At 40.8% G+C, this 144,179-nt stretch overlaps 1 protein-coding gene across 1 annotated transcript; it reads left to right on the forward strand.

Moving 5' to 3' along the window:
- The first annotated feature begins 9,520 nt into the window (after positions 1 to 9,520).
- Positions 9,521 to 114,581, forward strand: LOC125905325 (POU domain, class 2, transcription factor 1). The gene is made up of 18 exons (XM_049603254.1): positions 9,521 to 9,755; positions 11,254 to 11,498; positions 14,437 to 14,542; positions 95,513 to 95,578; positions 95,807 to 95,835; positions 96,827 to 96,883; positions 98,872 to 99,051; positions 100,506 to 100,781; positions 100,972 to 101,086; positions 102,527 to 102,618; positions 104,619 to 104,885; positions 104,978 to 105,119; positions 105,535 to 105,683; positions 106,950 to 107,147; positions 107,271 to 107,319; positions 107,961 to 108,102; positions 110,056 to 110,129; positions 112,282 to 114,581. Exons 2-18 carry the CDS (start codon positions 11,412 to 11,414, stop codon positions 112,659 to 112,661), a joined length of 2,409 nt encoding a protein of 802 aa, XP_049459211.1. The 5' UTR covers positions 9,521 to 9,755; positions 11,254 to 11,411; the 3' UTR covers positions 112,662 to 114,581.
- Positions 114,582 to 144,179: the final 29,598 nt, after the last annotated feature.

The following is a 144,179-nucleotide window of genomic DNA, read 5'->3' on the forward strand; positions in this document are numbered from 1 at the left end:
GCATTGTTCAGAGTCTCAAAATGTAGCACAATTTTCGTACAGTTAAATTCTCTTTGGTAGAACTGAGTACTTCTGTTTTTCTTCAAGTCATATCATATCTTGTCAGCAAACATAGAAAAAAAAACAGTAACACTGGAGGAGAGGGTTGTATAGAAAATTCAATTTATTGGTTGAATTAAGAAGCCACAAAAAATGCTTTAGTGTCTGTCACAGACATGAATCATTATCATATACACATTTTTTTAGTAAGATTGGGACAGACATGTAAATATAAAATTATCATGTGTACAAACATCACATCAAGTGCAAATTCCACATATCAAAACACATTTTGAACTCCGTCACACAGTAGAAAAGCAACACATATAAAGCATAAAAATCCTCTTGTGTTTACAGTTAAATTGGTTTTAATTGCTGGACGAGAGCTGAGATTGTCTGCAATTGGTCTTTCCTCTGCACGGCTAAATCGGCACTCTTCTTCATCCTCCTCATGCGTACAGTGACCACAACAAAAGCAGCTACAAGACAAATGAAAAAGAAAAGGGTCTGGGTGGGTTCTGTGCAGAGTTTGTTTAGACGCTGTTAGATGAGGTATTATTTTAAACAATCGAGGGTTTAGATTTTTGGCAGGACACAGGGGACACTCGCCCTCATTTTCATGTGACTCTGTCCACACACTGCATTTATGTTCCAGTGTGACACAAAAACTCTTTATAATATAATAAAAAGCTGAATTAAACCTCTTCCATTTTAACAATAACTTCTAATGTTTAAAAAAAACAAGTCAAATTTGCAGAACTGTTGTATTTGACTGGATTAGACCGTACAGGTGTTTATGATATTGTGTCCACCCTCATGTATTTGCCACTTTTCAACATGAGCTCAGTCCTGTTAAATGTAACAGAGGAAGTTTCAGTGTTTAGAGAAGTGAAAAATGTCGCCAGACTGTGGTTCAGAATACAAATTCACATTCAGCTTGACTTATCTGGTCAAAAGCACCTTAGTCCCAAGATTTCCTTTTTTTAGATTTTAAGCCAGTGGACCAAATAGGATCTTAAAGTCACAAGGCGTCCGTGCAAAGCCAATCTCTCGCCGCCGCAGACCCCCAGCCCCTGCCCCTCCAATATCCTGCATTACCACTGCAGGGTTATCAAACAGTCCCTGTGCAGCTTGGACGACTACATCTGTGTGACTGATTTCAGACACATCTCAGCGCTGCAGTTACTGTTTGCTCTGCACGGGTTTAAGGAAACTTTGTGGCAGGACATAAATACAAATCCATGTTTAAACGGCATGAAACAAAACCTCACCAAATATGGCAAGTAGTGCGACTCCCTGCACGACCTGAAAAAGCCCAAGCGGCACTGTATGAAGATCTGCAGGATGACAAGGAGACAGGCCATTTATTTATTTATTTTTACATAAACAATATAACAGCTGAATTATAGTAAGAGCAAACAGATATTTCAAATGATATCCATCCCACAATAAATACTCACTGTATTGGAGCGAGTATGTTAAATGTTTTGACAAGAAAATACTGCCAAGAAGGGAAGAAGACACAGATTAGATGCATTAATTCACTCACATAATTAGGGATAAAACACAGGGTACATCCACTTTAACTCACTTTATTATATAATGTGGAATAATTGATAATGGATCATTGATAAATGATGTCATTTTCAAGCACAAATCAGAAACAATATCTGGTTCCAGGTATTTAGACGTGGAGATTTGCTTTGTTTTCTGCAATATAATCTGAATATCTTTTTTTTACTCTAGGCTGGACAAAAAGCAATTTAAGTACTTCAGTGCAGGCATTTTCACTGTTATATGACATTATTTTAAACAAATAATTGCATGAATCGACAAAATGAATGTCATAGTAACTGATAGTGAAACCATTTCTTTGTTGCCAGTGGTGATGAAATGTTTGAGGAAGTGGTTCTTCTGAAATTAAATAACTTAATCAGCCTATTGCAGGACAGAAATTAAAATATTTTCTTTTCTGTTCATGAGGAATGACTGCACATTAACTGAATGTGTTTACTTGATTACAGCCAGAGCGAGGATGGCGATGAAGAGCAGCTTGAGGCCACGGTTGAACGTGTCCTCCTCGGCGTGTTTGGAGAAGTAGCTGCAGTTCAGCCATTTGGCCACACACGGGCGCTCGAAGCCCTCCGGCCGCTGCTGCCTAAACAGCAACCTTCGTGGAGAGAAGAATAAAGCAGCTCTGATTACAGCAAAGCTTTAAGTGAGAGTTTTAAATGCAGTATAACACATTTGGGCTTGTCAAGATGGTTTTAACAATCTTGGCTTTTTTTTGTTTCATCGCCAGGAAGAAATAAAATATCCATTATGAGTGTCAGGCGGATGTGAGAAGTTGCAATGGGCCATATTCTGTTTGAGCGATAAACACACTTTATAAGGAGCCTTAAACACATCATAAGACCCCAAAGAAATGTCACAGGAATATTATAGACTGTCGTGTTTACGTACCGTATGTAATCATGCTGGATATGTGGAGCTCCTTCCGCATTTAAAACGATTTCCTTCAGATCTTCTTCTTCTTCTTTTACATAGATCTCATGTACCTCTTTCTCATTTACAGAGACTGTCTTCTCCATGTGCTCCCCCATATTAAAATCTGGTGTTATTCTGTCGTCTTGTACTTCGATTTGGAAGAACCTGCACCCTGCCTGCTGCTGTCGCTTTCATTTCCGTGTGGGCAATTGACGGGAAGTTTCAGGCCACGTGCAACAATGGTAGGAGGGAATATTTCCCGCATAATACCTTTTAGTGGAGGCACAGTCATGCTGTGGTATCAGATGTGTGATAACACCTGTCTGAGCAGGATCAATTACCTGTTTACCTGGCCTGGCAGCAAGACTGACCCTGTTTGGCCTAGTTCCATTTAGTTAATCATGACACTGATTTAACTTTTGGTTTCTTAAATGAAGCTCATGTGTGGTCAGCCCTCATTTGCTGTGACAAACTAAGTCTTGGGAAGGCTACTTCTGATAAGTAATAGGTTACCCTGTTTAAAACATAACAAATAATGTAACAATTTTAATTAAGTCATCTAAGTAATCTAACTCATGTAATCACATTTGATTCATTTTAAAACACATGTCTTAGACTCTAAAAGATCCAAAGCAACTGAATGACTCTACATGTGAACCTTCTACTGAGCAGAATCTATGTGGATTTAGCCACACTCACAAACTTTTATTTAACACATTGTCCCTCAGTAACTGTAACTGGTTACATTTCTTTTGTCATTTAATTACATGTGAGTAGTTACTCCTCAACAGGGACGTAAATATAGACAGTGCAGGCAGTGTGGTTGTACGGGGGAGAGAACAGGCTCTTGTAACTCATCATAAATATCCGCATGTTCGAAGAAAAAAGGGGCCAACTGCTATATACGCTGTTATAGAGGCAAATCATCAGTAGCAATCTATTCTAAAATAAGATTACGTGTTTATATAAACTATAAAACCACAAGTGTACTGTTAATTGATTGAATCGGTTCTTATTTTATTTGGTATTTTGTGTCATATACAGATTTGCTCTAATGTTTGCTGGGTAATATGTATGTTGATGTTTTCCAGTGTCAAGTCGTAGCTAGTTTAGATGCAAAATCTTGCACTAGGGCCATCATTACAGCGTGTACTGGGGCCGATTCTAAGCCTTTTAATGCACTCATCTACCCGTATAGTACATTTGATACCACTTTCAGATGCACACTGAATTTGCTTCGATGAACTGCTCAGTGCCCTGCTGGATTTTCGAGATGCTGTAAATGCACCCCCACCCATTACACAACAGTCTGTAAAATGTTGCGTAATTATGTACTGTTCACATTTCCTCCATGGAGTTCTGATGAATTAAGATTTAGTTTCAAATTTTAAGGAGGAAGTGAATCTTTTTTTTTTATTTTTTTTTAAATATATATGGTTTCAAGGAAATGTATGATCATATTGAATTTTTGCTTTGGTTAATGGTGTTGTGGTAAGGGAGGTTCAAATGATCACTAATGGGTGTTCAAACTGCAGGTGAACAGCACCAATACAAATATATAAATCAGCATATAATGATATCGCCCCTTTAGGAAAACACTGTTTCATGTCACTCAGTCCTTGAGTTGTATCACTAAATGTGCTAAATATGTGTCAGAAATATGACATTCATTGTTCACTGTTTTGATGAACTCTGTTTATTCACAAAGCATCTTGTCTAAATCGACATATTGTGCCTTCAAACCTTAGACAAGCGTAGACCAATTGTCAAGAAGCTTATGTTAACTATGAGCCTGTGTTACAGCAGACATTTTGACACGTCACAGCAGGGAAAGCATGTGTAAGAACAAAGTGTTTCAGTTGTTTGCATGCTGGCTCATTGTCATAACTTACAGGGACACTTCCCTCGCATTTTCTCTTCTGCTACAAGTCAGACTGTGAGCCGTGACGAAGGCCTGTTCAGTGTCGGGTGCCGTGGTGGGGTTGAAGCTCTGACCTTGAGAGCTGCAGCATCCCAGGTTTGGTCACAACCACAGGGATGTTTGTTGCATGTCGTTGTCATTTTTCCACTGCTGGCCGTCGACTGAAGCCATGAAATGCTCCCACTAAATCCTAAATGGTTTGAATCATGTTTAATTTGTTTAACATTGTTGCATATGAAGAAAACTCTGAAAACTGTCCTGCACTTTGTGATTCAGGTATTTTGAGAATTCAGCAGGACGACTCCAGATGTGTTCTGCTGATATGAAAAGTACCCTTACGTCACTTTTGCTTACTATACTCCTTAAACATGCCCAGTTGGTTTTTTTTTGTTTGTTTTTTTCTCGCCAAGGTCTGTTTTCTCTTTTAATGATGGTTACAATGTCTGTTTTTCTTCTTCCTCTTCCTCTTCCTCTTCCTCTATGACCTTAATATAACTTTTATTAGATGGGAAAGAAATCACTTTCCCAGATGCTGAAGCACTGTCTGCCATGAGCTGAGCCTCATCACCTGCTGCTGCTGCTGCTGCTGCTGCTGTACACACACACACACACACACACGCCCTTTTTCTGGTTGCAGTCTCAACTCCGTCGCCATGGAAACAGCTAAGATGCCGAGTGCAGGAGAGGTAAGGTGTGTGTGAGAGAGAAAGGGAGACTGTGAAGGTATAGAAAAATTTTCTGAAGGACACATATGGATTAAAGGTGAATGTGTTTTGTTGACCCACCCTCACACACACACACACACACACACACACATTCACAGGCCACAATTGATTTGACACTATATAGTTAATTAAACTGACTTCCTTTTTTCACACACAAACAAAAACAAAAATCTCTCACTTTTCTTCTTCATTTTCTCCAAATCATTTTGTCCTCCTCTTCTTCTCCTTCCTCTCCTTCCTCTCCTTCCTCTCCTTCCTGTCTCTCGCCTGCTCACCCTGCCTCTCACCCTCCACCCTTCCAGAGCACATGTTCCCTCAGAACCACCTTACATTACAATGAGAGCCGATAGTTTTTCCTATCGCTGACCCCCAGAGGGAATCAAGCGCCCTAAACGCCTGGCTGTGTTAATGCCACGCTCTCTCCGTTGAGCAGCACAGGACCCCTTCTCTTCCTCACCCTCTGTCTCCCTCACCTGCTTTCTCTCTATATATATCTCCCGGCCTCTCTCTCTTTCCCTTTCCCCCTTTTCTTCCTGCCTCTAAAAAGCCAGATGGGCCGGGGCTCCTTTTATTCTTGAGGCCCCGGTGCACGTGCCGAGGACACAGGGCCTCACAGCGTTTAATTCACAAGCTTTAAACGCCTCCTTCTTTTAACCCCCCGTGACCAACACCATCGCCCACCTCCCTCCCTCCTTTCCTTCCTCCCTCCTCACTCACTCTCTTTTCTGCTTTCTGTCCTTGCTGGCCCCCTCTATTCTACTCTACTCTATTATCTCTTCTTCAGTTACACTCTTCCCTGCTCTGCTTTGTTCTGTTTGTGTCAAGTTTCGTGTGTTCTTGCCTTCTCTTCGTCTGCTCATTTCTCTATTCTACCCTGTTCTCTCTGTCTTATATTCTCTGCTAAAGTCTATTGCTGTCTGTACTTTTTAAAATACATATAAAACTGTTTTGTTCTCTTTTGTTATACACAGAAATTACAGTACAGTACATGCAGCGCATATTCTTTCTGTCTGACTCCAGCTTTTATTCCAGAAAATGAATTTTTATTTTCAAAATAAGTGAGTTTTTGCTCATTAAACTGACTTCATCTCCTGAGGAAAATTTGTTGTATGATCAAAAGCTCCACAGCAGCTACTAATGGACCTTTTATTTTTGTCAGATGTTTTCAAGGTCAAGAATTTAATTTGTTAATATATTTATCAGGGACAACCCAAATTAACGGTAATATAATGTCAATGTGTCAGCTCATTTTCAATCTCAAATTTTAGCGTAGAAATCTATTATACACTTGAGAAATGTAGAATTTTGGTTGTTGGAGGTGACGTAAAGTGACGTAAGGGTACTTTGGTTGTTCTTAGGGGCCTTGTTTCTGCAAGTAGAGACAATCATGTTCAACCACTGTCCTTTTACATTCAATCCACATGTCTAAAAACATTACAAGATGATGGTGCTCTGTTCAAAAATAGTTCCTGCATTTGTGTTTTTCAGGAGGAGAAGATGAAGGTGGAGGGAGGCAGAAGTCGGAGCTGAGTGCCGGTTGATCTGCAGCCTGCAGGCTTGTTTGACCTCCTCCTCTTCCTCTCTTACAAAGCCACTGAACCTGACAGAGAGATGCTACAGCTCCACGTCTCACACACACTGACCAGAGTCAAAGTGACTGATGTGCACAGCGGGCCTTTTAATTGGCTGAGCTGGTGTGTAATAGGATTTCATTAGGTTAATTGGTCAGATGGTGGAGGAGGGAACAGCAGTACAGTAGCCTTTAGCTTCTGGAGGTGCAGGTTGATTTTCTAAGTTTATTTGCATGCAGTGGCTCTGTCGTGCATTTTGCAAAGAGCACAATAAAGAAGCTGCAAGATTATTTTTATTCTTTTAAAATCAGCTTCACAGCCAAAATAGTTTTGTCCTCTTATTCCAGTGCAGCTGGTCCCGAGGCCAGGTCATCCAAAGGAAACAGGGTTATTTAGTGCTGCCTGAGTCTAACTGTTATTGAATGTGCTCAGTATTTATTCGGGATTATTCGGGTTAACGTGGAAATAATGAGGTTGCCGATCTCGAGGCGGTGTTGGGGGGTCGCGGTGAAATCGATGAACACACTGAGTTAATTATGAGAAATCAATTAAAAGGAGGGAGGGGGTGCTTTGAGAGGAGCACCCTGCCGGCCACAGAGCAGAGGAAGGTGATGTCCTCTCTCTTTCTCTTTGCTCTCTCTTTCTAAAATAAGAGAAAACGATTTATGCTGCTTTCGTTTTTTTTTCTTTACAAGTTCTCGTATCACTTTTATTTTATGGTCCATATTTTTCTTTATCTCTTTAAAACACACACACATATGCGCTCACACTTTACAACAATTTACACCAAACAAAAGCTCATCCTGCAGACAGAGATCCAGCCGTGACATATGTTTGGTTTTCCTCACAAAACTCCGAGGCTGCAGGTAAATTAATGGAAATCCTATCGGTCAGGGATGTGAACACACACACACACACACACACACACACACACACACACACACACACACACACACTCTCCCTTCCAACGCACACAGGTCAATAGGATTTTCACCCTGATCTTGAGTCGGAAGGTAAACTCACTCCGACCAAAATCTGCTGTCCATCTGAACCCTGCACGGAGACAGACACGTGCGCTATGTGAGCCATCGATCCCTCTGATACACCTGATTCCCGATCAGTCAATCAGCTGCCAGGCATATATGCATTTCTGCACACACACTTCTGTAGCCAGGTTGTTTCAAACTACAATTTCTCTTCACAATCAGCTTCAAAATTAAATGCAACCTAAATAAAATGTCAGAATATTTAAATGATTGCGAAAATGTTCTTTATGTTTTTTAATGATTGAATTTACTTCAGGTCTTTTGCTGTTCTACTGCGACAAAACCTTTCACCCACTCCAGCTATTAATGGATGAAAGTGAAAATAAAAACCTACCTAAATTATTCTAATAGACTTAAATTCAATAATAGCAGTCATGCCACCACATGCTTGCGTTTTTATTGTCATTTTGTTGATGTGGAATCAGCTAAATGAAGAAAATCAGCATCAAGTGCTCTTTACTGTCTCATATTTGACTAATTAATGGATCACTGGAAATCAGAAACTGCACATTTAGTGCACATTTATCTGCTCTCTGACGTATTTTTAAAAGATTAAAAAAAAGTAACGTTGAGCTTTTTTAAATCTCTAAAATAGTTTTTCCTTTTGTTTTAAATTCTTGATAATTTGCTGAAGCTTATTTGAAATAAGTTATTATTTTTCGTTTTGGATATAGAAATGTCATCTATTTTTGTCAGAATTAAACAAAATACACAAGCTGCATGTTTATGCCATGGATTTAAATATTTTGCTTATATGCAAATAAGTCACAATCAGCGACATAGTGTAATTTCTGGTATCGTTTATAATAATAAATGACCAATATCAATACTACGTACTGTAATCAATCATTATGCACGTACGTACACGTGTTTATTTCAGTGAAGTTTTGATTTATGCATCGGATGTAAATGGCCTGTCGCCGATGCGCCAGAAAACGGAAAAACATTTGATGATTTGTCACTGAAAAATATTTAAAATCAGAGGGGAAAATGTTTCATAAAAAGCACCAAAGTGAACGTAAACGAAATTAAATGCATGAATAAATTATATGACAGAAACTTGCAAAACATCACCGCATGAAAGACAATGAAGAAAGTTGTGTATTCTGTATTCTGTTGTTTGTTTGCATAAATCAAAATATATTTACGAAACATTCATTAGGCTTCACAGTGTGGATTTTAATATATTTTTTTAATAAAGTTGAAAACTAAAGACTGAGCTCTGGAGAAGACAAGTGTCCTCATTGTGCCTGAATATTGCCAAGGCTTTCAAATGTCCGTTTGTCACCGATCGATTTTCCATCCAAACACAAACAATTTGACCTCCATTTGAATTGATGAATAATAACCACAATTTCATATCTGCAGGGCCACGTGTCCCCTGATGCTTATAACCGTTTTCATAGCTTCCCGGCCAAAATTATAAACGTTTTACCGACCTTTTATGAAACTTATTATCGAAGTTAATATTTAAACTTGACCTTTAGGTTGATTCATAAAATTATGAATCTCAAGATAGCCACTTAAGGCCCCATAAAATCATCTTTGGGGAAAAACAAAAGGACCAGAACAAGCAAAGGTGAATTATTTATTAGCTTTTATAGAAACACAATGAAACACAAGCACTACACCTGAAACAGAAACACAGCCTCATTAAACATCTGCAGGGATAATTGGAAATATAGGCCCATATTCTGCAGTAAACAAGGTAAACATGACCTGTGTAACAAAACATCATGATTATCTCTGAGGCCATTCTGTGATTATTTGCTGATGGCGGCTGCTTGGTTTTATTGCAGACTCTATTGCCTTTTTCATCAATTTGCAGGGAGCGTCTGTCACCGCGGCCCCGCGAGCCAGACCCCGCCGCCGTGACCCACGGGTCAAAGGTCAGCCGGCCACTCCGCCATTACCGCAACTCATCAGCTGCAGACACCAGGCGGACCCGGCGCATTTTTAATTATGGGTAAGTCGCCTGTAGGCCCAACAACAACTCCTGTTTTCCTCTAAACCTTCTTTAAACAGGTTTAAGGTGTGTTGCCGTAAACAAACAACACATTGTAGTCCAACAGTACACACAATGGAGTTAGTTTGTGTTAATGATATGTTCTAAAACACTGTCAACGTCGTTGCTAAGCGACACACACGAAGGAGACTGAGTAATTGGTCACCATCTTCATATTTAAATTAGCCTTGTTAGCTAACTGGCTGCGCGCTAGCTACAACCGAAACAAGCTATCGATGCTAGGCTAGCGGTAGGCCCCAATTAGCCACATAGCCTAAGGTTACCCTTGTAAATGATAAATTCATTCAACAGTTGACGCGGTATTTATCAACTAAATCCTACCCAGTATGGTTAGGCTAGAGTAAGTCAGTTTTAACGGGCTATTAAAACTTGTTTCAGGTAGAGACTACTGTACAGTTGTTAGCTTTACTGCTAAGCTAATTGAATAGCTAATTCCTGTAATTCGCTATGCAGTTAGCAAGGATATCCGGGTCAACTAAGCCTGTACCTGAATGTGAACATTCTGTCCACAGATCAGTCTGGTTATTATGAATAAATTCTAAAGATTTAACTTAAGCTCTAATGCACTGAAGCTTAACAATGGAGGGGAATATTATTTAGCAACTTAAAATTTGAGCTTGGCTTCAGAATTAACAATTTTTTTGCAGTATTCTCATGATTTTACTTTTCCCCCCCTCACAATTATAAATCTGATAAGCTAACATTAATACATTTTTAGATACGGTAGGTTAAGATACATGCCATCTTATGTTCCTCACCTAAAGTATATAAATGCATTCAGTTGGTAAAGCAGAGCATTATCAACCAACGAAAGAATTGTGTAATCATCAAAATACAGTGACAGTAAAGTTGTGTAGCTCAGCTCAAACTGTAGGCTGTTAAATAATATTTCCTCCATTGCTCCGTGGAGAATAAGGATCAGGACTGTCCAGTGACTGATAAGAAAGAAAAGCCCCTCCATATAGACCTTCTCCTACCCCCCGCGGTTCACTGTCATCCCTGTGTAACTCAGTAGTCTGAAATGAATTAATTCCAAATTAACTGATAACATCAATGAGTTTATTTTTTAATTTCTACTTGGTATTTTACTGTGTCGAAAATGGTGCAATCCGCAAAAAAAGAAACAATAACCCCGGCTGACAAATAATAAATCTTAAATCTTTTCAATCCGTGTAACAAACCCATTTTTTTCTGACATCAAATGGCTTCCAGCTAACGTCTGATTTATGGACCTCAAAATGATTAACCACAGTCGTGATACTCATTGCATATTGACTTTGTCGTTGCGTGTATTGACATCTGTGTAAACCTCACAATAGTCGACATTTGACCAGCGTTCCTCAATAAATAGTGGAAATGAAGCTTGGGAGGTCAGGGAAACAGTAACTCCCCTTGGATTGATTTCCAATAATCTGGTCATTGCCTGTCTGATCCGCAGGATGCAGGCTACAGGGAATTGTCATCTCTTGTCCCGTTGGCTGTTGCCGTGGTGACCGGTGTGGAGATAATAGCAGTTAATGAGATATTAACCCCGAATAAGGAAGAAGACAGGAAGTGATGAGCGTTTGTGGGAAAGACTAAAGACAGGATTCGTCAATGGATGACCCCGGCCTGATCAATATTGTTCTGTTATTCAGCGTCGGTAACAAGCAGCCTCGACCTCGGCCCTCTGAGACTGAGGAGGTAAATCCAATTTCTCAGTCCAGACACACACTCACACACACAGTCCACCACATACATTACAGCATGTATTTACAGATGTTAAAGCTCACACACATCACTGATACACACACAGAAATATAGATACACACGTGTAGAAATGGAAACATACACTACTCACAAACACACACATAAAAAGACACAGCCATGCTTAGAAGGCTGGCTCATTGTCCAGCTGGTTAGGATGCAAGCGGGTGATCATGCCCTCAAGGTCAAAGGTCAACTTCATCCCAGACACCTGACCTCATCCACCAAAGATTGACCTCTCTGGGCCAGGAGTGTGTGTGCTTGTGGTTTTGTGTGAGAGGGTAGAGAGAGGGGGAGAAATTTGATGAAATATAGTGTCAGTTGTTAAATAGTGTGTGTGTGTGTGTGTGTGTGTGTGTGTGTGTGTGTGTGTGTGTGTGTGTGAGAATAACAATCAGATGATTTTAGGATGTTGATGATTTTAAGGCAGGAAATCTGTTATTTTAGTGTGTTTTGTTCTACATTTGTATACCAAATGTGGACTATGAGAGATGGGAAACAGAGACAAAAAGTGGATGAAATGGGAAAAAAAGTTAAGACAAAATTAAAGATAAGCTGAAAGAAACTGGCGGAAAGAGAACAATGACAGATTGGTGGATAGTTTCAGTTGCACCTTTTCTTCTTCCTCAATGATTGGCCTCCTCTCCCTTCTGAGAATCACTTTGCCACGAGTTCGCTCTCTTTTACCTCTTCTTCTCACTCTGTCTGCTCCACTGTCCCTCCATCCCTTCATCTCTCCCCGGCTTTTCTGGCAAATTATCACCTGACCTTGACTCATGACCTCCTGTAACACCCAAAACACACACGTGCACACACGCAGAAATACTGAGCAGGCATACAACACACACACAAGCATTAGCTCACACACTCAGGCTTGTAGACTCCCGTGTGTACAGCAGCCATCAACACACACACACACACACACACACACACACACACACACACACACACACAAGTTCCATGACATGCATCAGATATTTGAGTTATGTTCGTGGTCATGCTGCTAAAGGAGAGTTTTAAATTCCATATTTTGGAGGCATTCCCTAAAGTTATTTTCAAATTTATTTTGGCTATTGAAAACACATGTTTCTCCAAATACTGCTACAGTCAAATATGGTTCAGTACAGTTTAAATTCACGCCATCATTTAAACACTGTGAATAAAGCATGAAAATTGTTTGCTTGAAGTACCACTAAATAAATAAATAGATTTGTGTGATTTCTTTGATATTTGCACTTGAGTCAAGACTTGTTGTAGCCCACAGCAAGTTACCAAAAAATTAAGGAAAAAGGACTTTGTTTTTTAATGCAAGTAATTGGAGTGTGATAGACTTTGTTTTAACCAAATGGAATTGCTTTGCTGTATGGGCAGATGGTCACAACATACGCAGAGTAAATTCATGGTGAGAATCCAGAAAATACAGTTGAAAGTAATTTTTTAAGTTTAGTATTCAGGAGTAAACCAGCCCTGTAAATTCAGTTCAGAGCTGCAACGATAGATTGTATAATTATCAACTGTGAAATTAACAGGCAACTAATTTGATAATAGTGTTGCACGGTATACCGGTACTAAAATAGTACCGTGGTACTAGAGTATTCCAAACGGTACTATACTGCATTTAGAAAATACCGGTACTTTGAAATTGATTCAATTCATCAATTTAGTTAATTTATTTTACTCATTTATGCACACAAACGCCTTTCTTTTTCCTATTGGAGCACAGATTGCACAAGTGGTGTGTATGACAACACCTGTATCAACATTTGCAGCTGGCGCACGTGAAAAAAGACAAGAGAAAGTCTGCCTCGCAAAGGGAGACAACACGAGACAACACCAACTTGGTGAAACATTTGAGCAACCAAACCGTGACGTCCGTACCGAGGTACTTACAGATCCATGATTTTTTGGTACCGTTACACCCCTACTATTTATTGTTCTAAAGGTTTGTATCCAAAAGGACTTTTCCTTAGGAAAATTACAGAAGAGTATCGAAAAGTATCGAAATTCATATTGGTATTGGTACTGAAACAAAGATTTTGGTATCGTGACAACACTATTTGATAATGATTAATGGGTTTGAGTAATTTGAGAGACAAAAGTACAAAATTCGCTGATCCCAGCTTCTAAAAAGTGAATATATTTTCTGGTTTATTTATTCCTCTATGGCAGTAAACTGAATATCTTTGGGACCAAATATCTTTGGCTTGTGGTTAAAACAAGACATTTGAGGATGTCATCTGATTGACATCCTCAATTTTCTGACATTTTGTTGACAAAACTAATAAATTGAGAAAATAATTAAAGGATTAACTGACCTTGAAAGCAATCGTTAGATGCTGTCCTAATTGAGTTATGCTGACACATCTTTTAAACTTGTGTTTGGACAGATAACTTGTTGTGTTGTCGTCAGGACAGTTGCAGTAACAAGAAAACTGCTGTACTTTGAAGAGAGTTAAATTTTTAGAGTACATGTAAATATACCAGTGGGTATATTGACACCAAATTTACATCAACGATTTAATGATTAGTGCTGTTAAGCCTACATATTAAGCATATACTCTGCACTAGTCTGAAATGTATGTGTGGAAGTGATTTGGTCACAGCTAGAGAGGCAATCAAAATTCATAAAGATTTGTCCCAATTATAACAATGTTTTGAGTTGTCACTATCACTTTTGAGCTCACTTGTTTATTTATTCTGTCTCTTCAATCATAACCTGACAAAATCAAAATGCTTTCTGTGTCCTCCCTTAAATGAAAACCCTTAGCACTCAACCCCAAGTCACCAGTCGTGTTGTACAGGAACTAAAAGGAATTAAGTTCAAGGTTGTTACTCATTCAAACAATTTTCCCCGATCTACTCCTTGTGTTCGCAGCAAATAACCACAATCAAAGGATGGCGCCAGCAAGCAGCCCCGCTCCCTTGTCTCCCTCCGAGTCCTTGCACACCAATCTCGTCATCCCAGAGGTTCAAAGATGAAGGTGAGTGGGTGGGAGGAGGAGGAGGAAGGTAGAGGAGGGGATGCAGGATGAAAGCGGGGTGGAAATACGCCTGGCCGAGCACTTGTGTTCCCCTCCCTCCCCTTCACCCCTCCTCTCCTCCCCAAAAAAACATTCTTTTCCTTCTTCCAGCTCTCCTTCACCCCCTAATCCCTCGCTACTCCACTGCATATGTTTCCTAATCCGGAGTGTGTGGGAGGCCCATGAACCCCCTCCTCCTCCTCCTCCTCCTCCTCCTCCTCCTCCTGCTCCTCCTCCTCCTCCTCACCCCCCTCCACCCTTGCCTTTCTCTTGGTGGCTGTAATGCTGTAACCTGGCTCCATTCCTCTTTCTTTTAGCCTTAGACTCCCTCTCTGTCTTTCTTTCCACAGCTCCTATCGTTAGACAGCAGTGTGAGCTAGCCTGCCCCCACCCGACGCCTTCCACTCTTCCCTTCCTCTCATTTCTGGAGCCTTTCTGCCTCTCTTTTCTGTCTTTTTGTTTTGTTTTTGTTCATTTCTCTTTACTTCTCTTATGGTTATGTAATCTGTTTTCTCTTCTCTTCTTTCAGCCAGGTCTCTTGAGAGGTACACTTTGACGTGCCTAAACATGAAAAATGGCAGACCGCACTGATTCAACTGGGCCTGTTTTCTTACATTACACTAAAGCTTAAGCCATTAGATCAAAAATTCATGACTAAAACCCTAATATGATTCATCTAACATGCTTAAATTTGAACCTAAACAGCAGACTCAAAACTTAAGAGTATGAAGATTATGGATACACAAGTCTGTACAAAACCATCCCTTAATGAATGAATTTAATTTTTTAAATTTTTTGTAGGATATCAAACTAGTGAGCCCTTCTTCTCTTCTCTCAACACTTGATTAGTTTCCACTGGTTTCTCTGCTGCTCATTCATCCTCTTTTTCCCTCTCGCTAGCTGTCTTATTTTCTCTCAGGTGATTTCGTTCTCTCTCCTCTCCCTCATTTCAGCTGCTTTCTAACACACACACACACACACACACACACACACACACACGCAGAGGCTTTTTGTCCTGCTTCTTCTCTTGCTTTACCCCATTACTGAATAGTATTCCTGGAGCCTTTTGTGGAGCCTTGTATAGGCACATGCCAAGTCAAGTTATTTCAGAGCGGTTTCAATGGAATTACCCCCCAAAATAATCTCCTTTTGCTCACCCCCCCTCAAAAAAGTAGAAAAGGACAGAAGAATAGAGGGGAATAATGTAAAACGAACCAGCACCCTTGACACAGAATAAGCCTGTAGTTCCACACTAGAAGAACATGAGAATATCAAAAGATCAGAGAGGCTACATATTAAAGAAGCACCGAGGAATCTGGATATGAATTGTGGGTAAAAAGCTGGGATGTAGTGCAGAGTAAAGCCACCTAAACTCAGCTTACCCCGCTTACAATGTGGAGATAAATCACCTTTTCAGCTGACAGAAATTTTCAGGACTTAGATGTAATGTGCATAAAACTGTTAGATAGAAAAAGTCTTTAAAGGAACAACACAAGGTAACATTTTATGAGCTTTTGTTCATATTCGTATTTGTTCACTTAAAAGCTTAAACAAATATATTGTAGTATTGATTAATAACTTAGTATGCAGGAAACAAGTCATTGTCAACACACTCAGCATAATAGAGTTACTGAGACACACAATGCCTGTAACAGTATATTTTAATTTCTGGTTCACCAACATTCGAAGGCGTAAGTGCTCTGGAGGTCAAGGGTCAACACAGCTGCGTCTACACAATACATGTAATAAATGTGAATGACGGCTGTTCATTTCAAATGATCTTTGAATGAACTGACTACTGAATAGGGATCAATGCATATTCTGTGCATTCCTAATGAAGCTCCTGTACTCAGATACATTTGAAGTGCGTCTTTATTCCAGGATAACAACTGTGTTTTTCTCCAGGATTACAAAAACTGACAGTTATACAATTATTTGTTGTACTTGTTTATCTCGGGATGTTAATAATTAAACATATAATACGATAGGTTGAAATTATATTATATATATATTGATATAGTAAATATAATTTACTAGTGCTACAGGGTGAGATGATGTGACAGCAAAGTCTGCTGCTGCCCAGACTGGAGTCGAACACTGTTGCCAGGGCAATGCCGTGATGTTTCTCGTGGGAGATGACTACAGCACCCTTCAACAGATGAATGACCCAGAGGCAGAAGCGAACACAGCAGCAGTGGCTAACATCGAAACCGAGCTGTTAAACGGTCCCAATAAACTCACACCCACACCGAAATGGCCCGACTGTGTCATTAAACCTTTTAGGTAGCATTAGCTGTATCATGCTAACAGTTAGCCCTGTCAAAATTTTTATGTGTGGGGCAGGTAATGTAGGACAGCAGTCTTCAACGTTTTCCAGACAAAGGAACCCTTAGCTGAAAGAGAGACGGAGCAGACACCCCCTACACATATTGTATAAAAATGAGTTGCACTTGAGGTAATTCTCAGAATAGTTTTTGGTCTTCTCTCGTTTGCGCATTGCGGTGGTTTCTGAGGTGGACAGTGTGTCAGAGTCTCTTGCTCAGAAAGTTATAAACAGGGTTCCCGCGGGTCTTAAAAAGTCTTAAAAGCATTGAATTTATGAATTTGGAAATAATACCTTAAAAAGACTTGAAAAAGTCTTGAATTTTGATATCTGGGTCTTAAAAATTGTGCTGTATGTAACTTATCTGTATCGCATTTCTCGTCAAAAGTTTCATTTGTCAACCACAATTATTTTGATCAAATAACATAAATAAAGAGCCAATAATTGAGAACGCAACGCAGCCCCGGGGAAAATGCTCCAAACACTATGACTGATTCACACTCCAGAACAGAAGGTGGTGGTAATGCACCAATAAGCTGGATGCCAACCCCCGTTAAAAATAAAGAAGAAGAAAACCTTGCGCTAACATAGGCTGACCAAACGTCCTCTTTTGCCCGGACGTGTCCACTTTTCATGTCCCGTCCGGGGCCTCCCGGGGGTTATTATAAACTGATGATAATGTCCAGTTTTCCGTGTGTTTGTGTGTGTGTGATAGAGTGCGGCACGGGCCGCATATTTCTGTCCGAACCCGAACCGAGCCCGACATTATTTAATGACCAAGCACTGAGTTTGTGCCACACAGTTGTTACGGTTACAGGGTATTTAACAGGACGGGCGTGCGCCATGGGTGCTCAGCCCGTGTTTGAGACGGGAGTGGGAGGCAGGAGGCCCGATGCTTCTAGCGAGAGGAGAGGGAGACATAAAACAAAATAAGATAAAATAGGAAAAACCTGTCTCCCTCTTGGAGGTCTGAGACTTCCAGAAGTAGAAACAAACAGCCAATGTGTGTCTGTGTGTGTTATGTTCAGGTGTTGTCACGTAAATAACAGTGCCCAAGCAATAAACAGGACAGACAATAGGATTTCATTTATTTTTACACTACATTTTCACTGAAAGCTGACCGAATCCGACCCGAGCCCGAATACAATTTATAGTTACATTTTTGACCAAACCCGGCCCGACCTGTCGGGTACCGTCGGGCTCAGATCGCCACACTCTTGTGTGTATGTGTCCCCTATTGGGGCCTATCTGAATTTCTGTCTTTGAGAGATATTATTTTGTAATATAACTGAATTTTCTATCCATACATTTAAATTTTAAATATTTTAAAATGATAAGGCATCTTTGAGTAAACTGCGAGTATCATTTAAATAGGCTATGTCGTGGCTGGGCCGAGTGTCCTCTTTTTTGGAAATCAAAATATGGTCACCCTATGCTAACAGCACCACACACAAACACAGACACAGACCACAAACAACAACAAGGCAAGCAGTTTTTTTTTTAACGTTAGCTAGCTACTTAATTCATGCTGGGAATATGGGGAAATGTAAATTTAATGAAGCGTGGATGGATAAAATTTCTTTCCGTCATTGGTTAAAACCTGTGGTAGACAACGTTTTTGAGGCTTACTGCACCGTGTGCAAGAAGAGGATTCAACTCGGAACGATGGGAGTGAAGGCGTTAGACTCTCATGCCAAATCGACCAAGCACATGAAGTATGTCCGAGGAAAGGAACAAACTCCTTCCATCACCGCCGGGTTCCCACCAGCTAGCCAGCTAGCTGCTAGTGCTCCTGCAGCCCCTCCTGCTACGACCACAGCTAGCGTTAACGTTAGAGTCGATCTACGCACGTCTTTCGGGTCCACGCCAACGCTGAAAGCAGAGGTGTTGTGGACTCTTCACACCATCGCCAAACGCCAGTCCTACAATGGAAACGAGGGTATTTCAGAGCTTTTCAAGTGCATGTTCCCCGACTCCAGCACCTTTACTTGTGGTGCCGACAAAATGGCTTACATAGCCAAGTTTGGGTTAGCCATTCACATCAAAGATGAATTGGTGTCCAAAGTCAACAAATCACCGTTTGTTCTGATGTTTGTTTTATGTTTACACAACCATAGATTTTTTAATTTATTTTTTATTTTTATTTAACCTGTATAGGCGTACTGTGGACTGCTATTTTGTTGAATAAACAAATACTCTGAAATTCAGGGATTTCATTTTTCTTTGCCGGTAGGGCTGTGAAATAGGCAGAGAAATAGGTATTAATTTTTGATATAAATGGTCTTAAAAAGGTCTTAAAAAAGAATTTGAATTTGAATTTGACTTGAAGAAACCTGTAGGAACCCTGTATAAAACAATTCATTGTGGCTCATAAAAATGTCCATACACTCGATTTGAAGTGCAGTACAACGATTTTAGTGTTGATTACAGAAGAATTTATGGGTAACAGTTTAACCATTATTACTGTGAATTAAATGGGTTTGTTTTTGTACATAGGCTGATTTATTTTTGCAAAAAATTTATTTGTGACATGAAATCATAAAATATGATTTCAGTAAAATGTAGCTGTCAGTGGTATTGACAGGTAATAAATACCTTTCAATGTTTAGGATAAGTCAGGGTCATCATTCAGTGTCTTTGTGGCTTGAGGGAATAAGCTTTATGTTGGATTCTTGTGTATGTGTATTTTCAGACATATTTTAATATTTTTCAAAAAATAAAAACTTATATAAAAGCTTAATCGTAAACAATAATTTGGTGGCCCTCTGCAGTAACTCTGAAGACCTTGCGGACCCTCTGTTGAAGACCCAGGATGTAAGATATAGTCGAGTAATGGCATCCTGAGCAGAGAATGAAGTCACACTTCTCTGTGTGTGTTGTAATCTGAGTTTATCTGTTATTTTTGTGGTAGATGGTTCGGCCAGGTGCACTTGTTATTGCATGTGAGTGAGCGTGAGTGTGTCCCACTGGTTAGCTCATTGCTGCTGCTCTGCTCTGTGCTGGTTTGGCAGTTACCACTCGTAACATTGTCGACATCTTAGCCAGAGCGTGACGCCCACTCTCCAATCTCACCTTGATAGCACAGTTGCCATTGTTAGCACTATTCATGATGTTAGCTCTGATAGCTGCAGACCTCCATGCTGAGACTTGTGAGCAGACAATCCTGGTTAAGACTCTGAATCATAGATTAGCTCTGGATGTCATATAGAGCTCTTTAATCACTGTATTTCCCACACCGTCTTCTCTAAAATAGTGTTTATTTATTATTTAACCACTCACTAACATGTAAAGGCCTTTTTCATTTTCATTTAAACATCACAGTGTGTAATGAAGTACTATTAATCTGTGAGAACATTTACAGTGTATGCTTACAACTGCATACTGTGTGGGTCTCCATATAAGTGTAGATATATATCTTATCGCCACCATAAACGTATGCTTGCATGTGTGTATCAACAGCCACCTTCAGCCATTTACATACATGTTTCTTTGTGTGTGTGTGTGTGTTCATCAATTCATATATATATATATATATATATATATATATATACATACACATATATACATATATATCCATGTGTGTGAGTGTGTGTCAGTGCCAAGTGTCACATCGATAGGTTAATAGCTGCAGTGTCAGATTCAGTAACTCTCTGATTAGTTGACAGTTCACTAATCCACACACCATCCTGAGTTATTGGCCCAGCCCATTGATTTCCAGCCTGACAGCCAAGCCAGGAGGAACTCAGGGGTCGTAAGAGAGCCTGCCACTATTGATTGGCCCCAGATCAACCCCACCACCACCTCCCCATAACACACACACACTCTCACACACACACACACACACACACACACACACACACACACACACACACACACACACACACATTAAACCCAACTGCAGTCCTACGGCATGTGGCCTTGCCATACCTTCAGATAGTTTCTCTCTATATTTCTATGGCTCTTTTCTTGCTGCCTATCCACCTTCTGCCTCTCTCCTAGTGTGCCAGTGGGTATATTTGTGTCATGCAGCGGTGTCATCTCTATCAGTCAATTCTTTTTTAGAGTGAAATATTTTTGACAGATTTTATGAGTTGTAGGAGGCATCTAACAAAACTGCCTCTCTCTCCCTCTCTACCTGCTCTGCCCCACTGCCAATACTTTCATATCCTTTCATCTCTATCAGTACATTAAAGTGATACTCCTCCCAAAAACCTTCAAAAATCTTCAATATCAAAAAACTTCAGCTGGTGTTCACTTGAAAGGTGGCTGTAAAACATTTGTAGTTTTCATTTTTCACAGACAAAGCAGCTGTGGTCAGTTTAAATTGTCGGGTTCAGAGGATTTAGATGGTGTCATGTTTTTACAGAGGAAACAATCAAATCTTGTCATCATTGCAATTTAATGTAAGTAAGTGAAAACAATTTACAGCAACCTCTCAAGCCTACAGTACAGACTTTATTTTGTAATTCTCAAAAGATTTTGGGTGTGCTGAATCATAGAGAAACACTTAGAGGGACACTGTTCTGTTAGAGCAAAATCTGACAAACAGTTTGGTGGTGCAAGAACGTCTGGTAAGACAAATTTGTCTCAGGTGCATTGCGTTCAAATATAATGATGAAGATGGTTTGGCATCTCCAGAGGCACATCATACAGATCAGCAAACCCAGAGCGACTCTAGAATATAGCCTTGCAAGAGTGTTCGCAGGCAAGTGCCTGATGGGTTGTACCAAAAGGGCCTGGTCAGGCTCAGTATGGGGCTGCCAACAAATGGACCCACCTTGCAAAAAGTTAGGTTTAAAAGTCTTGTGTGTAACCAGTCAGGTGAAGGAGAAGTTTAGGACCTTGACGAATTGACCTCTGGTGATAAAATCTGGCTTCTGGCATACAACAGTGACCCCATTTACGTGCAGACAATACTGCGTCTTTTGCCCTTATTCTGAAAACGACAGCATTTCTACTGAGCTGTTTACATGGCTTCTGACCTTGCAAACTGTAGGCTAGTTGGTTTGTGTACAACACACAGAGCTGATTTTAAACAGGCAAGAAGCTGTGTGTGGCAGACTGCAGTAAAACCCCAGCTGAGATGCTTATACATGTCTAAAGAATGCTCTGAAAACCTGAATAATACCAGCATTTTCAGCGGGAAAATGTTTCATTCGAAATTTCAAATATTCAGATGGAATATGCTGTTTACATGATCTGTATCAAACGTGCATGTAAACATAGTCAGTGAAGGAGTCGGGGCTAATGCATATGCTTGTCTCTGTGCACAAACTCTGTATAGGAACTGATTTTTTAGAATTGCCCAGTGAGGTACCAAGTTAGTGGTGGAATATGTAATGAAACTCTGGATGTCTGCTTGGAGTTGCAGCCATAAGATCTTCAGTGACTATTGTTTTGGTTATCCCAGGGAACGTGTGAATCAGCAGTAGAGTCACAGGACTGAGCAGCACTGCAGCCAAAGTGTGGTGTTGGGTAATGTAGTTCTGTTGGTTTCATTAGAGAACACCCACTGTCACAAAAGAGTGGATGCCCCCTTCTTGTTGAAGTGAAAACCTGGGGTCTGAGATTTGCACTCCCATCTGGTGTAGAGATGCCTCAGGATCCCTCAGAAAGAACTGGACATGGTTAGGGAGAGGAACACCTTGTGGATTTATCTTAGCCTGCTACCACCTCGGATTAGCAGCATAATAAGGATGGATGATTGACAAAGTGACACTCATTCTGATTGCAAAGCTGCAAGATGTATGTTTTTTTTAACTTATCAACCTGCATGATCCAGATTGAAATTTACACACTGCAGCTTATCATTGTTGACTGGTTAAGTCCTCTGATAAACTTGTTTTGACTTGGCACTTTGTCAACACAAATCACTTACTCTCTAATCTGCAAGGCCCATACTGTTGAAGTAATTTGTTAGCAGTTTAATATTTGGAACATATCTGTACATTTGTCTGTCTGTAGTTTTCTTTGTCAGGATTTTATTATATTGTGTTCCTTCTCCATCTTTTGTACAGTTTATTGTGAGTGACCTGGTCTTGAATGAGCTACCCTACAGGCAGTTTAAATGTATTTAATTCTGTTGATCCATAAGCATATCAAAACGCCGTTGTTATCTTCCTCTCGGCATCCTCAACAACCCCTGTGTAACTTCAGCGCCGTCTTTTTCTTTCCTCTCTCCACTCCCTCCGTTTCTCCTCGGCCTCTGTGTAAGCATTGGGGTGGGGTGGCGGCGGCAGTGGTGGTGGGGGGTTGTTAAACATTTTTCTTCCTTCTTAATTGTTTTGACTTGTGCCATTGGCATCCCGATTAGGCCCCATTGATTTCCCACTGCTAAGTGCATTGATTTCTACATTTCTCATTGATCCCCGCTTCTAAATCTACCCACACACACACTGTGTGTCTGTCTCTTGCTTTCTCTCCATGAAAACCACGCAGGCCGAGCATGAACACGTGTGTGTGTCTGTGTGTGTGTGTGTGTTTGTGTGTGTGTGTGTATTTGAGCAAGTGAGTCGGTGAAAGACAGAGAGAGAGGGAAGCAGATAGCAAACATGGAGAAAAAGACACAGAGAAAAGAGATTTGAGACTTTAGTTGACGGTGTTTATGTACTACAAGAAAAGGGATTATAAGGTCTGTGAATAAAATTCTCATCCCACAGAAGAGATGTAGTGTGTGTGTGTGTGTGTGTGTGTGTGTGTGTGTGTGTGTAGGAGACAGAAAAAGTCTTAACAAGTCTTTGGTTATTTAAGTGAGCTTGTCAAATGGAAACGTCTCTCCTTACATACAACACACACAATAGCAATAACATTTTATTATGAATAGTAATACATCTAAGGGTCAGGCAACTACTTCCACCTCATTTTTAAACGATTGTGGGGCTGGCCCCAGAAAGTCAGAGATCTGAATCATTTGTCAGAGACCCCTTGGTCTACTGAGATTGCTTCAAGTCGAGCATTAGTTTTTTTGTTTGTTTGTTTGTGTTTCTTTTTCAGTCAGTGTGCAGTATACTTCTGGGACATTTTGGTCCCCAGATTTTGCTGCAGAGTTAGTGGCGTTTACTTTCACATCATTCTTTGGTGCCTTGTAAGGCCCCCGATATGACGTTATCTTCTGCCTTCTGCTAGGAGGGGGTGAATTTATAGCTCACAGCAACTTAAAATGGTAAGGTTTTTTTTTTTTTTTACTTTTGTTTGATATTTAGTGTTGGCAAAAAATGTTGTTGCGCATTTCCAATCTGTCATTAGCGCAGTTAGCTTGTTCACTATATTATGTGAATGTCCAACACATTCTCACTCCGACCTCCTTACATATTGACGTTTTGGTCATGGACTTTCCACGTCCACATATGACATGCAAGGTAGCCTGGGTGCGTTGGTTGCTGACGTTCTGGGACACTGTGTCAAGTTCTCTTCTTTCAAGATACACGTGAAATTTTCACAGGAAATTTAATATTTACATACAGTCTCTTTCAAAATAAATGCACTACATCAGTACAACACTGGGAATTGACATTTTTATTCCTTCAACAACAAGCGCACATAGTTGGGTTTAGGCGACAAAAACACATGGTTAGGTTTAGGAAAATAAGAACAGGATTTGGTTTTGGAATGGGGTTAGGATTTGGAATCTAACGGGACATGAACACCGCTCTCTCCGGTGCAAGTCAGTGTTTGTTGGACATTCTGCTCACCCCGCTTGGACTTTCGCCGCCTTAACTTTCGTCCTGTCCTGCCGTGTTTCCCCCTGACACCGTCGGGCACCATCAAACTATAATGGCAACCAGCTGCATATCATGCCGATGTTAAAGGACGCCCTTTTTCATTGATTTCTGAAGCCCCAAGTCACTGCCCAATCGTCAGATTTCGATGACTTCAGACTGAGACCAGGCGCAAATATCACTGTCACCGTGAGGGTCCCGCCGAACCCCGCCGATCCCCGTTCAAACTCTAAATGGATAAAAAGGAACAAAAAGTAGAATATTTGTAAGGAACAGCCAAATCCGAATTGACTGACAAAATTCTGAGTTGGGTACAGCCCTAAAGAAAGTATGAAGTTTTGATTTTTTATTTATTTATTTTTTTAAAGATTTTTTTTGGGGCCATTTTGCCTTTAATGGACAGGTAAACATGAAGGGGGGGGGGGGGATGACATGCAGCAACAGTCTTGTACATGGGGCGCCTGTTCCATCCACTAAGCCACCGACACCCCATTTTGATTTTTAAAATTTGTAAAGTCTGAATAAAATCTAATGGTGTGTGACATGCTGTTCCACGCCAGAATATTTGTTTTAGACGACATTCTAAACACCTTTCACTTCTTACATTTGTAGTGTTTTTTGCAGTTATGTCTTGCCATCAAACACACACACACACTCTTTCCTCTTGATCGTATTCCATGGTGTCCAGGAGAGCCGGGTCTGATCCTCTCAGTGTTTAAGGCTCTCATCTCCCCCCACAACTGCAACGGACACACATATGAACACACGCACACAGACAGACACATGCACACACACACACACACACACACACACACACACTCACACACACACACACACTCTCCAGGCTGCATGGGCTGGAAAGCTCCATCCATGTCATTGGCATTACCTCGAGCCTTGATGCTGCATTTGTGCTAAGCTAAGCTGTTTGGGCCTCTCTGAGCACGAGAACCAGAGGCTGAGTGTGTGTGTGTGTGTGTGTGTTTGTCTACTTTTCGTGCATCCATGCATGTTACGGTGTGTTTGCATGTACGTGAATATCTTGCATGAGTGTCACTCTGGTGTTTCCGTGCTGTCTTGCATGTTACGGTGTGTTTGCATGTGTGTGCTGCTAAGCGTGTACATAAATTTGTGTCTGTGTGTGTACATGAATCATTGTGTGTGTGTGTGTGTGTGTGTGTGTGTGTGTGTGTGTGTAATACAGGATTGTGTGTGGACCTGATAGCAAGAATGACAGCAAGAAGGCAATATTGCATTTGCCCCCCCCTCCCCAACTTCTGTGCTGTCCTGCATTTTACATCTTAAATCCATTACAACCAATCCAGGATGAGACAGGATGCAGAACATGTGTGAAATACGAACACCGGTAAATTCACAGAAGGAAAAAAAAGATATCTTCAAAGTCGAAATAAAATTATGCGTGAAATAAAAGAGAATATACATGAAAAAAATCCCCAGCCTATGAAGATAAGAACACGGGAAGACATCCAGCGAGAGAAAATACGTATTCACAAACCAATTTCCACGCTAACTGTGATTTCCAGCGAGCTGGAGGCGAGCTCATGAGCTGTAAGCAAGAGCATTGATCTGCCTCAATGATCGCATCAAGGTGGCATATCGACAGCATCGTGTTTTACTCTTTTCTGTGTTTGTCCTCCGCGGCCTTAAGAGGAATAATGGATATGTAGGAGAGGTATTGGCAGGGCCCGCACTGGTCTATTGACAATCTGTCAACATTGATTACTTAGTCAGGCTGCGTGAGGAAAGGGAGAGAGACATAGACAGAGAATGAGAGGGACAGAAACAGAGAGAGGGATGCTGAAAATAGATGTCAGATGCTAAAAATAATGTGTGTGTTTATTAGGGTCAGTGTCTCATAAATGATTCCCTCTGTGTGTGCAAAAGTGTGCATTTAAGCGTGTGTGTGTGTGTGTGTGTGTGTGTGTGTGTGTGTGTGTGTGTATTTATAATAATCCATGTAACACCAAAGTAATAACTCTCCTCCTCAGTGTGTGTGTGTGTGAATATTTTTAGTGTTTATTAAGCCCTGTGTTACAGCGAGGTAATGATTCTTCCCTCGCTCGCGCTATCTCTTAGTCCGTGTGTGTGTGTTTGTGTGGTTACAGCGGTAGCGAAGCAGTAGGCGGTGATATAATTGTAAGCTGGTATTGATTGGCCCCCTCTTGTTATTGATGAGGGAGAATTTAATTCAACCAACTCGTTTGTCAACATGACACTGCCATTTAACAATGAACTCTCTCTCTCTCTCTCTCTCTCTCTCTCTCTCTGTCTGTCTGTCTGTCTCTCTCTCTCTCTCTCTCTCTCTCTCACACACACACACACACACACACACACACACACACACACATGCGCGCACACACAGAGCAGACAGATAGAGAGCAATAAGATCTAATTCAGCAATAGACTTCCTGTATTGAAAAGGTTGCATTCACTCAGTCAGATTCTGTTTTTCTCAAGATATATTTGTATTTTTTTTATTTTTTTTTTTAGCAAAATTAATAAAGCCTATGATGCAGAAGACCAATTGGTACTGTAGTACTAATATACTGTAAAAATATTTTACTTTATAAAAAATACATTGCAACAAACTTGAATCTTTTGCCTTCATGCTTTTGAAGGATATAGCCATCTCAGTTGGAGACAGAGTGGTGTGTAAGTGTGTGAATCAGTCACCTCATTATAAATCACAATGAGAGTCATTTTCATCATAACTATCAATTAAATACCAACATTTAACAGTTTTGTTTAAAGGCTGGATACAGAAACAACAGGTTTGGTGTAAAAGATAAGAGTCAGAATCTATTTTTGGCTCCTTTTACACTGCTGTCTGTTCATGTGTGGGTTTTTTTGTGTGTGTCAATGATCAGAAGTCCACTATGGCCTATAAGCCCACAATGTCAGACAAAGCAACGGCAGCAGGTTGCAGAGTAGTTATAAAAGGATAGATATAACAGAAGGGAAAAATAACATATTGCTATTGATGAGGCCTGCCGTGCGCCATATTTTTCACCTCTCCTTCAAATCCACGCACACCTCCCTCCCCTCCCGCGATGGACGCACAAAACACACTATATTCTACAAGAAATAATTGCTTTTGTCTGGAAGGAGTTTGGATCGGGGCTCCTCTGCGCTCGCCCTTATGTGGAAAGGGGGGCTCTTGAGGGACAACCGGTCGCTTCTTTATATGGCTTCTCCCTGCCCTCCTCCTCCTGCTCCTTTTCTTTTTCCTCCCGCTCTCGCTTGTTGGACACACGGATGTCATCTGTCAATGGGGAGTGGGCTTTTTTAATGGGGGAGTTGTCCTTTGTGATGTGACGTGTGTCTATGCATACATGACATCAAAAGCTGCAGCGGGTGATGGAAATACTCTAAATTGTAGGACACAGGCTTAAGAAGAAGGACAAGTGCTGTAGTAGTAGCAGCAGTAGTAGTCACAGTATTACTACTAGTAGAAATACAGAAAATAGCAGCATTAGTAGCACCAGCAGTACTATTATTAATACTAGAAGCAGTAGTTATGGACAAAGAAGTTGTAAAGGTGGTAGTATTACCAAAGTAGAAGTACTAGTTGGCATCAGGGCCAAATCAGCAGTGATAGTCACAGTATTAATAGCAGTAACAGATGATGTAGCAGCAGTTGTGGCACTATTAGTACTATTATTAATACTAGAAGATGTATTTATAGAAATAGAGGTTATGAAAGGTGGTTGTAGTAATACGAAATGGGTAGCACTGTTTGGTGTATAGCTCACATCAGCAGTAGTAGTCGTGGTATTACTAGCAGTAGTAATACATGGTATAGCAGCATTATTAGCACTGACAGGTACTAATAGAGTAGTAATAGTTGTAGTGGAGGCCACATCAGTGGTAGTCACAGTATTAGTACCAGTAAGAATACAGGAAATTACATTGGCAAGGTTAATACCAGATGCAGTAGTAATAGAAATAGAAGTGTTAAAAGTGGTTGTGGTATTACTAAAGGAGAAAGCCATAAGCCAATAAGCCATATATTAAAAAAGTGGTTGTAGTTGTAGTAGAGGCCACAGCAGCAGCAAGAGTCAATGTACCAGTAGTAGTAGTGTAAGTATTAGTTGTACAAACTTATAAAAGTGGTTGTAGTGTCACTAGTAGAGGAGGATTAGTGGTTGTACCAACTGTACAAGCCCCAGTATAGCTGCAGTTTAAATCTCGCAAACTATAATATTTAGTGCAGTATAAGTAGTCCAAATAGCAGTAATAGTAGCAGCATTAGTGATGACACAAGTATTTTATCAGTGGCAGGACTGTAGAGACACCATCAGATGCAGTTGTACAGGCAGTAGTGGAAGTATCACTAGCCACAGTATGAGTACTGCAGCAATGAAGTCAGAGCTCAGGACGCTCCTGATGATGTGTTATCCGGGTAGCAGATAGTTTATATTTGACGTTTCCTTTCTCTCCCTTCATAGACATTAGCATTGGCAAAGAGCCCGAGGCCTTTCCATATATGAGGGCCATAATTGATCGATAACTTATTAACAAGTCAGTCCCACCTCGGAGTGTATACAGAGAGGGAAAGAGAGGGAGAGAGAGACGTGTGCGCGGCTTGGTCGATTTTCTTTTATTGACTGATATTTAGCGTATAGATTTTTCTATTTAAAAAAATCCATGTCGGCGATAATCTTGAGTGTAAATGCACAGCAGCGAGGATTGGGGCGGTGCGTCTGACAGCCGGGTGGAGTATAGACTGTGGAGAGAGGAGAGGAGAGTTGACTGCCGGGAGGCACCTTACCTCGGACACACACACACACACACACACACACACACACACACACACACACACACACACACACACACACACACCACGGCAACTCCAACATTCTCACCGAGCCTTAATAGGAAAAACATTCAATTTAGATTCAGCTCAACTGACATTTTACGCACATTTTACGCACGCACGCACGTAGCCTTCCCGAGCCCGAAATAATTACTAATTTAACAGCCGTGGCTCTGCAGGCTTTGATTATTCACCTCTGTGCAGGAAAAAAAATACATTAGATGAGTGGTGCAGGTGACCTTGCGTCGGCCAGACCCACGTAAATCTATATGAGAGAGGGAGAGAGATCCACCTGCTGAAATATACATCAAAGGTTCCCCCCCTTTTGAATTCATGCCCGCACATTGTGAAGAGGCGATCGATTTTTTAGAGGCCGGCGATGATGTGATTATTGGCTTCATTATAATGAAGTAATCAGAGGATCAATTGGCCGGATCTGTGCTCGTCTTGTACGGGATTGTAGTGATCAGAGAGGGGCGAGAGAGTGATGTGTGTGCTCATTTATAACAAAAAAGTAATTCAACATAAAATAGATCCTTTAATAAAATAAATTCCCCGTGTAGTCTTTTAAATTAGTGTTTATAATGTTAACATCAGTGCCAATGTGTAACTTTAATATAAATAAGAAACGTAAATGTGTCAGTAAATGTTAAAAATCTGCGCAAAACATGAATGGACAGAGAAAGTGGGGTCATGTGTATGTTTGTGTATATGTGCATATGTGTGAGTGTGATGGGGTGGAGGGGTTAGGGGGAGAAAGGGGGGTAGTGGTAGAGAGGGGAGGGAAGGAAAGCGGGGTAAAAAAAAAAAAAAAAAAAAGAAGAAAAAAAAAGAGGGGGCTGGGTATCTCTGTCTGTCTCCCGGACGGAGCGCATCGCCGTGCCAGAGTGCGTTCAGGCTGCGCGGTGAAGGACCGAAACCACCGGGGTTCCCAAAATAAACTGAGGGGACGCAGATACGCGCGCACACACACGTAGGATACACACACGGTGAGAAAGGCTGAGGAGAGAGAGAGAGGACGAGAGATACACACCGGCGGATGGCGGAGCAGAGCCAAAGAAAAGACACTACAGCATAAAATAGAAAAGGGGGGCATCGCTTTCCCCTCCTCTTTTTCTCGCTTCAGTGGAGGAGGAAAGCAGAAGACAGGTGTATTTATTGATATGGATTTATTCATTTATTTATCTATTGATTTTGCTTTAATTAGTGACCCGCGGTAGAGAAAGAGGGAGAAACAGCGAGGGGAGGAGAGGGAGGAGCGAAAGTCAGACAGGAGGTGCCTGCGTAGCCTTACTTTATTATTTGATTATTCCCATCTTTTAACCAAATAATGCTTTTGCGTTTTATTATCGTGTCGCTTTGTGTGCTTGTGTTCTTCAGCAGACCAGCCAGCTACTAACCAAATCTTTACCAGAACCAAAAAAGAAGCAACTCCAGTGATACACGGACAGTTTTATCCAATTTCTCTGTGCCGAGGAGGATCCGCCGCTTGGACAGTGTTTGTTTGAGACTTTTCATGACAGCGCAGAAGGAGACGTCTATCTTTTCACAAACTAAACCAAAGCAAAGCCCGCCGAGGAGGAGAGACCGAGACGGAGAGCCACTGCGATCTTTACGCACAGCTGTCTGGACACAATAAATGGAGTCTAATTGTGTCTGCGTTACATCCAACGGAGAGCAGCTGAGAGGGGAGCACCGGCTGCACTAGATTCACACGGGTGCGATGATCACACATATCCTCTACTGTCCAGTCACCTGCAGCCTGTGTTAGGTAGCCTGTATGGAGAACCGCCGGTAGCTTTACATTTTCTCCCAAAGCTTTCACTGCGCGCCCTGCACATCGCTGCGTGTACGTGTGTGTGCCGGACTACTTGACTCCGAGAAGACACAAGTAACAGGGCTGTAGTATTTATCTGTATCCCACAACCACGCAAATCTATAATAGAGAAATGTGAATCAGCTGAGACGGACTCGATCCACGGAAGAAGAAGAAGCCAAATACTGAGTGTCTTTTTTTCCCTCACGAAGCATCTTTACAACCGGGTGTCCACAAACCTGGAAAGCATACGAAGACAGGCCAAAGAACGACGGAAGCACGACGGATAAGAAAAGAAGAAAAGTGAGACTAAAATAAAAAACAACGACCCCCAGGTCGACAGAGGACCATGTTTGTCCCCCTGCCGGTCCCCTTCGTCTTTCAGAGAACAGCGTCCGACTTCAGCGCCTGGAGACTCAAGTCCTCGCTGGCTCCGCGGTCCAGCCCCGGTAAGACTCTTTTCTGCTGGTCCTTTCATCACCACTGTGCACCTACACAAAGAATAAAACCCAGTTAACAACATTAGCTTCAACTCTTCTCATGTTTTACCCCATAGATTTAGTTTGTTTTCTATACAGACCATTATATTTCTTATCTCAGTTTCATCTCAGATTTAACTAAAGGTGTATGCACAAAGATTAAACTACACATACTCTCTATTTATTGTACTCAACATACAACTCACAACAAATATATCCATGTGTGAAAGTTAATTTGCAGCTGCAAGACTTGCAACCAAATCTTTGTGTCTTATAGAGTGTAATTTCTTTAAGAAAAAAATCTGCCAAGGTGCTCAGATTGTTTCATTTGTCTAAAATTCAAATCAACTTGTCTCCTCAATAATTACTAATTTTCTTGTCACTTATTATGCTTTGCTTGAAATTGTACAAACAAGTGAAACTGCATTCTAAGTTCAATTATCTAAAGAAAAATTAGAAGACTACAGATCTTTATGCGAAGGTGCATATATATTTTACTTCCATTTTCCCCCTGTATCTCTGCTAAAAGAAATAAACAGAGTTTAATTAAAATACTTACTTGCACATAAATCCAAAAAACACACGCAGGATTGGATGCATGAATATCTGGCTCATTAGCATCCATCACAGTCTCACAGAGGCGCCACACTCTCCCCTCATCTTTCCCTCTTTCATTCATGGCACTCCATCCATCTCAACCCTCATCCCATCTGCCTTCTCTCCTCGCTCCTCTCCTCTCCTTCAGTCTCTTCTCGGTCAGGTTAGGATGGAATATTCATGGTCATCTATCGATCAGGAGGTATTGATCTCTGACTGGGGCTCACATTGGGAAAACAGGAGTACAGTCAAGTTGGCTGAGGGAGAAAGTTTGGCTTCACTGGAGGTGACGTGAGCAGAAAAAAGGGACATTTTTAAGATGATTGAACTTCAATTCAAAATTAATTATGTGTTTGTCACCAAAAACAAGCATCCTTTATAGAAGTAATATTCCTATAATTGGCCTCACTAAAGGGACTTGCAGTGAGTTTGTCAATCAATAGTTACTCACTTTAACTGCCTTATCATGCCTTAACGCTGTGCTTTAATGCCCTATGATCTCTCCTATATTGCTTTAGTGACTTGCAGTGTGATCAATAAGGGCAGCGCTCTTTATGGTATTTTTTCATCTCGCTATAATGCTCCTAATATTCCTAATGTGCTGTATCTGTGATATTTGCTCATCATAGTGAACTCATAATCGAGTTTCTGCACTCAAAGCTTTATGAAACATAAAAATGAGTGCAAAACCGAAATGAGTTTAAGAAAAACAGAAGTGTTCTTCTGTCAATATATTATATTTTTTTGTTCAACTCGACAGGTTAGAGGTCACCCAGCTTTAGTTTTTCTTTCCACCTGTGGGACTTTTAAAACTTAGTAGTGTGACTTGTTGGTCGCTGTTTGAACACAAACCATTATGCATGTACTGAAGTGTGTCTACATGTTTAAGTTCTCAGAGGGTGACAGTGGCAGTGGCTCCCTTCTGTCCCCCATCCCCACCGCCTTAATCCACCGAGGCGGAAATTTCAAATGACAGATGAGGGGTAGGTGTGTATGCTGAGCCATGCCGAGCCGTGCAGGGGTAATTCAGGCTATCACCTTAAGTAGGTGTCAGGAGGAGAAAAACGGTTGAGGTTTTAATGAGAGCTGCTCTTGGCGGCTTTGACAGGCGACATATAACCGCTGGCCTCTGTTTTTTTTTTTTTTTTGGGGGGGGGGGTCAATTTCTCTGTTGGTCCTTTAAGAAATTAAAGTGGACGACATGATGAGAGAACAAGAAGAAGAGGTGGAGGCTGGGTCGGAGGGGGTGGATGAATGATTAGATGAATAACAGAATGAGTGAGCGCATAAATGAATAATAGATGAAGGAGAAGGTGAAAGTTGGCGAATTAACAGGTGAAAGAATCAGTGAATTGAACTGATGAAAGCAGCGAAAGAAACAGCGACTGGGTGAGAGGATTCATAAACACAATGAAGAGGTGAAACGCTGAAAGGATCAATCGTGATGCGCAGCGTACAGTCCAAAGAATGAATAATGACTGAATATGTGAAGGAATAAATGAGGGAGTAAATTATTTAAGAAATGTGTAGAAAAGATAACTGTGTGAGTGAGACTGTCTTTTGTCATGTGAGGAAATGAAAGGGTCACAGTGCCTGTACATGCTGCTTTTATATTTAAACATGTTGGTGTGATAAGCAGCCAATACACATGAGAGAAATAAACTTCGTAGGAGAGCAAAGGCCAACACTCATCCCTCATTTCCCCCTCTGTTTTTTCCTTCTCTTTTCTCCCTCTTTCATCCTTAATCTCTGGAGAGAAAGAAACTCAGAATCCCCTGTTTCTCATTCTCTCTCTCATTTCTGTGAAGTATTCACTTGACACGAAAGCCTTTTCAGTAAAATGCAAACTCTCCTCTCTTCCTCTCTCCCTCTCTCGTTCCCTATGGACAGGGAGGTTGTTGAATTGGATTTGCCTGGTGTGGTTTGGCCGGGCCCCATAAGCCACTTTAGCTAAGTCTGTTACCCACAATTCTCTGTCTCTCTCTGATCTGCGCCTTTGACCAAGGTGTGCATGTGTGCATCTGTACGATTGCCTGCACCTGTAGGTGTGTATGTGTGTGTGTGCGCAGATATCTGGGTGTGTTTGCGTTTGTGTGAGCAAAGACGGGGATGTCAAAAGTCTGAGATGAGGTGAGTGAGGTTCAGTGGAGAAGGAGGGAGAGAGAGGTCCTAAACAGCAGACGCTAGCAGACAGTGGTTCTACAGTGGATCTAAAGTGAGGGCTTATGGGTTTTTTGTCAGCTCGACTCTTTAACACTACAATGTTGAGACTGCTGGCCTCAGCTCAGCTGGGCCTAAGACACGTCACCACACTGAAACACTTTAAAACAGTCACTGGATTGAATTTGTTATCGGAGAGTTAAGATGATGTCTTTGCACGCTTTATTTTTCCATTTAATGGCCCAGTGATGTATTGTTGTGAATAAATTGTTCACTTGATGACTGTAAACTGTCTCAGACTGTCACCTGCCATTAAGTCAATGGGTTGGGTCAAAAGAAATCCATTTAGTCTTAGTTGTTGTGTTTTAATGTCCCGCAGAAGTCTAAATGCTGTTTTACAAGCCCCCACTACTAATGGAAATGTTTGACTGTGTATATGTGAAATGGAAAAGTTTAAGGATGATGAATGTTTACAGAAATTTAAGTTAAGTTTTAATATAAAAAAAGAAGTTGACACTTGTTCACTCTGGGCTCGCCAATATATCAGTCTTATATTGATATCGTTACATGAAACCATATATGGTCTTCGATTTTGGATATCATATCTTTTGCTGGTTTCCTGGCTGCATTATATTACAATGTTGTCATTTTCTCACCTTTTCTCAGCTGTTTTAATTGTTCTACGATTTGCCTTTATGCGCTTAGTCACTGTAACCACATCACATCTCATTGTGTAAATATTTTATGTAAGCACCAATAGTCAACCCTACAATATTGTTGCAGTTTCCCCATATTGCCCAGCCCTAGTTCACTCTGAAATTCACTATAATTAAACCACCTGACAGTGCTGTGATGAGACTGCAAACATAATTACAGTCAATGGATCCTTAAGTTAATAAGTACACAGAACAACCATGAGGTTTTTGTGGTTGTGGTTGAGTAAAAACATCACAGGGTTCTGGTAGATCCTTAAAAGGTCTTAAAAGGCATTAAATTCATTAATCTAAAAATAAGATTGGTATTAAAATGTCTTAAAAAGTCTTAAAAATGTTACAGCAATGGGCATAGGATTTAATGAATCATTTGTTTCTAGTGTTGCTTTGTAAAATCTCAAAAAATTGGTTACATCTGTTATTTTTTAAATAAATTGCCAAATGCCACGTGCATGAACATCAAGCAGATCGGGATTGTGGAACAAACAACACTCATATTTTGTCTCTGGCCTAGATGCTCAGAACACAGAACAGAGGATCCACTGTCTGGTAGCTAGCTGTCACTGTAGCCTGGACAGCACGAGGAAGCACAAATTCAACAGAAATGGAGTATTTAATCGAGATTTTGCAGCATGGTTGATACTTCTACAAGGCAATGTGTGTTAGGCTTGGTATACTTCATGCAAAAAGCCTTTCACACTTGGCACAATGGGAATCAAGGCACTGGAATCCCGCATGCAGAGTGACAAACACAAAATTGCCCCAAAATCTTGCCAACACCTGGTATTTTCCAGTTCTGCTCTACCCGCGTCTCCACCACAAGACAAAAATGCCATATCTGACGTGATAAACAATTTATCCAAATCATCCCTAACCTTAAGTAATTGATGTCAGTTCATGTGTTTGTTTTTTTAATAAGTTATTGTAAAATTGATCTTAAAATTCATTCCAACTGGCATTAAAAAGTCTTTAATCTAACATGCTTTTAGCTGTAGGAAACACACCATCATACCTTTTGAATCAAAAGTCATGCATTGCATGCATTGCATTTTTGAGACCAATTGTAACTGGACACATTTTCCAAGTTAGTTTTCAAGCCATGCTGTATATGTGTTGATTCTTGTAACATTTACTTTTAATTCATGTTGAAAATTCAAGCTTTTGAGATTCACTGGTTAATGCAGCGTAACTGTAACAAAGAAGACTTCACTGTGATCAGTTTGGAGGTTTTAATTTCTCACCATGTGTAGAGTTTCTGTACTTAACAAGAGTGAACATAAAGAGCCAACTGGGCAGGGATGAGAATGAACCCTGACATCTCATCCTCTGTTGATGCTTGTCATAGACCAGCAGGAAGAAAAAAGGAAGGAGAGGAGAGACCACATCCTTTGTCCAGAAGCCCCTCGTTGAATTCTTTCTTGTTTGCTGGTCATTAATAGACTTATGCTGTGCAACTACACAGATTAAGTGCTGAAGAGCAGAGACTGATGCTCCTCAGTTTGTACTGAGCATCAGATCTTTGCCACAAAGGCTCAAAAGGCTTCTCTTTTGTGCAGCTCAGAGATCTGACCAGACAGTCTCCTCTGCTGCGTGGTTTTCAGAGGGCAGGCAGGGCGGTGAGGGACCTGTAGCTGCCGCTGCTCTGTCCCTGCTCTGCACCACAACAAAGGAAATCTAAATGCTCTTTTATTTTATGTACACTGCTGTAAAAATCCTCCAGGGCCACTGTGGCCCATATAAAACTGAGAGCTGTCAAATTCTCAGAGAGAAGGCACGTGTCTGGATTGAGAGGGATGGTTTATTTATGTTGGCTACTCTGAGAGGCCTCTCATCCGAGCTGTAGTTATTCAGCACAGTGTTGGTTTTATTCTCTGCCTCAACCTGCAAGTTTACGCCTTTACACTGTAGTAAACCACCTGAGTGCAGTGATGAAAAGTCATGATACACAAACAAAAAGACCTGCGTAAAAATATTTTTGTGCCGGTGGTATTAAAAATACAACAAAGAAAACAAAACAAAAATACGAATTTTAGAATTGTTAAATCCAAATTACCACAGCAACGACGTCTAGGAAGATGCTGAAATAATAAGTGACAATAGTGTGTTTATATACTATTCTATACTATTCTATTGTTTAATAACTGTGCAGAAAAACTTTTATTTCAGAGTTCAAAGCACAGCCCTCCTGCCCACACACACACACACACACACACACACACACATACACACAGACAAAGTGCTCCGTGCTGCTCGATAACTACCTCCTCTCCCACCCTGGTTCTTCACCTCGCGGTGCCCAGGAGGGGGTTGTGTTGTCTGGGCCACACCAAACTGGGCCTGAGCAAAGGCCCCTGTGCCTGGATTAATTGGCTGTGTGTGTTTGTGTATGAGCTTATGTGCAAGAGTGTGTATTTGCAAGTACTTGTGTTTGTGCGAGAAAGGAAAGAGAATTTGTTCAGGTTGGAGCACTATCTTTTTATGCGTCTGTGCATGTGTAGAGATATACGGTGTGTGTCTCTGACTGTGTCATAAAGTATGTGTGACAGGCGTGTATATGAGCAGGAATTTGTACAGTTGTATACACTGTATATCTGCAGCTGTCTGCAAGTGAAAAGAGTGTGGTTCATTAAGATGCATTTGGGCTTAGTTGCTTAAGTGTGTGTATGTATATATGTGTGTGTGTGTGTGTGTGTGTGTGTGTGTGTGTGTATGAAGCTACTGGCTGTGTGTGTGAGCAGACAGACAGGTAGATGATTCAATAATTGCACGTTGAGGTCAGTTATGGATCTGTCCGGCATGTGTGGTTTATCTGGAAACCGCAAGCTCATAGCTGCCCATTGTGTGAGTGGTTTTAACCTTCCACTGCTATTGATTAGCCAGCATTGACTACTCTCCCGCCACCCTGTTTGTGTGTGTATGTGTGTGTGTGCGTATGTGGACTGCTGACATGTGTGCATGTGAATTTGTGGTTCTAACCTGAGTGTATGTGTGTGAGGGTGCACCGTGTGTGTGTGTGGTGACATGAACGATTGCCGTGAATGTGTAGGAATGCAAGAAAGTCTGTGCATGTGAGGACACCTGCTTCTGTGCGTGCGTGTGTATGGATCAGATTTTAAAAGGGGCAGCATCGTTGGTAAGTCCCGGTGCTAACGTGATTGCGAATGACAAAGCGTCCAGGCGGGTTTGTTAGCTCCATAATGGGGAATCAATAGACACAACACAGATGTCAATACAACATGCTTTATTGCGTTAAGCTGTCTCACCCCCACCCAGGGCTCTGCACACACACACACGCACACACACGCACACACACAAACTCTATCTGAGGATGTATCTGCGCTAGAGCTGCTGTCTGAAACACATGCATGCAGATGTTAAAGTATTTACAAGTTCACGTACATATATAAACATGCACACTAACTGGCATCACTGTCAAACCAGTTTGCACACAACTTAATCTTCCCACACACATGTGCATATACTTTTTGGACACCTAAATTATGTATTTATGTACGTCACCTGCACACATTTTCATACAGTTTGTGCTGTAGAGTCACTGAAAAACGTTAGTGTTACTTCATGTGAATTATACTTTGTGCGGTTGCGGCTCAGGAGGTAGAGGTCACAGAAGATCAGCACTTCGATCCCTGGCTCCGCCAGTCTGCGTGTTAAGGTGTCCTTGGGCACGATACTGAACCCCAAATTGCTCCTGATGTCTGTGAGTGCATGTGAGTGTTTAAGCTGATGAGGAGTTGGCATCTTGTATGGTAGCCTTGACAATCATTTGTGAGTGTGGCATGTGGTGTAAAAGCGTTTTGAGCGGTTGGAAGAGTAGAAAGGCGCTATACAAGTACATGTCCATTTACCATTTACTTACACATCAAGTCAGATCAAACAGGTTGTCAGTGAGATTTTTAGGAACATTTTTGTTTATGTCTTGAGTAGACTGTGTAAAATAATATAAGTAGCTACCGTGACGTCACCCATTGGTTTACAGATTCCCGTTTTAAAGCCTTAAGTTGGACAGCCAGAATTAATTAAATTTGGACCAGAGGATGGAGTTGTGGAGGAGTGAGCGGTGGTTCTGACTGACAACCCAAGGTGAGGCTGAGATCGTGAACAACAATCAGTGTCTGGCACGATAATCCATTGTATCATCATGTGTAGTGTGTCATAGTAGACGACAAGCGACGCCACATTTGGGATGCCTCACGACATGCAGGAAGTCTTGCATGTTTGATTTTCTTTTTGGCTTCCACAACTTCTGCCGTCACAGCCGTCACTTTGACCAATAGAAGCACAGAGCGACTGCTAAGCCAGCCTCAAGTGGCCATTCAAAAAACTGCAGTTTTGGCACTTGCGCATTGGCTTCACTTGTCAGTCCTGGGGTTTGCTGCTCGCCGTCTTGACAGTATGTGCTCTGGTGTTCCTTGACTACGTTTCCCAGAGTTCATTTTTGAGAAGCATCATGATTAGTACTGACTACATCTTTTTACATTAGAAGTTTGAGTTTACTCTGTGTTTATTGAAGTCCAAAATAGACAGTAAATTTATCAAGACAATTATGTATTGTTTATTCCAAACAAACTAGCGGCATTAACACAGTAGCAGCAGATATTTCCTTCCAAACGCCTTGTAATTTAAATGCAAGTGTACAGAACTTAATGCACAGTTACTATCAAAACACAGGAGCAAAATAGTCATGTATTATATCCGCCTCCATACGTGTACATGCACTGTACATTACCTTCACACATGCCTGTGAATGCCGCAGGGCACACACACACATGCAGACATTTTGTCTTTGTTACACATAGATGATAAAAGTCATTTCCCACCATGGACACTACCTGCTGTGCGGATATGAAATAAAGATCCCTGCCACAGCCAAATATGGTCACCTGAACTCTGCCTCCCCTCTGCTGCTGTCCGTATGTCGGTCCATCTAACCAGCTCAAACTGTCATTGTTACCGTGGAAACATTCATAGGCCATTAGACACACATATAGAAGGAAAGGAATCTAGGTAAACACTGTCCTCCTCCTCCACACACACACACATGAACACACACATTCACCTTCCATTGGACAGTCATCTTTGTCTTCTGCTCTTGATGGTCACAAAGACCATTAAGGGCTAAATTGGCTGTACTCAGGCTATATTTGACTTCCCTGTGTGTCTCGCTCTCTTTGGGCTTGTAATCGCCAATCATATGTGAGTGTGTGTTGATGTGTGTTTGCAGCCATTTGTGAGCACATTTCCTGTATTTCTGTGCGTGTAAACATGAGCACCAGTATACTTACTGAGTACTTATTTCTGCTGCATGTGTGTGAAAATTGGTGTTTCCCTGATGGCTCATCTTAGTATTTGTGTGTGTGTGTGTGTGTGTGTGTGTGTGTGTGTGTATATATATACAGGCCAGTGTCCATTTTACACCCCTGCTAAATAATGAATCCTGGGCACAGCAGGGGACCTTTTTTGGTTTAACACCAATGCGCACCCCTAATCGAATGCACTCAGTGTGTGCTCCCCCTTTGTCCGACAAGGTGTCTGTCGATAGGCTTTCTCCTCGGTGCACATAAATGCCTTAAAGAAGTCTGTGCCTATTCATTCGTCTTATAGCTCACATTCCTTCTCTTCACGGTCCTCTCCATCCCTCTTTTCACTCCCTCCATCACTATAATTCCCTGCCTTGGCCTGGCGTGCCAACAGGGGTGTTGGGCTGGAAGACGGTAAGGTAGAAAGAAAAGAGAGCATGAGAGCGAGATAGCAAGAGAAAGGCCTGAAGGCTGTTCAACTGATTAGCAGCTGGTCTGAGGTCAGGGCTGCTGGTCACCTTCTAATTAAGCAGAATGATTAGGTTTCACACTGTATATGAGTCAGAGGTGTGTTTGTTTGTGTGTCTGTATAGGTTGGAACATGTAGGTGTTTCTTTTCTTTGCTCGTTTTAGCACCTTATCATCATGTAAACTGTATGTGTTTAGTGACTGTGAAAAGGGTTTCCATTATAGCTAAAACAAGGGATTACCACACCTTTGAATCACTTATGAAATACCTTAAAAGCTTTAACGCCAGATAGAAAATTTTAGAGACCAAAAGCAGTGGAGAGGTCACTGCTCAAACAATTTCCAGGTAAATTGGTTTCTTGACTGCACTCACCCTCAGGATTAAAGGTTTAACTCACTAAGTTTTATCATTATGGCTAAAAAAAATTATAATCATCTTATTCTCTTAATCTCAGATACAGATCAATCCAATATGTGATCTGTATGTCTGGGCCAAAACCTGTGTCCACCAGCTTCCATGAACATCTGTATGGCTTTTAAAACATTCAACTGCTTGGAAGACAAAGCAACTAACTGACTAATGAATAAAACATATCTGTGGGCCAACTACATGCTTGTGTTAAAACAAAATTTCTCCTGTGCTAAATTTGTTAAGATGTAGACAAGCAAGATATCAATATCACAAGATACTCTTGTGAGTCACTTGTCCAATAGTTCAAAATTTCAGAGCACTCAAACATTGCTTTATACTTAACATAATGAACACAAGTCTATATTTCAGATGATGAAGAGATGATGCATGAGATGATATGAAAATTTCATGTCATGGTTATACTGATCAGTTGTCACAATATTATCCCAATAATCATCAAGCTATGCTTTAAACTCATAAAACAGCATTAAAACATATTGGAATTACTTTACCTTACACGAGAAAGAAAGAAACAGATGTTTTTATTGCATCACAGAGAGGACATTTATCCTTTTTAGTAAACATCCTTTTTGTGAGTGTTTTTATCCGATCTGCAAAAAAAATGTATATCGTCCCATCCCTACTTATGAGACATCTTTCCAGTGGTCAAAATTTTCGAAGTGCCTTACTTAAAATCAGAAACCATTGCTCTTTAGGTTAGTCACACTAATTATGCTATCGACTTTTCGTTTTGATCATTTTGTGATTGTAACATGAGATTGTCATTAACATTTTAGCCAACATGATGCCAGAACAAACAGCAGGGTTTACCCTACCAGAGTAAGAATAGTAAGACTAGGGCGCAGTGTTTCTCCCTTTTTTTTTTCTCTTTCCTGCCTACTTGCGCGAGTAAGAAGAAATTTTAAAAACAACACCTCAGAGACCACACAGTGTAGCCTGCAGCTGCACAGTGTAGCCTGCAGCTGCACATTTTGAGTTCAAGTTACAACGTCCTGAAAGGTGTTAGCTTGTCAACCCCTGGCAATGAGCTAAAAAGTCTGTTGTTTGGAGTTTTACCCTTCAACAACTTAATCCTCCACTTTGTAAATACAACAGCAAACTGCCTTGCTCCTAGGCTGTCCATTCCTGTTAGCTGACTTCAGCACATCGGACAGTATTTTAGGCCACTCCCATAAAGGTACTGTGATTTTATATATACTGCTTTGTATATATTAACAGGTGTTACTTACTTTTTAAAAATTTGTTAAATATTTTTTTCATGTTCCAATGTCTAAATGTCTAAATATTAACAATAACAGTTCATTGCTCTTTAAAAGGGTGTACTTGCATTATTACGTTACTAAATTATCATTATATCAGTGGCACAAAATGGTCTCAAAATGACAGTAATATTGTTTGTTGCAGTAATTCATGGGACAATATATTGTCCAACAAAGGCAGTTCTTTTTAAGTAACATAAAAACATATTAATGTGCTGCTCTGTGGGTGTATAGAAGGTTGTATTGTGGTTCTGAGCATGTGTGATCTCCAGCAGGTGTGTGTGCTTACAGTATCTGTTAGCTAATGCCCATTACTGCCTGCTGCTGGTGTGTGTTGTACAGAAGTGCTGGTCCTTTGTGCCAACCTAAGGGCAGTGATCTTATTCCCCTGCTTGCATGAATAGAGAGAATGGGGCTTAGGGAAAGGCTCCTGTCCTCCTTCACAGGTCTCTGACATAATGAAGCCAGTGTGTGATCTCACGCAAAACCTTTCTGTGGAAGTGTGAATAAGCACGTCTTGATGCACACGTCTGCCGTCTCAAAGCTTTTTTATAGAGATTAAAATGACAAGGCCGCGGATAAGCAGAACAGTGTGTGTTTGTGCGGGTGTGTATTCCTGTGTCTGAGTACACTCTCCTTCTCTGAGTGTTTGCATGTTTATGTGCGCCACTGTAATGTAATCTCGCCGTTTGCAGCGCCGCAGGGACGTTTTATGCCCGCCAACATAGTTTGTATCGAATAAACCACACACAGAGAGCGAACGCGTGTCCTTTGTGCGGCCCTTTTGCATGTCTGCAACTGTGTGTGTGTTCCTAAGCAATATGAATCCCTGCAGCCAACAATGTGTTTCTTCCCGCCGCTGATACATTTAGCTAATAAAGTCGGATGACAAAAGTGGGGTTAGGTAGATTGGTTTCCACCTCTTTTGTTTCCTCTCTCCACCCGTCCATCCTCTTGGCTGGTGGTCAGTGCTGTTTTGGGGGGAAGAGAGGAGATTTAGACCCCCCAATTTAATTTAGTGGACAGGAGTTATGGTAATGAACGTGCGGGAGAGAAAGGGGGTGTGTGAGGAGAGGGGAGGATGGATAAGGAGGAGGGGTTGGGTTCCCCATTTACCTCAGGAACACCACGTCCTTCCTCCCCCTGACCCCTCCTTCTCTTCAGCTTGTCTTATTGAGGGGCCAGCGGTGACTGTGAAGGGTTTTTAGTGAAAAACGTAATATCATGCAGGATGGGGGGGGGGGCTGTATGTATGCACAGAGACAGAAGTAAAGTGACAACAATAGAGGATGGAGAGAGAAAGGAGGGGCTGGACAGGCGCTGGGTCCGGCCCTTTTTAATAAATCTGAGTGCTCTGGTTAGTGCTTCAATCTGCTGTACTCAACTAACCCCCTACCCACATTACACACAAACACACACACATACACACACTTACATGCACTTACTCTCTGTGACTCATTTTCACCCACATATGCTGTCGCCAGACTACCAGCTCAAGGGCTTTTAGAAGGTGTTTTTCGGCAGACGGTACAGCTGATGCTGCTCCTAATTGTCCGGTCCACCAGATGTGGGCAGAAAAGTATGAAAAACAATGTTTGGTGTTTTAATAATAATTTGGATTTCTTTTCCCATTTTTTAATCTTTTGAACTTTTGCTTTGTTGACAGTCCTCTTCAACTGCCTCCACTGTCAACACCCAGCAGAACAGTAAAAAGTGGTGCTGTAGTTGTGCAATTTCAACAAGCATAAAAACAGACTAAGAGCAATGCTAGACAGTGAGCTATTCCCCACAAGTACTTGGATGGGCTGTATGTACTGCACCTAATGCACGCAATGAATCCAGTTTGAGTGCCTGGTGAGTTAAAGCAAAAAAAAAAAGTTCCACGCAAACACACTGGGGAAAAAAACAGCTGCCAGCGATGTACCTTGCATTTCTGGGTCCATTTTGTTGTTTGAAGGTGTAATTTTCTTATTCGTCACAGATAACCGGCCAAGTACAGATGGCATGGTGTCACGTTGAGACATCTTCAGCAGCTACAGTGGAGTCTAATAGCAGAAAATCTTTCACCTGTCTCAAACATCAACAGTAAAAACATCAGGTTTTGGTGTCAGACGCTCACATGGAAAGAGCAAGGGCCTCTTTGCGGACCCATCATTTTGTAGCAATGTGTAACAATCAGACAGAGTGAAACCACTGCAGAGTCCTCAGTTAGACATGGTGGGTCTTTCTGCATAAGCCAAGAAACCACTGAGATGCTGAATGACTGTTAGAATGTCCAATCAAGACGTCCTGTTATAGTTCCAAAATAAAAGTTGTGTAGACATCCATTACTTTCTTGTCAGATGGATGTTTTCCCTGAGCATCTTAGGAATGTCGAATTACGTTGTAAACATGACCAAATAATAAACTAATGCCCATAGAGATCCATCTGTCTGTCTATCTACATGGACTTTGTCGCTCTTGACATCACCTGACTTTCTGGCAGACAGCCTTGAAAGGTGCTTCTTTCTTGTTGGATCAAAGACAGCTTAGATAAAGATTATAGATAAATGGCATAAAAGTATGTTTAAATCAATTTTTTTGGATTATTTAAAGGAACAGTGTGTATCAGGGGCATCTTGCAGTGAGGATTGCACTTTCACATGTTTCACGATGCTGTCATCGCAGAGGGACTGCTTGCCACAGGCTAGTTAATGGCCTTATCTAGAGCCAGTGTTTGGTTTGTCCGTTCTGGGCTACTGTAGAAACATGGTGGTGCAACATGGCATTCTCCGTAGACGAGGACCCGCTCCCTGTGTAGGTAACAGCTCATTTAAGGATTATGAAACACAACGATTCTTATTTTCAGGTGATTATATACTATATAAAACACACTTATTAGATTGTATTCTGTTTCGGCCAGTATATCCCCCTAAAGCCTACACACTGGACCTTTTAAACAGCTAAACTGCCTCTGAACTAGAGAACTTAACTTTTAAACTTTAGACATATTTAGAAATGTTGTGAAGAAAGGGAAAAAGCAGGTGAATCAATACAAATTGTCAAAATGGATAGGAATGAAAGATATATCTAAAACAACCCCCGTTAAAAAACACATTTCTGATTAGGTTTTAGGACATATTTGAGGTTTCACACTCAGGTCTATTATCAAATGCTGTTTTTTTTTTTTTTTTTTCAGCCGCTCTACATGATTTAAAGTACTTTAGGTGTGCTGTGAAGTTGCGACGTATCCCTCCTCAGATGCACAGAGGCCAGACGTACTCACGAACAGTTTTGAACACATAATCGTCTTCACACTCCGCAGCTCCAATCTCTCCCACATACAGTACACGCACATTTACTACATCAGATAAAGGAGCGAAAAAACTCTTTTTTTCTTTACCCTTTTTTCTCTCCTCCCAGCTCTCCTGCTTATCACTGCCCCCCTCCTCTCTTTTTATCCTCTTTTATTATCCTCTGCTTTTTTTTCCTTCAGCAGAGGAGTGCTCAGTCCAGAAATGAAATTAATCTGTTGTACTACACCCCTCCCTCCTTCCTCACTCCTCCTCCTCCTCCTCCTCTTCTCCTTCCTCCTCCTTGCTCCCCCTCCTCCTCCCGCATCTCAATCTCATTCTCTCTTTCCTCTGTGGGGAGGATTGGACTCGTCACTTTAACCTCTTCATATTGGATATGAATCTGTTAGCCCGCCTGCCCCTCTCTCTAACACTCCCCACCTCAATCTACATAGTTCACACACACACACACACACACACACACAGTCAATGTACACAAACACACAGAGACACACAAAGGCACTGTCACACTTATTTACGCACATGCACGGACACCAAGCTCACGCACTCTTCATTCCACACAGGTATCTAAACAAATCTTTCGACAAATCCCAATCCTCACACACACACACACACACACACTCACACACACATGTTGACATCTCTGACAAACCGTCCTCCGGCGGGTTTCTCCCGGTGCTTCAATCAAAGCCATTGATATGAATCTGGGCTGTTTTCTCCATGCTGCCAGCAGCAGCAATATACCAGCTGTACTTTTTAGCAGCTACACATCTTTCATCAGGGTCTGTGCCTGGAAAATAGCTGTTTACAGCCGCCCCCACCCCCCTTTTATTCCTGCCACTTCTACATAGAGACGGGCGATATTGCCGGATTTTAGCTTTGGCCTTGGCTGAACCACCCTGCCTTATTAGTGGGGATATCGAATGAATGAGAGAGGCTTCATACTTCATATGAAAAAGGGAGGCAGGGAGATGCGGGGAGGGGAGGGAGGCAGAAATGGGGGATGAGGGAGAGAAATGTGGGGAGTGAGCGAGGTTCTCCTTAATGGTTTCCCCTAGGGGTTTTAGCGGCCGTGCGAGCTGGTGCAGCCACATACAGTCATAGCAGCAAAATGGGACAGGTGAAGATCCTCTCCCTCCTCCTCCTCCTCTCTAAAGAGTGGTATGAATATGGTAAATCCGCTGTCCGCTTGGCGGCATGATTCTCTCCCAGAAAATGGCCCAGTGTCTGCGTCCCTCGGGGGTATAAGCTAAGGAGATTCTGCATTTAGGCCCAGCACTCACTCCCTTTCTGCTCTCTGGGGGTTTGAAAGGGCCCCGGCCTGCCCCAATCCTCCTATCTATCTCACCACCGCAGCAGCAGCAGTGATAGCACACAACACAGCAGCTTAGCTTAAACATGGTGGCTGGAGCTACACAGCTATCGCTATCTGGATGCATGGCTTTTACACCCTCACACACACACACATGCAGAGCCTCCATCCATGTCAGTGTCTCGCTGACTGAGTGAGGTACATTTAGCTAGTGTTCGCCTGAGGCAGTGAGGGATCACCGATGACCATCGTCATGTTCTGTTACACACTCACACATACGCGCACACACACAGGGTTGTTTTCTGCTACCAGCTCTGCAGCTCCAGTCTTGTAGGGTTCAGAGAACATGGTTGGATGGCAGCTCACTCAGACAGTCTGTCAGTCATCCATTACAGGAGAAGACAAAGCATTCAGTTTATTTGCACCTAGCTGGCCTCCATAGCAGAGCTGGGAAATACTGACACAATCAGACAGCAAATATTTCTGACTCAGTACTTCAGTGACTCTATTATTATTTGTTTATTGGCTTGTTAACACAGTATTTAAAGATATACTTTACAGGATTTTCCTTAAACATACAATGGAAAGACTCATACAGAAGTAATCCCTCTGAATCATCACTTATGTCCCACTAGAAGTGTGTTGCAGTGTAATTTTCTGCAGAGATCTTCTGCCTGTATTTTCAAAATTTTTTCGCATTCTCTCTGGATGTTTGTGGGCGTGTACCCCCACAGCGCTCAGGTGAGGTCAGGGCTTTATGAAAAGGTAGCGACCAGCTGCCAGACTGTAGACAGCAGGCGTCGAAGAGACACAGCACCAAAAAAACACAAATACAGTGAGGTGAAACGCCAAATGAGAGTGAATCTGGGGTTAGTTTTTACTTTGACTTCTGCTGGTGAGCGCGTTTACAAACATAAACCATCAAATCCTGCAGAGTAGACCTTTAATATAGAGTAGATGGTGCAATATGATCTCTGGGGGAGAAGAAAGGAAGGTAACATTTGAGCTGGTAATGATCACAATAACTACGGCTCCAGAAGACATAAAGTCATTACATCAAGCTATCGCCATTAAATTGATATATCTCCTCATTCTACTCAGTGGGTGATTAAGTTTTTCACGCTATATACAGCCTGTGTGTAAATTGTAATCACCTAGGCTTGTAAAATCAAACATTTATTAGGGTCAGGCTGCGGTGTGATAGAAATTTGGTATCTTGCCCAAGGACACATGACCCGAAGAGGGAATCAATCTTATGACCTCTCAGATGAGGGACAGTTTGTCTAATCAGCTGACAAATTCTGGTAGGGGAACATAATATGAAGTGAAACCTACAGGTAAAGATGAGTATGATTTTTATTTTTATTTTTTCAAACACCGGATTTGGAAAGTTGAAATAGATCATCATTATGATGGTTTATCTACCCACCTCCACAAAAACTAAATTATTGAATTTGATATTGAGCTTTAAACACTGTAAGTAGCCTGTTAATGTTTTTGTTCATTTGAATTTAATCAATGATCACAGAGTGAAGTGCTCCCCGCGCTCATCACAGCAGTGTGCACAAATGTTAGCATTTCAATTTAGATGCGATAAAATATTGATGCAAATGTCCTCAGCATGCTCATTCATGTGAGCTGAGGCTTAAGTGTGTATTTGTGCGTGTTTTCAGATGAAATGGACATAAGTGTGTGTGTCCGAATGTTTTTGGCCCTCAGCTGTGGCACATGTGAGCCTAAGTGTGTTTGCATAACGCATCTGCCTGTGTGTGTGTGTGTATGTGTGTGTGTTAGTGTGTGTCCATGTGTGTTCATTTCCCAGCCCCCTACTCTACCCTCCTTCCTCCTGGCGGTGAGGGGGCTGGGGGGGGGCAGCGGCAGGGGTCCGAGCGCTCAGCGCCCCGTGTCATCCTGAACCCCCTCCTCACCTCCTTTGTCTGCTCGTCAGTTAGGGAGCGGTCTGTGCGGGACCATGGGATGCGGGGGGTTGACCTTTACCCTTAACCCCCTAACCCCACCCCTCCCCTCTCTGTTACCCCAGCGATTCATATGCAAGCGACCCGTCACCCGCCTATTCTTTTCTTTCATCTGTCCACGCCTGGCCAGGCTGTTGTGTCACGTCTCAAGTTCAAGTCCCGGGACAGGACAGGCCATCCAGGGCCAGGCCAGGCCACAACAGACCAGACCTGGCAGGCAGCGGGGATCGGGGGGAGGGTGATGAACCAGTGTTTGGCTGCTCATTTTTTATCAGGGGTCAGGGAGAGATGGTGGGCTGGTGTTTCGGGGATGGGCTGAGGTCACACACTGAGGTCAGCTTCACTCTGACAAACACGTCTGTTTTTACTGGTGATTTAATCTGCTTTGAAGCCAGGAAATCTTAGTGTTTAGAAAACACATGAAACTCACTCAGCTATTAGATTTAGGTACTTTTGACTTTGAGATGACATACACTTAATTGACAGTTTATAGTGGTGCCACAATACTTTGTAACTTGGATACAATACCTTGAAAAACATTGATAATACTATTTTTTATTCCACAGGGAAAAAATGACAAAATAACTTTTTTATGAAAAGATAAAAAAACATGACAACGACAACTTTTCTTGTCTTGGTTAGTGACAAACAACAGCAGAATGACCGTAGTAAACATTAACAATAAAAGAGAGCGTTAAGGCACAGCTGGTACTGATGTATCGACACTGCAGAAAATATGTATTAAAACTATTTTAAATATTCAGTATCAATATTTTTGTAGGTCTTGTCAACACTACCTGTTTGTTAGGTACACATAGCTTAAACCAATGCAGCCTCAGGTTAGGGCTGGGCAATACAGTTAAAAAAAAAAATCATGATAAAATATATCAGAAATTGTCACCCCAAAAAAATCCTGAGTGAAACTGAAGAACACATTATTGTGGTTTAAACTATTATTTATTATCAGAACATGACAAACAGAAGAACATTTCACAAATATGAGACAGATTCAAAACATTTATAATCAAAATAATGTCAATTAAGAATATATGGACAAAAAAACAGTAAATTGTGTTCAGCAGTATCCAAACCCCTTGTGCAGACAGTTTAAAACATGTTGTAGCCTGTGTTTTAGTGATTTAGCTGACAATGTAAACTAAAGAAAGAAGACAGAAGAAAAATCTTAAGTGCGGTCAGTATTTTTTAACAAGTTTTACACCCGTATGTAACATCTGCAATTTCTCAGTCTAAACAAAAACAGAGGACAGACTTTGATGACATTGTGACGTAACGTGGGATCATTCATTGTGGGTGAAAGTCAGACAGAAACCATGTTCAAATTAAGTTCAAGTTAACGTATTGAAGTTAAGTCACATTCAGTCAAGTTATGTCAAATGATTGTAACTAAATACCCAAATTATGATAGGCGTTAAAGTGCATCACAACCCCCCCTCTATGGGTGTAAGGATGGTTTCATTATATTGAAGATTTATCAAACATTTGTTGTGTCTCTATCCCAGAAAATGTTGTTGAAATAATTATTGTTTTTGCTTTATTGCACAGCCCTAGCTTTTGTTGAACGGTGGGTGAAGGAGGATGAAGCTTGTGCTGCTGTTTTGTCCACCCCCATTATATCAGTGAGAATAGGCTAAATAACAATCACCTCTCAGTATAACGTGTACAAATATATTTGTACATATGTATTTATTTATCAGGATGTTGGGCAGCGACTCTCATTAAAACCGGTACACTTCTCCTTTACAATCTTAAGTCATTCAGTTTTTGTCAAGAGGCTCCATTGTGGCCTTCACCGAGGGGCCTGCTTTGGGGGTTGGTGCTGCGGTCTCGGGGTCAGGGTCAAGGTGGGTGGGGCCCGGGTCAGCTAGCCAGACGGACGCGCAGACGGTGGACTTGACATTGAGTGGATGAGTGGATTAACAGGATTGGGAGCCTCCTTGTGTTTAAGTGTATTGTCAGAGAGAAAGGCTTGAATGTGTTGGTTTTTGGCGGGTAAAGGTTGTATTAGTTTGTGTTGCGCAGGAAATGTAAGTGTGTGTGGTTGAGGAATTTTTATTTGTGTTACAAGGGTTCTAGAAATGAATTATGGCTCTTATCCATTTTTCATTTGTGGTGCAGGAGGTGATGTTTTCGAGTTTGAATAGCAGAGTTAATGCTCTCCTGACTCTTTTTCATGAGCAAAGTCATTTATTGTTTTAATAAGAAAGCAGACACATCTTATAATACATCCACAAACAAATGAAGTGTATATGAGAGCGCACAAACCTCTACACACACACACACACACACACACACACACACACACACACACACACACACCAGCGTCCTTCAACTTGTGTGTGTGGCACTGAATGAATGCAATGAATGAACCATCTACTAACAATAAATAAGCTTTCATTAAACTGAAAAACATCTCCATTGTCCCAGCGTGGCACTGTTAGTGTGCAGAAGACACCCACTCAGTGCGAAATAATAAAAAAAAATCTTACCATTGTACACTGCGCATTCCACACATATTACCCTAGAAAACATACAAATATGTCTATTTTTCGTGTTGTTTGTTTCTTTTTTCGTGGAAAAGCTAAGTAACATTCCTAGAGGAGATGCAGAGCCTTACAAAGTCCAAGGATATGTTAAATGTGAAACCAATTTGTTTAGGCATCTGACACTTAACCCACTGCTTGTGTTTGGAGCATTCTTACCAATAATGGGCTGGAGTTTGTTTTGAAAGCATACCAGTTGACAGCTGATTGAGCTGGCCTGAAGGTTATCCAGCAAATGGAGGATGACTTTTGCCATCTGAGAGCCAAAGCTAGGCAGCTGGTAATGGCTGTGCTGAGATGTACACACTTTTCCAGATGAGCCTATATTGTATGCTGAGGCTACAAAATAACCGTGGCTAACTTAACACACACAAAGAATTGTGTTTAGTTAATAATACAGCATTTATATTTTAAGGGTAACCTGTGCCTGCCTTCAGTGTATTCTTTTTGTGTGTGTGTCTGTTTGTCTCGCTTATTTCACACTGCCTGTTCAAGTAGGGAATGTTGCGCTGTTATTCAGCCTTGCATTTGTCTGTAAGAGGTACAGTTGTGCAATGGAGTGGAGGAGTTGTGTCACCTTTAAGCCAGCAGCAGAGGTAGTAACAGTACCAAACTGACGTCTATGTAAAACACGCAGGAAGGGATGGATGTGGCAGCTGGAGAAAAGTAGCTGGTAGCTGGTAGCAGCTACCAGCTACTACGGGAGCTCCTTACCTTCCGAATAGAGGATGAGATCAGCCTCCACATAACAGGAACAGTAAATAATTGTTAGTGTTTGTAAAGCCCTGCATGACACCTATGACATATGTCACACTAGACGGCAACACTGTGGTGTTACACGTCATGCCCTTCATGCCTCTTTTGCTTTCAGAATGCTGGTGTGCTGTCTCACATCACACACTGTGGCGACATGATTCTGGCGTTGTTCAGTTCTGTGTAGAAGAGCAAAGGTGGCCTAATGAACGGTCTTTGTTGAGGCCCTATCATGGGATCTCTGTATAAAGATGGCTTATCTCTACATTTAACAGTTGCAGAACCTGTAAAAATTGTTGCTTTTAATAGAAAAGTGTGACTTAAACCAGTTTAAGGGCTTACACATTTTAGAAATTAGAGAAACCACAAACTTAAACATGAAACTACAACTAATGTACATTTGCTGGAGAAGTATACCCCTGCAAAACCCACAAAAACAGCATTCAGACTGTCATAACACAAACTGAGACTAATCAGAGGCAGGATGGAGCTGTGAGCAAAATATCAGTGAGTTGAAACACTGTCTCTGTCAGAATTTACCTGAATTAGTTTGATTAGTTTGGACACTGTGTGTGTGTGTGTGTGTGTGTGTGTGTGTGTGTGTGCGTGTGTGTGTGTGCGTGTGTGTAAATGTATATGTGTCAGTATTTCTGTCAGTGATCCACATATCAGTGTGCTTTAAAGAACAATCTTCATGAGACAGGGGAGGCTGACATAAAAGACACGCTGACATAAAAGAGACTCTAAGATGCAAAAAAACCTTGTTAAACTTAGCAACACGCACCTGACATTACCATCTCACGTGCCATAAAAAATCACAGTAAGTTGATCATGGTGAATTTTCACGATCAGGATAATTGTGGTCATTGTATCATCATCGTTGACAGCCCTGGCTTTTAAATATTGTTTGTTTTTTTACATGATTTAGTGTCAGTTTAAGCATATTTTGACAATTAAAGGAAAAATATTGGGAATTGCAGTTATTTTGGTCAGGATCATCTTGACATGAGATTTTCATGTGGTGCCATTCCTTGTCCAAAGTAAATAGTATGAATTTATAAAATAAGACAGTGTCTGCAGTTTTGATTTTGATTTAACTCAATGCATCTTTTTTTCAAAATTGGATGAAGCTCTATAGTATGTAGGGATTATCCTTATCGTTTTATGTCCTCAGTCCTACACTGCATAGGAGTAAATGTATCTGATCGCTGGTGTGATTACTGGTTACAATCATTCTTGAAACTCCTGTGTCATATATGCAGTTAGCTGGTGGTTTAAACTGATTTAAAGCTGTTTGGCACAGAGGATTTAGTTTCTTTATTTGGAACAAAATTGGCCCACTGTGTAAAGGAAATGCATGTAACTGAAAGCCTTTTATTTATGTAATAAGTTAAATGAACCATGAAAGGTAACACAGAAGAAGAAAATCAAAGAAAATCCTTTCCATGGTTCTTGAAAATTGCACTTTTTGCAAAAACAGAGATTTTACCTGACAACGATGATATGCAGTCTGTGCTGACAGAAGCATGCAACCTGTCATTGATGGCAATTGCCACTTTCTTCTTCTGTTCCTGAGTGGTGAAATCACTATGTTCCAACTTGTCAGTTTTCTCCCTTCAGTACTGTGGTTTTACCTTCATATTGATGAAACTACACAGTGTGTGCCATCATCTTCTTGAATATGTGTAAAATGGGAAAAATACCTCTCTGTTGAAAAATGAATCTATGATTCCCGTAGATGAGGCAAACAGTAGGGTGTGTTTTTCTTTATATAGTATCTTCCTCACTTCACTCAGCATTAGCCAGCGTCAAATGTAGTGGTCACCAGTGGCTACTCTCGGGCTTAATAACCATCTGAAAAACAGGAAAAATCCAATAGAGCTCTGCTGCAGCCGTAGTCGAAGGTAAGACAGCGTGAAACAGCTCACTGGTGTTACAGCCGGAATTTGTCAATTTGGGAAAAGACTTTTCTCAGATAGTTCAACAAAAATAATGATCAAATACCATCTCTTAGGGTTTTTAATGAGCTAATGTTTAAATAAGGCATAAGAAAGATTTTTTTTTTCATTCTCAAATATTGGTAGTCTCTCCAAATCCCACCACACTCTTAGACACTCTTCCTCCCTCCCACACACACACACACACACACACACACACACACACACACACACACACACACAGATTAGTTAACAAGCTTGGTACTGTATAAGCTTGGAAATGGCAGATGACCCACACACACACATCTCACTGCATCCTCCACACCTGCCTCCCCACTTTTTCCTCTCCCCTATCCTTCCCTCAGGACAAAACTGAGAGAAACAGAGAGGGAGAGAATGATGGTGGGTGGGTTTGGTGAAAGGACAGAGCAATAGAGAGAGCACTGGTCAGAGAAGAAAGAAAGTGAGAGAGAGAGAGGGAAAGGGATGGACAGACGGAGAGGTACATCAGAGAAAGGGAGGGAGGGAGAGGTGGCTGTAAGAATAAAAGGAGAGGAGGTGAGGATGAGTACTAAGAGAATGGGAGAGGGAGAGAAAAAGGGGAGAGAGAGGGCGGGCGACAGACAGACAGACAGTGAGGCATTAAAATTCATGGCCTTTTTTATTTTCCGTGCTGAAAATCAATACTGTCTACTATGGATGAGGTGAGATGTGGACAACAGCGGTTGCCGGCCAAAGCAGGGGGGAGGGAGGGAGGGAGGAGAGAGAGAGAGAGAGGGTGGTGTCGTCAATATTAGCAGTGACACAGCCACTGCAGGCCAAGGTAGAGTTGGTGAGGAGAGAGAGCCACGGGGGGGATGGGCGGTGTGTTTATATATATATATATATGTGTGTGTGTGTGTGTGTGTGTGTGTGTGATGGAGCGGGGGGTAGGGTAAGGTTCATTAAGTCTGACCAGCAGAGCTTTTGGCCAACGTAGCAGCAGCAGGCCTTTTGTCCGAGGGTCCGGACACACACACACACACACAGATGGATGGACTGATGGATATTACCCCTCTTTTCCATTATAATTTACAACCCCCTCAGAAGCCTCATCATTCAGCCAATGGTGTGTTTGACTAATGTCTGGCAGATGTTCTAACGCTACACGCCAACTATTGTCGCAGGGCTGGGGTCAGTTCGCTTCTAATTCAGGAAATGGAGATTCTTCTGCGCTCAAAAACTATAAATCTTCCTCCATGAAAAGCCTCATCCCTTCTAGGCTCCGTGGTTATTACATTAGTTTCATTTTACACTTTAACTGCATGCAGAGGCCACCAAGCCTGCACTGCACGTGTCAACCTTCGGAACAATGTGGAGGACATGCATGCTGTCTTTTAGTCAAATTATAGAAATGCATGCACTATAGCTGGATTTAACTTGAGGAAAAATAATTTAAAGCCCTGAAGTAATTTTTTTGTTTTTTCTTTGATGATGTTTGTGGAGCAGCTGAGGACCAAAGAGGCCATAAACTCAGTAAAGACGATCCTCAAGGGTGTTTTTATACAATGCTTACTAAAGTGTGCATACTGTTATCAGGTCAGTATTCAAGGGAGAAACACTAAGATCCTCCGCTGTCTTTTATATTATATGGGAATTATTAGAATTGGCGTAATGCCCTCATGGTGTGAACCCTGTGCTACTGGCAAAGGATTTGAGTATTTAAAGGAAAATTACAGCATCTTTCAACTTGTGTCTCATTTTTATAATTGTGGCCATTCTGTTAATGGGTCATAATAACTTTGCACTTGCCACCTCCATTGTATTGATTCAGGAGAAACAGCAAGCTGGTCTAGAATAAGATCCCTATACAGTTAAGTGCAATCAATTCAGAGAACTACTTTTTTGTTTTCTTTCAGCTGGACTCAGAGAGAGTCATTTGGAATTATTTATGTGAAATTGAAAGTTATTTAGAAAGCTTTAGGAGGCTTATGCTGCTTGCCCTGAAATACGTTGTTTTGCCAGAGTCACTTGAGTCAGTGTTGACTGGAGCAGGCTGTTCTCATTTATCTGTTTGTCCTTAGGTTCATTTATTCTCTTTACATATGAAAAAACATGTTCAATTCAAAAGTTGTGAATCACTGCGCGCATACTTGCATGCATCATTTATGTTGGCATTGGTATATCTAATAGATGGCACTAGAAGGCATCGTCAGACGTTTCTGACCACAACAAACATGGCAACAGTGGATGAGGTTGTAATAATCTACTTTTAAATGAAGTGTTGGTCTGTGAGTCCATTAAATACATTGTGACATCTGGGCGGACTATTCTTGTCACTACATGACAGACGTGTTTTGTTCCACCATTTTAAAAATGTCTACGTCATATCCTATGGTCATATCATGGTTGAACTGTGCAACACTGCCTCTGCATTTTCTTGCGGTACTTGTCCATTTTGTCCATAACCTTTCAGAAAATGTGTACAAATATGGACAAAATGAACGCAGAGTACAGACAGGAGGTTCCATCTGTGTTCGTATACATGTCTAACGTCAAACATAAATGAGCCATATTATCTGCAAAAAGCAATGCACTACGATTCGTATGTTATTGTGAGCCAGGAGCCTGTGATCACGTGACCTATGCACTGCAGGCTGTCCTTCCTCATTTAACGCAAGCAAAGGAAGAAGTCACCTGACTGAGTGTAAAAAGAGTGAGAAGGTGGATGCAGAGAGGAGGAAGGGTCAAACAAACACAGGCCTTTCACCCAAGAGGAGACAATTGTTTGTGTCCCACGTGAAACCGAAAGTCAAATCTTGTTGTTTTAAGTTTTGAAAAGGAAAGGATCACTGAAAAGGATCAATGGGTAGGGGTGCTAATTTGTAAGATATCAAATGAACCATTGTATAAGGATACGTTTGTTGGAGCTTAAGACAAAGTCTGAAAATAAAGAGTTAGAAAGAAGTGAGCTTACCAGAACTCTGTAGCCTTCTCCTTATCCCTGTGTGATTCTAGCATTACTAGCATAACACACCCAAATATCAGACCATAATTCTCATAAATAAGGGCGTTTTCATATTTAGTATGATCTATTCATACTGTACCCAAGTATGATGGCTTCTGTCATCATGTACGTGCCATTTGTTTATGTTGTTGCTACAGTATAGAAGAAAGCGCCAATCACACAATCCCAAGTCCATAAAATAGAGTCGACCTTTTCGTTATTCCTACGATTTATATTTTGGAGACAATGTCAAGAACAACCTCTCTCCTGTCTTCCTACTTTATCACTAATAGTCGTGCAGTTCAGACTGTGACATCGCCACGTGCTGCACACTTACACATGTTTCTTGAGAGATTGGTGGCGTTGAGAAATGCCTTTGCAACTCTACTTGCCGACTGCTCTTCAACCTCGTGTTGTAAGTAGTACACCACCTTGTAATACTTGGTTTTCACACCTGATGCAAACTGTACCCGAGCTCCCATGAACTGTACTCGAGACCACCTTTTCAAGTCGACCTAGGCATGGTACGGTACACAATGTTCACACTAATCAAAAGGACTGGACTCTGGGGTCAAGTATACACAGATCCGAAGCCCGGTTCCCTGATGTGAGAGCCGTCTAAGTCTCCTGATTTTTCTTCTTTTTTTTTTTTTAAGAATCCATCATCTGAAAAGATATCAAATCAATGCCGGGAGTGAAGTGCCGCTTTCAGCTGAAGTGATTTTTCCGGCTCAGAAGGTTGTGTCCCATAGTTTATTGTCAGAGTGGATATATTCATGTATATAGCTTTCTCCTTCTGTCATGAAAATATTCCTTTTGAACATGACCAGTTGTTGTTATGTTGAGACCCATGACAAAATACTACAGGCAGATATACTGTAAGGACTGCTTGTATCATTTGAATTAATGTCAGAATGATTACATTTCCTAGCTGGTGTAATACATCCTTTGTTTGATGGCCTTGGTAGTGTTACTGCTGGAGTTTCTCAAAATTAACAGATTTGCATTAAACCTTGTTACATCTTGATGCAAAGGGGATGTTGCCATTTGCAAATAGGATGAAACAGTGCAGATGTGGTTGTAAATATCTGATAGTGGCATTAATTTGTGCATGTTGCATTAAAATCTGCGTGTAGCACATTTAACGTGTCAGAGTCTACATGTCTGAGCAGAACTTTGTTTTTTGCTCAGTGTGGATGTGCAGTTTTTTGGCAGCGTAGCAGCTCACATGTCAAGATAAAAACTGTCTCCTTTCAGGCAGAAGGAGCGACAGGAAGACAGAAAGAGTGAACGTTTTGACGTTGGATATGACAGCTGGCACTATCACTGAACAAACTTGTAGATATAACCCCAAAATGAAAGTTGAGAAGACATCTGTAATCATCTGTAGCTGTTGTCTGCAACAGTAAAATCTTCCTCCTATCAGTCCCCAAAGATGTGTATATATGAGGTTTAATATCGTGAGACAATTCAGGCATCATGGAAGTTGGTTTTGAACTTTCTGCTTGTTGTCACCTATCAAATGCCTACTGGTACTGACCCATCCCACAGGCCGCTGTGTCTTTCCCTCTGTACACACAAACAGTGTTTCTGGAGACCCAGTGCTGGTGGTTACTATGGGGATAAGGGGTGAGCGGGAGAGGGAGTCGGAGTGAGTGAGGTAGAGAGAGGCAGGCCGTGGTTTTGAGGTGTAAAGCGTCATAAATAATGGAGGCTGCACCTCACATTGAAATGCAAAGGCTGGAGCTCGGGCCTGAGCAGAGGTAATGCTGGCTTTTTGAAATTTATTTTTCATAAGCGTGATCCCCCCCTCAGCCCCCCAATCACACACACATACATACACACCCACTGCTCCTCATAACCAAGGCAACTCTGCAACCCCCCCCCCCCATCCCGTACAGAAAACATACTTTAACATACGTTTGAATTCCAAATTTCATCAAGTCTGCCAGAGTAGATTGTGTTTTATTGAATTCAGTCATTCATCAATCGCACGTCAGAGGCAATATCAAAGCGGGGCTAGTTACTGAGGCATCCTCACAGATATATATCAAAATATTTCATCTTTCTCCTCAGTGGAATGAAAATTTATTGTGGTAATAATATATCTGCATATCGTTTATATGGGACAGGTATTAAAAAGCTGCACTGCTTATTTCACTGCTTATTTAAAGTCAAAGTTGTTGATAAACTGAAGTTAATTTATTTTATTTTTTTTTAAGACGAGGATAAAATTTCTGCACACCTCAACTCTGTTTGTGTGGGAGTGGGAGAATGGCAAAAGGAGAGAGCCCAGACATTGTGTATGTACATTTATGTATATGTTTGTGTGTGTGAGTGTGAGTGTGTGTGAGAGAGAGAGAGAGAGAGAGAGAGAGAGCATACACACACACACCTTTGTGTTGCATTGTGTCCACAGTAACATGCCAGCATCAGCTGAAGAAAAAGAAGCCAGACATTCAGCCAGAATGTGGATGAGACTCCTAACTACATATGACTGACTGAGGCCACTCATATGTAGCCTTTATGTGTGTGTGTGTGTGTGTGTGTGTGTGTGTGTGTGTGTGTGTGTGTACGTGTACACGTGTGATGAAAGAGAGATATGGCCACCACTGTGGTTTTTCTCCAGATTTTTTTTTCTTTTTTTCCAGTTTTTTTGCATGCAGTTATCAGCTCAAGTCATGTCCTTAAAGGATTTCCACCATTGAATGTTCACGTGAATGCATCATCCCTGATTAGACATTACTGATGATGCATCATTTGAACGTCTATACCATTTTAATCAGTGTGATTTGAGCATAACAACTACTGGATTTTACATGAAGTGTGCATGTTCTCCCTGTGTCAGCATGGGTTTTCTCAGGGTTCTCCAGTTCCCTTCCACCATCCAAAGACACACAGGTTAATCGGTGACACTAAATTGCCTGTAGGTGTGAATATGAGCATGAATGGTTGTCTGTCTCTGTGTTAGCCCTGTGATAGTCTGATGTCTGTCCAGGGTGTACCCCCCTCCAAATGTTGTCGAAATCAGTCTAGTAATATCCAGATACATTATAACTGAGGTATCTGGACGTGTGGTTCCTTTATTTCATGTCATCCCATCAATACTCTCTTTTTCTACCTTTTCAATTCTCTACTGTGCACTACTTAGTAAAGGCAAAAAAGAATTAGATAGTATGTTTTAACTCACAAGCTCACAAACAGCAATATCTGAGATCTCAGATTAGATATCACATCGATTAATGGGTACGCTGTCCTCAATATATATTTTAAGAGGTAGAACTTAAACTTTTAACCAATTTCTTCAAAAATTCCCCTCTAAGAAAAAACAGCAAGACTTGAGTGGGACATTAGAGGCTTATAAATGTCCCAGATCATTTAATTTTCCCTTAAACCCTTAATGAATTTATGTGGTTGCCCGTTTTGTGCCATAGTCAGTGTATTACATAGAGCAACAAAATGTATTTTAGATACCCAGAAAAATCAGTATCAGTTTAAATGTACGCTATGTTCAGAATACTTCACCGCTTCACCTTGAAGGAGTCGGCGATTTCTAACATGGAACTGAAACTGTTTCATCACTCGGAGACTACACTTAGAAAAGCAGTTATTTAACATTGCTGAACACAGGAGCTGCTGGTCTACTACTGCCTAGTTTAGTTTAGTTTGTTTGTGCTGTTGAGTGACTTAAGTGTTAAAAGGTTTAATTTAGATTTACTGAAGTTGCAAAATACAAACTAACTAAATAATCAAGGCAGCGGTAGACCAGCAGCTCCCATATTCAGCAGCCTAAAATTACTGTTTTTGTCAATGGAATCTGGTGTCGTAAAGGCATAGATGGAGAACAGCTTCACTGTTGTAAAGGGCTGTCTGAAGACAAGGTAAACTGGTGAAAATACTTTAAACATAGTGTACATTGAAACTGATAATGATTTTTCTTGAGGTGGCTTAATCACGTTTTGATGCTGTCCCATCCAAAGCAGCACATTGCTTAGCTTCTGAGTCACTACTCCTACCTACTGATCCAAACTGGGGGTGTGCATCTACTTTCTGAAATACACTGACTATGGATAAGTACCTCATACAATCCCACTTCAAAAGATCCAAACTATCCCTTTAAATCCAAATTGATCATTTTGTCATTTTGGCATTTATTATTTTTTTGTAAGTGAAAGTGAGTGAATTTATCAGTCAGTATTTACTTTACAGATTGTCATTTGACATACACAGTGTATATAAAAATAGCCAGCTCAGTGCTTTAAAACTCTAGCCAGTGTTGCGTTTTCCTTCTCCACCTGTCTCTGTCTTGTCTCTCCACACCATCTGTGTTAAGAAGCTTTCAGAGAGGTGTAGGACTATTCTGTATAATCAACATAGCAATCAGCGGCACTCTCCCCCTGACACACACACACACACACACACACACACACACACACACACACACACAGTCTTAAGGCTAGCTGGCGTCAGGCCAGAGCATCAATAAAGCCAGTGTGAGTTTGAGAGCCATTTAAGGACCATTTCGCCCCAGACCTACAATCCTCCATACTGCTCACTACAGCACCTTGGTGACCATCAGGCTGACCCTGCTGAGGCAGAGATAGAGGGAGTGAGAAGTGAAGAGGGGAGAGAACGGGGATGAATAGGCAGAAGCAGGGCTGAAGAGAGAAACAAATTGAGATGGAGAAATTGTGAATGAAAGTGGGAGAGTGAGAGAAAAGAGATTGTAGAGGACAGAATTAGAAAATAAAGGAGGGAGAGGTAAAGAAAGTGCTGAAGAGGGAGATTGAGAGACAAAGAGAAGGTAGTTGGGTTTCTAACCACCTTTACAGAAAATTTTTACAAACTTTCGAAAGGCTGCAAGGAAGGAAAATGAACTAGGTCTTCCATTTTTTAATTTTATCAGAGGGGCTCAAGTTCAAGTTTGCAACCTGAATATCAAAAATCAAGTTAAACTGAAATGGACTGAATGAGACCTGGACCTTGAGACCAAGGGTTGTTGTCACAAAGACATTTTAGACTGGTCCGTCTCTCTCTGTCAGTCAAACGCAAGCTAAATAGTTTCACAAAAATAACGAGGGACTTATTTTAAATCTTAAAAGGTTAGCCATCCTCATCCCCCAAAGCTAACTTTGAGCCACGTTTCCATGGTAACAATCAGTGACACCAAATGACAAAAGAAAGAGGGAAGCATGGCTCATAATTTGTGGTTTGCTAACAATGTTGTGGAGCGAGTAATGAGAAGGGAAAGAGTTTATAGAAAGCGCAGTAACCTGTTGGAAACATAGAGCAACGAGGACATGGATGGTTGTTTTTATTTGGATATTATCCTGAGCCTGGCTGACAAGTTAGCAGAAATACTGAGCCCCACATTAAGAAGCCACAGCAGCTCAGCTCTGCTACAGGTTTGCACTGGGAAGAGAATTTCATGCTTTTGGAAGTTTGTGTTTTGTTGCTGTCTTGAATACATTTTCCCAGTAAAATGTCCTACAAGAGGGCCTGCTCAGTCTCATTCAGAAAAAAAGTCTTAATCAATAAGTCTCTCTGACTAAAAAACAGCTCTTGGACTCTATAGCTAAATGTAAGTGACCAAAAATTAAGACTAAACTTGAGATTTGAATACAAAAAAATCAAAATCTCTGATAAACGTTAATGTACAATGAAACTACAATAAGACAGCGTCAGACTGGCCTTCCGTAGCCACACAGCTTGACTACGTAATTATTAGGACTGGGCATCTGAAGACTTCTGAACTGACTTTGACTTCCCCCAAAACACTTACAAACAGCAGTGGTTATTTTGTACTGGCTTGTGACCTTACTGTAAAACCACAATGAGTTTCTCTACATAGAAGTGAGACCTCGTACATTTTTGAGATTATGTGTTGGATGGATTCTTACTACCACAGTCGACATGTCTTCTGCTTTTTAAAGCTCTACTTGTCTTGTATGGACACCTTTTTATAGACACAGAATATTAGACAGGTTTTTTTGGTGTGTCTTTGATCCTAATGTGTTTTCTGGTACACAAATGGAACATGAGCACAAAATCACAAACACATGGTGGTTGTTGAAGAGGGGTCCCCTATCAATGGTTTCCAGTCATGAGGGAACGTTCCCAGGAATACACATCCAAATTATTTCTTTTTTCCCAGGAAATATGATAATGGCTAAATGGGAAAAACTAGACATTCTAGGCATAAACCAAATATGCTGATAGGTATTAAACACACGTATTACTTTAGAAATACAGTGGTGGAAAAAAGTTTTCGGACATCCTTAAAATTTTACACAATCTCAAATATTATCATGAAATATTTGTGGAAAAATCTTTTTTGTGAAAAAACTAACAAAAAACTAACAAAAACTAACAAAACTAAATTCTTGACAGTTTCAATATGTCAGTTCTCAACATTGTCGGTATCAAAGTCAACAAATAACAGCGAATGTGTTCAAAACTGAACAAAAAATAAATAAACCATCACATCATCAAATTAATATTTAGTAGTCCTGCCATTGGCACGTAGTAGAGCTCTAATCCTGGCTGGCATGTTCCCCACGAGCCTTTCACACTGTTAAGGGGTAATCTTGTCCCATTCTTCTTGAATTACTGCTTTTAATTCTTCTAAATTCTTTGGTTTATGCTTTGAAACAGACCTTTTGATAATCCACCACAGATTTTCAATGGGGCTCATGTCCGGGGATTGAGCTGGCCACTCTAAGACCTGGATACTGTGCTCCTGCAGCCAAGTTCTACTGGTCTTGGATGTGTGGCAAGGGGCATTATCTTGTTGAAACATCCAGTTTTTACCTCGACGGAACAGTGCACGCGCAGAAGGGAGCATGTGGGTTTCGAGAATGGTACAATACTTGGTAGAGTTCAATGTGCCATCACAGACAGTGAGATGACCAACACCAGCAGCACTCATACATCCCCAAACCATGATACTGCGTCCACCATGCTTGACAGTAGGTACTGTACATGCTGGAGATAATGCTTCGCCTGGCCTTCTGCATACCCTCACATTAGTAGGAGGAAGATAAAGCTGGAAACTGGACTCATCTGACCACGAAATCTTCTTCCAATTCCTGGCTGTCCGGTTCTTGTGTGCCTGGGCCCAACGACGCCGGGCTAACCTCTGTCTCTCATTGATCAGGGGCTTCTTGATAGCCTTGTAGGACCTTAAGCCATGATCTAAAAGTCGGCCACGTACAGTGCGGGTGGAACACTGGACACCAGTTTGGTTTGACCACTGCTGCTGAAGCTCCTGTGATGTCATTCGGCGGTTTTGCCTGCACATGCGGATCAGGATGCGGTCATTTCTTGCTGAAGAAACCCTTGGACACCCAGATCTTAGTTTGTCTTCCAAGCTGTTGGTTCGTCTGTATTTCTGCAGAGTGTATCCAACTGCTGAAGAACTGCATCTGCACTTCCTGGCTATCTGGCGGCAGCTGTACCCTTCCTGGCTGAGAATCTTTATCTTCAGGCGTGTTTCCTGCGTTAGGTTCCTTGTTTTAGCTATTTTTGTGTCTGAAGAACTTTCAAATGTGCTGGCTTTATGTAGACACGAAGCTTGGCAACAAAAATTGTGTCTTTTAATAAAAAGAACAACCTTCATCACTGGTACCAAAATGACCCAATACTCAAAATTTCTTATGTATTTTTATGGAACCAATCAATTTTAAGTTTTTAATGGCTTTTTTAGGATTTATTTAGTATTTTAGCTGTGACTGTACTAAAAGAAATTGCACTTGAAGACCTAAGAATGATTCAATATTTCACAAATGCATGGGGTGTCCGAAAACTTTTTTCCACCACTGTACTAAGTTCTTTAAGTAAGGCCTTCATATCCTTCCTCTGCAATACCCCACCCCGCTACAATTTTCTTAGTTAACAGGGATGCACAACGTTAAGCAAGGCTGCACAATAAATCACATTCAATCTCAATCATGATTTGGGCTTCCCCCAATTAAGTGAATTTGATTGGCTGCGATATTGACGTTTAAAATGTGTGCTCTGCTGATAGAAAACTCTGCTGCACATCAAATCAAGCCCTTCTTAAACAAGAGCCAGCCTACACTTTTAAAGAGCTGTCCAGTACACGTTTACCCTGCTGCAGCAGCAGCCTGTGTAACGCCTTCCTCAATACTGTGACTGCAGACAGGCTAAACAAAAATTGTCTGTTCATTAACCCCTCTCATCCATTGATTTGAAGTTTTTCAGATTTAGGAGAGAACAAATTGTATGCCAAGACTGCATTAGACTTGTGTCTGCATGGCAAAGCACAACAACTAACATGATAAACTTCCTGGAAAATTCTACAATTTGCAGTACAATGAATGCACGAAGGCCAAGAACAATAACAGCACTAACGTCACCTCACTAAATCCCCGTCCTTGTCCAGTGTCAACTCAGACATCCACAGAGCCGCTGTACGACATACCATGACTGCTGTAAAAAATAATACAGCATTGGAGATGTATCTATCTGAGACATACAAAATTCAGATGAAGATGAGCCTTATTTTAAGTTTTATTTTGATGCAAGGGTTTGCTAATTAGCAGGAATTTACCACAAAGTGAAAGTGAGAGCAGTGTTCTGCTGATTTCGTTTGGGTAAAATATTTTTGGCACAATTTTATTTATATTTTGCTTCTAGGAGATGCACTATGAGAACCGAGGACCAGTCTTACTTTGCTGCAAAGATTTGTACATCAGCAGGAATGTAGCACATGAAAGCATTGCTCCATTTATTTAAACATAAAAGTGCAATAAAAATATGACAGATAAGACAATATGACAAATATAACAGATGTGATAAATAATCGAGAACTCAATATCTATCAAAACAATTGCGATTATCATTTTGGCCATAATCATACAGCCCTAATGTTAAGTTCCTTTTAGCCTAGCAAATTTGACACTTTTTGACCCACTCAAACCCCTGATATTTTCTGGTAAGCTTACTCAAACCTGCCCCATCTGGTTCCTGCAGGTTGGTGGTCGAACCTGCGCATCACTACTTGATTAACATAAATGGCGTTCTTTTGCCATGATAATTATTTCTAACAAATAATACACAAAAGTGGTCAGGTTTGGAACCAAAAGGGTCAATGTATATTCAGCGTCCAAAACTAACACTCACCACTCGCCAGTTACGGGTAGATTTTGTCTCTGGCTGGTAAATTTTAAAGACCACTTGCCACTCTGGCGAGTTATTTTTTTACCAGCGAAAAATGCATTTTTTGTTACTGTAGAACGGTGCTGGTATCGGCTGGTTTCCTAGCAGAGTAATGTGTATTTCATTCAGAGACGATCTTTGGTCACGTAACACCAGGGCCACACCGCCCGCAGAAGCGCTGTGAATAGCCTCGAAGCGCAGAGAAGCGAAGCCAGTTTTGTTTCGGCGCCCATGTTAACCGATTGTGTCATCCACACCAGCCGCAGAGCTGCCCTGCAGTGATCATTTCGGCGTCTGGTCTATTTTCTGCGCGAGCTTCGAGGGAATGTATCAAGCCAGGCAGTTACCCATGATGGAAAAACAGCCCCAAATGTGACGGAGAGAACAGCTGGGAGCAGAACCGCTTGTCGACCGGCGTGGAGGAATGCGCGTCTTACGTGAACAGGCTCGCGCGAGAATTTCGGTGAGCTGCGATCGCTGCCCAAACCTATCTGAACAGCCGAGCACACAGGTATGTGTTGTGTCAGAGGAGAAACGAGCCGTTCACATTTCTGTCTTTGTGGCAGGTAACCATCCACAAACCTCACCGCACTTTAGGGACTGTTCTTTACTTACGAAGGGACTGTTCTTTACTTGTATGTTAATCAGTTGGTGCAGTTTCACTTACTGTAAGTAAAAAAAAATGACTGAACAAATTTCACTTGTATTGGAGTAATATTTAAGCAAGAGTATCTTTACTTTCACTCAAGTCATGTCGTTGAATACTTTGTCCACCACTGGTCAGACATTCATGTTTATATAGGGCAGGCCCTGCTGTTGCAGTCTGGTTGAGCTAAAATCTTATGTCTCAACTGTCCAAAGGAGACTGAAGTCAGTGATTCATGTAAAATTCCTTAATGAAAGATTCTTTTTGCACTGTAGTAAGAATACTACAGAATTTATTAACCCAAATAAGTGAAAAAGTTAGTTTTGGACCCTGCCGTATATTGATACATTTATTTAAAGAATGACCAATATTTGATCAGAGTTTTGACTGTAACTTAAGTTATCTTAAAAACAAGTCATTTCCCAGGATATCCAGAATAGTTTTGCTGCCAGGACAGAAAATGGCTTCTTTCTGGGAGAAGTATTTATCGTTACCAACATATCTGTCTGTGTTGCATCTCTTTCTTCCATCCTCAACTCCCGTTTTTGTCTTCTTTTGCCCCTCCTCTTCAGTTTCCCTGTCCAGTCAAATCTGTCCATCTACACATACAGCGGACCTGTCCACTTATTGATCTCCTTACACTCTCTTCCTCATGTACATTACATGCTAAGTCATCAAAAATCCACCAGTCATTTTCATTAACACTTTTACTATCGTCGGTTAAGTCCATCGACCTCATCCTGTGCTGTGAGATTTCTTGCCAGTCATCTCTTCTTCTTCGCCACCTCTCTCACTCCCTCCATCATCTTGCTTTAATTCATTTTCTCTTTTTATTCGCTCGTAATACTCGGCCTCTCCACTCACTTTTTCATCTGTCGAGCCTCAGCCTCGTCTCTCTTCAAGCCCTCGTCGTCTCGTCTGTCTCCAACTATCCCTCTTTCCTCTGCCCTACATCCCTCTCTCCCTCCCTCCCTCTCTATTGATCCAGCCATAGTTTTCTGTCTTCCCTGTGCTGGCTGGCTGGCTTTAATCAATATAGATAATTGTCTGCTTTCTCTTCATGCCAAACACCCTGTGTTTTTTCTCAATGAATCTAGGTCTTTCCCCTACGCAACCCTCCCTCCTTCCCTCCACGCGGGAATCCCTCCGTTAATGACAGGAGATAACCTGCTTTCCTTACCGATTTTTTCCCTCCTCACCCACCCCTCCGATCCCTCTCACCCCCCTCCCTCCCCCCTTGCGTTCTCTTGTTCATCGATTACCGTGAGATATCGCCCCGCGTGCCCCCGTCAACAAATGTAAACACACCGGGCCACGTGGCTCAACTGTGAGTACAAACACACACCGATATACAAATATTCAGATTCAGCTAGACCAACATACGACCAGGCACGGTCAGGTGGGAGCCGCCAGAGAGATCCTGATATGACATTATGATCATACATGGACCTAATATATGTGCATCTGAACCAGTACTACTACTACCATTTTATTCCTTTTGACAACATTGAGAGGCTGAAATAAACCCACTCATTTTAATACAGCACATCACTTCCTGTGTACTACTTTACCTGGAACAGCTTAGTGTTTAGAATAATTTTCATTAAAGATATACTACACAGGACGTTCCTTAAAAACAATGTAGTCTTATACAAAAGTAACTCCTTTCAGTGTGTGGTGGCATATTCATCTGCAGAGTCTCTGCCCTTTGCCTGTATTTTCTTATTTTCTTCTTCTTTTGCTTTGGTTGGTACGTTGGTAGGCACATTGTTCAGGTGAGGTAGGAACTTCATTAAAAGGTGGTGAACAGGTTCCAGAACATAAGAAGCACACATCCAAGAAGAAGCTATAAAAATTGCAGAAAAAATGCATATGTAGTAAGGAGAAAAAAGCCAACAAAGCTGTGATTGGCTTTCACTTTTGCTGCATATTGTTTACAAACAGAAGCCAACAATTTCTGCATAGTATACCTTAAATTAACTAAAACTAACTAAACTATTTTAGGACAAAGGAAAATTTCATAGAAACATTTATTTGTATCAAGTAACTGTGGTGCACAAAGGCACCGAAAAGAGGCAATTAATGAAGTTGTTCTCATGCACAGTTTGTACATATATCTACAAAAATTAATGCACTGCAATTTGTATGTAACCCATGTAAACTTGAGCCAGTAATTCATGTATAATCCATGTTATTGGGAAAGCTGTGATCATAAGTATGGAGGCAGGTTGGGATGGTTGATGGATCAAACAACACAGGACTTTCCCCCAGGACACTGGTGTGAAACCAAGCAAAGTCTGAGTTATTTTAAGGTACATGGTCAGCACGTTTCTTTTCCTAAACCTAACCTATGTAACTTTACCTTAAGTAAGTAAGTGCATCAAGTATGTAACGGGACAATGGCATTCGTGGGGCTGTAATTTGTTATATATCATTTGAACCGTTGAATGAGAATATGTGAAATTAATTTAACTTCATTTAAGTATCTGTTTGAAATATCATTTGTGCTCATTAGCAACCTAGCTTGTTTTTGTTTTTTGTTTTTTCAAAATTCATGTGGTTACATTCAGTAGTGTAGTGGTAGTTGATAAGGTGGTTGTACTACCAGGTAGATAGGTAGTTTACCAAGGAGAAAGTGGGCATACTCTCCTATATATTCCAGTGGCTTTTTGGCTAATAGGTGGGTATACTGTAAATGGCCAGAAAAAGAGGTGGGTATACCCCAAATACCTGCATATACCCTCTACTACACATGGGTACATTGTTGTAATTATGAAGTGAGTTGCTCCCATAGTGTGTTTAAGTGGTGATGTCACCTCTAATAATCTGCAGTTCATATTACAGTAACAGTTTACAGTTACACATTCGTATTCTGCCCAGTAATCACCAGCCTTTCCATCAAAGCATCAATCACTAATACTCAGAGTGATAATTAGCCAGATCATCATCAACAGACATAGCATTGTGTCAGCAAAGGGGCTTCAGATGTACTAAAATAGCACCTAGCACCCACCCATTGTGCACATTCAGTAAAGATGGTACGTGATTGATAACTTTATAAGCTCTGTATTTTTTTCTGTTAGTGTCAGATAGTGTGTGTCATTAGTTGTTATTTGTCAGAAAAGTTAATTTCTTGGCTGCTTTGATTTTCCTGATTTGTTTTGATGTATTGCCTTAAATACTGTATACCCTCAGTTGTCAATTTATTAGGTACACCTGGCTAAAATCACTACATTCTTAACACAGCAGCCCTGCAGTAAATCCTCCCCTTATTAAGGTTATAATCCTCAGTTTTTGTTTAAACTGTTCAAGAGAGGTGTGAATTAACCTTAATAAATATTTTGGAGGATGTTCACTCATATTTTTTTTTTGTCCATCCCATTTATATTTATATGTATGTGTTATATCATTTGTTCTTTCAAAATTTTCTAGCTGAAAAAGAAGGAGAAAAATGAAAAAAAAAAAAGATGCATTTTATCAAAAAATGATACCAACAGTATTAAGGATCACTGACACCACAGACTGGATTTTTAAACTGTAGAATGATAAACTTAGCTTGACGCACAGATAGATATACCGCACAGCATTTAAAGACACAAGTCTGAAAGCAGGCGATACAGCTGAATCTTTTTTTCTTTCCCCTCCCCTGCTCGTATGGACATTATTACACCAGACCTGCACATAAAGGCAAACATCTGAAACGTACACAATGCAGCCGCTCCCTAACAGCATGCGGTCCTGGCATCCACACAATTAGACGCTATAGGGGGGTATGGCAAGGCCACACTGTAATTACATAGCTCTATATGAAGCTGAGTGGGGTGGGGATGGGGGGAAGCAAAGGGTATGTGCGCTATATACTGTGCTGCATTGTGACCCGAGCTGCTGCATTGAAAACCTGGCTTACAATCAATAGTGTTTCATCAGAGTGAATAGAGAGGTGAGGACATTGAGAGCATTGAGTCAAGTCAACTTTATTTATGTAGCCCAGTATCTCAAATTTGCCTCAAGGTGCTGTACAATCTGTGCAGCATACGACACCTTCTGTCCTTAGACCCTTGATTTATATGAGGAAAAACTCTAACAGGGAAAAAAAAATGGAAGAATCTGCGAATCAAACTGGCGTGCAATACAGGGCTCAAAATACTTTTTCTGTTCACATGCATTGGTGCATGTAACTTTTAAAATTACATAAAGCTTTTTTCCCCACACCATTTGGTGTATTTATCCTCCTTTGTCTGCAGTTCTGCCATAGCTGATCCAGTTGAAATTACAGTAATGGACAGTGAAACTACTTTGAATTTTATATGGCCATAGGAAAATTTTAGTAGCTACTCAGCAAACCTGATATGAAAAGTTTTTTTAAATCATATGATGACATCTTTGGTGACGTCTTTTCTTCTATTTTATATATTATTATATATTATATATTTATTCATATTAATTTATGAATAAATATTACAGACTGAATATTGACCTCCACGCACTACTAACTTGTCAGGATTATAACAGCTTTCAATACTGTTTGTAAATATGAGTGAAACCAAATGTGAAGTTGGGAAGTTTTCATTAACAAAAAAAAAAAAAAAAACACCTTCATAAAAAATAAAAAGCACTAAACCCCCATATGAAGTGGTGTGTCCTGTGTGTCCAGTGCAGTGATACATTTTGATATTAAATTTAAGTCCCTGGGTCACATTACAGGGAAGTTATTGGATAAAAAACAACATGAATTTTCCTTAAAAGAAAAAGAAAATAGAAGAAGCACTAAAACCTCTTATGAAGAGATGTTTCGTGTGTGTCCAGTTTAGGGATAGCTTACATTTTGGAATTTGAGTCACTGGGGCGCATTACATGGAAGGTATTGAGGAAACATCATTTTCTAGTAAATAACTGATCTGTACATTAATAATTTAAAAGAGTGTGCTACATGTACAAATTAAGTATATATTTTTAATCATAATCTTCATTAATATTGGCACAGTATGTGTTTTTTTAAGCAGTAGTACATTGATGATCCTGTAGTCAGCCCCCAGCAGTTAAACAGAGGACTGGGAGGTGAGCTCACCGCCCTCCTGCTGCCAATATCAGGTGAAACTGAGTATGAAGAAGCGGCTGGGTCCGGAGTGATCGTCTGTCGAATATCCAACTTCAAGCTAACTTTACCGTGGTGAGGCAGCTGTGCCTGGCTTGACCCCAGTGTTTTATGGTGCTGCTGTTGGCTGTGCTGCTCTGTCTCATCTGTCCGAGTGCTGTCAGTGTCATCTTTTTGCTTCACAACTTTATCTGTTATTAATGTGTTTTTTATACTGCATGAGAAAATGGACATAGGGCGCGCATAGACTGTGACATGAGGGCACGCAAAAAGTGACAACTGCATGAGTCTTATAGTCAGTGTGTAAGTTTCATGTACCGGTGCAATGTATATACACAAGGTATTTCAAGCTTTGCAGTATATATTGTGTGTACTGAATAGACCAATTTTGTGAATTTACAGTATTGACAATCAGGATATGAACTCGCACCATTCACATAGAGGAAGAGTGAAAGAGAGACAAGAGGAGAGGTAGGAGATCTAGATCCAAAACATCTAGAATAAGTCACCAGTCAGGAGAGAGGAAAGTCTCAGGAAGACCAATGATCACAGGGAAGCCTGAGAGAAGCCTGAGTGAAAAGAGAGATCAAGTAGACCCCTTAAACCCTCTTGTTTTGGTAGAGGAGACAAAAAGGAGCTGTGTTTAAGTCACTGGTACAAATTTCAACAGGGCCTGTAGCTGCAGTGAGGAGAGCCAGGACCACCATGGGCAATCACTCATCAAGTGCAGTTACAGTTGACAGACCAATGTGGCAAGTGGTGAATACATCAGCACCAACGTTACAAGGACAGGCTGGTGTCGCTTCAGATTTAATAAGAAAGTGATCTGGATGTGACAGAGTAAGAGCAGAAACCTCGATCCCGCGAGATAGAATCAAGTCAAGGATGTTTCACACTGCAGGAAGTCAGCAAAACCAAAAGTATTAGGAAGCTTTACTTCAATGATCGCAGGGTTTATTCAGGTTTCTTCTAAAAAAGGGAAATAAGGGCCATAGCATCTGTGGAGTACCACAAGGTGGAATGATTGAAGGCTGTCAGTGGAGATGGTTTTAATACAAAACCCTCAAATGAGTTGAGTTAATATCACGTTAGAAGGTTAAATTAGAGTAGACTTACAGTTTAAGGCAACACCATCATCTTGTTGAGGAACCCGTGCAACATGACATAGGCACAGGCATTTCCAGTCAGGCCTCTGGACATGATCCCGAGGCTTTGATATCGAGGTCCTGTACTTTTTACACACGCCATTCTCCCCAATCACCTCCTTGCGATGCCTGTGCGTTACATGAATGTAGTGTTTCATTACCTGAAAGAAACATTGTCTCTCAGCATAATTCAGGATAGGAGGGCTGGTTGAAGGAGCTGATAGAATCACATTTCACTGAGGTTGTACCTTGTATCATTTCACGAGACAAATTAATGATTAATTGATTAAATAAACGACTGATTGATGGGCATTGGTCTACTTTTTAAGATAGGAAAACATTTTAAGTTTCACACAAACCAATCATATCCAGACTATGGAGAAGAATTAAATCATTTATTAGGAAGAATTTGGTAGACAGTGATCAAACCAAATCCATGTGTCTTGTTGGGGCTGCAGCTTTTAGTAACAGGCCATGAGAGAAATTTTTTGTTTACCATTCAGATATTTTAGGACTTTACAAGGTGCTTTGACCACTGGCAGTAGTAGGAATGATAATTAGTAAAAGTAAAGAAATCACAATGTCTGTCGCAAGGAAGCAGCAACATACAGTATATACAATAGAAATTGGGGGTCTTAGTATGTGTATTAAAGGTTTCGCCGTTAATACAGTGAAGATTACACACGCACATAGACGCAGGGGTTTAACAAAGGGGAAAGGTAACAATGGACACAAATGAACAGTTTCGTCACATGGTTAACCTTCGAGAAAACTCAGGACAAGGAACAACATTGTAGCTGAAGGAGAAGAGTGTACAGAACATAATCATACATAACATAATGGCCATGATGTAAGTTCCATAACAACAACAGCAACTAAATGTGTGGTCTCTACTGTACTGTATTTAGAATTTGATGTTTTAGTAGGATAGAAATAGTGATTCTTGTGGGAAGTTTTAACTTTGCTTCTAACCGACCTCCGTTTTGCATCTCTTTTTTTTTTTGGTGCAGTAAAAATCCCGAAACAGAAAACGTACCCAAAATTTGAGCGTTGGATGCAATGTGATCAAAATTTAGCATAAAGCAGAAGAAGACACACACCATCCTTATCTCACCTCTTCTTCTCTCTCGGCTCTATAACTTTACTCACCGCCGAGAGGCCGACTCTTACCGCAGCATTTCGGCCATTTTGAGCTTGTTTTGTAGAGCGTGTTTGTGTGTGTGTGTGTGTGTGTGTGTGTGTGCGCGCGCGTACGTGTACTTGTGCACGTTGTGTCTGTGAGTGAAAGTGTGCTGGTGCAGAGAGAATGGACCCTTATCCAATTTGTACTGGTCAGTGGTGTGAAATGGCGGTAGGTCAGTCAGCCAGGCAGCGTGTGTGTGTGTGTGTGTCCGTTACTGCGTGCGTGCGTGCGTGCGTGTGTGTGTGTGTGTGTGTGTGTGTGTGTTGAGGAGAGTGGTCTTAGTTGCACATCACACTGTGCAGGTCCAGTGTGCTTTCATCTACAGTGAATAAAGACCAACACACACACACACACACACACAGAATAAAGGCATGATTATGGTAAACAATGAATACACATAGTGTCAGGCACGATATTACAGTGAAATGTATAATGGCCTCATGCTGGCATCCCTGTGTGTGTTACAGTCTGAATGCACGCACGCACACACACACACACACACACACTTTCCACCCACAAAAACATAGACTTTTCCATTAAATTGGTCGTTACTGTATAGTCTACCCCCTATGGATCTGATCCATACAATGTCACACACATCTCTTCTCTTTATGGTTGTTACAATTATCTCTGCTCTGGAAGCCTGTAATTGTATATGTGTGTATGTGTAATGGACTTACCTTAACCTGATGTGATTATTTCACCGTATTTTTTTATTTCTGTCTATATCATCAAAGCAGCTGTGTGGAATCTTAAACTGCCTCTGTCACACGCTTTTTAAATTATTCACTTTTTATATAGGTAAAAAAGAAATGTTTTGCTTATGAAATTATGAAAAAGCTCTGATTGAAAAGTCTCACGTAAAAAACATTCCAATGAAGCAGCCTTGAGGCCCCTTGAGCTTCTATCATCGTTTTGTTTTTTCAGAGGAATTCGCTCACGCTCAGGTCAAATTTAAAATCGCCTCACATATAGAATTTCCTTTTGGAATAGATAAAACAAAGTGAAAGCACAACATTTCAGAGAAACACTTCTAAACCAGCCTAATGCAGAGGAAAACCACTCCTGATCAAACCCGTGGTCAAACAGCAGGCGATTTGTCTGTAAAAAGGTTACAAACACATACAAACGCACATAAAGAACACACTCGCTTGAGGACTCACGATGGCTTAGCAGTGCCACGGTCATTGTCTTCATCTGTAATTGTGTATTTTTCTGTGTGTGTCTGTCCATGTGTCATTTGGTGAGTGAACATAAGTGGGTCTGGGGCGGTCTGTTGATGGAAGGAGTGTAAAAATAGAGAGATAACAGCCACTCTGGAGCGAAGGAGTTGAAGGAGGGTGGGGGGGGTGGGGGTCAGAGCAGGGTGGCCTTGAGCACCCATTCTTCCCTCCAGCCGTCGATTCGTCCATCTCTCTCTTCATCTCTATCTATCTCTTTCTCCCTCCATGGCTGGCTCGCCGATTCGTTCAGCCCACCTCAACAAAATGGAGTTTGTTAAGTGGAAGGCAGCGACAGCAGCCAGGAGGTTACAGATTCAGGCCGGAAAGTTTGAAGACTTGAATCTCAGATCATCCGAGGAGAGCCTTAAAGGAAAACATTTGATTTGTTGCTGTTGTTTTTTTTGCTGTGATCTATGTTGGACATGCTGTTTGTACACGAGAATGTCTTGAATCATTCTTCATCAATCAGAGGAGGCCATTTGTTGCCTTTGATTCTTGTCGATGATGAAAACAACTTTTAAGCCCCTTTCCTCGTGGACAAAAGCCCACTACCACCCACCGTTTTCCCTCATGCTTTCCCTTACCGGAGCTAACGGTGCAAGCTATTTTTTTTTCAATTTTTAGTTGTTTATGTTAGTCAATCGATTAGTTAGTTAGTCTGTGTATTTTGTATAGATAACTGTGCCCACGTTTCCGTTATAACGGAAATTTATTCCCTCTAAACACGAATAAATCGCACGTCAATCATAAACTATGAACCAAAAAAGCACAATCTATCCCGAGTGAGACAAACTGCTTGATCTCCGTCTCCAGTGTACCAGCAGAGAACCTGCAGAACCGAATCAGCGAAAAACACACCGGGCTACACAGCCTCTCTACCTAAGCAGCTGAAGCTGCGGCTTGCACCCTTGACACACAGACGGTGCTTCTGCATGCCAGCCAAACGTGTGCGCAACTGTGAGAAATAAATATGTGAGGTGTACGCTGCTTTTCTATCTTTTTTTCCCTTTTCTTTCTTTCTTTCTTTCTTTCTTTCTGTCAGCGACATACACTCCGAACACAGGACCGGTTGTTTTAATTGACTGAGTTGATCATTAAGCCATAGTGATGCGCGGATCGGCTCTGATAGCACCTGAATCAGCATGTACACATCAACCATCCAGCCGTTACAACATGATTGAGCTAGCAAAGCAGTTTTGTGTTGCTATGTGTGGTATTTATTCAGTTTTGGGAAATCATTATGTCTAGAAAGCATCAGTGGCTGCAGCTGACAGGGACAGCTAACGTTAACACTAGCAGCAAAGCTAACATCGGGATCGTCATCCGTTAAAAGCCTCCCGTTGTCGGATACGACATGAAACTACTCCAATTAGCTCAATCATGTTGTAACTAAGACATCCGCTGGAGAAAATATTTTTTTCACAGGCCACTTTGTGAGTTTAGTGAGTTATTACAGACATGGCTAATGGCTAACAGCTAACAGTTAGCCCAGCTAATCTACGATAACCATGTTATTAATTACACACAGAAAATACTAATGTTTGTTCAGTCGTTGTGTTTATAGACTTTACAAACATCAGATTAGTCTAAACGGTGATATAGTGACGTGAAAAATGTGATATATACATATATATAGCTAAACTCAGCAAGGTAAACAACAAGACGATTCCCATTTACACAGTGGTAAGAGTGCTGGACCGGAAGTGTCGCACAAAAAAACGGAAGCTGGCTGCGTTCTGTTTTGCCTCTGTGTTTCCGTGAAAAATAAGGTGGATTAGCTGTGTTCTTTTTTTCTAGCTATTATGGCTAATGTTCAACCGACATGCTAACAAAGTGGCTAATGTAGCATTATTTTAGGTGCATTGACTGATAAGGGATGTCCTCTGGTCTTTGATCCCTCTCCACTCAAAGCTAAAAATATTCCTCAACAAAGCTTCGATGTCCCCAAACTGGTGTTCAAGACAGCTGTGGTTTACGAACGTGTTTTCTGGCACGTACATGACTGCTCTACTGGCAGTGGCAAAGGAGTCTGTCGCCTACTTTTAGTGTGTTTTCCTGTGTTTAAATCACCTGCATACACGCTCTAATTTTGGTGGGAAAAAGGTAATAGCCTATTTAGTAAGATAATTCACCTGCTACACTTCTTTCCTACATCTCTCAATCCTTTTTAATCTCTGTCTCAAAAAAAGTCATGTATAGGGCACGTATGTGTTACTTCATGCACCTGCATCCCTAGTGGCACTTTTGTCAGGTGGTACATGGTCCTTATTTTCAAATGCTTGTCCTTGATCTGCTGTGGTTTGGATTGCACCTCATTTGTGTGTCGCTTTGGACAAAACCATCTGCTAAATCTTTTATATGCTAATTATATAAATTATATATCAGCGTTTCCACCATCATGCCAGTCACATACAGATTGAAATGGAGGTTAGAAAATCATATAGTATCTTTTTAAAAAAAAATCATAGGTTTATGGGGTGAGGATGTTGACTATGAGCTAAACGTTGTCACCTTCATTTCTTATCTTCTGTTTTTTGCTATTGTTATTTAATAAAGCCACAAAAAAGTCCCCCAAAATAGTAATCAGTTAACAGAGCATTGTCACATCGGTGTCGCTGTATTTAAAGCATATTTGTCAACAGGGACAGATTTAATTTTTAAGCCCTGTTTGTTTTTGATTAAATGATGAAAAACAAGTTAGATTTGAAAATGGTACTAAATCATGTCTTTTGCTAAGTATTTGGGGAAATATTAAAAAATGAAAGCATGACATACATGTGTGATTTGTAGCGTCTGTTGTTTGGTTGAATGTTGTTTTGTATTATGTATTTTTGCAAATTTATTTGAAAGTGTTGATAACCTTGGACCCAAGACATGTTGCTTTTTCTGATAAAAGTAAAATCAATTCAAAATGTAGATAGGACTGCAACTGAGGATTACTCTCATTGTCAATTATTTTTTTGATTAATTGTTTAGTTGTTTGGTTGATAAAATATAAGAAAATGGTTACAAATGGTGAAGTGTTTATGAAAGCCCAAGATGATGTCCTGAAATGTCTTGTTTTGTCCACAACCCAGAGATATTCAGCTCAACAGTTAATCAATTATTAATTGATTAGTTGTCAACTTTTAAATAAATCACCATCTAATTCCATAATCAATAAATTAGTTTGAGGGAAAAAAAGTCAATTTCTCTGATTCCAGCTTTTTAAATGTGAATATTTTCTGGTGTCTTAACTCCTCTGTGATAGCAAACTGAATATCTTAAGGTTGTGGACAAAAGAAGACATTTAAGGACGTCATCTTGGGCCTTGAGAAACAGTCAAATTTTTCACCATTTCTTGACAGTTAATAGACCAAACAACTAATAGATTAATTTAAAAAAAAATAGGCACAGAGTAATAAACAGTGAAAGTTATCTCAACCCCTTTCAATGTTTGTTTGTTTTTTTGTTGTTTTTTTTTCCTTACCTCCATTTCTGGATGTGATTGGCATGATTTGTAACATAATGGTGAAAACACTCAACTTGGACACAATACAGTAACTATAAATCAGACAGTTTGAGATTAATAGTTGATGAATAGAAGTAGTGATGAATAATTTATGTTCATTTGGCAGACAGTTTTGTCCAAAGCGACACACAAATGAAATGGAATCCAAACCACAGTACATCAGGAGGAGCCTTTGAGAATAAGGACCTTGCATTATCAAATTAGTTGGCAAATCAATTATAACTTTAATAGTTGACAACTAATTGATTAATCGTTGCAACAGTGTGTATCAGAATAACAGACGGAGTCGTTGGTCCCCATGTCTCTCCACTGGCCTTCTGCCCCTAGGAATGCTGGGAAGTTGGGTGCACAGCGAGGGGGCACAGGGGGTGCAAATCATACCACTCACCCCCCTCCCACTCCCCCACCCCCTCTCATCCCTGGCTCCATCCCATCCCTTCGTCCCTCGGGGTGATTTCAGAACCTGCATCCCCATCCCATCTTATCCTTAAATTCAGAATCTGCCCGAAGCGTCCTGATCCCTGCCTGCTGGAACTGAGGACGGTCACGCTCCCAGATTAGGGATTTCTGATGCAACTGGTCAGGACAGCAGCTCAGCCCCTACAGCCTGGGATTGTGTTTTGGCAATGTGTATGTGAGTTTGTGTACTTCTTCATGTGAGTTGCTGCCACATATGAGCGTATTCATGTGAGTGCTTCACCTCTGCTTGTGTGTGTGTGTGCGTGTGTGTTTGCGTGGAAAGTCTTTTACAGGAGAGATCATGTTTTCATTCACTCTCATTTACACTCCGCTCTTGCCAGTGCCAGGGCTTTCTGTGTTCGGGCGCGTTGATGTTGCACGCAGGTAAATAAAAGCCGCCGCGCTTCGTCTCTTGACCTCTCAAAACAAGGAAAGGAGCCCGCAATTTTAAAAGTGAGAGAAAACGAAAGAGAGGTAGAATGGGAAGAGAGGGAAGGGTGTGTTTGACTGGGTTGGGTGGGGTGAGGCAGGGAGCGGGGGGGCTGTAGGCAGGAGTCAGCGGCCTCTGCGAAAGGGCCTCCAGTGTGTGCGGGTCTGGCTACCCCCTCTGTGGGGCCCCGATCGATACAAACTCAGAGCAATAAAGCTTTCCCCCTGTCATCTCCGCAGAATACAAAGCAGAGCGGGGAAGGGAAGGGGGGAGGGGAGGGTGAGGAGGGATGGGGTGATGGGGGGGGGGCTGTTCCGCTAGCCACACCAATTTCCTTACCCCCCTTTTCTCCTCCCTCTTCTTTTTCTCTCCCCCATTTCCAAACCACCTCACCCTCCACCTTTCCTCTTCCTCCAACCTCTTCTTCTTCTTCTCCCTCCCCGTCCTGTTGACACCGGCCTCAGCCAAAGCGAATAGACTGACAAGCTGCCTGTATTTTATAATTAATGGTGTTTGAATAAATACACTTAATAATTCATCGTTGTTATTTAAGGAGAGATTGATGGGTTGACTTAGAGAAAGTGTAAGAGAGAAACAGAGCAAAGATCAGATCTTGGGCAAGGTGGGAAATGGACGGCGAGCGGAAGCGAATGCAGCGCTGTGTGGTGATGGAGAGAGAGAGGGGTTTAAATAGAAGGGGGTAGGTGCTGGTAACAGAAAATGGGGATGGGGTGACGGCCGTAGATGAAGGGGGGGAAGGGAGTAGAGGTATTACGCTGAGCGAGAGATGGATGTGTCGATGGAGAGGAGCTCGGTGCGAGGGCGGTGGAGGAGATGGAGGTGAGGGGGGTATTTAACAGGACAGGAAAGGAGAGGACAGGAAGGGGTAAAGAGGTCAAATAAGCGCTCTGTTTAATTGGGAGCCAATTTAAGTCGGGTTCAATCGATAAACCTGTAAACCTAACCATCTAACGGCTCGCAGCACGCACCATAGATCACCAGGATCCGTGGCTGGAGGAGAGGATGGCGGGCTGGTTTCAGCACACCTCATTCAGCCATTCATTCGCTCATTTGTTTGCACTTGTAGAGCTATCAAACCTGGAAAAGAACCATGCAGGATCAGATCCTGAATCTGAATCAGAGGTGTCATAAAAAACTAGATTTTCTTTACACACGTTGCTGAGATTTTTCACCCCAAATCCAGACAGTCCAAACATAAATATCCCTGCAGTCACATGACAACCTCATAACTCCAAATTGAAGGATAATGTGATCTCCTATGGGTGGAGAAAATTCTGCCACCCCTGGACTTATGAGCTCCTTTCAGCCCCCGTTGAATAAATGTGGTGGTCAAACTGAAATGGAGGCTGCAGGATTTGGACTCAGAATTAGTGCTGTAGGATCTGAACTAAGTGAGAATGAAAATCAGTATTTCAACCAGCTTTTGTCTCTATTTTTGTTTCTTTGTATTTGCAAATTAATAAGAAAAGTGCATGTTTTGAGATTTTTTTACACACAATAAAACATTTCCATCAGCATCAAAGCTATTGAAGGATTTAAAGAGCATTTTTAAATTTAGTCTCTTTCAGGACAGCATAATACATTTTGTGTTCATTGTATGAGTTAATTTTAGGAGTAAATTAATATATTATGGGCTTTTTTTTATCAGTGATGTATCTACGTTTGTTCAGACACAAAACTGGGATTTCTCAATGCACATTTTGTGTCTCAGAGGCATTAATCTGACCTTTCTTTCCTTCCTCATCTCACTTTGTAAGTTGATTTTAGGAGAAATTACTATTATGGTTTTATCCATAAGTCTTTATTTTTTTTTCCAGTGATGCATCCATGTTAGTGCAGACACGAAAACAGGATTTCGTGATGCACGTTTTGTGTCTCAGAGGCTTTCATCTGACCTTTTTTTTTTCTTTTCTTCATCTCATTTTTTGGTCATCTTCCGTCCACTCTGTCTGTTCGTTTTGTCATTGACTCTGTTGCACACAATCTGCCCCCTCCCTCCTCATCCAATCACTCACACACACCATCAAGGCGAGGCTGTGTGTCTTTGTTAGTCCAATTGTCACCATCTTTTTCCTTCCTGCTATTTCCTGCGAGGACGCTCTGTCACACTGCAGTTCATTCTGTGTCCATTTTATTTCTTTTCTTCCACTTTGCTCTTTTCACTTTGTTTGTCCTCCGGTTTTTATTTTCTTACTGTCATTATCATGTTTTATATTTGTGTTTCTATTGCTCATTTACTTGCTTCGTCCGCTCAGTTCCTCACTGACTGTCCCAGGATCTCTCCACTCATCTGTTTACTCTGTCCTTCTTTTCTTTTTTTTATTTTTGAGGGGGGGGGATTTTTTTCTCTAATTTTCTATTTCGGCACACCTCGTTATTTTTTCCACCTTCAGCCATTATCCCCAGATTCCTACATTTTTTTTGTTGCCTGTTTGTCATTTGCTACTATATCTTTTTTTATCTTCTTTCCTTATTTGTTTTTTCTCCCTCCTCTAGTGTCTTCCTTACTGTCCCATCACTGTCCTCCCTCCATTCTCTCTATCACTCCCCCTGCCATTTTCTGTCTCTTTGCTCCCCTTGTTTTCTCTCTTTGAAACCATCTCTGTCATGTCTCCCAGCTTCCACCATTATCCGCCTAAAATTCCCTAAATTTTCAGCATCTGCTCGTTGTCTTCATCTTTCTCGCTCATTTGTTTCCATATCCCCTCTTCCTCCATCGTCCACTCATTTTTCTTCCCTCTGTCTTTACGCCCTGGCGAGGGGATTCTGGAAAAGGAAGTAACACACAGTGGCCATTTCCTCCTTCTCCTTGTCCTCTCCTCCCTTTCTCGGTTTCCATCCCTCCATCCCTGCGTTGCGCTCCTTGGGGAGGGCAGTAATAATGGTGGAGAGAAGGAGAGAGGGAGGGCGGTGCGATTATTGTCTTGTCGGGAGTCAGAAGAATCGATCGGCACAGAAATATGTGGTGCGAGAAAGAGGTACTGTATCGGATATAATAAACACTCTAGAGACATATTCGGAAAGCGCTCGCCCTCGTGCACATACGCTCGTGAACACACATGCATGCAGCCGCCCGTGCACACACACTCGTGCAATCACTCTCTGTCTCTGACTCACACACACACATACACACAGCATGTGTTAACAAAACACAGTTGTGCATAAACTCATACAAACACTCAGCGTTACTCATTCACTCTGGAGAGGCCGTTACAGTGCAGCCTCCTCAGTAGATGCATGAAACAAGACATTTATGAAACATATAAACTCCTTAACTGTTGTACAGATCAGTGTGTGTGCTTTGAAATTACATATTTGTGTATGTGTTTTCTTATTGACGTGTTTTCTGACATAAAACTGTAACCATGACACACTTTCTTGACAACCAATTGAAACTAAAATATCTCTCTCAAATATTTAATTGAAAGATTTTAGCCTTGTGAGCTGTAAACCTGTAACATATGGCGGGGTTAAATGAATTTTAGATGTGATTTTTTTTTCTGGTTTCACCTTTATTTTTTTATCAGACATCTATGATGTCAGTACCACCTAAAAAAGGCAGAAGAACCCTTTAATACTGGTTGTTAAAGTGTCAGCATGAGTGGAGACATTAGCATGCAGCACTTTGTTTGCCTCACAGCAAAGCCTCAGCTTCAGGCAGGGAAACATGTTTATTCTTAATGATTAACACTCTCACAGGTACACACACAAACATGTGAGGAGCACACACACACACACACACACATACACTTGTGCACACATGTGGGCACATGCACGCACACACAGAGTGATCTTTCATTGCTGTTGCCTGGCAACGAGTCTGTGTGTCCTGTGCTAGCAGAGCGCTGTCCAGTGGTGCCATGACCGCTGCAGCTGACCACTACTGAAGGAGAGGGGGAGGAAGGTGGAGACGGAGGGGGGTGGGGATGAAGGGATAAAGACACAGGGGGAGAGAGGGAGACAAATTAGAGTTTTAGTCAAACAAACATTACTCTGAGACAGAAATCATCTATTTGTGGTGGACGTTGAAGCCTAATGGAACTAATCCTGCAAAGTAGCATCAGACAAGCACCGAAAAAACCTTTTAGGAAGACAGACAGAGACTAATATTAGGAACCAGACTTTCCATTCAAAGTCTTAAAAATAACTCAAAAGCAGACTAAATTCTGACTTACATATACATACAGGCAGAGTACAAACTAAGCACCATCTACCAGCCAAATGCTGGAAAAATATGTAAGTGGCAAGTCAAATTTGAATATTCACTGGCCATTTTGCCGGTGTACAAGTAAGTTAATTTTGCATCCTGCATACAGGATTTGTGAAGATTATTGGTTTGATTTAGTCGGCAGCTTCACAATTGGTTCATTACACTCCGTATATTGTACAAACAATTGCTTATCACAATTAGACGGTGGAGTGATGTTGTTTTATCAGTGCATGTAAACAGTATTAAAGGAACAGTATGTAGGATTTAGTAGCATCTAGCGACGAGGATTTCAGATTGCAACCAGCTGAAACTTCTCTTATGTGCCAAGCGTGACCTGCAGCTTAGATTTCCTTCCGTGTTCATAGTTCAGGAGGTTTTTACTGGGAGCTGAATTATCCGCAGAGGTCTCTTCCTCTTGAAAACAAATGGACCATATGATTAAAACCAGTAAAAACACTGAATAAAGCAGCTTCAGGTTAAAAATCAGTGTTTCTCTGATGTTGTTTGGTTTGTCACAGGTGGGCCGCTAGCTCAGCACCTGCCAGTGCTTGGCTAGCATGTGTCGACCTTCTTTTCTGATAAGATCCAAACATTCAAGAGGTTTCCAGCGGGAGCCAAATTATCTGCAGAGGTCTCTTTCTTTCCAAAAGAAACAGACCAAGTGATATATACTGGTAGAAACACTGAAAAAAGCAGCTTAATGTTAAAAATCTGTGTTTTTCCATTGTTATTTCACTTGTCACAGAGGGGCTTCTAACTACAGTGGCCAACATGAAAAAACTAATTGCCCTGTCCAGAGACAGTGTTAGATTTGTTCATCCTGAGCTATTGTAGAAACATGGAAAACGGAATCATGCGACATGGCGATCTACATGAACAAGAACCCGCTCCCTGTGTAGATATAAACGACTCATTCTAAGGTAACAAAAACAAAACAACACTTACTTTCAGATGATTATACGCTAAAGTTAACATACGTATGACATTATATTTAATTTCTGCCAAGACTAAATCCTGCACACTGGACCTTTAAGCTTGGGAGAAGTTTTGGCTAACACTTTTTTCTCTTTTCTTTTTTTATTATTTGCATTGAGGACTCATTATTTCACACTTTATGAGACCAGGCAGAGGTTTGCTCTCACTGTAGTGGAGCCACAAGTGTCAAGGTGAGCTAGTTACCAGTCTGCTGACCCTTAAGTTTGCCAGAGGCGAACTCGCTCTCTTGCACAAAAACATGGTCCACCTAATGAGAATTATCTCCACCAATGTGCTCATGTGTTTTCCACATCAGCTCAGCAAATTTACAAAATCTATAGTGTATGAAAGAGAATACAAAAAAAAACTACAGAAGGGTATATGAAGGTGAGGATGGGATGTCAGAGATTAAATTCGACAGAGAGAGGGAGGTGGGAATGGAGGAATTAAGGGAGCAAGAACAGTAGGGATGGAAGGGGGGAGGTTAGATAGAAGTTCAAGTGAGATGGTCATATTATAGCTGAGGGAGAAGAGGAAGAGAGGAAATGAGAGAGAGATCAGAATAAATCAAGAATGGACTGAGTGCAGGACAAAGAGGGGTAGGAGGTGAGGGACAAAGTGAAGGAGGAGGGATGCTAATGGGAAGAGTGAAGGTGGAGAACTATAACCAAGTCAACTAGAGCTAACTGGCAGCTTTCTGTACAGGGTGTCTGCACTAATGCTGTCAGTCCTTTTTCACAAGTGTCAAATAGCCAAAAATTCTCACCAATAATCCATAAATACTTGGTTTATATTGGAAAGTGGTCACGAGCACTCCATAGAAGAGACGGCCCCATTAAGCGATATTAAGATATTCTTTTGCAGTATAAAACTTATATTTTTGCTGCTCAAACATCTAAATATCAAACAATCTGTGAGCCCTGATTATAGTAAGTACGGCTGTGTAAACCTATATAATAAAATGCAGAATCTCAGATAAAATATACACAGTAGGGTGGCATAATTTGGAAGTATGATTTCTCTGCTTAAGGATTCAATGTGGATGACTTAATGCTGCTACAGTCCACCTTATGTATGCAGCATCGTCTCTAAAGCTGAATATATTCTCATTAGATGCAGCCAAATGTGTTCAGATACGCAGCTCTGTTCTCTGCTGCTGTGATGGCCATTAAAATGAGATACAACACACGTCGTCCGTTTCTCAGATGTGTTGCTGGGAATCAAATGTTCAATTTGAACCAGCAGAAAAAGAGATGCAACATGAAACTATCAAATATTCATTCACAACTATTCCCCCATTCTTGGGTCAGATAGTTGAAAGTTGTTTTTTTGCAGATCTTTATATTTTATTTAATCTATGACTTTATAACAGTTAAGTTGAGTTGCTTTTTATGGCATTTGGAGGTAATAGCACAAAGTGATATTTCTCAGCTTTCTCAAAAGTCCTGCCATGTTTGTATAATTAAAACTCATGACTGTGCAAAGCTGTGTGGCTGAAGTTTTATGGTAATTAAAATCGTAATCATCAACCCTTTAACCATTGTGGGACTGGGAGGGGTTTTTTGCCTTGTTATGGCTTATAACATTCATTGTCACATATTTTTCAATCTTTTCTGTTCCTCTTTACTATGTAACATTAACATTATTAGAGCTGCAATGATTGTTTCAATCATTTCAGTCATTTTTAAAGCAAATACGCCAAATATTCTCAAACGTGAGGATTTATTGCTTTTCTTTGTTATGTATGACAGGAAATTGAATATTTATAGGGTTTGGACATAACAAACAAATCACAGTGGGCTTGGAGAAATTGTAAATGGCATATTTCCCATATATTTTTAAAGATTTAATAGACTTAACGATAATATCGATATCAATGATAGTAGATGAGGATTAGAATAAGATTAATTATCAAGTAGGTTTTCACTTGCAGGGAATTTGCTTTTGTCTGTGATCCATGAATTAAACATATCAAGAGGAAAGTACTGCAACATTCAAGAACCTAAATATCAAATAAAAACATTGTCATAATAATATTGAAAATATACTCATAAAAAATACTGTAACATAAGAAATGTGTATGATATAGCTGTTTCAGAGTGATAAAGATGTACAGTGTTTTGCAGGTTGTGCAAATATACTCATCAGAGGATTGTGCAAAAGTTCATCCTGCAAATATGTGCAAAATAAGCTGAGAATTTTAACTATAAAAGTATAAAAGAGCAGAGTGTAACTTTGTATTAGACGATAACTAGCTCCTACAGCTTTTTAAGTTTAGTGTCTTGTGTCCATTTCACAACAGATTTTAAATGTCCCCTCATCACAGCGGTAGCAGATTTGCTCGTTGACGTGTGTGTTTGTTTGGTAGTGTGTGTGACAGGGGACAGGTGGGAGAGGCAGGCAGCTTGTGTGTGTATGTGTGTATGTGTGTCTCTGCGAGGCGTGAGGTGACCGAGACCATGTGCCTGACCTCTGACATCCACACGCCAAACAGCGCCAGGCAACACCCCCCACACCCCTACTCAAACATACACACACACAGAAACCCACGCGCCGTCTGTCACCGGCCCCTGACAGGCGTGACCAAGGCGGGGTGGGTGGGCAAAAAGGAGGAGGGACGGGGGGGTGAGCTTAGGACCCCTCCAGCCATCCTATCCCCCTCTCCCCCCTCCTCTCTCTCACTCATTCCCCCTTTTCTAATTCCCTGACAGTGACCCTGCACCCCCCTGTTTTCCCTGTATCACACACACACACACACACTCACACACACACACACACACACACACACATACACACACATACAGGCTGGCCATGTCAACAGCAGAAGACAGATACATCATCTGCCCCACTCTCTCTCTCTCTCTCTCTCTCTCTCTCTCTCTCTCTGTGCTATTAGCACTGATAGGATGAGTAAGAACTGAGGGCGGGGGTCTGAATACAAGAGGCTGCTGTCAAACTGCCCCCGGGGCGGAGGAGTGTGTTGGGATGGTGGTCAACTTGGAGGGAAAATTTTACCCTGAAGTTGTTATAGAAATAAAGATATTGTCAAAAATCAAACAGATGATGCAAACACACACAATTGTAGATGTGTTAGAAAAAATAAGTTCTGTTTCGATTCTGATGAGAGAAAATAAAACTCCTTGTGTACTGGCCATCTGTGACATTTGGGGGTTCGGTGTGTGTTTGATTGTTAGCACATATGAGGTGATTTGGAAGGATGGGGGGTGGGGGTGGAAAGGCCCCATGGCCAGAGGGGTTAGGGGCAGTTATGGGCAGGGAGAGATGGAGGTTGGGGGGGAGTGGGATGATAAAATGATTTTATAGGGTTCCTCCCTTTATATGCTGAGAGGATGAAGGAGCCAGGGATAATAACGTGTGTGTGTGTGTGTGTGTGTGTGTGTGTGTTTGAAGTGTATTACATCGAAGCCTATGTTTGAATGAAATGGATCCAGCATCTTAGCAAATTGTATTTTTAAGTAGTGGAAACGTTTTGTGCAAGAAGTGGTGTTTATACCAACTGCACTTGAATTAGTGATGGTGGCAACGGTACTGACGGGCACAGTGGTCGCATCAGGACTACATCAGTACTGGTAATAGAGGCTGTGATAGTCGTAGAAGTAGAAGCAGCAGTAACAGCGCTCGTTCATTTATTTTTATTTTTGTGTCATGCCTAATCATTTGGCCCATCCCACATGGGATTACGAGACACCATCATTTTTCTAACATCTCCTGGTGTTGCATGTACAAAGCATGTGGAAAAAGAAAGTAAAGAACTAAAAACAAAACAAAAAAAACACTCCAAATAAACAAAAAATAAATGAAAGAAATAAACCATTATTTCCACGATGTTCTTTGATGGAAGCTTGTATCATATAACATCAAACAAATTAATAAATAAAAATATCACAACACACTCAAAAAGAGAGGTGTGTTATAAAGTTTGCATCCTTGTTCAGTGCACAATTATTTACCACTTGCAAAACACTGCAAACGAAAAACGAAACAACATCCCAAATGAACTGAACACATCAGAAACTACTTAATATCTACAGATTATCTTAATAAAGTGCCTTTTTCCTCTTCTTGGAGGGTTTCCCCAGATAACTTATTTATATGTTTCATATGTGAACAGATGTGTCTGTGTGCCTCATCATATTTACAAAATCCATTTTTAATCTTACTAACCAAAGCATCATGCAGCTCACAATAAAAATGACAATTAAAAAATGGATCTCATTTTCTATATTGTATTGTTGAGTAGTAGTAGTGGCATTAGTAGTGATTACAGAAATAATTTAATGTAATGTTGCAAAAGACTGATTTACAAGGTCAGTAAATCATATATATATATATATATATATATATATGTATATTTCATATGTGTAAAATACAGTTTAGTTAATTCAGTGTGGAGGAAAGTTAAATTTTTTTTAAACATCAGTTTGTGTTTTTTGTGTTTTTGTTCTGATTTCAAGATTCAAGAACCTTGTTGTCATTATGCAAGTACTTATACATATAGAATAAGATACAAATGTAAGCAATTATAAATATTCAGTATTTAAATCTAACCACTATAAGTGCAAAATAAAAGTATAAATATTAGTATAAACATATAAGTAAAAGTACAATGAGTGCACAAATATCAGCAGCAGGAAAGACGGAGCAAGAAGTGATCTAATAAAAAAGATTTGTTGCTAAAGGTCACAGAAGTGGATTGAGTTTGTCATTAAGGAGGATCTGATGTGAGCAGAGAAACTTAAAATATGAATTTAAAGTGTTTCTGTGTCTTGGGTTCATCTTTTCTTTACAGCTGACAAATGTACGTAGAGATTTTTATTCCAGTTTGAGCTCAACTTTCAGCCTCATCATGTATTTCTTAGTGTACCTGTGACGGCAGTCTGTTACACCCCCTTTAAAAATTTTTATTCCTTAACATAGATTTTTTTTTAACTTAAAAGATTCAGATGACTTATGAAGTACTTGGTACAGCACACACACAAACACACACGCACATACACACAGTTTTGGCTCAGCATTTCCAGGAGGGTGCTGCCACCATATGGATGTATCATGTAACTGCAATCGTCCACTAACTGAAGGCTCACTCAGTCCTCATAGAATTCGCTCCTTTACAACAATGATGCAGGTTGATTTTGATGAATGCGGTTTTTTAAATCACAGATGTGACAACACAAACCTTTATTTCCACAATGCTCTTAATGGAATATTCTGACAAATGGAACAAAAGTAATTATTGGATTAAAAATATCACAAGATCAGGTACTCCCCCCAAAAAATGTTGACTTCTTTCAACCTAACCTAACTTCGATGAGGAATCACCACGTAGGTTGACATGAATGTTTATTATTATAGAGAAGAGAAAAAGAAAAAGTCAACACACAGAAAAAGGGAGGTGTGTGATAAAGTTTGCATCTCTGTTCAGTGCACAGATATTTTACACCTGCAAAACAATATTTTTGTTGTCCATCTCATCTTTCTTTCTTTCTTCATTTCCACCTTTTTTTTATATAAATGAAATAGTTTGTTATTATTGTGTCATGCAAGGCTTGCAAGACACCATGAAATCCAACAATCCAGGACCAGAGTCCAACGAACATATTTTTAGACATCATTAAGAAAAAAGAAAATGGAGCAAAGCAACAAAAGAAGTCTGTATAATCACATCATCATTGTGTAAGACAGAGTTCATGGATCACTCACAGAGACATTTACAGAATCAAAATAACTATACAGTCTATCTCGCCCTCTTTTCCGGTCTTTTGACACAAACTTAACCACATCAAAATTAAACAACCATTCTGACTTTTGGTCATCTTAACACCAGAGTATGTCAGGGTTTAGCGTTTGGCATCATAGTTTGAACAGTATAGAAGAAAATATTTCGCTTGTTCTTGAAAATGGGAACAAAAACCTTATTTTTTGAGGTTTTGTTTTCTATTTTTCAGTTAAACTGGGAAAATATATTTTAACAGATCAAATTCTTGACTGTTAAACATTGGGCCAACCTCCCAGTGATTATATGTTTTCTTTAACAATGTACCCAATGGGTGTCAGAGGTAAGATCTGACAGAGTTGACGGAATAATGCTAATCAAAATGCTCTTTTTAAAACCATAATTCATGCTAAGTTTTGATTTAGGAGGGCTACAGAGTTGACATGTTAGGGTTAAGACACACCTGATATTAATATTATTTAAGGCATTTATCAAAAAAAACAAAAGCTGACCAGTACTTAAGCAGCATTCCTGCCTTTTTTGGAAATCAGAAAGTGAGACAGGAGTCGAGATGAGAAAAATCAGAGACACATCTTTTAAGGTCCAACATTTTCACAATTACAGCAGTATATTTTCACACTGATGTTATCAGTTCATACTGTTAGTTTTAAAATTTAAAGGCTTTGAGCACATTTATTAATTACTTGAAGTTGAAAATTCTTTTCTAGGACAATAGGGTGTTTTCTGGCACATGGCGAGTTTAGGGGAACAGAAAAAAAAAATCATTTATTTTATACATATAAATCCTGTATAAAATAATGTTTGACCCCAGAAACAGAATTAGTGTGTTAATGAATTTTAAGGGGTTTTTTTGTTTGGTTTTTTTGGGGTAGGACATGATTTGTCCCAGTTTTTTTTCCTCACATTCAAAATGTTCTCACTGCATCCTGACATCACGCTCTCTTTCTCTTTGCGGTTTTGCCGTTTGCCATTTCTCTTTCTCCCCTCTATCCTTTCTTCCCACCTCCTCTCATCACATCTTGAACTTGTCTGTGACCCTGATGATAAGATTACCACGCACACAAACACACACACACACACACACACACACACACACACACTGGGTTTATATATCATTTACAGCAAGCCCTTCTCCTTCGTTTGTTTTCAAGCATTCATTCCTCCCTTGTCCATATTTCCTGTGTCATGCACAAAATGTGGGCCCTCTGTGTGTGTGTGTGTGTGTGTGTGTGTGTGTGTGTGTGTGTGTGTGTGTGTGTGTGTGTATGCTCTGTAGGGTATAAAGGAGGCAGTGAAGCAGCAGGACAGAAGCTGTAGTTGTAATTATATCGAGGAAGACGAGGTGCAGACTAGAGGAGGATGTTAGTTGTGGTTTTATCAGGTGTACTTTGATTATTTTCAGCCTCCTGCCAGACACATGAACCTCACGCAGACAGAACGTGAGCACTAAATCACACAGAGCTTACATTTTGAGCTCTTTCTTACCACGTTTTTATCGAGGTGTCTCTTTTGTTGTTGAGCCGGCGCCGTAGATGGGCAAAAAGTCCCTCAGCTGAAGAGGCGAAATGAGTTATAAAAGCACAAGACAGACAGAAGTTAAAGGCGTAGCACAGGGGGCGAGTGAAGTAGTGTTTTATCCAAGATGGCGGCAGCGGCCATGCTGAGTAATGTCTGGTGCTCAGGTAAGCAGTTCCTCTGGCGTCGCTCTTCCTGGACCAATTACTGCCGCAATCCCAGACGTCGCCACAAACAGGAGGCACAGCGAGGGTAGTTAACACGATATCTGCCACGAAAAGCTGATTCTTAATCCCAGTCCCACATCCTGAGTCAATAAAGTTTACATTTAAAGAGCTCAATTAGAGCATGGTATCATCAGTTTTTTGTTGTTGAGGTACATTTTTGCTTAGCGCGGTCGTTTGCAGGTCGTATTTAATGAAAACAGGATGAAATTATCAGCAGGGGTAAATCTTGGGAGTTTCACGTCATCACTGCAGAGTAAAAACTGCGCCATATCTTCCACACCTGAACTTTCAGGAGCGAAAAAGAACAGGTTTTATCTTGACAGTGATGTATTTCTGATTTTATCCAGCCGAGCTTTCAAAGGGTTTCATCACCAACACAGGAAGTTATCACAGGACAATGGCAGTATCATTTCCACTTCTTGTTGTCAAAGATCATCAATTCAGGACGCTTTCACTAATAGTTACTGCTCGCAATTATTTGTTAACAGTCATATCCACGTGCTCTGTGTTCTTTTGAATCCCCGACAGCAGCGGTTGAACTTTGGCCTGCACAATAGTGAGAATCGCACTGCAAAAAACTGCAGGACTGACCTCTCATTCAGACAGCAGGGATTGTTTGGACCCTTGTTTGTGTATGTGAATGGTGAAAGAGAACACGCAACAGATGATGCAAGGACAGGAGAGAGTGTACCCATAAGTAAACGTATAAAACATGGAGGACTGATTCTACTGAGAAGATTTGTGTGGGTTTCTATAGTGTCATTCAAGAGCTGCCCTGGCTATGTGTGGATGTTATCCCTTCTTTTCAGACAGTTATTATTACAATTGACTAAAATGTTCTCAAAAGCACGTAGATTGTGTTAGAAAAAAATATAGAATATAGTTGTCATTCTGAACTGCACTTTTGTTTTTGTTTTGCTCAAACATGAAATGGAATATGAAATTACTGAATTTATTGCTGTACAACTATACAGGGACGTGGGGAACTGATTACCCAGGACCTCAATGTAAGGTAGCATTTTTTTTCCTTTTAAATTAATGAATGACATATCCAAATTCAAATTGGCTGAATAAATCAGCAGAACTTTGCTTATAAAAAAAAAAATGTGGAAGCCCTCCGCGGCCCCTCTTACCTCTTACAGAAGGCGCAAAATGGTTTAATCCGCCCCTGCAATTGGATTTGTCTGAAGACACAACTAGAGCCAAGTACGGCAGAGATGGTTTATGAATAGGGCCGAGAATTTGATGCTGCACCTCTGCAACTATAGGCTGACCACAGCTGCAGACGATATTCATATACAAGCAAGGGGGAAAATAACATATTTTCATGTGGCAGTTTTGGATTATTTTTGCACTACATTATTACTGTATTTACTTAGGAAGTGACACTGAGACCAAGATCTTACAAGTGAGACCTCAGTGCAGAGTTAAAAAAATGAAATAAAAAATATCATGATAATGGGGATGAGGTAGAATCATAATGTTGAAAGTAGGATAAAATATACATTGTAAAATATCCTTGATGTCGGTCTGAAAAGGACTAAAATACAAGCATATTATACAAAAATATTTGTGCAGGAAAAATTATAAATTAAAGCAAAATATCCTTGGTATGGGTTTAAAATGCAATAAAAATGCAGGTACATCAAAAGTCAAACCTAAAATCAGTAAAACTTTTTTTTTTTTTATTTGACTTGTCAATGTCAGTGTGTCAACTTTAAATTATACTATGGAGTGTACGCTAGTCCTGAGAGCAGGTGTTATAAGTATAATGTCTGAGGCAAGTCGTCTTTACAGCCGAATAGATACAAGTGCTGATCTCCCCCAACGGAGAAGGAGGGCCGGCCCGCCTTCTGATACAAGACACAATGTCATGTCACACATTTAGTTTTGCCCTTCTCCCCCGATGACTTTTGACACTGTATGCAAGTTATGATTCGGAAAATTATTGCAGTTATTGATGCAATAATCAACCCAGTTTAAACAGATAACACAGTTTTTGTATTTTATTCAACATTCATTTTTTTTTAGTCAGTTACACTTTTACATCATTTGTGATGAACTGCTTTTTTTAATTTACAACACAAACAGAGAGAGAAACAGAGTCAGTCTGTTTCACCCACTGATACTGTTGGATTTATAAGCATTAGTGTGTGTGTGTGTGTGTGTGTGTGTGTGTGTGTGTGTGTGTGTGTGTGTATCCAGCGTGTCCAGTCTCCTCTCGTGACATACAGTATAGTGGTCAAATGTTCTAAAGGCGCCTTAATGACAGTCACTGAGAGTGTGTTTTTCACTGTCGGCCAGATATTTGCACCAACAACCTTCTGCTGTTCTAACCATGTAGCATGGCCTTATGTACCTCCATGTATTTTCCGTGACCCTTTCTGGTGTGTGTATGTGAATGTGTGTGTCTCTTGCAGATATCAGGATGTCTAAAGCAGCAGAAGAGGAGAAGCCTGGGGCTGAGTATCCAGGGGACAGTTCAGGTACACAAACACAAATATATTTCATGACATGAATAATAATGATGACATTTTGTTTAAAGAATTCAATCGTCATGTTTTAATTATATGAATTTTCTCTCATTATTTCAAATGATTGTGATGTTGTTAAGTCATTGTGCAATTTCTACAACACAGCGAACACACACGCACACACACGAACACACACACAATCCCTCACACTGTCTAATAAACGGTCTCTTTGTGTTTCAGACTCTGACAGAAACAGCCCCGATGACCAGGTTGGTCTTTTACTTTTATTTTATTATATTATTTTGTGTTATTATCCCAGTGTTGTTATTTTAACACAGAAACTAAAATAATAATAATAATGATAACAATAATTATAGCTACTGTTATTAACAGTAATTTTGAATAAAATAAAAGTTGCACTTGTCTAAACTTTGCTTTTATCTCCAAATCCAATCAAGTCTTATTTTCATGCAGTCATACACAGTACACAACATGGAGTGACTTTGTTAAATGCCTCACTCTGGAATAAATCCAACAAATTGATAAATAGGATAAAAATTAATGTACCAAAAAAATGAATCTGATAAATACATAAAGTTTACTATCTGTAAATTATCATGATACAGTAAATATATATAGATACATAAATTTATAATAACAGCAATATCTGTATCAAGTCTTCAAAATAACATTTAATGTTACTTATCTGTTCATTAGTAGAGTAGAGCTTAATATTTGGTGGAAAATCAATACTTGCTAATACTAATACTAATGCGTTCTCAAATCCTGCCACATGATTGTGAACTTGAGTATTAAGCTACAATACTTGTTGGGTTTTTTGATAGCGTCTTTCTCATACAGTGGGGCTGGAATTAATGATTATTTTCATTATTGATGAATAATTTTGTCATAAAATGAAACATGGCATGTGTGATATCCCAGAGCCAGAGGTGATGTTTTGGAATAGTATGTTTTATCCGACACACAGTCCAAAACTCAAAAGCTATTGAGTTTATTATCATGTACCGCAAAAAACATCAAATTTGAACATTTAAGAAGCATGAAACCAGCAAATGTTTGGCTTTCTTGTTCAAAGAAATCACGAAAATGATCATTAGATTATCAAAACATTGGCAGTGGCAGTTTTTATATCGTTGTTGATGTTTGAGTAACTGATTGCAGTGTCTGAATCTGTCATCGGATGATGTCGACACTGATGTGCGTGATTTTATTTTTTGTTACTTTTATTTGCCACTGCAGGTCCAGCCGATGAAAACAAGCCCCTTCAGCATCTCTCCCACACCGGCTGGTAGCAAGGTGAGCCAGATCTGACACGCGTGCTGTTTTGGTCAATTCCAGCTTATAACCTGTCATAAAAAATTGGCTGTCAACAACGTTAATACTAAAACTCTGTATCAGTCAAACCTCTTTTGGTTATATAGAGGCCATGAAGAGCTGATCAATTATTTTTATATCCATTCACCATTTTCATAAACAGTTTCCAGTACTGACCTCTGATTATAATCAGCTTTATAAGAACCTTCCTAACACAATCAGACATGTTCCAGCAGGAAAATGATCTCAAATTGGAGAAAAAAATGAACAACACTGGCAACTGAGATAACATGCTACCCTGACATTAGCATGTAGCTACATGTAGCAGCGTACTTGCAGCTGGGGAAGGACTGTAACAGAGAATAGCGGCACTTTCTACTGTGAGAAATCACCAAGAAAACTTACTTAATGAAACCAGAAATATTCCAGCATGAATATGATCCAAAATCATTCTGGAATTTTCAGCATCAGCGACCAGGATCACATGTTTCCCTAACATTAGCATGTAGCTATGGGTAGCATTGTGCTTGCAGCTGAGGAATGACTGTATTTTTTGCTCATAGGGATCACAGGACAAGCATGATACTGTAGGTGCAAAGTTATTTGCTTACAGTGCTACTCATTTTAGTACATTTTATGTCACTATTGTTTTTTCTTGTTGTCAGATTTAATCAAAAACCGTTGGTGTGTTTTTGTGTATGCACTGAAAACAACAGTGCAATAAGTAGGTGTGGGTGTGTGTATGAACATGTATGTGTATGTGGGTGTGTGTGTAAGCGTGTGTTTGTGCTGGCATGACTATCTGTGGTGTGTTTGTAGTCATTGCACTTAATATGCAAATCATACAACTTTGTCCACGCCCACCTTCACTGAGGAGAAGAAACAGTCAGCTGTGAGAGAAAAGGCAGAAAGAAGAAAGGGTGTGTGAGAGAGGTGACAGTGAGTGATAGACGTACAGATGCAGCACAGTGCAGCGGTGATGGATGGGTAATGACAGGGCTGTGAGTGGCTAACGACAGCTAGAGGTCAGAGGTCACCAGCTTTGGAGTGTTCCTGACACCATGAAAACGGGGAGGATTGACTCGACCTTCTGGACAGGTGAACGGCAAACACTTCAACTTGTGAATCAGGAGAGGGCAACAATAGACGGAGGCTCACAAAGTCAAACAAGGGAGCGCTAATGAAGTATCTTTGACTTTGACTCTTTTCTTTTCGCCAACAAAATCTGGTTTGTCTCATGATTCTGCATTCTGAGAAACCTGTTCCCTGGCTGCACGAACATTTGTGAGAGGGGGTCCAAAACTGATTTATCACATCAGCTTTGCAGGTCTCATAATTATGCAGCTGCTCAAAGTCTGATCTGTTAAATGTTTGCATTTTAAGACCTGAGAGTGTGTGTGAGAAGCAAAATGCAGAGTTAAAGTAGAAATATAGTAGAAATTATGTCTTAATTGGTATGTTTGCATGTGCAAAATAGCTACAAAAATGATATGTTAAACTGGCTTTGATCACTGAAATGTGTGCACAAGTTGATTGCATTTTGTCAGCCATTTATGTTCACAATAAGTTTTTCCACAAGTATATATGGGATTTGTGCTTCGGGTCTACCTCCTCCCTACATTTATAAGATTAATCATTTTGGGGACAGACTTGCAGGATTCATTTTCTGAAATCAAACAGACATTTTCTTGTAGTGTTGCGTTAAACAGCAGTTTGATTTTGTGTAAGTATAATTTCTCATATATTCTATGTATACCCTGTGCATATTCCATGAGTACTGGATTAAAAAAACTTTTCACTGCGCCAGCAAAACAAGAAAAGTCAGATTGTCAGTAGTAGAGGACAACAGCTGTACCTATCAGTGTATGACTGTGTGTGTGTGTGTGTGTGTGTGTGTGTGTGTTGCTTTAAAAACCGTCTCTGGATCAATGCATTTACTCACAAAAACATTTCTTTGTGATCTGCTTTAGGGAAAGAGTGAGGAGAGCTCTGAGATGGCCCATAGCAACATCCCCCCTTCCTCTCAACAACAACAACAACAACAACAGCAACAGCAGCAGCAGCAGCAGCAGCAGCAACAACAACAACAACAGCAACAACAACAACACCACCACACACAGCTAATGCTGGCTGGCAGTCAGCTAGCAGGGGTGAGACGATGCACACGCTCACACTCATAATAAATTGTGTTAAGACGAGATGTGACCCCCTTCTTGGCTGACATGGCAACTGTCTTCGTCGGAAAGTTCTCCTCAGTCCTTTTTTTCTGTGTATCAATGATGCTTTTTTTAGACTTTAAATAAAAACTGCTTGTAAATGTAACATAGACTGTATATAAAGAAGGACAAGGCAGCTCCATTTTCTCCCACTGTACAAAAATGAAGCCAAAATATCCTGGATACAGCCGTTGCCATCTTGCGCTAGTAACGTTCTGCGCAGTAGCAGTCTCCCTAGTATTGTGTTCCTGCCCATACACCCTTCCAGCCAATACCAAGCAGAGACTTTAATCACAACACACACAGCTGTCAATCATGACATTGAACCCCCTTTTATGTCACCATAACTTATTAAAACCAAACCTATTAGAAAAATGAACAGTTGAACATTAATCACTGTGATTAGAACTTTGTACAATGACAGAAACCATCTTTAGGTAAAATATATTTGCACCATCATCAGCACTGATGATCTTCTGTGCATTTTGGCCCATATTGAATAAGTGAAACTTCCTAGTAGTGCTGGTGTTCTTACTGTTTGCAGATTTTCTACACATTAAGATTTTTGGAGTTGTGCGCCCTGCCGTTTCTATCAGATTTGATGAGTACCAGTCTCTCTTGAAATTTTAGCTAAGCACAGTGGACTCCCCTCTGCACTATACTCCAGAAGAAGAAGGTCATTGAGAGTTAGTCTAGATCTGCTCTTTGATTTCAGTCCGAAGATTTTGATTTCAAATTGCTGGCTACATCGTGTCCACATCTGTGGTTAAAATGTTACATTTGTGCTCTATCAACAATTTAGAATTGCTGTCATCTGGTAAAATGAACCAAAAATGATAGTTAAATGCTGTAAGCAGTCTCAAACATGCTTTCATGTGACTGTGCCTTCATTTAGTTTATAGTGTTAAGTGCCGAATAATGTGACTACTGTCATGCACTTGCACACGAGAAAAATATTCAGTGTAAGTACATAAATGCCCTGAAGGACAAGAAAGCACCTGCACAGCATACAGTGTACAGTATTTGCATTAGGTGAAATACCTAAGCCAAACGTTCTTTAAGTTAAGTGGATGGCTTTTCTTGCTTGTCTTGCTCTGGCATGCTTTTATTGTCCGCTAACAGATTCACCTACACCTCTATTCCTGGAATGCTTAGCTGACTCTGCTCTTTGTTCTCTCCCCTGACTTTCTTTATGTCTCCACTTTTGTCTTCATTTTATTCTTCTTGCACATGATCCTTCTCATTTCCTTTTTTTGTCAAACTACTTTGTCATTCACCTCTCCTTTCAACCTCCTTCCTGCATCTTTACAACTTCATCTCATTTGCCATCGCTGTCCTTATTTCTCTGTCGCCCCTTTCCTCCTCCACCTTCTCCTGCTGTCCCCTAGCTTGCCGCTCTGCTCCCAGCCCAGCAGCAGCTGCTCCTACAACAGGCTCAGGCTCAGCTCCTGGCGGCCGCCGTTCAGCAGTCAAACGCTGCCCATGCCGCTCACGCTGCCCATGCTGCCGCGCAGCAACAAGCCAACCAGCAGCAACAGCAGAGCCAATCACAATCCCAGCAGCAACAGCAGCAGCAACAGCAACAAACCAAACAGGAACAAACTGTCCAAGCCCCGCCTCCACCACAGCTGGCCCTGTCACAGCCGATCCAGCTCACAGCCCAGGTATGAACAGCAAGTGCTCTAATGAACAGTGTGTACCTTTTGAAGTAAGCGAAGTACAGCATGTGATTTCTTAGTTGCACTTTTGACACTTTTTTTAAAAAAATATTTGGCCATCCCTTGACTTGTCTGTCACCTTTAAGCCCAGTTTATTTGTGCAGTATATTGAGGAGTGTTTGTGTTTTCATTGCAGGACATCCAGCAGCTGTTGCAGCTCCAGCAGCTGGTTCTGATGCCGGGTCATCATCTCCAGTCTCCTGCCCAGTTCCTCCTGTCTCAGCCACCACAGGCACAGCAGCCGCAGCAGGGTGAGGTCCACTTAGGAAACTTCTGGTCTCCAGTTCTGATAATTACAATAAAGTACACATTTGAAGAATTAAACCCACCAAGAATTCATGTAATATAGTGAAAGAAATTTTGGTTCCATACCCGATGGCTTTACTGGTGCATTTATCACAGCAGTGTGTGGATTTAGTGGCATCTAGCAGTGAGGATTGCAGACTGGAACCAAGGTGCAATGTACGGGGCTGAAAAATGAAGCCAACTGAAAAGTGTTAAAAGCTGCAGTTCCTTTAATGGCCACTTGAGACTGGCTCCGGAAGCAAGTCAATCCCCACAGCCCCCTGTGTTAAAATGCCCAAATTTACAGCAGTAATACATGTTTACAGCCTGGTACAAAAAACAGTTTCCGTCTCAAAATCTAATTTCAACATTCATGGCAACTGTACAGCGGGCAACTAGGGCCACCCGTTCACATTTTATCAAGGCTTAAAGTTGCACATAATTAAGTGCTGGTTGCTTTGAGTGACAGGCTGTCTGCCGATAGTGTCCTCAGCTTCTCAGTCAGATCCACCCCTCACTCCTCCACAGCTCCAGCCTCTCATCCAACAAAGGTCACTCCTGGCTCCAACAAACAAAATGGCAATGACCAAAATGCCGAGCTTGAGGCTTCAAAATGAAAGTCCATAAACCAATGGGTGACGTCACAGTAGCTACATTCAATATTGCCTATTGTCTATGATTGCAACCAGCTGAAACGTCTCCCATGGGCCAAACTTGAACTCACGGTTAGGATTCTTTCAGTGTTTATTGTTCGGGGAACCAAATTATCCATAGAGATCCAGGTGATTCAAACTAGTAAAATACTTTATAAAGCAGTTTCACGTTACAAATTAATTCTCTCCTACGTGTGTTCTCCTTTTCTTTGTGATGATGTATGATTCAGAGGTTCAGAGGGTTTTTATAAGGAGCCAAATTATCCAAAGAGGTCTCTTCTTCTCAAAAACAAACGGACCTGATGATTTAAAGAGTTAAAAAAAAGGGGGGGAATAAAGTAGTTTCCTGTTTTTTTTCTGATGCTGCTCAGCTTGTACGCTAACTATGGTAGCCAATAAGGACTGCTAACTATGCTGCTAACTGCTAATTATGGTAGCCAATTAGGACTGCTAACTATGCTGCTAACTGCTACCTATGGTAGCCAATAAGGAAATGTGAATGGCCCTATCTAGAGCCGGTGTTTGGTCCTTTTTGGGCTCTGTAGATATGAACAGCTCATTCTAAGGTAACGAAAACACAACGATTCTTATTTTCAGGTGATTATACCAAAAAAAATACTTATTATGTTTTATTTTATTTATGCCAGTATCTCTCCCTAAGTCCTACATACTGGACCCTTTAATAATTTGATTGAGCGGTTGGTTGGTTGGATGATTGTTTGGTTTGTTAATTGGTTACTCTTCCTTTCACAGGTTTGCTCTCGACACCAAATCTGATCCAGCTACCTCAGCAAAGCCCAGGGGGGCTACTGACAACCCCGCCTCGCCTGGGTCTCCAAGCACAGGTAGAAAGTCTTTGTGTGAGTTTGTTCAGACAGAGGGAGAGGGAGAGAAAGACAGCGTAAAAGAGACCTTGAGAAGCATAATGTAAATAAACCACAAGTGGTATTAGTTATCTTCATGCAAAACCAATAGATGTTGAATCTCTGCAGCACAGGTCTTTTGTTAGACTGATATTAACCACCATCAGCTGTCATCTCAGGCAAACCACCTGCAGAATGCAAAACACTCTTGACTATCCTTCAGGTTGTCTTCTGCTTTCAGAGACACTTTAAACAAATAGCTGATCTCTGCTGCAACAATCTGCCAAAGGAAAAAGGTCGAGGTAGCTGCTTATTGAAAAATATATTCCATCGTGGCAGCTTCTTTTCATGAAAGACATAGAATCTTGATGATATATTCACTCAGCTCACCTCGTGTCCTAGGTCTTTATCCTCTGTAACACAATGCATGAATGCATCCCCACGCATCTGAGGGCCGTTATAGATTTTTCAATAAGCTGTGATGAAGTCATGTCAAACACGACAGCGGCCGCTCCCTGCTTGTTCATGTATTTTATTCACAGAGATGATAAATGTAAATGAGGCGTGTAGCGGCAGGTATCGTGCATGATGTCTGGTCAATTAGTTGATACTCCCAAAGCTCGCAGGGTCAAATTCCTGCTCTGACGTACTATGTGTCTCAGACGACCTGATGGCAGGCCGAGGTTAAACTCTGTCTACAGATAATATATTCATAGTATTTTTCTCCTGTTTTGAATAAAAGATGTTTTTTGTGCATGATTGATGTCAAATTTGTTTAATTTGTCAGTGCACACAGGATCAAATTATTGTTTTTATGCATGACTCCCAGATGATTAAATCATATGTATTCACTGACCAGTCTATTTCAGCTCTGTATGATTTAGCAGTCATGACAATAATACATAATGAAAAAAAATATACACTATAGTATATATTTTTATGTATATATTTTTCAGTATATCATTTTAAACAAAATTACAAGGTACTTTACAATCAAAACAAATTATAATAGTAAATAAAATCAAAAACAAAACGAAACTAAATTTTACCACAATACCAATAGACTTTGCAGCAAGACTTGCAGGGTTGTGTAGGAGTTTGTAAATGGATATTTTAATATAGTTTTGCTGTTGTTAAACACGGTCCCCAGTGACTTTAATTCATCAAGTGTTTGCTGTTATTGGATCAATCAGAGGCGTGTAAGAAAAACAGCTCGCCTCACAAATAAAGCGTGACACTAGTTGAGTAATTGATACATAAATGGTCATTTGGTGGGTGAAGTATTTCTTTAGGATTCACTTAATTTCTTTGGCCTCATGCTCAACCTGTACACCAGTGATCGTCAGCTGGCTTTTGAAGGAACCCCCAAAACAATTGCAACTGATCATTTTATCATGAATGATTTACAAACCCCAAATATGTGCGTTCAATCAGCAGGTGCTACAGACATTCATCAGCAAGTAGTAGTGATTTTCGGGTCGACCCACAGCTTGCAGACCCGGTTCTAGTAAGCTTATTAGAAAATATTTTAATATAAACACACATACACTCAGGCCTTTTCTCAGTCCTGACAATTGTGCTGCTATTATGAATAAAGTTGGGGTTGTTTTCGGGTGGTGCATTTACAGATATTTCAGTGCAGATCAGGTGCAATCAGGTGAGGGTGAAACAATTTCCGGTATTTTATTAACAGGATGCGGCTTGTGCCATATCTTCATGCAAGGATGGAGGCAAACTCTCATTTCTAACATTCCATTTTATTTATTTTTTTATTTAAAAGTATTTTCATTATATTATTGAACATTAAATTAATTAACAATGAGATGCTATTAAGGTTTAAATAATTGTTTATTTAGAAAAAGTCCTGCCCCTACAAACTCTTGCCCTTCAACAAAAATAGTTGGTGACTCCTGCTCCACACATACAATATCATGTCAGTCCATTTGAATAAAGTTCTTACTTCTGTCTTCCCGACATTACAGAGGGAGAAGAGCAGCGATGTTGTGGTTGGCGGAAGCAGCAGTGGCGGCAGCGGCTCTATAGTCGCCACCGGCAGCAGCAGCGTTGGTGTTGTGACGTCTGTAGGAGCCACCTCAGCATCTAGCAGCGCCATGGCTTCCTCGTTGACTTCTGGCTTGACTCCTGGAGGTCACGGGAGTCACATGGGGGAAGAACCCAGCGACCTGGAGGAGCTGGAGCAGTTTGCCCGCACCTTCAAACAACGACGCATCAAGCTCGGATTCACCCAGGTAAGAGGGGTAATAAGAAGGTGGACAGGAGTGTGTGTGTGTGTGTGTGTGTGTCTCAGCTTAATTTCTGACACTGTTTATTTGTCTGACAGGGAGACGTTGGTGTTGCGATGGGTAAACTGTATGGTAACGACTTCAGCCAGACCACCATCTCCCGATTTGAAGCTCTCAACCTGAGCTTTAAGAACATGTGCAAGCTGAAACCACTGCTGGAGAAGTGGCTGAGTGATGCAGGTAAACGTCCAGAACTTAACCTGATTGACAGCAGACACAAGTCTGTCATAAAGAAAATCCAGACAGCAGAGTTTGTTCCCAGCAATCATTCATTTTGCATGACTTATAAATGACCTCCAAAACTTGAAAAAGTCCAAAACCAAGCTCTGACGAAATTGCGCGGATAGATGAAGTTATTGTTAATGGAAGTATTACTTAGCAATACTGTATGTCAGTAACAGTTCTAAAAGTCTAAAGTTATCAGTGTGATATTTTTTGGTTGTTACCATGTAAGTGCAAAAAACTGTAGTTCTTTTACTTCAGAAGGCTTTACTGCATGTTTTCTTCCATGCTTTTCTGTCTGTTGGCCCACATGTCTTCATGTCTCTTTATTTATTCTTGCTCTCGTCTCTCTATCTCTCTCTCTCTCTGACAGAAACCATGGCAGTAGACAGCATGCTGCCCAGCCCGTCTTCTCTCTCCTCCCCTATGTTGGGCATCGAGGGTCTATCCGGCCGGCGCAGGAAGAAGCGCACCAGCATCGAGACCAATGTGCGAGTGGCCTTAGAGCGCAACTTCTGCACGGTAGGACATTGACTTATTTACCAAGGATGTAGAACACCGTGTCTGTCAGTCTGGAATCTGTCAGTCTGGAGAGTGAGACTGACACAAAAACAGAAAAATGTCAACAAAAAGATATCATGGCATTCAGAGGAATCATATCTCAGTGGATGTTGAATTTCTTACTGAGATCTGACAAGTGAGGTATTTTTCTAGATCTCAACTGTACAAAATGATGCACGTGGCAGATTTAAGAGCCTCATCTTTTATTTTTCAGGAAGTATTCAGATCTTTTACTCAAAGTAAACGTCTGGCATATAATCATTTGAGAGAAAATGCTAAAAAAAACAAAGCTTTTTAAGACTTTTTAAAACTTTAACATATGAACATTGTCTACATTTGCATGCACACTATGATGTTCCACTATGACTCAGAATATGACACCAGTCATGTAAACAGCATATTGCATTTGGATATTCCAAATTAGGCCTTCTTTTTTTTAAAGAAACATTTTCATTTGGAATATGCCGGTATTATTGTGGTTTTAGGAGCATTCTTTGAGCACCAATACGACACATTCATAACATGCATCTCAACTGGGGTTTTAACGTAGTTTGTAACACACAGCTTCTTACCTATTTGAGTCAGCTCTGTGTGTTGTATACAAACCAACTAGCTTACAGATTGCAAAACTGTGAGGTAGAGATGCATGCCCAAAAGAAAAGCCCGCATCCCTGGTCCAAAGGAGAGACATCATCAAACTTTTAAACATCATGAAAGATCAGGATATGAACGGGTTCTTGGATATGCGCAACGTTGCAACAGTGACCTTTTCAAGAAAGTGGTTGAAGGAATGCAAAAGGGAAACAAACTTTATTTTGATGCAAAGAAGCTAAAGTGGCTCCAGCTGTTCCACTGGTTCATATTTTGGCATGATAATCATGTTATGGCAGGTTAATCTGAGTATGCATGGCTGCATGTTAACAGGAATACTAGTGGAATATTCATTTTCATCAGCCATGTAAACAGCTTATTGTCTTGTTTGGAATAAGAAACACCTGGAACATTTTGTGCATGAAAACATAGTCAGTGTTGAGGAAAAATCATCTAAGGAATACTGTCAAGTTGGGTGCACATTTGAGTGAATTGACTGAATTAGACAGGCTTGCTAAAGAGCTGAAGGTATGCATGTAAGGGTTAGGCAAATATCATCACCTGTTCATTCATCCATTGGTTTCAGTTTCTGCTCGTCTGTCTTTTTACTCATCAGTTTGATGTTTTCCTCCTCAGAACCAGAAGCCTACCTCGGAGGAGATCCTGCTCATGGCGGAGCAGCTCAACATGGAGAAGGAGGTGATTCGTGTTTGGTTCTGCAACCGTAGACAGAAAGAGAAACGCATCAACCCCTCTAGCAGCACCACCCCTCCCTTGCCCAGCCAGACTTCACCTGTTGTGACACACAAAGCCCCCTGCTACAGCCCGCACATGGTACAGTCCACCACACATCCACTGACTCTTCCTTTACTTGTTTTGTGTAATTTCAGAGGTTGGATATTTGTTTCCACAGATGGAAGTATTTCCTGATCTCTCTTTCCCTCTCTCCCTCTCCAGATATCGAGTCAGGGTCTGTCCCAGGTCACCACCTGTCTCAGCACAACAGGTGAGCTGTAATTACTGTTTGTGCCCGTGTAGAGTCTCGTCAATGAATTATTAAAGGTTAGAGCAGTGCTTCCCAATTGTGTTTTTGGAACCCTAAGGTCGGTCACAGGAAGATTAAACTGGTCCTGACGTTATTTGGAAGAAGTTGATACTTCTGTATTGTCGGAGCTTTTTGCTGCTTTGATGAAACACTGAAGAATCATCACTTGAAAAAAAATGATTTCTGTGAGAGGAAGATTGAAATAGAAAACAATGATGTTTTGTTGACAACAACATGGAAGCACTGGTCCCGTCTTGAGTTGTTTACCTCCATGAGTCATGGCTTGTCCTCGTGATTTATGGACCCTGGCTAAGGTGTGAGCTATCCCAGGCTTCACAGATATGACAGATGGCCTGACAGGTAACAAACACAGCTGGAAATTTATCGGTCCGTTGAGCCGAGGCTAATACTTTCCAGTCGCAAACTTCTCTCTCCAGTCTGCAGTTGACTGGAGTTAAAGAAGACACTCAAAAAGCTAAGGATCCTGACTGCTGATTAAGAACTGTGTCACCAAAATGTTTATTTAATGCTGTAACTCATCCGCACGGTGAAAACAAACCTGCTACATGGCACCAACATCCCTCTCCTTCTCTTCCCCTCAGCCGCCAGCTCTTCAGCATCCTGCCCCATGACTCCTGTCAGCTCCGCTGCAGTAGGCTCCGCCTCTTCTTCTGTAACCCCACCCCCACATAGCACAGCTAGCCCTGCCCCTCCCAGCCTTGGGGCCCACGGGCTCAACACTGGGTGAGTGTTTATCTGATGGTAATAATTGAAAAAAAAAAACATGGTGGTTATTTTATCTTTAAAGGGATTTTATGGCAGCAGAGGGCGTTGTTTACTTCCTCTCAACTACTGCATTACAGACATTCCAACAGGAAATACACGTGGACCTATTTAGAATGTTTAAGTCATCAAGTTTGAAATGATCTATAGACGGAATAACGATGACTTCACACTAAAAGTTACTTTCAGGTTCACAACTGGCAGTTGATTTGAACTGCAGAGATATCTGAAATAGGCAAACTTGTTTATTTCTTTCATCATTTTCATTCGTAACTGTAACATTTAAAGATATATAGTTAAACACTACTACTAATCTGATCTATCTGATGTTACTGCTGTGCTTATTTTATGTACCATATTGCTTTGCTAACGCCTTCAATGAACCAAATCTACCATTACCCAACAGCGCCACGTCAGTGCCGGTCAGACTAACTGCTAGTTTTGGGGAAACTCAAGCTGTCATTTCCTTTACTCAGTCATCTAACAGGTAAATTAGATCTTCAACCTGACGTTAAAGTATTGTCATTAATGAGATGGGAAAGCATCAAACACGCCTTTTAGACAACAAGATTTTCTCCCGATACCTCAGCTGTTTTTCACCACCGTTTGCTCAGCACCATTAAATTAAATGTACACGACGCAAGTTTTAAAGAAACATGATTCGGTTTGAGGCTTTGAGCCAGTCATAATCAAAAAGATGATAGGTGGAAGTACAACAGGAAAACAGAAAACAAACTTTGCCCACAACAATTTACGGTTAATCGGTCAATCTTGCAGAAAGCAAGCTATGAAACACTCTCCCATGTCTACGTCTTAAATGTGAAAACCCTCTGCTTTTTTAGATTTGTATTATTGTAAAATGTATATATTTGTTTTTTGACATTTTATAATCCACATTTTGTGAAATAAGGCAATTAATCAAAAATAATAAGCAATACATTTTGCCTGGGTCCAGAGTAGACCTATGAATTCGCCCAGTCCACCGAGTTTGAGTTGACTGACTCTGGTCTGGCATTGTGACGTGAAACAGCAGTTTCTCAACATCCAGTGGGGGGGACTAGATTAGTCAGTCCGTGCCATGGGCGGGACTAATGCTATTGTCATTGTCATTAGTTTTTACTTTGCTCCGCTCCACTTTTAAAACCCAAGCATAAGCAGGTATATTGGTACGGCTGCGCATCAGTGTTGACTTTAAATGACATTAGACTCAGGTGGATATACTGGTCTCAAGTGATTGGTTGGAGAAATTAAAAAAAACCCTCCTCCATGGAAATCAGTTAGAGGGGAGACAATGTTAAACTGAAGATGGAAACGGAGTGTGACCCGCTGACAATTTCATCTGATATCAGGCAAAAACAGACAAATTATTAATAAAAATGATAATTTGTTGCAGGCCTTAATTAAAAGGAGAGAGACCGTGTTTCTTTCAAAATAAAAGACTGACTCTTTGGAAAAATCTTATTTACACCTCTGTGTAAGAATGCAAAAATGACACACTATTTTATACTATCTGTATTTGAAATGGGGTTTTTTCACACATTTTGGAGTGTTTAGGTTGTTCCTGAATCAGTGAAACCATCAGCCCTCCATCAGCTGTAATGAAATGTTAAACTTGACATCATCTGAAACGTATGCAGCTGTATGTTGCAAAGAAAAGCTGTTGAAAGGTGTGTCAGACTGCTGCCACACCAGTTTGACTGCAGTTCTGTTCACACACGGAGATGTATGTACAAGCTAAGGCATGCAGTTTTGACACAGATAGACAGTGTCAGAGAAGCTGCTGGTGCCCCAATTACACCATCAAACACAAGACAAGAGACATAATTACACTGGGTTTACATCACTCTAACCTGCTAACTCTTTCTCTACAAGTGGGAATTGTTTGTGTGAATTTGCGGTCCGTCCACATTTCAGGAACACATTGATGGGAGTAAGCACAGGGATGAACCAGGCCCTCATTGGCAGCAGTCCCCTGGCTACCATGCAAGGTGTGTGTGCATGTGTGTGTGTTTGTGTGTGTGCATGCAGACTGTCCCCTCCAGCCCAGCAAGTCTTCATGAGTCTCCATTTCTTAAGACTACTTCCCATTTCACCCTTCATCCATTCTGTCCAAAATGAATTTCCTTGCAGCTCTCAGACGACAGTAGCCAACAGCGAGCCCGGCTCTCACTCCTCCTCCTCAGCACAAACTTTTTGAATCGCTCAGTATGGTGAAAGATTCAATTTGATTCTCATACAATAGACTGCTATTATCACAGAGTGACAAGAGACCCTTATGGCAAAGCTTAGGAGGCCAAGTCAGCTTACAGTAAACAGTTGAACAGGCACAATCCCCTCCCTCTCTACACCGAGGCCTGTTGGCTAAATAACTAGTTTCCACTCAAAATTCCCCTTTTTAAAAGAGACGATCTGCTGCCAAATCAATTAAGCATCACAAATAAAGTCTGTGAGCTCAGCTTTGAATCCGTCATGTGATCCATCTCCCTATAGCGCCGATTCAGACCTTCCCCTTTTTCTCCCGCTCTGTTCTGGCGTCATTCAGAGCCGGCCTCCTCCGGGCCATGTGTTGATGAGAAGGATACAGCCTGTTATGGAAACTGCAGCTCTGGCACTGCCGGCTCTGATAGAGTTATAGGCTGAAGGAGAGAAGAAAGAGGAGCCTCGGTGAAAAGAGGGTTTTTGAAATGAAGTGTTGACGTGGAAAAGGATTTCTGGTTTGAATCCCTCTGGGGCCACACACAAGCTATGAATGTTTACACTCGTGGCGCTGTAATGGATAAAAGTGTTGACTATTACACTGGAATTCAAAAGTCGGCAGGTGTCACTCTCTGTTACAGTGGAGCTCTGACTGATAGACAGCTTATTCTGCCGTGCTCGCTGCAGTAATTCTGCAGGAAAATACAGGATTATTTTCAGTGTTGGGATCTTATTTCTCATCGCAATACATCATAATGATGCCTTGAAAAACACCTTGTAATATCTAAAGTAAACCTCTTTAGGTCACTCATGGTTTTTTCTGTGAACAGTGTGACACATACTGATGATTTTTTTTTTTGTTTTTCTGTGGTGCTACTTGATGTTGTGTGCAGATAGTCAGCAGAATGAGACAAGTTTATTTTCACACTTTCACAAGCATCCAAATCAGTATTCATCATTCATAGCATCATGTAGCTGGTTGTGTGCATGTGTAGTAAATAACTGTATCTCCATCTTCATCCTTTTGCTGACTGTCATTTGTCTTCTTGCAATTTAGGATTTAGTATTTTTTATATCAAAATGTAAATAGAAGCATATTTATTTCTAAAGGTTCAGTTCACCATATATATATACTGTATGTATGTGTATATACAGATATATATATATATATATATATAGATATATATATATATATATATATATGACCGTCGTTCACGAGCAGTGATTGACATGATTGACAGCTGCTTTAAAGACTCCTCGGCTCTGATTGGTTGTTTTTGGTGTGCTGAGTTAGATTCTAGCAAATGCCATGAGAAGCAATAGACCATTATCCGTCTGTTCTTTAGTGACAGCTTCAGCAAATGTGTCACCAAGTTATTTTCATAAAAGTCTGTCCGAAATTATTCTGATATCTGTTTGAAAATAGTTTTGTTGTGACTTGGGTGACCTGACCCTTAAATCATTTTTGCCTGCTTACTCCCAGAATGATTTATTTCCATTATATAAGTGAATGTATGAAAACTGCCAGTTTAGTCACTCTGCAGTCTTCCCCTATCTGCATCTCTAGTTACTGATGTGTCTCTTTTCTTCCTGTCTTTTTCTATCCTCCAAACCTGTCTTTTTTTATCCACTCTGCCTGCTCTTCTACAAATTTTCTTTCCTTTTTGTCCTCTGCCTATGTTTATCCATCTCTCCATCTTTCTCTTCACCTCTTTTCTCTGCTGTTTGTTTCCTCTTCAACGCCACCACATCTACGTTCGTCCTGCTTTTCCTTTTACTCTTTTCCCTTCCGTCATCTTTTTTCTACCTCGCTTCATCATTTGTCACTTTGTATTTATCACATTTTTTCTTTTTCTTTCCCTCCTCCTTTCATCTCAACCCTTCTCTTATCTCTCACTCCGTCCACACTCCCTCTATCTTCTTCCTCTCGTCCATCCCTACCAGCTCTGGCAGCCAGCAGTGGTCAGCTGCCCATCTCCAGCCTCGAGGGGGGAGCCGCTCACATGCTTCTGGGAGGACCTGGGGGTCCCGCTGTACCTCCTTCCCTCCGCCCCTCACTCTTCCTCAACCGCCCTACCCTCCTCCCCATGGTGACCGGCTCCATGGCAACAACCTCCACACCTGCCATGGGACTGGTCAGCAGCGTTGGTGGAATGTGCGGCCCCCGTCCCTCCTTCTCCCAGTCTCCGCCGCCCGGCGCCAGCGACCTCATGAGCCCGACTTCGTGTCCCGAGGAGTCCGCATCTCCTTGTTCAAGCCCCGCCTCCTTCTGTTCTTTCAGCGAAGCCTCGCCACCTCCTTTGGGAGGGGCCATGGCCGAGTGATCCCTCACTGACAGCCAAAGTTTCTTATCAGAGGAGAACGAGGAGGAGGAAGAGGAAGAGTTAAAGGAGCTTTAAAAATCTAAATTTACAACCTCGCCTTTCAACCAAAGCCATCTCTCTGTCTGATCCATCTCTGATTTCGTCTCTCTCTTTCTCTGTCTCCCCGCTGAAGTCTTCTGAAGCCAAAAATATACACAGATGGATGATGGGAGGAAGCAAAGAGAGAGGGAGAATGGAGAGGATAGAGAGAACTGCAGAACGGAGGGGGGACATTTGAAACCAAATAATGATCTACAGCTGGAGAGGTGGCACTGAGGAGTGTTTTTGCTCAGCATCGGGGAAATGAACAGCATGCTTTTTATCTGCTGGAGAAAAAATAAACTTGCTGAGGGCAGGGATGAGAAGCGAAACTGTGTGTGAGAAATGGGAGGCAAAAAGAAAAGACTTGTTTAACAAGCTCAGAAGGTCATGTGGTTGCAACCAAATTTAAAAAAAAAACAAAACAAAAGAAGAGGGAAAAGATGCTAGAAGAGAAACACACACTTACAAAGATGAAAACCAAAATCTCCAAATACCAAAAACTGAAAACCAAAAAAGACAAAAAAACAACAAAACGGAGAGAAAAGCTTTAGTTCAAAAAGACTTTGCATTCTGATCTGTCCAGGATCAGGTCAGTACTTCATTTCACTTCATGACAAACATTTGCCATTTCACTCAGGATTTCCTTTGTTCTCATTGTCAGTTTTACAAAATATCTATTTTTTTCTATTAATTTACATTAATCGCTCTTTGTGGTATTACAGATATGTAATGTTTTACAGCTGATCCCACATGCAGCATATCTACCTACCTCTCTCTTTACAGTGATGCATACCTTACAGTAGAACAGGCAGTGTTTGTTTTCACCAGTCTGGGGTGGCAGATGGGTGGAGTTTACTACTATAATTACTATAGCATCACTTAAGATGCCGATCCATACTTACTGTAGTATACTTTGCTGTTAATGCCTGAGCTTTCTGGTATTCATTAAATTATACTATGTGGTAAAACCGACCCATCTGGCATATAAATTGGATAAAACCAACCGTACATGTTGGAAAATCTTATTTGATCCAGGTAAAAATAAATATATTGGTCATTTTTTGTTGGTTGTTTAGCTGTTTTATTAACATCCTAATTTTCTGTGCAAAGAGAACATTTTCTATCAGGATTTCATCATCAATATTCTCACTGTTGTCTTTAGTGTTTGCTCAAATCGAAGTAAACACACTCAACAGTCTACAAAGAGGATACCACAGGCAGATGTGGACAGTCTTGGGATTTTATTCAGCATTATTTGGCTTCTTTTATTTTCATCACCCCATACACACCCATACCATCATCATGTCATCTTCCAGACTGCTCATCTACCACCAGACAGTCACTCTTGGATACCAAAGCATCGCCTCTGGCAGCGTTGTCTCTTGATTCGCCCGGGAGACGAGTGTCCAGACAAAACCTCAGCAGTGTCAAAGGGAAAACACACACACACATACACACACACACTACAAGCAAAAGAAAGAGTCCAAACCAAAAAAAAAAAAAAAAGAACAAAAGAAAGAGGTGAAGCACCGGCGTTCCCCTTACTGCCCCCAAACCCCTGCCCTCCATCCCTCCCTCCCATCTGCCCCTCTCCTTTGTCTCCAAAGATCAGATCAAAGGGCCAAAAGAAAAGAGGAGAAGAAGAAGAGGAGGAGAAGCGGTCAGGAGCGGAGGAGCCAAAGGTATGAAAAGCTGCAGGGGGAAAGCAAGAAGATAGAAGGAAGAGGAGCAGGAGGAGGTGCGCTCGAAGCAGCGGACCAAAAAACCAAAAAGTAACCCAAAACCAAAAGCTACTACTACTGCTACTAATTATGTACGAGTGACTGAACCGTAACTAAACCAAATACAAACAAAGAGGGGGAGGACGAGGGGAGAAAAGGGGGGAGTAAGGCCCTGTCTGTCTGTTTGTCTTTAGCTGTGATTGCTGTTCTTGTATCGACAGACAGAAATCGTTCCCTCCCTCCCTCTGCCAGCGACCTCGGCTTTGTTCTCACTTTTTCCTGGATGGATAAAATATGGAATAACCTCAACAAACTGACTTTGAGAATATATATATTTTTGTTTTTGCTTTCCATAGTGTGTCTGTTAATGATGTATGGATTTGTCTCATTGCTTTCTACTTATTATGCGGCGGGAAGGAGGGAGGGAGGGGCAGGGTGGGGAGGTGGTGGGTTTTGGCGACGTGTTGCCTATTTTCATATCTTCTTGTCTCTTCGGTTGTGCTCTGGGTTTTTATTTTTCTTTATGGTTGGAAATAACTGTGAAAATGTAGCTTCCAAGATTACAAAAAAAGTTTTTTTAGTTGATCCAGAATGTTGTGAGAAAGCCAAAACTGAAAACCAAAAGCAAAACTTTTTAGACATACAACCAAATAGAACAACCAAACCAATGCACAAGTTGTACGTGTGGCTCAGCTGTGTGACTGTGGGAACGTGTGTGTATACGTGTGCTTGTGCGAGCATGTGTTGGTATAAAGATAAATACTCTTGCATCCAAACCAAACCGTAAAACACAACGCACTCTTTATGTCTCATAAACATGTTCGACAAACTAATGTCACCCAGATACTTGAAAGCAGAACTCTGGTCACTTTCAACCAGGACCCATTTCACAGAGTTTTCCCATCAAACTTATCGTCTCCAATGTTCTCCCCTGCTGCTTGGATCATTTCTAACACAAACTCCAAAAATCAAAGTGATCCCTCTGTTGCCTTGTGAAACCTAGCACAAGTTTGGTTTATTTATATTCAGATAACTTTCACTATTTATTTTTGCAGAGGGCTTCTGAGGCTTGACTGTACAGTTGCTCTCGTTCATATCTTTTAACATATGTGTCTTTCCAGAGTGAGAAGTTAATAAGTGGTGGAAAATACAGATGTGCTTCTTTTGGCCACACAGCTCATTTTTAATGCAGCATACTTAACAGGCAGCCACTGCTTTCTATTAATTTCAGCAAGAATGAAAATCAATTTACTGATATTTTAAACATAAGCGATATTGCTAATCCTTCACTTGAACTTAACGTCATGTGTTTCTCCCTGATGTTGTATTATTGTAATGCAAGTGAGAGCAGGCTCACATATTCCAACATGTTCTCGCTCTCATCTCGTCAAATACAGCAGCTTGGTCAGTGGCCTTCAGACTGTGATGCTTTAGGTTCCCCACTAGCGTCGTCTTTGACACTCAGGGACGGCAGTTCAGTTCTCAAAATAATCTTCCATGTTCACGGGAAACATTTGCTTGAGTCCAGACCTTTGAACCGGCACCATTACCCCGAGTACAAGTTGACTGATTTGTCTGCCATTGTGACATGAAACAGTAATTTCGCAGGTAAATAACAACAACAAATGAGCAATGCAGGGGTCTTCAATTAGCCAACTGGCACCACCGACAGGACTAACATCATTGTCTTGCTGTTGTCAAGCAGTGTGCCGGAACCAGTGAGGAGTTATAAGAACAATGGTGAGCACTGAGGACCAGATAGAAGCTGCTATCCGGGCTGTTCTTAATTGACATGCTATCCCAATATCACCCGACACTGGCATGGCTACACATCAGTGTGGAGTTAAAATGACGTTAGATTCAGGTGGATATATTGGTCTAATTGGTTAGGGGAAATTGAACCCCCTTCCCTCACAAAAATTGGAGAGAGTGGGCGCAAAATCAGACTAAAGATGGAAACACAGTGTAATGAGTTGATAATTATGTCCAATATCAGGCAAAGGAAACAGCTTTCACCAAAACTGTTTTAGGTTTAGGCAATAAAATTACTTGGTTAGGTAGGAAAAAAACATCATGGTTAGGGTTAAAATAAGTAAGTTTAACCTGTGATTCTCCCAAACACAAACAGCCATCTCCAGGGTGAAAGTCCTGTGCTTGGTTGAGTCATCCACCCCTCCGTCCCCCTCTCCTGCCAAACTTGGACTGTCTCGCTCTTGATACAATGTCATTGCCACGGATGGGTGCATCAGAGTTAAATTAAAGCCTGGTACATTTGTACAGATGCTGTAGGGTGCCTTGTGTATCAGAATCAGACACTGACGGCCACTGACCAAGCTGCAATATTCGATGCCCCGGGAATGAGAACAGGCTGTATATTAACAAGTTATGTGACCTGGAAACCAAACCTTTTAATGTAACTGTGAATAAGATAAACAAGTATGTACAGCACATCTAGATGATCATCAGTCAACTCTAATTTCCATTGAATGTATCACCAAGGTTGAGTTTATAAGGATCAGTGATTTTTTTATATTGTGCTGTTTTTAATAGTGAAGGCATACCAGTTTTCAAGTATCTAAAAACTGTTGATAAATTATCACCAATACAGTATGTTTGATTTTACGTTAATGAGCTGAGACATGTTTCTTTTAAAAAGCTCCCCAGTGAAGCAGTTGGCGATATTTTTGTGAGAAAAGATCACTCTGATGGAATAATAAAAAGAGGTCCAGGTTGAAAACAGAGAAAGCTTTCATCAAACACACACACAGGTACTGAAGGCAACCAATGAAAAAGATGATATGGGGAGGGAAGTGGGGGGGTGCTCACGTCTGAGATGGATTAAAGGCTGTTAACGTCCACTTTTAGAGGGAATGTATCCATTAGTTCTTCTAGGTTTTTGTAGGGGGGAAATAATCTATGTTCAACTGCTCTTACTTGTTGCTGATGTATAAAAAGGCTGGGACTATTACCTTTGATGATGACGACCGAAGACGACGACTTGATTTAAGAACCAAAAGCTTTAAAACTCTTTATCTCTCACGGGCTCTTTGTTGGAAAAAAATATTTGTATTTATTGTATGAGGGAGGTGTGTGCTTTTTTCGGGGATGGGGAAAAATGGTCCGTTTGTATTTTATTAACTTCTTTGTCTCTCACCTTTATTTATTGACTCTTTATTTATGTATTTATTGGATTCTATTTATGTCTTTCTGGATCTTTGTAATAGTTTTTTCAGGGGTTGTTGTGAGGCTTGTATCTGCAGAGAGAGGGGTGTTCTTGAGATCAAGACAAGAAGAGAAAATGCCAAACGAATGTTTCAAAGCAAAACCAAACTTAAAGACTGTTGTAACCTGAGACAGAGAGAGAAAGTAGCAGGGAAACTGTGACGGAGGAAAATACTGTTTTAAAATTAACTTTGTGGGGGCAATTTGTCTCAGCGTTGACTGTCCGATACTTGCAATCTCTCACAGAACCTGGAGTGTGTGTTACAGTTTTTTAATCTCCAGTTGGAAACATTGGGTTTCTCATTTTGGATTAAACTTATATTGTTTTCAGTTGCACCAGCTCTTTGTTAATTCAAAATGTGGTTGATTAGTGTATACTAAATGGAAAGGTACACATTAGGCTACTAAATTAAACTTATCTGCGCCAAACAAATTGGTTCTTAGGTATATGTTAGTTGTTACTAACTATTTACACCCAGTAACTGCCATTATGTAGCCGTTACATAGCTAACGGAACTAACTGAAAAAGCTAACGTTAGCTTGCCAATATACGACCTGTTTAGACGACTAAAAGAGCTAATATGCAGAATGGTTGACATATCGGATTTCACAGTTGATCACTCACGCAAATAACAAAATAAAATCATACCTACATTTACGAAGTATTAGCAGTTAAGTTTAAAAGTTAAAAAAAAAAGCCCCTAAAACTGTAAGTTGTGGCCGTTAGCTTGTGATGCTAAGGGCTCATTTATGCTCAATGTTAGGTACGTATAGAGACACGGACAGAGACTTCTGTCCATCCTCTGTGCTCATTTCGTCCGTATTTGTGAACGTTTTCTGAAAGCTTATGGATATGAACGAAACGGAGCAGTACCACTAGAGATCGTGGGGGCAGTGTAGCCTACTTCAAGTAACATATGACCAAAAGACACAACAAAGACATTTCTAAAAAAGGCAGAACAGGAGGAATTAGTGATATAATGAAAAGAATTCTCCCTTCACATGTCCGGATTCATTTAATGGCCATCTACAACACTACCTCTGTTAAAAGGTAGATTATTACAACCTCGTCCACTGTTGCGTCGTTTGTTGTTGTCTGAATTTTTTTGACTCTGCCCTGTTGTGCCATCAATTGGCTGTATCTATGCCATCATAAAGGATGCTGGGAAGTATAAGGGCAGTGATGTTTACAACATTTGAAACAGACATATCTATTTTCGTATGTAAAGGGAGTATGAATGAGCCTTGACTTCCTGATGAGACGGCGCTAGCCTACAGATGTGTCCTCACAAAGTCCTAATTACTAAAGTCTTCTCTACTAAGACATTACTTTTCGTACTGGTGCAACCTGATCACTTGTCTAAAACTAACTAGTAGTTTCTAAGAACTTCACAAACAAACTTAGCGATAGATTTCACAAATAGCTTGTGCAACTCAGTCCTGCTGCTTCAGGACAATAGAAAGTCTGGTTTGCTCTGTCACTGGAAAGTAAAGTAAACTGACTATGAAATACTAACAGCTCAGTTTCACACACTCCAATCTGGTTAAACTAGTCAGTATTTGACACGTTATAACATTTGTCCTGTTTGGTTTAAAACTCAACATTTCCATCCTTTTGAGTGAATTTCCTCCGTTCACGTCTCCTCCTCTGCTCTCTTAAAAGCTTTCTGATTCCCTCCGTCTCTTCTTCATAGACGAGGGGCTTTTAACTCATACCTCTGATACTCTGATGAAAAAACCAAATAGACACTCAAGCTTTAATGACAAAATAAAATAAAAATAAAAAAGAGATGTGACTTGTCTGAACTCAGGAGTGAGGGATGTGAAACTGGCCCTAGCAAAGTTAGATGATGGAGAAACAAAGATTTTCAGTTGTTCTTATGGCTTTAACCTACAGATTACACCATGTCCTCTGTGCTGAGGATGTGGCTGTTTTGTAGAGAGGAAGGTGTGTGTATATTTGTCACTGCTGTCGGAGGAAAACATTTGAACTTCAGGTTTTACTTAAAATACACGTCATGTTTTAAATGTGATGCTTGACCCTTGGGCTGTTAAATATCCACTGCGGAGCTTAAAAAAACGTGGATGTCAAACTAAAGTTAAGAAAATACAAATTTATATTTTTAAGATTTGAGTTTTTTGTCGTTGTTTTTTTGTTTTGTCTCCGACAGCAGTGCAGCTCTGTCTGTGTGCCTGTGTGGTCCGACTCTGCTGTGGTGGACAGAGAATGATACCAAAGTTAAAACTACCGCAGTGAGACGCTACACTACCGACACAACACACACACTCACAGTCATTCCATGTGTATATAAACATTCAGGATTCTTGTTAGGGACCGTAACTGCTAAAATAAAAGGTATCCAGCGCCTGTTGTTAATATAAAAACACCGTCAGATAATAAGAGCACTTCAGGCCTTGACAGTTTTCTACTGTAGTTCTTCTGTGGCTGTGAATGTTAATTTTACTACTCTGCTCAACTTTCCAAGTCACCGTGACACATAAAAGACTCTTTTTTGGCCTTGAGAACACAAAAAGTAAAACCTGACAACAGAGTGAAAAAAAAGAGAGAATAATTTCAGTCGATATTGTTTGCCCCATGTTATTGTTCCTTTATTTAGGAGAAAGTTAAAGAAACGTTTTCCTTTCTATTTTTTCTACAATGCAGCTTAAATCCAAAGGTTAAGAGGACAGCAAAGATAGATTTTACTGCTAAAGAAAAAAACCTCAATAGTGAAAACCAAAGAGCTCCACTGTATCTTCTCACCTTGATTTACTTTTTTCTCCGCATTGTGTAACTCCCACGTTTTTATGGTGGCTGTAAACTCTAAAAGTATTCTTTAATATAGCCTAATGATGATGGTGGCGGTGATGATGATGGTGGACATAAAAGATGAAACAAACACTGCTCTGTAAGCTTCAGTATCTGTTTTTCGGGTCCTTTTTTCTGTTTTGAAGTATGCTTACAATATGCTGTTTTTTGACCTCGAGGCTCTCTCTGTCTGAGTTGATTCTATAACCTGATTCTGTTGGAAACGTTTGGGTTTGAAACTGTTCTCTACTGTCCCTGAACTCATCGCTATCTGTGTGCCTGTTGTTTTAAGGGGCCAGGGAAACGGGGACAAAACAAACCTGTAAGTGTTAGGAATAAAGTGCGAATTTAGACCAAAGTCATCTCCCGTGTCTTTGTTGTTTGTTTGTTTGTTGTTTTGTTTTTTTGTTTTTTGCTGTATTCAAGGATGTCACTGTCAAAATTGTAAAGGCAAAAATTAGACTCAATCAGAAAACAAAAAGATGATTGATGGGAACTATTTAACTACCAAACTGCACCCGACAGCCGTATCACTGCTCACCAAACACAACTGAGCTAGCTAACATGAAAGTTAAGTGGGATTTATAGTTGTGCGGCAGACCCTATGCCATAGCCTACACACGTGGCCTATGCCATTGTGAGCATTTATACTTGTGCAATGGTGTCTGTGTCACTCCGCAGTTACACCTCCAAAACACGAGTCTGCGGCGGAGGTTTCTGTGAAGTGCTGTAAAGTTTAGATTCAGAACATACCCAAAACACACATTAAACACAAATTAAACATGGCTTAATAGAGACAATTTCAAACACAACTATGCAAATCAGTTTCACTATAACAAAAAGACAAACACTTGTCTTTATCTGGACATATTTTCCCCACAAATACAACATGCTAACGTTATTAGCACAAGCCTAAGGTATTTGACATTGTATAAATTAGCCTAGCAGCTAGCGATCTTTTCTTCCTCTCATATTAAACCAGGGACAATGGCAGACTTTAGCAAAGGTAACGGTACATAATTTGGCTCCATTTCAACTCACAAGGTTCACTCACAAAACAGCTGTCATACTAAATACATTTTCCAAACACATACAACACCCTAACGTTATTAGCACAAGCCTATGGCATTTTACATTGTATAATTTAGCCTAGCGAAAAGCGGAGATTTCCTCTTCTGATATGAAGCCAGGATAAATGCTGAATTAAAAATTCCTGAAGGATAAATTACACACAAGACTTAAAATGCTATTTTAGTGGAGACTTTACTGTCTTCATAATTTAAGTAAATAAAAGCTTTCTTTCCACTGAGGTAAATGGTGTCAGTATACAGAAACAGACATGAGGTCTGCATCACCACGATGTGTAGTTACATTTCTGGGGAGGTGCGCGTCAGGCTACAGCGTAGGTTACAGTGTAGACTTTGCTTTGACATGGAGCCTATGCTGTAGCTACGGCATTGATTCGACGCAGAACCATAAATTCCGCATTAGCCGAGGAGGACACCTCTTGTTGATGAGTAGATGCACAATTCCATCTTTATGGTGATACGGTTCAGTAGAAAGAAAAAAAATCTTACATGAAACTGCTCACAACAAGGTCTGTGGATTATCTCGAGTAACCAGGTCATGATTCCTGTAAAGAGACACTGCTGAGGAGGTTTTCAAATGTTTTTTTAGTACTTTGAGCACCACAAGCTGAGTGCCATCTAGTTCCATCATATTGGAAAGTATGCAGACATCTCTACGATGTCCCCAACCCTCTGCAACTCACACCAAAACAATCTATATTAAGAGCACTACAGGTAAGAGAAGACTTACGTATTTTTGATTTGGAGTTGAATTGTCTCTTTCAGTTTCTCCGGAGAATAACTTTCTTACATGAACTTTGAATTCTTTGGTGAGATTTCAGCATGAAAACAGTTAAATTCAATACAATCTAGGTATAAAATATGGTGTTGTCTGAATATAAAAAGAACTGAGGCCAAGTACTCAGTCAGTCTCATATGCAGTAACTTAGAGGAATGTTCAGGTGCCCTTGAAGATAGAAAAGAAAATCACAGAAAAGAAATATTCTTCAGGCACTCTGAGGCAGAGCAATGATAAAAGGAAAGTAAAAGTCTTTGACCCTCTGACCGTGCTGAAGACACTGTGAGGTGGAAACCGGTCTTTTTAAATAAAGAATAAACCTTTTAATATACTTTCTCTCTGTGAGTGCCTGAGGAATGTTTCTTTTCAATACATCTATCTATTCGCAGGTTAAATCCAAAAATACAGTACTTTTGTATTTCCAAACTGCGGCTGAATTTTAGACTAAACTGTGTTTTATGTGCTTTCCTGTCTCCTAAAGGGAAGGGAAGGGAAGGGTATTTTTGAACCTGGACCTTTCCTGTGGCTTTGTTTTTAAGATTGTTTTCACACTTGGTCCTTTTTAAATGAACCGAACTCAGTCCTCTTGAAGTGGACCAAAAAGTGGACAGACAGAAAGGAGACTCATTTCTTCTTGCATCCACATTGTCAGTTCATTGAAAGAGGACTCAGTTCTCTCTCTGGTCCACTTCAGCTCTGATGGGGCCTCAGTCCTCTTTCTGTTCACACTGTAGTCTATATATAATTTATGCTGATATAGTTTTGTTTTTACTTTGACGTGGCACTGCAGTGAGGTTATGAACTTAAAAGTGGAGGAACACCTCAGCATTTCTGTGCCTTGTGGACAGTTGCTGTTTGATGTTTTCCTCGAGACGTGCAGTTGTTTCATCATCAGACCAAAGTACTCCTCGTCCACTGGTCATGCTGTTGTTACCTGTGGCCATGGTTCCATTGTGTTTATTATGCAGCCCACTGAAATAGTGTATACGGCACACCTGGAGGGCTACAATACAATGGCAAAAGACAAAGCGGACCCATGTTCATAGGGCACAGGTTAAGTGAACCGCACCGCGGACTTGAAGCGAACCAAACTCTGAGTTCGGTTCGCTTCAGAGGGGTCTGAGTTCTCTTGGAGTGTTCACATTTGCGCAAAAAATGCAGAGTCACCGCTCTGAGTCCGATTCGAAGGCTGAAAAGGACCATGTGTGAAAAAACCCTAAGGGACTAATGGAGACAGCAATGTCTTTGTCCAGTATTTAGAGACCACTGCAGCCACACAACAGGTTGCAATTTAATCACCACAGGCAAATGTGAAGGCATCTGTTCCCATGTGACATGGGAACAGATGCAGTGTACCCGCCCCACTAGGCGCTAGGACCCGTCAGGAAGTCGAGCGAGAATGAGATTCAAAACAGAACAAGAAGAAGAAGAGGAAAAACAGAAGCAAGGAAAATGGAAAAAAAGTAAACCAAAAAAGTAAACACTAGAGTGACTATATTTGCCTATAGCGCATCAGTAGGATTGTTATTTTGGTTATGACGGATGTACGATAATTTCCCTCAAAATATGATAATTTTGGGTCTCTGGTATGATAATCCTACATTTCCGACCTCGCAATGCTGACAGACTCTCATGCAGTCATTTTGAGCTTTCCGTTATTTTCAGGCTGGTTTTGTGGATTTCGAGCTATACATGTTAACTGATGAGGTTGCAAGGAAATCTGCGTTTCTCCCCTTTTCCAAAACCAAAACCAAATCCTGAAAATTTGTTGGGTTAGCTAGCTAGCTTAACCTACACTTAGGTCTTCAGTCTTGATCAGTGATGCAGTGGTTCACTTTTACACTGTGATCTAGGTACTTTATGCTTTGGCTTCTACATATCATACCATTCACTGTTGAGGCGTGCAAGAAAAAAGGTTCCCTTGTTGAATTCAACGTAACATACGGTGAGTAACTGATGTACAACTGGTCATTTGGGGGGTGAAGTATTCCTTTAATATGTGCATAATTTTAACATTGCAGCTGGTAATTGTGGGCTTATTTTTTATATGCTGCTGGGTAGCTTGTGAAGAGTTGCTGACATAGCAGGAGGGTTTTTAGCACACGTGTGCACTTTGCTTTACATTCTTTCAGTTACACATGTTCAGCGGTGCTAGAGGGAGACCCCTAAATGATTCAGGGGGCCTGGAGCAGGACAGCAGCCCTGCTACCTGCCAGGGATTATAGATATTTAATGTGTTGTTGAGCTCAGAGGGTCCAAGATTCCTAGCAGTGCCCCTGCACACTTTCACAACTTACTTCTGCCCAGTGGTTCCATCGTCCTCCACACTGTGTTGTTGTTGTTTAGGGAGAGAAGATCGAACTTGTTTTCTTTCCAAAAACTACATCTTCTCAGCCAGTTTCTACATGCTTCCTCCTCCTCCTCCTCCTCCTCCTCCTCCTCCCTGGTCTCCATCTTGCTCTTTTTTTCATGAGAAGGATCCAGAGTGGTTAGCAGCTTTGTAATGTCACACATCTGCCAAGCCAAAATCCCCACAGCTCCTCCCAAATCCAGTAAATCATACCAGCGCATCCAGCTCCACATACAGATAGCTGCAGGGTACAAATTAGTTCTCTCTGTTCCCTGTCCAGCAAATTACTGGGTGCTGAGAGTCAAACCTTTTGGATCAGGGCATGGGCGCCCATTTTCACTAGTAACATAGTAACCTGAAAAACACACTCGCTTACTCAACGCCGTCATTTTGCTTTTAAATATCATTATTTTTTCCCTCAAAGACATTAAACCTCAGATGTTTCATGCTGTATTTAGTTTGACTTTGTCCCAGTCGTATAAAACACTTTCTCCAGCAGCTGCCAGCTGTGGTGAAATAAAAGGCAGATATGAGGCTTCTGTGTGAAACTGATGATGTGCAGTTATGACATTCAGCCACCTCCCTCATGAACTGATCCCATGAAATAATGACGCTTCTATTGGTCTTGGGTGGTTCAGATCTGGGTGGCCCGGTCTGTGTGTGTGTGTGTGTGTGTCTGTGTGTCTGTGTGTGTGTATTTCCAGTCAGTCCCAGTCTCTCTTCTGGGAACTAACATGTTGTAACCCACAGGTCCCTGAGGAGTAACTTCGCCTGCTGCAAGGAAGAAACTAACCCTGTCTCTGTCTCTAGTAGATACTCAGTCCCAACTCCGTCTGTGCTCAGTCACTCTGTAACCGTCAATGAACCTCTGTGTTTGCACCTTCACACACCCTGCGTGCCAGATGTGAATGAGCCAAATGTTTGGCAACCAAAATTAAAATACCAGGTGTGAAACAACCGTGAAATCGGCGGCTTCGGCCCGACCACAGCACACACACTGAAGGGTGTAGCGGTTGCAGAGCAGCAGGAATGACCTGTTAAGGAGGGTTTATAACATCTTTATCTGTTTCCTGATCTTGAGGATTTAGTTTGAAAGTAGTTTTTACACCCCACACACCCCAAAACAATACAAAAAAATCACCTTCACAATAATTGATATTACTTTAACAGATCAGTGCGTAGCACTTAGTGGCATCTTGTGCTAAAGACTGCAGTTTGCAACAAATTGAAACTTCTCCCATGTGCAAAGCCTGAACTCCCAGTTAAAGTTCCTTCAGTGTTCATTGTTCAGGAGGTTTTAACTGGGGGCCAAATTATCCACAGAGATCTTTACCTCCCCAAAATAAACAGACCAGGTGATTCAAACCGGTAAAACACTGATTCACATACAAAAATGAGTGTTTTTCCAATGCTGCTCTTCCTGAACGGACTACTAACTACAACGTGAAGGGTCCTATCCAGAGCCAGTGTTTGGTTTGTCCATCCTGGGCTACTGTAGAAACACGGTGGTGTAACGTGCCAATTTTCAAGGTAACAAAAACACAGTGGTTCCTATTTTTAGATGATTGTACACTAAAGAAAACATGCTTATTATACCATATTCCGTATCTGCCAAAATATTCCCCTAAAGCGTAAACATGAAACCTTTAAATTAAGTTTCATAGGGTATTTGAGTTCGGTGATAACCAAACACACTTTTAAAAAAAGGAAGAAAATGCTAGGATAAACACCAAAAGAGTACTTTAGTATGGTTTGACATCGTTTTTCTCATAAGAGGGATTTTCTTTTAAATTATACTATTTTTTTCCCACATCGAACAACTAATTGAACCACATTACAGAGAAGGAACTGAGGCTTTCCAACATCAGCCAAACACTTTTCAGTCAGTATTAATCTTCCTTTAAAAATTACCACAATAGCCATATTTTCCGTATTTAGTGTGTGTTTTGAGATTTCATGTCTTCCTTAGAGGACTTCTGCTGTTTTCTTAAAAAGACTGGAGTGTGTTGAGATGCAGTTCATCTCTTACACCACTAAGTGGCGCTCATTCGCTGTAAAAAGATCAAAACAACACAGCGACTCAAATATGTCATGGGACCTTGAAGAGGAAATAGTTTTAAATGTGGTATTAATTGATAATAATATATGCGAATTCCGTCCTTCTCCTAAACTCAGGTAGCACAGAGAGATGCAGTTGAGAATATAGTATCTGCATCATGACTGAAGGAAGTGTTTGACACAAAAAAGTAAAGTGTAATGTTTCATTTGTTCACTGCTCCTTAAGAGGTGTTTACTTTATGGTCTCCTATGAGTACTAATTAAGATTAGTGCTGCAAGTACTGATAATTTTCTGACTATGACTTTCATGATTAACTGATCAATCGTTGGCTCATCACAATTTCCCAGGACCCACAGTGGCATCTTCAATTTGCTCCAACCCACAGTTCAAAACTCAATTTTTTAATTTATTTTCATAAATGGCAAATAAAAGCATCAAATTTTCACATTTCAGAAGCTGGAACCAGCAGATGTTTAACATTTTTGCTTGGACCATGACTGAAAAGATTCATCAGTTATCAAAATAGTTGCCGATTTATTTGCTTTTGACCGACTAACCAATTATCGACTAATCTTTGCAGCTTTAAGATGCTTAACTTACCAAAGTTAGACAGTGGAGGGGTTGTTTCTTTAGAAGGGTTTTTTATAATAATACCAGGCTTATACTAACAGTGTATCTAATGTCAGGATTTGAAAAACATAAATGTTTTAGCTTTTTAGCATCCTGTTACAATCGCCAAATCATATTCTTCCTTGCCACATTTCTACTTAAATATTCTCCTGTAGCAGATAAAAACCTATATTTTAATCTTAACACTCAGCTCTTGTCACAAGTATTAGATTCTTCTCTAAGAAATCACAAGAAAACATAAAATCAAAAACTCTCAAGTTTCTTGGAACTGTTGTAATTTTCAAGGAAATGAGTCTTATTCAACGGCCTCACCAGAGCATTAGGTAACATCTCTGCAGAGTACTTGTGATTGTTTCTGTAAAAAAACCTCCAGTTTGGTGGATTTATTTTAATTTGGCTTCAGCTGAAGGCCTTCGAAATGTCTTTAGACTAAAGGAGTGTTTTTGTTACCTGTCAAAACTCAAATCAGAAAAGACACATATTTGTTAAAGCTGTCATCTGCACATGTGCTTCTGTAAACAATCTTATCCATCCGCTCTGCGTCTCCGTTATAATTAATGTAAACGAGCTTGTGTTGAACAGTTCAACTGCGTGTGTTGTCAAACCGGTACAAACATGTCACATTGGTTTGAGTTGTTTTGAATAAATATTAAAATTAGTGGGCAAACAGCTTCACGACAAATGCTCTCATGAGCCTGGACTGTTGATTTTGTGTTTGTTAAGTTAATGATGTTTATTTAAGGTAATCCCTTAAGTTATTTGTACTTCATTTTGCAGTACTCAAACAAGTGCTCTCTGCAAAGTAAAAGTCCTGGATTCAAAATACGACATAGGTACATGTATGTAAGTATTATTAAAAAAATGTAACAGTTGTTCAGCAGAAAAATGTACCCTCTGACTGAATTATATATGACATTATCAGAGCATTAATACTGATGCATCAATGTGTAAGCAGCACTCCACAGGTGTTTTGCAACTCAGGGGTCAGGCTCCTTTAAATGGTCCCATGATAAATCTGAGGGGTCGGGAGATATTTGACAAGACAGAGAAGAAAACCAAAGATTTTGACACACAAAGCATCACGTTTTTGGACTCTTTGATCATTTTGTAAAAACTGAAACCAGCTGAGAGGTTTAGAGGTGAGATGTCTCACTAGTGAAACTGTTAACAGCTCACAGACATCTGAAACATCTGAAACGTCTGACTCACCGACTCACCGGATGTAGACTGCGGCTATAAACCTGCCATTGGTCGCTATTTAGGCAGGCATTTTCCCCCTCTTCCACTATCTGCGTGTTACCATATTCAAAATCCCCTTCGCTACATGAAACAACAGCAACACCCTCTGACCTAATAGCCTACACACTGAAAGTGGAACGTTTTCGAAAGAGAAGGAGGCATGCTTGTTTTGCTCTTTCGGTGAATTGCTGTATGGATCTGAGATGAATAAACAATTTGTGAACAAACCTTGATAAACCCCAGTCTCTGTCTTGCAGGACTTTCATACCTGACGTTGATATGTTTTCCGACCTGGCCAGTCGGAGTTGATTTGGCACATCCTAGCAGCAGTGTGCACCAGTGACATTAGGCGTTTTCAGATTTTTCGTTTTCTTAGAGGAACTGCTCTCTGGGGAGCTTCCCCAAGAACTCCAGACCTTCAGTGGCCTTTTAACTGTCTGCATTGGCACCATTATTATTATTAAAGAGAAACACTGTAAGCTGGCCACCGACTGGTGACGTCACTTTCATTTCACAAGTCAAAATCGCGTTGTATTTCCACGTAACGCCTGGACTTTCCTGTTTGGCCATATTCTATGTTTTCTTCCATTTTTTTCAATATAAGCTGGTGTTTGTGTTTCGTGTTGTTTACACGGCTAACAGGTTTTCAAAAATGGCGGTTGCCAGTGCTGCATTGGCTCTGTTCAACCAATCAAGATATACTTATGATGTCTGCAAAAATCACTGTACACATGTCACTCATGGTTCCTCTTGTTTCCTCTCATGAACCTATACAGAGCGGCGGGTCTGTCCTCTCTCCCTGCATGCTTCTCCCTCCCCCTCATCCAAAGCAAGTTCTTAGTGCTACCTTATACCAACATGTATGCTAATACATGCCAATATTGCCAATATTCCATATCATAGCAGCCAAGACAGAACCAAAGTACTGAAAAGGGGGAGCATCTGGTTCTCATTTCTGCCTATACATCCCCATAAATCCTACACACTAGACCTTTAAATACAACTTGAGCAACTTTCCATAACTGTATGAGGTAATCAGAGTTTCACAGATCAGTCTAGGAGAAGACTGATTTAGTCAAAGTGTCAGAGTTTACAGGATTAAGCAGAAATCCTGTAAACTCTCTGTCAGTCTCTGCACCCCCAGATCGGGGTTTCCCCTCCTGACTGTCAGGATGGATGGATTCAGAGTGAACCGGCCTCCTGATTGGCCCTCCAGCCTTCAAGTCTCTGCATGAGAGACACATGGCTACACGCCTAAAATGTAAATACATGAGCCAACGCGACACCACATCTGCTTCTGACGTTTGACTGTCTCCCACAATCCAGACACCTCCAGACACAACGTCCCCTGGTAACCGCGGTGATGCAGACAGTCACTCCGTAGCTATAGAAACAAACTGCGCGCTCGGGGTGTGTGGTAGGTGGCCGGCTGCTTGCGGTCGGCTGGATGGCTGCTTGGTTGGCGCGTTGTCTCGCTGGCTAATCACCGCAAGCCCTGGTGTGATGTCTGTTGCCATCACGCTCTTGACTTCAGCCAGAAAAGAAGCAGGACTCTTGCATATTTCGGGGCCTATAGGCTGCTTCCCGCCCTGGCCAACCCCAGCCAACCGGGCCAAACCTACACAAACACAGTGCCAGCCAATCTCAACCCGACTCAGACAAACTCAGTCTCAATCCAAAGCCATCCAAGCGTAACTGTGTGCAGCCAAGCCCACCACACTCCACCCTGCCCTAACCCAACATTTGATATTTAATACTGGAGACATCATTTAGCCAACACTCTCCCCCAGAGCGAGTTCTAACTGCAAACAGTGGAAGAAATCATCATAATTGTAGGTGGCAGGATCACCCAGTGGGTAGAGGGGGCGCCTTGTATCAAAGGTCAAACACTTGATCGTATTGACAACTGATTTGTCTGTCAGTCTGCTGTCAAAGTGCTGAAGCAAGACTCTAAACCTCAAACCACTGAGTGTTAGTTACTGTGGACAAGAGTGGCAGCAACGAGCCAAAACCAAAATATATCAGACTATAAAAGAGAGACAATAATTCAAATGCAAATAACTAGAAAATGATGGAGAGCTTTCGTCTTTGTACAGAGGGGAAAAACTATGCAGCCAAACCTTCAATGTGATGCAATGCTTCAGTTTTTATTTCGGGTCTTTGTGGGACAGAAAACAGTAGAGTCTTGAATGTGGAACTGGCCAACAAAACACTTACAAAACCAGTCTGAGTCAGAGTCGCCTTAATCTCACAGTGCAGAAACTATAATTTGTCTCAGAAACACGCAGGTACGGACAAGTGTCGACATACAACAGGGCCTCGCATGTCTGTGTAGCAGAAGACAGCAGACTATACATGTCAGTCTAAATGTATACGTTATATTCAAACAATAAAAACAAGGAGGATGAGGGAAGAGACAGCTGCTGAGTCCCAGGTCTGTTTTCTGGTCTGCAAGACGTGTAGAAAAGGAAACAGACCAGAGAAAGAAGGACAGAGTGATGAAGAACAGGATTAGAAAGGAAAAAGGAGACAATGATGTAGGAAAGGAAGTTAAGAGAAGCGAGACTGAGGCAGTGGCTTAGGAGAGATTAATTAAGGAGATACTCCTGCAGCTTTGCATCTAAGCCACAGGCTTCTACATCAACACTGAATCAAATCTAAGCTCCTCGTTAGTATTTTCGTTGGCCTGTCGCTGTGTTAGTGCTGTCGGCTTTTACATACTTTTCTGTCTCGGCTGTCAACAGACAGTTAAACGTATGAATGAAGCACTGTGAGTTTCTGCAGAGAAAAGATCCTGTTAGCATCACTAACACCACTAAATTAAATTTCTAATTCAGTTTGCTGCGAGTGATTTACAGTCAGTTTGGACGTAGACGAAGCATCCTGAATAGTGATGTGAGGAAGCATTCAGCCTAAAAATAGGTTAATGGTCTGCAGGGGATGTAACTTGCTGGTGTGCTTTTTAGGACTCATTCTGGGACTCCATGATACAGTTTTCTTATGCTTTATTTTTCACACAGCTACATACTTCTTGTTACGTGGTGTGTCGCTATTATTAGGGCCCGAGCAACAAAATGCCAGGGCCCAACAATCCATGGCACTGAAAGTGTGAGGAACCTGTTATTTTTGTAGAGATCATTATTTTTCCACAAACGCTGCTTGAAAAACTCACGGAAACTGGCCCTCACTGCAGAACTGGTGAAAATGACAATATTCTCCAGTGTGGTCTCGGGCGTGGCCAGCAGCCTCCATAGTTCATTTGATGTTCACATAATCTGAGTGGATCACTGCTCTCATTTTTTCTTTTTTTAGCTTTGGAGATTCATGCTTTAATTTTCATTGTATGAACACATGTTTGAGGACCTTAGAATGCACAAAACTCACGACTAGTTCAGACTAGTAAGTAATTCACTTTGGTGGTACAATTCAACTTGGGCGTGGCACATCGGATCTATAGCACCCCCCAATTACTTTTAGCGTTTTTATGAATTTTTGACACCTTTGGTATTCTTGACAACTTGGCACATACATCAAAACCTGTGAACGTAATGAAATGTATGTTCATGTGTGTTTAGTGGGCTCCATAACACCCTTAATGCGTGCAAAGCCTTAGTTGGGACAAAGTTGCTCTGGTATTCACAAAATTCAGTATACACATTGCTCTCATTATTTTGGGACATCTTTCTCATTGGGTTTCATTAGCTTCACCCACACGGAAGTCCGCCATTTTGAATTTTGTGTGTTTTTCATGTATTTTATGCAAAGATTTTCAAACTCTAATCAGGATTGTTTCAAATTTGAGATAAATCGTAAAGACCTAACTATGAAAAGTTATTAAATTTTGAGTTTTCATCAAACGTTGTTGCCATGGCAAAGCAGCAAATTTCGATGATAGGACATGACACAGGAAGCTGTTGCAACTTAACCTTACACAGTCCAATCAGCCCCAGTTTTCACATGCTGGATGAGACTCAAGGCCTGGTCAAGTCACCCAACGATAGTCTGAGGGACTCGGTACAATTAGGCCTTCATTTGGTTTGGTTCACTTTCACACTGCTCTTTTTAAAGTGGGCCAAACTGCCTGGACAGCGTCATGCAGTTACAACAGCTGCTCGTTTGGGGGCGGTATTGCCCCAAAACAACCACTGACCAGGAAGAAAAAAAGCATGAGGAAGAAAACCCGGCTCATCGATTGGCCAGGACCGAGAACGGAAATCCATCCCCTTTAAAAACCTCATGGTTCTTGTGGGTAGCCACAAGCAGCTGCGATATATAGTCCTCTGAACATGTATCAGTAAGCACCTGCACCTCGTCATTACTCCAAGTCTACCCACATTTTCCAACTTTTTCTTTTTTTTTTACCTCTGCTTCTCCCAGTTTGCGCTGTTGACTTTGTTTTTTTCTACCCAAATGCACTGCACTCTACGTCACTCTCTCTCTTTGATTCACTTCCTGTCTTTGGTTTGCTGGATAGTCCATTTGCATTTCTCACAGTAAGCAAACCACACCAGGGATCACTTGCAAGTGAACCAAGAGCCCCAGTTTTTAAGCGGACCAGGGTTCATTCAAAGTGGAGCAAATAGCGCCAGTGTGAATGCGCCCTAAGAGTATGTACCACCTTCTAAGAAAAAAACTGTCTGGCTGCAAACTGTTCCACTGTATTGACCAGCTAGTTGCTGACTGTCTGCTGTTTGGTACTGAAAAGCAAGTGTTATATCATGTAGACTCAGAACCTAAATGTTTATGAGTTAAAAGACCAGGTAATACTGGAATTACATTGATCATGTGGCCAGAAAACATGAGATACTGGCGCAGCTATAGGTCAGCTGAATGTTTAAGCAGGCTATTGTTTGCTAACATGTCAGCCTCAACAACTTCATAGGGAGTACTTTAAGTCCCTGTGTGTTTGTTTTGGAGTTTTTCTGCTTCCCAGAGGCCAAAAGAGATTATTGAATAAGCAACATGGGCCCAAATATAGTGTTAACAATCCACACAGACTCACAAGGTGAAAACAACACCAGCTGTCACAACACTGTTGCAGCTGGGAATCAAATATGAAGAATATGTAAAACACTCTGGGACTACGTTTACTTTCAACACTTTCTTTAATTTTTTTTGTTTATTATTATTTATTTTGATCAGTAAGATTTTGAATGCAGCACTTTTACTTGTAATGGAGTATTTATATACTGTGGTGTTACTACTTTTACTTGCGTAGAAGACCTCATTACTTCCTCCACCACTGCCTACCTGATAGAACTCAACACGTTCAAGCATGTTCCCTGGGGACTGCTGAAAGTCATTCTGGGAAATGTAGGAGATCACTTAGTAGGTTGAAGGAACTGATGATATGAAGTCTTAACACACAAGGTTGCAGCTTTCCTTCAACATACAGCCGGCTTGTTTCTATATTGACCGAGTTGACAGAGCAGTCTGGGTATTTGGGGAGTGTATTATGGGAGGAAGCGGTGCATGGTGCCAATCGGAATAGGAAGAGGGAGTTCCTCCAGAGATAGACAGAGGAGGCTGTTAACACATACACACTGAGCTCTATATAGACTGACACCGTTCCGCACATACCTCGCTCTGACTGACCGACTGCTGGCTGCTCCACTCTCTAATCCCCTCCACTCTCCCGTCCCCGTCTCCCCCTTCTCTCCGTCTTGCCAACTCACACTTCTCTCCTTCACTCGCTGATTCCTCTCGTCTGTGTACTCGGTCTCTCGGGTTTCCCTTACTCATGTTCTTCTTCTCTCTCCATTACAGAGCTGGCACAGGGCCGCAGATAGGTCAAATATAACTCTCACATTCCTCCCTGGTCCCTCCGAGGACTGGATGTGGCCTCTCTATCTCTCTCCCCATTAAAGCTTTATCGGATGTGACTCCATTGTCTCTCTGCAGAGGAGTTGACTTGCACCTCATTAAATGCTCACTTTTTTCACGTTCCCACCACTTGGCCACATGGTGAGTGTTTTTGAGCGATTCATTATGCAGAGCAATAATCTGTGGTGGTTCATTAGCAACAAAACTATTGTGTAAGTGAGACACAAAACATATTCAAGTGGTAATCATTCTAAGTGCGTAGGACAGATCCATGAGCACAAAGTAAGTTTTAAGCATTCCTGATTTTTTTTTATCTTTCTCACACTACAGCCACATTTAATTGGCTAATTTTGAAACACCATTTATATGTGAAAACATTTTTTAGTCTTCATAGAGAAGATCTCCAACCACTAAAAGTCTCCAAGCATCACAGCCAGCATCTGGTCAGGAGGGGTTCAGACAGTCTTTAAAATCTGAAAAATATAACTAATCGACGACACCTGCATTTTGTTAACCCAGTCGCAACACTGTGGTTATCATGTGGTTAGATTTGGGCACAAACATCGCTTGGTTATGGTTGGAAAAAGAGCATGTTATTACCTAAAATATATGGTTTTGGTGGCACAAACGTGGCAGGAAATGCATTGATATATTGGTAAAGAATTACTGCTTTTTGTGCCATGATCCCCACCATACACAGAGCAACTATTTGCTTCCAAACACTTACATTTGGTGCCTAAAAAGCTGCTGGAAACACAGCAGTGACTCACTAAATCACAACCAGTTTTGTTGTTGTTGGTCCCCAACAGTGGTCTGCAGCTTGGCAGGCATCTCTCCAAAGCACAGTGCTGTCTCTGTAACAAACTAACTGCTATTTTGGCATTATCCCTGCTGATAATGCCAAAAGACCGACTGGTTGCTTCAAAACACTTAGGCTTGGTGCCTAAAAATCTGCATGGCAATGACTCAGTAAATCACAACCGCATTTGTTGTGGAAGCTTGGCAGGTGTCTTGCCAAGGTGACATGCCATCCACCACCCGCTCCACCGTCTCATGACAAACTCAGTTTACATATTACATTGCTTTAGAAACATTGATATGACACAAACATGCAAATGTGACATATTGGTGGTTTGCAGAAACATATATTGCTAACATTTTCTTCTGGTGACTGGATGGACTATGTAATTGGCTATAATATGGAATCATATACTATATAATATAATATGGTGCCACCTCGGTTGAAAACGCTGCACTAAAGTGCCCTCTTGAGTGGCGAAAATGAGAGGATGTGCCCTTTTGGCTGCCCTCTTGTACCCATGTCATGCAGTAGGTGCCCTTTTTTCCTTTTCGCCTCTGCCCTTCAAACATCTTGAGTCCGTCACTGGGCAAGACACCAAAATTACAAACAATTGGTTTTATTTGCGCAGGTTTTGAGATAACCATCACCTCCATTATATCAACACGGCAGCTTAAATCTTGAGATTTGTCTCAGAGAAATGACATTTGTGTGTTACTAAACAGCTTTTGTTGAGATATGTTTCTTTCAGGTAACGACAAACTACATTTATGCACAGTCTTCACAAGGAAGTGGTTGGGGAGGATGGCGTGCTTACAAAGTGCAATACCTTGGCACCAGAACTCAGGGCTCTGCTCAGACTCATATCTTATGTTTAAGCATCAAAAACACTACTGTTAAGTTTAATTGTTGGTGAACATTTTATTATTATATTATATTCAGTAATTTTTGAGCCTTGGCAGGTTTGTTAATTAGCACAATTCCTCATATTAATCACTAACTTGCTTAGCATTATGTTTTCCTCAAAACGTATTTGCTGTTTTAAACTAGCTGTGAATAAACTTTATTTCTAGGAGTCAAGGGCTGCAAATATGCAACCGAAACTATCTGAATGACTACAAACAATTAGAGGTAATTATGACAATGATTTGAACTGCCCCTTTATGCATTCAACACCTTCTGTGAGCTCAAAACATCCTTGACACTCACTTTTATCTATGTGAATGTTCTTATTATTTGTTTTCATCTTACAAATCTTCCCTTTGCACTTTAAATTTTAATTTACAGATTATTTCTAACTCTGATCTTACTTCAGTTTGATTAATTTTGACTCTAATAACCTGCAAAAAATGATCAGCTCAGGACGATTGATTATGTTATGATATGAGGTGGTTATTTATTGATAACTGTGGCTCATTATTCAGACACCTCTTGATCTGACTGTATGCAGATCGTGCTTTGTTGGGGCTGTCCTCCCCAAAATTCAAATGAGCCTGAAATGTCCCCTGTGACCTCCTGTAGCCTAATAACAAGCTAATGGAAAGAGCTCTGCCACCCCTTTCTTTCCTCAATACATTGGTTTTCCTTTTCAGCAACCCCACTCTCTCCTCCCCCACAACCTTCCCCTCTTTAGCCCCCTCTCTTTCTGTCTCACTTCTCCTCCCCCATTTCTTCCATGGCCTCATCCTCCCCTCTTTTCCTCCCATTTCTGCCCTCTCTCTCTCTCTCGTCCCTGGCGCAGGAGCGTGTTAATCCCATTACACATGTGTGAATACCAGCTGGAGGAGAGCGGGAGAGAGACAGACAGAAAACAGAGAGAGAGGAGAGAGGAAGAGAGGAGAGGGGGAGGCAGAGGGTGAGAAGGGAACAGAGAGGGTTTGTGTCCGAGTGGGACTGACTGCACTGTGTCTGCTCGATGCAAAATCCCCTAATGCAACGCAGTGATGGTAATATAATGTTATGCATTATAGTAAAGTGTAGTGTAGGAGTTTTTCAGTTTTCAGTTGTAATGCAGAGGAGGACTTGTTTTTCTTCATTTCAGTGGGTGTAATTGATTTACCAAGATTTATTTTTTTGGATAAAAGTATCTGCAGTGGTGGAAAGTAATGAGTGAATTTACGCGAGTACTGTACTTGTGTATAATTCTAATGTACTTGTTATTTACTTGACCATTTACTTGACTATTTAACAGAGAAGTTACTCCACTACATTTTCTGGGATCTTTAGTTTCTTGTTACTTTTCAGATTAAACCTGTAGAATGATTTTCTAAAATGATATATTGATGAGAGTTGAGCAACCACAAACGTATATAAAGTATGTAAGTATGACAGGAACACTTGCTTTAAATAGGCAACAGTCTTCTTTCCCTGCCTTTCTGATTTGTTTTCAAGTGTGTCATGCTCCACGTCACAATATCCAGAAAACTAGGTTAGTAAACAATAGAAAGATACATGGAGTTCAGTGAAAATGCTACAGTGGGTACTTATTTTTTTTTATATCTTGTACTTATTCAGTCTCTCTTTCAAACTCAGTGCTGACTAATTTGGAACGATTTTAAAGTGCTGCTTGGAAGGAGATGGACAATATTCTGCCCAGGTACGTGCCCAGAGGATGTGACATTTCTATGCTTACCATTAACTGTCTATTCAAGCAGCTGTGCAATGCATTCTGGTAGCGCAGAGCTGGATTTTTTCACTCCTCATTTGCATAAAGTTCATTCTAGGCTTTTTCAATGCCAATCTGTGGCATCCAGTGTGACTCACTCAGTTTGTTTGCATGCACAGTTAAGTCAAGTTACGGTTAGAGCTCAACTATGCCATTTAATTGGACTACTGTCCTTATCCCAGTATACAACACAGGAGGAGATTTAATTTGTTGACTGAAGTATGTCCGACTCTGCTATGATAGGTGGCAATATGCCCCCTTCCAGCTCAGACCTTTTTCTGCTTGACCTATGACATCACAGACCAAACAATCAACAAACAAGTTCGCTATGGTTAGCTTGCAGCAAACTGGCTCTACGATGGACAACCTTACAGCTACGCACATTTCATCCTTCCAAAAATGCACAGCTCTGGAAGTAGATTTCACACTGTTGGAACCGGCTTCTTCTGTTATGCATTTAATGCTTTCAACCTCCAGGTCAAGCCTGGGGTGGACACTGTGGAGCATGCGCTGAGCGCCTCAGTCAGTTTGAGTACGATTGACTGTATACATGCAGGAGTTATCCAACACATTCTCACTCTGACCTCATCACATAATGACGTTTTGGTCATGGACTTTCCACATCCACATACAACGTGCAAGGTACCCTGGGTACGTTGATTGTTGATGTTCTGGGACACTTTGTCAAGTTCTGCCTGTAACATGCATTGTCTTCTTTAACAAGACACTTCCGTTTTCACAGGAAATTTTTACATCTACAAACAGTCACTTTCAAAATAAATGCACTATGTAGGTATGACACCACAAACATGGTTGGGTTTAGGCAACAAATGCATGTGGTTGGGTTTAGGGAAAAAGAACAGGGTTTGGCTTTAAAATTTTATGGGACGTAAAACACTGCTCTCTCGGGTGAAAGTCTGCGTTTGTTGGACCCATCTACCACCACTCCCGCCTGCCCCACTTGGAATTTCGCTGCCTTAACTATCGTCCTTGTCCTGCCGCGTTCCCCCCGACACCGCTGGGAGCCATTAAACTATAACAACAACCAGCCGTGTATCATGCCAATGTTAAAGGATGCCTTTTTTCTTAGTTTCTGACGCCGCAAGTCACTGCCCAAGCACCAGATTTCAACACCTTCGGCATGAGACCAGGCTCAGTAATTTGACTACTATTCGCATTATCTGGGTGTGTTTCGACTTTAAGAAATTCAATTTAGTACGATTTCAGTCAGAATAACATGTTTACATGTATTTTAAAAGTCCAGTTTTAGTTGGACTAACACAATGAATTGATTTTCTCTACTGTCATGACAGACTCGGCAGCAGATTGGCTTATTTCTCGCCTCAAGCATTTGCAGAGGCACATTTCGGTGTATTGTTTTCATAATATAATAAAAAAGGTTCCAGATGAGCCACTATGCTGGTCTGGTTTGATATCTGGAAGCAGATGGGCCATGGAGCGAGTGGCACTTGCATCAAGCATCCAGTGCTAGAAAATGGCACCACCCCTTACATTAACAAAAAAAAAACAAAAAAACCCCCAAACAAAACAAAAAAAAAAGTCACTGTGGACACATACTATTAGTGTGTCCACCAGAGTGTTGTATTTCTGTCTCGACCTTTTGTATCTGATGGGAGCTGATAAATACTCGTGAGTACTGCAGAGTCATTTGCACTACGTTTTTTTTTTTTTTACCTGAGTAAAAGATCCAAATATGTCTCCCACTACTGAGCATCTGTCTACTGCTTACAAAACTGAGGTAGCACTATATTCAAATTGCTAATATATAAAAAGTGTTTAACCTCTTAACCCCTAGTCAACCCCAAAAAGTTTATTTTAAATTCTACTTTTTCTAATATATATATATATATATATATATATATATATATATATATGTATTATTTTATTTATTTATTTATTTATTTTTTAACTCGACTGAATGGTGCAACCAAGTCAAGATTATTTTGTCTCAAGGTCAAGAGTGAATTTCCACCATGGAGTGTCTTGGAGTTGTAATATTTCACCCATTTTAAACATCATTAAAAAGCTGGAGCAACATAATAAACAGTTTATACTTCATGATCCTGTTGGACGGTGTGGAATTCGATTTTTTTTCCCCAGATCTTAAAGGGAAATAAAAATGGAAACTGGATGTTAAGGGCTTGAATGCACCTCAAATGTGTTTAATTAAAAGAACATTAGTTGACTTTGTTTTCACTTTGTCTACATGTGTCATCTCTGTTACATGTGATTGAAATGCCTGTGGAGTCAAACCAAACTCATAAACCTTTATGTACTTCCTGTTCTTCTTTGCAGGTTTTTCCAAATAACTGAACCATAATTTGTTTGTTTGTTTGTTTTGAAAGAGGGCAGGAAGCTTAGTAAGGCCACAAAGTCAGAATTTCAGGGTCCCCCGTTGGAAGTTCCGACCTCTTGAAGTCAGATTTTCAACTCGGAAAGTTGGAGGAACCTCACCAACCCCACCTCAAAATCCAAGATGGCCACACGGTGCATCAACAGTAGTGAAAACTGCAGTAATATGCTACTTATTAGCACTTCCATCTTATTAGTGTCTCATTAACATAGTGACACACACAGTCCTGTCCAACTTGTATCAGTGGACATGTTGCTACAGTCTTTGTATGCACAATATGCAGCATAATGCCTTGTTATCAACTGGTATTACTTACAATGGCCAACCTGGCTAAACCTGGTATTGATAGCAACATCTTGGTTTTCTGACTTGTACTGAAATGCGGTCACCTCGAGTGTGACATAATTCTCAGCTCTGACCTCTGACTTCTGAGGTAAATGGAACTTAGAATGACTTGTAATTTTAGCTGTCAGATAAATGGATGCCATATTCCTCGGAATGTCGTGCAGTATAAACTTTTTTGTAAACAGGAAATACTCAAGCAGAGCGCAAATATCTTAAAAATGTGGTGCGGTACTTGAGTAATAATTACTGTCCACCACCAGAACTCAATAGGAAAAGTAAAATAGATTATATGAGTGAATCACACACTTGTTTGAACTCAATTAGGACTGAATTTTCTCTTCCTCCGACACAGTTTAAGTGCCCAGGATGTCAATTTGGAACAGTTTAAAATGACATTTTCCATGTTTTAGGTGCCTGTTTTGGTTGCGACATGACTTGGCCTCTCTTTGTGAGTCAGAGTCGGTCGCTGGGATGCCGGGGAGCCAACAAGGACTCGAGCTAGACAGTGCAGACAGGCCCAATGTGGCTCCTGAAGAGTTCAAGCGCCAAGAAAATAAACAAGCCTTTTGATCACAAAGGGCCCATTCACTCTCTGCCTCACTCTCTTTCTTTCTTTCTCTCCCTCTCTCCCCCTCCCCCTCCACTGATCCTCGGTAGTTTCTCCGCAGCTCTCCTCTCCTGACCTCTGTTTTTTTTTCTTATTCTAAAACCTCTCCACGTGTCTCTTCCGTCCATTTTTCCATCTTATCTTCACATCCAAGGCTGTCTTTCTCCCTTTGACTGAAAGACAAGAGCAGCAGAGAGACAGACAGACATCATCTGACCAGCCAGCGGGCAGAAAGACAGACAGAAACACAGACAAGGGCCTCCTTATTCCACTAACATACGGTCATGGTGCAGAGCAGAGGAACACAACATGGAAAATGTCTTCATCACTCCATCTTTAGCACAAAACACCAACAGGCAGAAACTTTCCCCTCCGGCCACTTAAACGTTTTCTGCTGTCACAAACACACGAGCTGACACTACTGTGTGTGTGTGTGTGTGTGTGTGCGCGCGCGTGTGTGCATGTGTTTTCTTATGCATACAGATGGGCTGGTGTGAAAAGGCCTCTCCCATTACAGTCACTGTTGTCGAGGGTGAGTGCTGTGCTTATTGCTCTGGGTGTGGCTCAGTCACCATTTGCCCCTTATAGGCCTATTTTCCATTTAAAAACACGTTAGATTTCCTCGGATAGAAAACACTTACCTATAGAAAAAACAAAGACTTGAGTTTGCTAATGGAACCAAACCATAAAAAAACAACTCTTCAACTCTGCATTGTGAGCCATTTGTTTTAAAATTAAACAACAGGGTTTGAATTTAATGCTTTATTCACCAATAAAGGTAAATTTCAATGTTTTTCCTACACACTAAAAATCAGTGGGCTAAAAGGAACCCAACTCAGGTCACTATAGCACCAGTGCAATAACGCTGCATGATGTAATACGTAACTTGCCCACATTATATGTCTAAAATCAACAAATCCACTGTTATAAATTTTGTGTCATTACAGTATCTCAGTCATTTCCAACAATGTTTAAACCCAGATAAATCTCTAACTTTCACCAAGGAGAACGTCCAGGTCATTCGGTCACCGTCAGCATCATATCCCCTTTGCAAATGTGTCAGTGTTGTTGTCTGCAAGAAGCTGTCATAATTTTTAACTATGTATTTTATATTTCAACCAAATGAAGGATTTTAAGTCAGAGAATGTCTAGATCTTAACTTATTAGAGAAACAAGCTGAGTAATGTCAAACGGAGTTAGTGTAAAACGGCTTTATTCTGTGTTTTTACCCGTTTAAATCACTGTTTTGTTTGTTTTGGATCATCGGAGACCTCTGTGGATATTTCAGCTCATGGTAAAAACCTCCTGAACAATGTACACTGAAGGAATCCTTTCTGAGAGAAACTGACTGCAATGACAGAGCAACGCCATCTCCTATTATCGTTTGACAGATTGTATGATTGTATGACAGATTATTAGCGGCAAAATATTACATATTTAAGCAATATCACACGACAGGGAGTGATGTTGTACTGTGATATTGTCACGGCTGTGATTCGGTCGAAGATATCACAGTACAACATCACTCCCTCTCGTGTGATATTGCTTAATTATTCTTACACAGTACCCAGTGGTAGAAAACCACTCAAAACAATGGTCAGGACTTGGTGTTATGTTTTTGGATTACTGTTGAGTCCTTAAACCAAACTAGAATATGGTAGTGAAATATTATAACCTACTCTAGCTCTTACAAAACTTTTATATCCACTCTTATTCATTTCATTGGCATGTTTATGTATTTATTTATATTAGTAGTGGCTTAAATGGCTTTCCATAGTAGTGGGGTCTAAGACTTAGTTCAATTAAAGGTCCAGTGTGTATGATTTAGGTGCATCTTTTAGTAGAATTTGAATGTAATATCCATGACTTTTGTTACCTTCGATTGAGGCCTTTATATCTACATATGGAGCAGATTCTCGTTCGTAGAGTCTGACATGCTGTACAGTAGCCCAGAACAGACAAATCAAACACTGGTTCCAGATATGGCCATTCATGTTTTTGTGTTTGCCATTATAGTTCTCCTGCATGCCACATGCTACAATAACACACACAGTAGAAAGGTACAGTATGGGAATGCATAGCTATATTTCATTATCATATGCCATTACTAAATTAATTTGATGTTTTGAAAGCACATCACTGGCACTGCCAATAAATGTTAGGTTAGAAAATGCAACATCACTGATTTACTGTGATTTATGGCATAAACCATGCCTACTGCAGGTCTCATATCTGAATAGAGGACACATGTAGCTACAGACACATTTTGTTTAGAGCCTACATGACACCCACCACTAGTACAAAACCAACTGACCAACATGACGGTATCTGAACCCTGCTTTAACTTGACGTTGTAGTAAAAATAAATGTGAGTCCAAACATAGCAATAATCCACCTTATAATTTATTATACCCGAAGACGTGATGCATCTCATAATTAACAAGATATATGTTAGTAGGCTGACCTGGAAATTAGTTGCAATATGCAGTTCCTAGTAAAAGTTCCAAGTAAACAAGTAAAAGCTTGAGTTGGCTAATTACTGATGTATCTTATGTCGCAGAACAAAACGTGAAAGTCTCTTAAGCTTGTGTTACCAACAGATTCTATCTCAGTCATCTAACCAAAAACTCAGAGACGAGGGATCTGGAAGTGCAAAAATGCTAACTCATTTCCAGGTTTTAGGACTCACTCCTGCAACACTCTATACAAATAACGAGAGTAAATTAAAGCTTTAGGTATTTATATTACTGTTGGGTTCTTTACCCAAATGTAGAATTGTGTAATCTATCTATTCGACCTCTTTTAAAACGTAGATGTCAGTTTTTGTTATTAATTGTAAATATGTATCCTTTGCAGTTTTGAATGTCATACACACATAAGTTTAACAATAATTTTTCTTAAGTTTTGAGGTTAAACGTGAGCTATTGT

This window comes from Epinephelus fuscoguttatus, linkage group LG17, assembly GCF_011397635.1.
Source record: "Epinephelus fuscoguttatus linkage group LG17, E.fuscoguttatus.final_Chr_v1".
Classification (NCBI taxonomy): domain Eukaryota; kingdom Metazoa; phylum Chordata; class Actinopteri; order Perciformes; family Serranidae; genus Epinephelus; species Epinephelus fuscoguttatus.

Excerpts from the sequence above, each read along its gene's own strand:
- LOC125905325 (XM_049603254.1), top strand. The coding sequence starts at position 11,412 with ATGGATGACCCCGGCCTGATCAATATTGTTCTGTTATTCAGCGTCGGT. Across the intron at positions 95,579-95,806 it reads GTATCCAGGGGACAGTTCAG|ACTCTGACAGAAACAGCCCC; the intron begins GTACACAAACAC and ends TTTGTGTTTCAG. Across the intron at positions 96,884-98,871 it reads CCACACCGGCTGGTAGCAAG|GGAAAGAGTGAGGAGAGCTC; the intron begins GTGAGCCAGATC and ends GATCTGCTTTAG.